This window comes from Syngnathus acus, chromosome 2 (assembly GCF_901709675.1).
Source record: "Syngnathus acus chromosome 2, fSynAcu1.2, whole genome shotgun sequence".
Lineage (NCBI taxonomy): Eukaryota > Metazoa > Chordata > Actinopteri > Syngnathiformes > Syngnathidae > Syngnathus > Syngnathus acus.
Window position 1 is genome coordinate 16,541,534 of NC_051088.1, and position 119,811 is coordinate 16,661,344.

The 119,811-nt window shown below is 44.8% G+C and overlaps 9 protein-coding genes, 1 long non-coding RNA gene and 1 other non-coding gene across 17 annotated transcripts; 8 read left to right on the forward strand and 3 right to left on the reverse strand.

Moving 5' to 3' along the window:
• Positions 1-1,954: 1,954 nt before the first annotated feature.
• cebpb (CCAAT enhancer binding protein beta) lies at positions 1,955-3,733 on the reverse strand. Its single transcript, XM_037240551.1, has one exon. It carries the CDS (start codon positions 3,521-3,523, stop codon positions 2,657-2,659), a length of 867 nt encoding a protein of 288 aa, XP_037096446.1. The 5' UTR covers positions 3,524-3,733; the 3' UTR covers positions 1,955-2,656.
• Positions 3,734-5,672: 1,939 nt separating this feature from the next.
• On the forward strand, positions 5,673-11,227 carry peds1 (plasmanylethanolamine desaturase 1). Its single transcript, XM_037273795.1, has 6 exons — positions 5,673-5,894; positions 6,622-6,741; positions 6,830-6,921; positions 6,990-7,134; positions 7,555-7,767; positions 7,844-11,227. The coding sequence occupies exons 1-6, from the start codon at positions 5,759-5,761 to the stop codon at positions 7,963-7,965; spliced, it is 828 nt and encodes a 275-aa protein (XP_037129690.1). The 5' UTR covers positions 5,673-5,758; the 3' UTR covers positions 7,966-11,227.
• A 916-nt stretch (positions 11,228-12,143) lies between these two features.
• Positions 12,144-15,202, forward strand: LOC119135849 (ubiquitin-conjugating enzyme E2 variant 1-like). The gene is made up of 4 exons (XM_037273809.1): positions 12,144-12,243; positions 13,220-13,365; positions 14,161-14,286; positions 14,476-15,202. The coding sequence occupies exons 1-4, from the start codon at positions 12,222-12,224 to the stop codon at positions 14,620-14,622; spliced, it is 441 nt and encodes a 146-aa protein (XP_037129704.1). The 5' UTR covers positions 12,144-12,221; the 3' UTR covers positions 14,623-15,202.
• Positions 15,203-16,687: 1,485 nt separating this feature from the next.
• On the forward strand, positions 16,688-20,324 carry slc52a3 (solute carrier family 52 member 3). Its single transcript, XM_037245736.1, has 4 exons — positions 16,688-17,074; positions 17,840-18,880; positions 19,313-19,436; positions 19,671-20,324. Exons 2-4 carry the CDS (start codon positions 17,880-17,882, stop codon positions 19,881-19,883), a joined length of 1,338 nt encoding a protein of 445 aa, XP_037101631.1. The 5' UTR covers positions 16,688-17,074; positions 17,840-17,879; the 3' UTR covers positions 19,884-20,324.
• A 95-nt stretch (positions 20,325-20,419) lies between these two features.
• Positions 20,420-22,098, forward strand: mrps25 (mitochondrial ribosomal protein S25). Of its 2 annotated transcripts, none has more exons than XM_037275348.1 (5): positions 20,420-20,660; positions 20,749-20,855; positions 21,162-21,249; positions 21,447-21,635; positions 21,818-22,098. In XM_037275348.1, coding segments are annotated over exons 1-5 (519 nt in total). In that variant the 5' UTR covers positions 20,420-20,526; the 3' UTR covers positions 21,819-22,098. The 2 variants fall into 2 exon arrangements, with proteins under 2 accessions (XP_037131243.1, XP_037131233.1); XM_037275338.1 differs by having other exon boundaries at positions 21,447-21,632; positions 21,805-22,098.
• On the reverse strand, positions 22,049-26,881 carry LOC119136679 (rabenosyn-5). The gene is made up of 11 exons (XM_037275300.1): positions 26,674-26,881; positions 26,402-26,536; positions 26,234-26,334; positions 26,111-26,156; positions 25,879-26,040; positions 25,454-25,701; positions 25,210-25,280; positions 25,019-25,105; positions 24,838-24,940; positions 24,537-24,641; positions 22,049-24,454 (listed from the first exon to the last, which is right to left on the reverse strand). The coding sequence occupies exons 1-11, from the start codon at positions 26,840-26,842 to the stop codon at positions 23,429-23,431; spliced, it is 2,253 nt and encodes a 750-aa protein (XP_037131195.1). The 5' UTR covers positions 26,843-26,881; the 3' UTR covers positions 22,049-23,428.
• On the forward strand, positions 26,810-31,601 carry LOC119136694. Its single transcript, XR_005100791.1, has 2 exons — positions 26,810-26,945; positions 30,747-31,601. It is a non-coding gene; the product is annotated as an uncharacterized LOC119136694 (long non-coding RNA).
• On the forward strand, positions 28,307-28,419 carry LOC119119843. The gene has a single exon (XR_005097405.1). It is a non-coding gene; the product is annotated as a U5 spliceosomal RNA (small nuclear RNA).
• On the reverse strand, positions 29,341-31,133 carry trh (thyrotropin-releasing hormone). Of its 2 annotated transcripts, none has more exons than XM_037275324.1 (3): positions 31,041-31,133; positions 30,713-30,923; positions 29,341-30,356 (listed from the first exon to the last, which is right to left on the reverse strand). In XM_037275324.1, exons 2-3 carry the CDS (start codon positions 30,903-30,905, stop codon positions 29,830-29,832), a joined length of 720 nt encoding a protein of 239 aa, XP_037131219.1. In that variant the 5' UTR covers positions 30,906-30,923; positions 31,041-31,133; the 3' UTR covers positions 29,341-29,829. The 2 variants fall into 2 exon arrangements, with proteins under 2 accessions (XP_037131219.1, XP_037131210.1); XM_037275315.1 differs by having other exon boundaries at positions 31,018-31,128.
• Positions 31,602-39,294: 7,693 nt separating the features above from the next.
• On the forward strand, positions 39,295-63,201 carry tmcc1a (transmembrane and coiled-coil domain family 1a). 5 transcript variants are annotated; one of them, XM_037280163.1, is made up of 7 exons: positions 39,295-39,403; positions 44,810-44,865; positions 45,116-45,492; positions 59,179-59,412; positions 59,541-60,226; positions 61,468-61,603; positions 62,339-63,201. In XM_037280163.1, the coding sequence occupies exons 3-7, from the start codon at positions 45,244-45,246 to the stop codon at positions 62,651-62,653; spliced, it is 1,620 nt and encodes a 539-aa protein (XP_037136058.1). In that variant the 5' UTR covers positions 39,295-39,403; positions 44,810-44,865; positions 45,116-45,243; the 3' UTR covers positions 62,654-63,201. The 5 variants fall into 5 exon arrangements, with proteins under 5 accessions (XP_037136058.1, XP_037136068.1, XP_037136098.1 ...); XM_037280173.1 differs by lacking the exon at positions 39,295-39,403 and adding an exon at positions 44,513-44,701; XM_037280203.1 differs by lacking the exons at positions 39,295-39,403; positions 44,810-44,865; positions 45,116-45,492 and adding an exon at positions 47,448-48,241.
• Positions 63,202-65,727: 2,526 nt separating this feature from the next.
• On the forward strand, positions 65,728-115,795 carry plxnd1 (plexin D1). The gene is made up of 36 exons (XM_037274802.1): positions 65,728-67,171; positions 70,378-70,554; positions 74,261-74,392; positions 74,993-75,093; positions 77,795-77,924; positions 79,447-79,624; positions 79,716-79,824; positions 84,336-84,435; positions 85,621-85,719; positions 86,959-87,048; positions 87,177-87,276; positions 88,056-88,213; positions 91,810-91,955; positions 96,697-96,802; positions 98,205-98,344; positions 98,522-98,701; positions 98,787-98,871; positions 99,378-99,671; positions 102,496-102,645; positions 104,731-104,845; positions 105,223-105,330; positions 106,644-106,756; positions 107,487-107,591; positions 108,302-108,432; positions 108,613-108,811; positions 108,999-109,145; positions 109,269-109,425; positions 109,770-109,873; positions 110,777-110,840; positions 111,916-111,950; positions 112,461-112,565; positions 112,636-112,799; positions 112,879-113,026; positions 114,565-114,705; positions 114,779-114,853; positions 115,073-115,795. Exons 1-36 carry the CDS (start codon positions 65,963-65,965, stop codon positions 115,187-115,189), a joined length of 5,712 nt encoding a protein of 1,903 aa, XP_037130697.1. The 5' UTR covers positions 65,728-65,962; the 3' UTR covers positions 115,190-115,795.
• Positions 115,796-119,811: the final 4,016 nt, after the last annotated feature.

Genomic DNA, 119,811 nt, shown 5'->3' on the forward strand with positions numbered 1-119,811 from the left:
GTGATGTTGCGCCCAGCCTTTGTCCTAATGTAGTGCATGCAGGATAACAATGACTTCTTCAAAAGTGGGTGGGGAACATATTGCCCAATAGTTCAGAGCTGTTCAACGCTGAGAGTAGCATGAAGAAACAAGCAGTGCTTGATTTATTTCAAGAGTCAAACTCAGTCCTGTTGCGGTCCCTTAAGGTGAAAGCGGCCTCTCCTGAAAAACGAGCAGAGGTGGTTTTTCCTCTCTCCTGGGTTGTCAACGGCCCCCACCCGAAATCGTCATGGATCAACTCCACATCCCGCCGTGTCCCCAACTAGCTGCTTTATCTTCTGTCTGGGCTTGGCTTTGCTTGCTTGTGACATTATTTATGCCGTGTTGGTGTGAGAGAGGCCTTGCAAAATTCCACAGCGAAACAACCACGACCACAACCTTATCCTCAATGTTCAACTTCACGTCCATGTACGAGTATGGTCCAGCAAGAAAATGAAGCGCACTGGCACAATGACTGAACCAGTAGAACAACTGCATCTTGTACTAGTTAACGTCTAGCACTTGTAATGTATGCAAAGCTGTTCAAGCATTTATTCCATATTGTTGAAATCCATTTTAAAGGGGAGGTCAACCCCCAAAATTTCAATGTAACAATATGTTCTGTGCAGCACAGTTAGTGAAAACACAGTGTTCTGATTGCTGTTTCATTTGTGGAATATGAATGAAACAGGCAAAATCCACCTCTTTTTATCCACTTCAGGGGGTGGACATTTTGTCGCTTGCTGTCGACAGAAAGTGGCTGGGTCTCAGGTCCCAACCAATCGCGGCTCACCAATATTTTGAAGCTAAGCCGTGATTGGTTGTGACCTGAGACCCAGCCACTTGTGATGTCATTTTCAGTCGACAGCAAGTGGCAAAGTGGGCGCTCCCCTGAGGTGTATAAAAACAGGTGAATTTTGCTGCTTAACTCATATTCACTAAATGCAATATTAATCAGAATGCCGCGTCTAGACAAGCGCATTCAAAAAGAAATGAGTGGTTGACTTTCTCTTTAGGGTCTGCTCTTCCTGCTCACCTTGCCCTACTAGTCCTGTGTCCGACTTGTAATGACCCCCCCCCCCCCCCTAATAGTGCTACTTGCCAAATTAGTAGAACCTTACATTGGGTAAGTGATCAGCTTGATGCAAAGCTGTTTGAATATTAATTCCTTGATATCCATTTTAAGGTCCACGTACTAGTGTGCGCTTTGTCCTCACTAGTAAGATAATTCAGCGTTCTAGTAGAATAACACTAGTAGAGTGACTGTGTGTTAGTGATCATATTTTTCCCACGTTTGGTATTCTAGTCGGAAATTAAGCTGGTTAAATGCTTAATACAAAATCCTTCATATCCAGCTGAACTTCCATGCACTGCACGAGTACGCACACGAGTAGAACAACTGTGTTTGGCATACTTGGCTTTCCATGAGGTTGTTAGTTTTGTGTCGCTTAAGCTGCAAGGATCTTGAACACATGCTTGAAGAGCTTTCTAAGGCCCACACACTGCCATGTTTTTGTTTCCCAGTCAACAAGTTTGCAGAGGATTAGGGAATTCATGTGCTAAATGTTCAGCATGTCTGGCGGCTGAAGCATGACCTGAGCTGGTGTGAGGAGGTTAGTTGTTGATTAATTTGCCTGCAACCTTGAACCCCCTCTGCGGGCCAGTGGACCCAGCAGACTATTGACAGAGCCGTGTGCTGCAGATAAAGCGAACATTTCTGCATTGCGTGCCGACTTTTTTCATCGGTGCTGCTCTCAGCACTATCGTAGAGGCCACAATCTGCAAAGATCTGAGGACGTTTGTGTCAAATCAATGTGTAAACACGAGGCAAACTCACTCGGTTGCTGTTCTTTGCAAGAATGGCACCGCTCGAATGTTTTGCAATGAATGGCAGCGAGCCACTAAAATGTTGCTCAAGCTATTCAAGAGAAATGTCTCACTGTATGCAAATTTATTTGTGACATCATATTTCATAACAAAGCATGACAATGCAGTCATTAAGCCCACTGGTTCATTAATGTCATTTATTAAGAGAGCTGTATGATCATTTTTCCCCCTGCATGAATCAGGAAACGGTGCTTGTATTTTTTTTCACAGTTTTTAAAAAGATGGCAGACATGATCTTTCACAGCAGTCGTCCAAAAACGCAGCCTAAAATAAAGACGTGCCAGTGAAAATGTTTAGACCAAAGTAGAAATTATTTAATTTCACAAAATATCAAGTACAATTAATTCATTTCACCTCGTCGACATTAAATAATTCCACTTATTTCATCCGTTGCCCATACTATTACAAAGAGTTGCATCATTTCACTGCAGCACAACTCTTCGCTCGACAAGCAGCCGCTGCTCCACTTCGACACGTACGTTCGTGTCGAAATCCACTCGTGTGTTTTGTCGAACCTACACACAAATACTGCATACACACAATTAGAGGAGAAGAAAGCAAAGGTGTCCCCAAAAGAATGCAGTGATTGCGCAATGCGCGCAAGCCACTTCTTCAGTCTCAATGCTTTTGTGTCTTTGTAAACTGGTTGCAGTCCGTATCGTACCGCCACCCCCACACGACCCCTTCAATCAACCCCCCTCCGAACAACGTTCTTTAGTCCGCGGAGGGAAGCAGCTTGGGCCGGGGGCGTCTAACACTGGCCAGTGGCCGAGAGCAGGTTGCGTAACGTGGCCAGCTCCCTGGACAGCTGCTCCACTCTCTTCTGTAAACGATCGTTTTCCGCCGCCAGTTCCAAAACTTTGTGCTGCGTCTCCAAGTTGCGCATTTTGGCTTTGTCGCGGCTCTTACGCACGGCCAGGTTGTTCCTCTCGCGTCTCTGCCGATACTCCTCACTGTCTTTGTCTAGGCGCTTCTTCGCCTTCCCGCTGGAGAGCTTGGCTCCGTGAGACGGAGACCTCGGAGACCTGCCCTGACCCGCCGGCGCGGGGGTTCCAGGTGGGCTGGAGCAAGTGGAGGACGCCGTGGAGATGTTGCCCATGCTGCCCCCGGTCGACTGGTACTGTAGGTAGGGGCGCATGTCAAAGGTGGACGAGCCGTTTTCCACCTTGACGTCCTCCTGGCTGTCGTCTCTTCCCGCGGCTCGGTAGCGGGCCAGCTCGGAGGCAAGCACGCTGTCCACGCGCGTCTCTTGGAGGTCGGTGTAGCCGAGCCCGTACGGCACCCCCCGGGGGTCCCGCGGCCCGTCTCGCTGAGCCGCGTCCAGCTCGCTAAGCAGCGTGTAGTTCTTAAAATTGGCCGCTCTCTTGAGCTTGTTCTCGGCCAGAAAGTCGGAGAAGACGTCGCCCTGCGGAGGGTGCGAGTGCCCGGCCGCCAGCTGCGGGCAGTGCACGGCCGCCGGGTCCAAGTAGACGCTGAAGTCGATCGCTCTCTCCCGCTCCTCGATGCCCAACTCCGTCATCGAGTCGCTGAGCCTCCAGTACGAGCCGCCGGGGTTGATAATGCCGTCTCTCGCGTGGATAGCAAAGCCGCCCTCGTCGTAGAAACCGGCCACTTCCATGGATCTTAACACCCGCCGGATTGCACCAGCATGGAGGGCTGATGAGGCGCCCACGTCGGTCAGTTCTGCGAGGCTCGTGTCGCAATGCTCTCTGTTGTTGTTTTTTGTGCGGGTGTTGCTCACAAAAGCACTTGTGTGGCTCCTTTCCTTAAGCGCCCACAAGTTATGCTCGTCGTGGTTTTGGGAGGAATTGACAGGTCTTCCTGTCACGGGAGAAGTTTTATTGCAGTCGAGGGGCGTGACTTAGCTCGGCAGGTGTGTGACGTATGTGACAAAAGCACTGACCCACAATTCCATGGTATTCACAACAATAATAATAATAGTAATAATAATAATAATAATAAATATATTCTAGATATAATATATATATATATATGTATGCATATATATAAATTATTATTAGTATAGTAATCATTTTTATTAATATTATTATTATTTGACTTTGGATGACAAACAGTCAATCTAAAGAAACAATAAAATGCATACATGTTTGATTGCTTAGCGTTTAAAAACAACCAGAGCCACAAGACTTGTTGATAGTCGGTCCGATCACGCCCTCTAAAGACGATCATGGAAAATACCACGATGCTGTCAGTTTTTTTTTTTTTACACCCTGCGTAATTATGACGTCAGCACAAACGCAACTCCAGATTGATCACGTATGATCAATTTATTGATATTTATTATTATTTGATCCTTGTCTGACTATTGTGTTCAATTACTTACCCCGTCAATAGTATCACATTATAATTATTATGTCCAGTTTTGGGGAAAAACATACTGAATGATTTTTTTATTTTTATGTATTAAGTAAAATTAACAAATACTGTGTTTCCATTTGGCTCGTTTATTTTGTAAAAACTGGAAAAAGGCCTCCATACTAAAAACGTTCCATTTTTTTCTATTTCTTTCCTTACCCCCTCCCCCCTCGCAACAAGCTGTATAGCGCTTATATTACTTGTTATTGTGTTGTGCAATAAGTACTATTGCCAAAGTAAAATAAATATATAAATTAAGATATCCCTTTCTAATATTTCATTGTCTGTTGCTGATTGTTCATTTACAACACTACCTATGATAACTTGATGCAAATTGTCTCATTATGGGAACAATAAGTGACTTCTTAAATACATTATAAATAATGTACTTGACGTCGTAATTCTCAAGTTTGATGGCCCTTTCCTCGACTAGTGCACTTTTGACTGAGCATTGACTGCCATCTTGTGGTATAAGAAATAAAGCAGCAACCATCATCTTCAAGGTCAGCGTTTCGTTAAAAATCACGTCAAATCGTCCAACAAATTATCACAAATAATATGTACAGTATGCTGAAATAATAATGGTCTCATTACAATGTACTCAGTCATACATTGTGGGCTGTTTAGCTCTTCTATTGTATAGATGGCAACAGGTGGACTGGTTTAGTGTACCTTCTGGAAGAGCATGGAATTTGCCTGTAGGAATTGGTAAAGATGGGTGAACAAAGACATTGGTCATCTGTTATTGAGCGAAAAAAAAGTTATACTTTCGTTTATATTTTTATATTGATTACAATATATTTTCCGAGTTTGTATTTTATTTTCTAACTTTTACTACATTAGGCAAATTGACAATTATACAAGTCTTTTTTAAAAACTGTAACATGCTTCGAGCAAATGTGTTGTTTCAGACGTCTGTATCAAACTGGGAGCCATTTGACACCACTAGTATGTTACGACAAAAATTATTTAGGATTCTCTTTGTCTTTGAATCAAAGTTATTAACATAACATTAAAAGAACTTGCCCATTGAAAACTGCACCGCATTTTTTGGAATATGAGCAAGATCTGAGCTGCGTTTGTTATTCAAATTATTGTTCTCCGTAAAGTTAAGTTGAGTATCCAAAACGTGGATCTCAGTTTCTAAAAGGTTGAGAGCCCTGACATACAGCCAATACGTATATTACGCTTTGTCGCCATCTGCTGTACAACCTATGGTACGGCATAATTTGTGGGGAGGTTCTGTGGCTTCCTAAAACAGGTCGGGTGGGGTCAGGAAGTGCATTCTCTTTTTTTGCAACGCCATTGGTCAGACGCGGACACCTTTGCGCGTGATAATTGGCTGCCGGCCTCAGTCTCTCGTACCCGATTGGTCCAAAACGTTCCGTTCTTTGTCAGCTGAGAAATTGACGTTTTCGTTGGCTCCTGACGAGGAGCAGACAGACTCAACTGAAGGGGTTGGGCCCAAAGTGGAGAAATGGCGAGAATGGTGGACGAAAGTGGGTGTAGAGAGGAATTACAAAACCCCGAGCGCCAGGGACCTGATCGAGGTGCAGCTCGGTGGGGTCCTCAACACGCCGGTGCCCGAGAACTGGCTAATTTATATTCACCAGGTGAGTCGATCTGTGTTGCTAGTTCGTCTTCAATGCTAGCTTGTGTCTCCGGCACCATCGGGTTGTGACATCACCAGGTGTTACGTGCTGTACTGGAGTTTCCGAGTCACATTTATACCATAAACAACACGGATAACAAAATAAGCGTTTCCGTGCTTGATAGATACACTAACGACCACATTGCGGTGCTCGTTGCACAACAGTACTCACGTGAGGTCGCTTCGATTTGTCTTTGACAGTAGACCAAAACATTTCCTATTCCGGGTATTGAGAGTATTTTTCATCATTTGGAAATACATGTAAACTCAAAGGAGCACTTACCTTGCCAGCCATTTTGCTGCCTGTCAATTTTAAGTTACAGCGAAAGTCACGTAACAACACAAAAGAAGTTGCATCCTCGAGTGGTTATTAATCTTTGAATGGTGATTTGGATCAAATGAAGTCATATCAGGTGGAGCTGCCGTGGCCGGTTTGAGATCAGAAGGTCACTACAGTAGATACGACTGACCCGATTCAAAAAATGCATCAAACTTTTCAGTAACACTCCCAGAAATTCAAATGGGGGGGAGAGGGGTGAAATAAAACAACAGATAACTTTGCTTTGATGTCTTCTAGCTTAATGTTTACACATAACAAGTAATGAGCATGGTCTCGGAACAACCCTCATGGCACCATTGTATTTGAAAATGCTGTACCGGAAGCTCCTCTTGACCTATTGTTCTTGCAGGCAAAAGATGCCAAGAGTGGATTAGTGTCCTCCTCTGCTTCTCTCTCATGGCCTTCAATTTCATTCACCTCCTTGCCAATTTCCACCTGGGGCATCTGTGGTATATCCTGTTGGCTGTTGGTAAGTACACAGTCAAAGTATAAATAAAGTAGATATCCAATCATGACAACATACCAAATGACTCTTGCAATTATGAACCAATGTGTAGTGGCAGGGATCCTCACTGCGGACTTTGCCTCGGGCCTTGTTCACTGGGGGGCTGACACGTGGGGGTCGGTGGATCTACCCATCTTCGGAAAGGTCATCTCAACTGCATGAGTATTTTTCCTTCCTGCATTCACACTGTCTTGTCATTCTACGACATACAGGCCTTTATCCGACCCTTCAGGGAGCACCACATTGATCCCACAGCCATCACCCGCCACGACTTCATTGAGACCAATGGCGACAACTGCATGTTAACTATCGTCCCGCTAGCCAACATGGCCTTCAACTTCGTCACTCTCTCCCCTGGTGAGTCCTTTGCATGAAGCTCTTGGATTAGGGGTGGTGTGAGAGAGCATTTAAGTCTGCACACTGTGCAGTTCCGCAAACAAATTTGTCAGAGAAATTTTAGAATACGATGCAACTTTATTTATATAGCGCATTTCATATATAACGACCATAAAGACGGTGAGAGGAGTAGACAGTTGTATGAAGCTCTAAAAGTGCATAGTAAAACATAAAAAAAAAACAATGCTTCACATTTTTTTTCTAGTGATTAGACTCTACTAAAAAGATTGAACTAATTAGGGCTTTTGCAACCCCCCCCCTCCCAAAAAAGAAATGGATAAGCAATGGGACGTAGCTCCAAAACATTGGTATGCCATGTGCCGTTTAAATAATAGTTGATAGTTCATACGTCAGCCTAATTTGCTCTCCTTTTAAATCCAGCGGAGATCTACCAGCTCTACCCGTGGTACTGCTACCTGTTTGCGCTTGGCATCTTCGTGACCCTCACCAACCAGATTCACAAGTGGTCCCACACGTACTTTGGCCTGCCTTGCTGGGTGGTGTTCCTCCAGGACTGCCACATTATTCTTCCTCGCAAGCACCACCGCATCCATCACGTGTCCCCGCACGAGACGTACTTCTGCATCACTACAGGTTTGCCTTCTTCTCATATATGATCTGCACCCGGTGCAGCTAGCGAGAGTGTCGTCACAGAGTAGCCTTGTTTCAGGTTGGCTCAACTACCCCCTGGAGAAGGTGGGCTTCTGGAAGAACCTTGAGGATCTTATCCAGGGCGTCACGGGGGAGAAGCCTAGGGCTGATGATCTCAAATGGGCTCATAAAGTCAAGTAACACCACAGGCTAACTCCGCCCTACCTCAGAAGACCCTCCCCCCCATCTTGCCTCGCCGTAATCCATAAGACAAACTAACAGGTTTTGATGCCATAGCTTTAACGCTTGCACATTTTCCATTTTTCAAGAGGATTTTTTTGATATTATTCACAAACTGCAATATATTTTGATAAAAATAACTGCTCACTTTATGAAACGTCTGCACAGAAAGTCATGTCAAATACCTTTGGAGGACATTTTTACTGAGGGCGAAATCTGGAACACTTCCTGGATGTTGATTTGGATTCTATTGAGCGCCTCAGAATCTCAATGTCTTTATTTACTCGCACCTAATTGAAGATCTTTTTGATTGTGGAGAGAAACAAGGAAGCTTAACCAACACCCACAGCAAAAGAACAGATCGATAATTCTTGTTACATTTGGCGACCTTGCACACTTTTGGCTGCACAGCCTAACATGATGTCCGACTAATATCCAAACCATTGCCCTTTCCAGGCTTTTTCAAAAAAAACACTTGAAAGCCTTGTACAAGGGTGGCTTTGTCAGTAGTGAAACTTTGACACCTTAATGACTCTTAATAACAGCTCAAAAAGTAAAAGGAAATCAAAGACTTGCGGGTTTAATGACAATTCCTTCTTTCCATTTAATGCAATGAAAATTGCATTCCGACACAAAATACAACCCATTTTTTTTTTAAAGTGCTGACTGGCGACTTGCAAAATCTAACGAAGCATCCCAAAGGTGAATTCTGCTTCTCAAATGTGTACATTTGCTTAAAAAAAAGTTTGTGTTAATAATAGGTAGATGTTGTATTGGAGCGCATTATATAAAAAGTTGTCTAGTATTTAAATAGGAGAATATTTGTCATTTAAACAAAAGCCCAGTTCATTGCCACAGGAAAAAAAACTGAGCAAAAAAAAAGGCATTAAACTAAATGTTGCATTTTTAAACAAAACCTTTTTAATGGAGGATGAGCCAAGCTGTTGTTTTGAGTCACATCCGATTGTACTTAATGGCGTGGCTTCGGTGTGTCAGGTTGTCCGCTCTGTCGTCCGGTTTGACTTGTTCTTTTTATGTTTTCTCAAGCTGCCTTACACACGCCACACATTGTTTGTATCTTCGCTCTTTTGCAGAACCTTTTCGCTCAACTCAAGTTGCTCACGGCAGATCCCATTTTGTACGATCGTTTCCATTCCCACCCGTGGTCTATTACAGTGGTGCCTTGAGAGACTCGTATCGCAAATCATCTAAAATGAATGGAAAGGCCATTAACCATGGGAAAAAAATGGACTTTTTTGATGATGAAAAATAGCATTGTATAATATTGACCTTTATCAAAGCATGCCAACATTAAATAGAACCTAAACAGTTTGTGCATGATGATTTCATAATGCTGTAATTCTTGCCCACTAAGGTATATGTATATATGCCTGTGCGTGTTTTTCAGCTTTCTCTCATTTCGACGCACACATAAAAAATTTCCAAATTAAGGCTCATGTATCACAGATCTTGGTCACTTGTATTTCAAGGCACCCCTGTACCCCTGTGACATTAAAAGGGCTTCAGTTGCAGATGCGATTATGTCATCCAATCACCAGTGGGAAGCTTTTTCATGTCTTTCGTAATTTATTTCGTCAGTGTGTCATACAGCAAATGACTATGCAGCGTAACTTCATGTCTTAACCCGTTGGAATTGGAGTCAAATGCCTTTCTTTTCCTGAAGTGTTTACAGTGATTTTCGGAAGCTCTACTGCAGACGCCTTTAAAAGTGCATCATGAAACAAAACCCTGCATCTTATGCTTGAGGATGTAACACATGAACTTTGCAGTTTGTTGCGAGCAATGGAATGCTTCCCCTTTAATTTGTAGAACTCAGCCACTGAACAGAGTAGAATATCATCTGTGATGTGCTCCCCATGTTGGTCCCAGGTTTGAAGTACCCACAGAAACGATGTCTTCATTCCAAGGCGCATCTTGGTCAAAAGGCTTGATTGTTGTGGCGCTTCAAAGACACTGACATCATTGTATACAATGTATGGATATTTTGCTATTTGAGTCCTTTATACTTGATTTTATTGAATTTAGGGTGACAGTAGAACCACATGTTTTCCAAATGGGGTTTCCCAACCATTAGCAAGCCGTTTAGAAAAGTCTCACCGAATCAAAATGTCGAAAGTTTGCATACTGAACGAATGATCATCTGGTCTCAACAAATTGATAAGTTGCTGTGTTGAATGGAAAACAAAGTTATTCTGTTGTTGATTGGCAGGCAACAGCTTAATTGTTTGTACCGTCTGCAATCTAGTTGGAAATATTTTGATTGTACACTGGCTTAGATAGATGACCATATTTTTCTAATGAAGATGCGAGAAACAAAATGAAGGGAAATAAGTGAAATTGGATCATTTCCCACAGCACCCATGATGATTACTCATAGCAGACTAATGGTTGGGAGTCACTCTATTCAGATATGTCGTCAATATAGGGATTCTATTTAGGTCTTTGTGAGTGTATAGATTTATGTTCCGGTCAAATGTATGCTGCTGCAACCTTGACTTTTCTTCAGTGAGGGTCGGTAGCAAAAAGAACACAATGTTGATTCCGTAGTGCTTGTGGAGTATTGCGGGAAGCACATTGTGTGTGGTGGAAAAGTCACGCTGGGCAATGGATGTTGCTTTTGTTTGGAGATGTGCCAGTGTTGGGAACACTCGGGTTTAGGGCAATGTTTTGGTGTTTACAGTCTATCACTTTTTTTTTTGTCATGACATTGGAAGGATGTTTGATGTTAATACGTCGCTACAAATGTTAGCTATTTACAACTTGCCACAACTCGTTTGAATAGAATTGACTTAAAAAAATGGAGGCTTATTTATTGGCGTAAGGTTAAGTTAGGGTTGAGGCTAATTCTCAAGATGTTTCATAAGAAGGAGTTTTCAAAATAAAAAGCCGTCACTGCAGAATCTTTTTGAACTCGTGAAAGGTTCAGTCACTGGAATTATTTGACTTGCTTCGTACAAATGTTGCGCTGCTCGGATGTTGAATCGCCTTATCAGCTCCCTATTTGAGTTATTGTAAACCTCTGTCAGTTAAACAGTAAAAGACTTCATGGACCTTTCTGTGAGGCAAGGCAAGTTTTAGATAGACAACACAATAATATACCTTGATGCCTTTTTTGTTATCTTCCATTAGGGAGATGTACAATGTCTATAATGTATTAAAGTGTTTATTTATATGTACGCTTAATAAAAGTTCTGTACTTATACCAGTTTCTTTCCATTATTACTTTACCATAGTAGGCAAAACTATCAAACCATAAAAGGAGAAATAGAAATGATTTATCTCTGTCTAATTTTTGTGCAAGTAAAAAAATGTGAAAATTTCAATGAAAAAAAAAGAACTCACTTGTAGGATAAAATTTAGATTGTCACTCTTGCTTTTTGTGGTATCACAAGTAACAAAAGTGCAATTTTTGAGCTAGGTGGGACTAGATAAGCAGAATTGATTCAACCTGTTTCCCATTTTGGCTAATCAGGTGATATAACAGTGCATGAAATGAAATTGTAATGAATGATGATAATCTACAAGCCAAAACAAACACACTAAAAATAATCTTCCTCAAATATATTGCCTAGAATAAATAGAACATTTAGACCAGAGTCGTGGACATAGGGTTGTGGTATCACAAGTAACAAAAGTGCCTTGGATTTGTGAAAAACAGGGACACTTGAGTAAATTATTACATCATTACCAGTTCAGACCTGGGCCCCACCGATTATCGTATAATCAACATCGGTCCAAATTAGGCCGATTATTTTTTGCTCTGCTCCATACACGCTGTACATGCTGGTGTCTCGTCTAAGTGAAACTGTGACTTCATTTAAGCCTCAAGTGCTCTCAGAAACCTACCAGTTTGTCCAGCTTTGGTTTAAATGCATTGCTAAGGTTTTGTAGTTGTTCCATTTTACAGCAACAAGTACAAGACCAGACGTATTTCTAAAATCACTCATAAATATATTTATTTTTATTTTAGATAATTTCCCAAAAGTTTCATGCTTTTACTTACTGTATTTATTCTAAACTCACTCATGTATTTATTTTCATTTCAGATAATTTCCCCAAGGTTTCATGCTTTTACTTACTGTATTTACTTTTTTTTTTTTTTGTGCTAAGGACCCCAAAAAAAATGCGTGTGCGCGCCCGTGACGTATATATAAGGGGGTTAAACGACGTGCGCGCTACCTTCAAGCACCATCGACATGGCGCTCGCCGCCGGATCCGGTAAATACGTTATAACGGAACAATTACATACCGCCAAGTTTTAAAACGCAGCCATTTGTTTATTTCTGTGCGAGTTGCAGATCACTACGGGAAGGTTAGCCATGGCCGAATGTGTCTTTAATATATAAATACACAAGCTGTTCCATAGGTGGAACCGCCAGGGAAAATGCATTGAAAGCAATGAGCATTAGCTCAATATGCTAAGTGCGATTTAAATCTACGACTGCTTACGAATGGACAGTATTTAGATTGTTTTTATTGCAGCCGAACAACTCACGACCAACGCACACGTAACATTATACCCAGTCCGTTTGGAAGTAGCCGGATGCATAGCCGTGGTTAGCTCAAAGGGCTTGGCTGTTAGCCTCTCAGCCAAAAAGCTCTTTGACGAATGGGCTTCTGAGCTGCAACCCTTACTGGTCAGCATTTGCAAGTTATGTATTTGTAATTGCGTAGAAAAAGCGTTTTTGTTGACACAAAAGGAGAAGCGAAAAGAGGCAGGTGTGTTTTTTCCATTCTGGCTCTTGGTTTGTTATTTGCATACAAGCTGCACCATCTCATCTCACCGCAGAGGCCAAATGATGCAGCATTCGTCAGAAGGACACAATCTTTTTTAATAGCTTCTTCACAGATGCTCATCAATATACAAGGCGTGTCAGAAATGAGAAGTTTCAAACCAAAAATGCAAACTGGGTTTCGCATCACAAATGTGGGCCAGATGATGGGGCAGCATGTCTACGAGAAAGTTGTGGCAGGATGAACGCACCTGTTCACCATGCCACGAATGCATGACATGTCCTGGTCGCACTGTTTAAGTAGCTTGGTGGAACTTGCGTTTAAAACTTGTCAACCGATAGAAGAATAAGTTCTATAATTTGTTGACAAAATGAAATGATGAAGGAGATAATGATTCCGTAATTTGGAAGTTCTCATGAAGGCTATTCTGATTTGAAAAAATCTGTTGTTTTGTGTGCAGTTACTGTTCCACGCAATTTCCGGCTACTTGAAGAGCTCGAGGAAGGCTTGAAAGGTATCGGAGATGGAACCGTGAGCTGGGGTCTGGAAGAGGAAGATGACGTGACCTTAACAAAGTGGCGAGGAGTCATCCTCGGCCCTCCTCGAGTAAGTGGCAATGATTTGAAACAAGGACTTGAACATGGACAAAAACAAAACTTGCTGCCAACAGAATCTGACTGAATTGTGACCCTTTAAACCCACACAGAAAACAAAATAAAATATGAGTTTGCCTTTTAGATGCCTCATGGGAAATTAGAAACCAGGATTAGAATAGTTTGGGAGTTTTCATTCGAGTTAGCATTCTGACTGGGGTTTGTACATTTCTTTTTAAAATGCTTTATTTAGTTTCGGTTTTCTTAGTTGTTGTATCACTTTAGTTTTTGGAATTCTATATTAATATGAAGTGTTTATTAAGTGCAAGATCACCATAACTAGCCATTGTATTCCTTTGTTCAGACAATGACTGTTCCACCTTCATTCCTTTGTACAGCCAAACGGTAATACCGAAACAAATTCAGCCCAAAAGCTAAATGTGTCAAATTGATTGACAAAGGTCAAAATATATTTGGACTAATTATAGGTCGATTGATTAAAATATAATAATAAAAATGTGATTTAATTCTTTTGAAAAGCTTGTTTTTTTAATTTTGTTTATTAAAAATGGTTTTCGTTAATAACCCTTGTTATAATAACAATGTTTAACAAGAATGAGCCTCCGCAATAAGGAAAATGCACAACAATGTCCTGAAATAGGAAGTGAAGCTACATGGTGTTGACTAACAGAGCGGTGTAGTCATTATGTTTGATGGATTTGCTACTAAGGATTGCTAATCTTCATCTCATCTACGTAGTGTGGGACACGCACGCACACGCATACTCACCAAGCGACCTCTTCCACAGACAACCTACGAAAACAGGGTGTATAATCTGAAGATTGAATGTGGGCCAGAATACCCAGAGAAACCGCCGTCTGTCAGATTTGTGACCAAGATCAACCTGAGCTGCGTGCACACCTCCAACGGCGTGGTACGTAACACCTTATTAAACGTCTCAATTGACAATTTGACGTGTGCAGAGGCACAAGCAGATGCATCTGATGTGACATTTAAACGATATAATAATGCCTTGCCTTCTTATGCCCCATCGCTTGCATTTGACGAAGCAATTAATCCAGTCTTGGTTTTCACGTGGGTCTTTCTGTTTTTGATTTTGCAGGTTAACACGGGCGCGGTTGTTACATTGGCCAAGTGGCAGTCCTTCTCCAGGATCAAGACTGTGCTGAATGAGCTGCGGCATCTCATGCTCTCCAAGGAGAACATGAAGCTCCCTCAACCACCCGAGGGCCAGATCTATAGCAACTGAGCCCCCCTGCGCTTTGTTTGTCTCCATCTTTTCCTCCTCCCGTCTGTCGCATCCTCGTTTCTTGGCTAACTTCCCTACGTTCCATCGGTTGCAAGAATACAGGCGGAGCTGTAAACCAATGCAGACACGCACTCAGCGTTATCCACACACACGTCATTCCAGGCCATTTCCCTCTTCTCCCTAGGCCGGATCTTTTAGTTGTGGTCATTGGAATGCTGTACATCTTTTTTTATGATTTATGGAAAAAGGCAGATTGTACAGTAACATAAATGATGTAATCAAGCGTACCCCTTTGTGTTTTTTCTTTCTTGGAACGTAGAAAGGTGTAATGTGTGCATGCAGTATACATAGAAGCTGATGAGTAGCTTTTTTTGCAGGCAATAAGGCGTGTATGTGACCTCTATATCTTGCGCGGGTAGTTGTCTGACTCGTTCGAATCGTGCGCATGGCGGCCCGCTATAGCTAATCACATCTGCTGTCAATGTGCCTAGATTGTGCTTGAAAGTAGAAATATGACTCTGACCATTTGTGCAATTGTTTTTCACTTCTCTTTCATTAAATCACACTTTGTAGGCTTTGGTGTGGTTGCGGAACAGCATTTTACTTAACCTGGTGGTCACTTTCTGGTCAAGACTGATACGCCCAATATAGAAGAGAATGAACATTTATTTTGACAGTCATGGCCAAATCCGGGCTTTACATCTGCTAAGAGGACAGCAGCAGCATACACTATTTAAAAAATAAAATGTCTGCAGGTCTACCACAACAAGCAATGGGGCAGCGCAATAATGCAGGGAAATAAACACCAGTAGGTCCAGTATTAATGATCATCTTAAGAGTAAACACAAAGTCCGTTCCAGCAGCAAATTAGTGCTACGCCCATCTGACTACTCAAAATCGATCTCGGCCCATGTCAGGCGGTTTTTCTCAGTTGAGTAACAGAGCAAAAGTTAACAAGAGCTTTTATAGTAAAATTAGCAAATACTTTACATGAAGTCTAGGCACATGCATTACAGAACATTACAGTGATTCAACAACAAAAAAGTGCTTTAAATATAAATATCAAGAAAATAATTGAAGTCAGGACTGTCAAAATTATTTTTAGGCATTTTTATGCCTCAATGGTGGTATACGTATGCAATTAGAAGTGAAATGCAATGCGTTAATTTTTCATACGTATATATTTTTGTTTAAAAGGGTGAGGCTGTTATCATTTTTCTGATAACATGTCACCAATAATAATGATAAAAATAGATTGCAGTGTCACGGTGACTTGTGCAACCATAAAAAACATTCCAAATTGAGAAACCTCCTTCAGAGCACAGATTTCTATAGGAAGGGCTAGATGGCTTAAGGCAGGGGTGTCAAACTCATTTTTGTCATGGGCCGCATTGTCGTCATAGTTTCCTATGACTGTCAACCCAAATATATGTATGAACGCCTCATATTATATACAGTGTAAGCTACAAAACAAACTGACAAATAATTCGTTTTCAAATCAGACTAGTGAAAATTTATAGTTTAAAAAGAAGATTTTTAAAAGTGAAGACAATTTGCAATTTTAGTAACGACATAAATTTAATGCAAATATGTCTTTGCGGGCCATATAAAATGATGTGGTGGGCCGTATTTGGCCCCCGGGCCTTGGGTTTGACACCTGTGGCTTAATAGAGGACTGCTTTGGTGCACTGTGCTGTCGTTGGCTGTAAATTGGATGATTTACTCAATTCAATACTTGTAACTTGCTGAATTCTTAATGTATTTACAAACAGATTGATTTATCACAAATCTATTACGAACCCTGGCTCTTGAGTCAGACTGAATGTTTAAATTCTTGTACGAGTCCAACAAACTTTCTGATGTTTACCTGGCATGACAAGCCATTTGAAAATCGGTTGTGTTGACTAATCTACTGTTATTTTGATATTATTTTTTTACAAGGATAACATTAAACTAGTCAGGAATACACTCTATACGTTGTTAATGTGGTAAATGACTATTCTTGCAGCAAACGAATATCTACATAGGTGTATCAAGGCCCATTTCCAGCAACCATCGCATGTTTGCTAATTTTGTTAGAAGGCTAATGGATGATTAGAAAACCCTTGTGCAATTTATTACTTCTCATCGAAAACACTTTTCCAGAGCAGATCACAGGAGTGGTTGGTCCCAGATTGACACTGTGGAGAACTCTTGTCGAGTGTTTCACGTATCAACACTTACGTTACTCCTAGGTGACCCCGGCTAACTAACAAACACTTGCAAAATGTCTGACCTGACCTAATTATGAGAGACGTCCTCGCTGTTATGCAGGAGTCACAGCTGAACCGGACTCTGACCCCAGAAACCATGTGATCGCCCCAACCCATTCATCTACCTGTCCACTCATTCACGTCTTTGCGTGATGACACAAAGTCGTTTCTGAAGCCTGCAGGGACGCCGGAGGCGACGTGTGAGTATTTTGGGTAATTGGGCACTGTTTATTTGCTTTCTTGAACGTGCCTCACTGGGGTGTGTTTCTATGAGTGGGACAACTATGGGGGGGGTTCTGTGACCTGGCCCACATTTTTGAAGCTTCAGACTTCTGAGCAGACACCTTGACTTTCCTGATGGGCTTCATTTTTTTTTTTATAGCTGCAGTGACAATTAGAGTGACACATTTGTGCTGTTTCCAACTTTCCATGGGAAGTTAAGTAGAGAAATTTTAGAACTATTCCAAATAAAATAAAAAAAACTGTTCATAAGAATGAGAAGAATTACTATCAGAATTGGAAGAATTTAGGGTATTTTTGATAGAAGTATTTTTAATACAACTTTTGTGTTCCCCTATAAAGTGGAGTTATTGTAAACCACGGTAACATTCTAAACAGTTTCAAAATTAACACTGCACTTAAATATGAAATAAATTCAAATAAGGATTTGGAAAATGTACTGCACATTAATTAAACATTGCACAAGAATAAAATGTTAAAAACAATAGTTTATGGTCTCTTCAAATGGGACTAAAAATGTTCTTTGCTACGGATTATTCTGCTTAATTTATATTGCACAGAGAGAATATTAATTCAAAGTGTTTAGACTAGCCGGGTCGGATAGCCAAGTACAACATTATTGCGAAGAACATTTTTGACTTGAGTGCTGGTTTTAAGAGTTATAGAATGTTTTAAACAGGCAAGGTGCAATTGTCTTTGTTTACAGATGATTTTTTGTCTTCCAGGTGTGGCACAAAAGGAATTGCATTGTTTTTTCAGGCCAGGATGGCACTTCTGGTCCACATTCTCGCCTGCGCCTTTGGCTTGGGCTCTTGGGTGGCCGTCAACGGCCTGTGGGTAGAGCTGCCGCTCATCGTCAACACTCTCCCCGAGGGCTGGGAGCTGCCCTCCTACCTGACCGTCCTCATCCAGATGGCCAACGTGGGACCTTTGTTCATCACGCTCATGCACAAAGCCAGCCCAGGCCGCCTGAATGAACGTGCCGTCATCTACGCCATCCTCTCCGTTGGCGTCCTGTCCTGCATCTTGCTCACCTTCTTCTGGGACCGAACCAGTGTCGTGGCTGGCGCGTTGCACAGCACGGCCTTCTTCATCATCACCTTCTTCCTCTCACTAGTGGACTGCACCTCTTCTGTCACCTTCCTACCTTTTATGATGCAGCTTCCAGCCGAGTACATCACCACCTACTTTATCGGGGAAGGGCTGAGCGGCTTTGTTCCCGGTGTCGTGGCTCTGGCCCAAGGTGTGGGCATGGCTAAATGTGTGAACTCTACTCAGGGGATAGAAGGAAACCGCACACGTGAGAACATGCGGGCCCTCCAGACAGAATATCTACCTGCCAATTTTTCCACGGAGGTGTTTTTCATCTTCCTGACAGCCATGATGTGCATAAGTCTGGCTGCTTTTGTCGGCCTTAACAGGCTTCGTCTGCCATCTGATGAAAATTTGATGGAGGGCTCCGTGGCGTCGGTCTGCTCCGGCCTGGACAATCCTATGGCAGAGATTGATGGAAAGGATCGAAAATGGCAGTACAAGGAGGGGGGACATATAGGGCCCCCGCCTGCTGTGCCCAATCACTCTGTGTACCAGCTGACCTTCATCTACATCCTGGTAGTGTGGGTCAACGGCGCCACCAATGGCGTGCTGCCCTCCGTGCAGACATACTCCTGCATGCCCTATGGCAACCTGGCCTATCACCTCTCGGTCGCTCTGGCTTCAGTGGCCAACCCAGTAGCGTGCACCGTTGCAATGTTCTTTCAAAACAGGTACCATTAGAGCACTCACACTGCTGAATCACACTCAGTACATGCTGAAAGACTTCTGTATAAACAAATACAAATGTAAAAATAATGATATAAATAAATATAAATATATTCACTTTTTACTGCTCAAAATATCAAAAAAAGTGAGATGTACCTTTATTCTTATGAGTAAAAAAATATTTATCAATTTGAAAAAATATCACAATTATTTCCTCAGCAGGTGATTGCATTTGTCTTTAAAATACCATTACACCAAATTTGAAATTACACAGCCAACACGTGCTTGTGAAACTATTTGGACAAATTTGGTACGCTGCATAAGACCGCTATAATTTCTAAATGATAACTTGTGAGATTTGTTAAAGGAAGGTTGAAGCTCATCTTGATTTTTTTTCAGTTTTTATTTCAAATTCATTGTATTCCTTGTGCTTTCAGGTCTCTTCTGTTTCTGGGTGTGCTGGCGCTGTTGGGGACAGGCTTTGGCAGCTATAACATGGCCATGGCCGCCATGAGCCCCTGTCCTTTACTTCAGGGCTCCATAGCAGGAGAAGTAATCATTGTGAGTGACACGCAAACATGTTGCGTAAACACTGTGTGACATCATATCTGTCGGCAGCTTTATCTAGGAAATGGCAACGATCCGTTTCTTAAAAAAACAATTCTGCTCATTTCCTAAGTGATTAGAGATTTTTACATTTGTTGTTTTATTTATGGAAACTTGCTTACAGCTGATTAGCATTAGGGGACAAAAAATAACCGTCAAGTCCAATGTTGTCCATTTCACCTTCACTAGGTCCTCTCATGGCTCCTCTTCACTGGAACTTTGTCTTACGTCAAAGTGATGGTAGGCGTCATCCTGCGTGACCGCAGTCATAGTGCTCTTGTTTGGTGTGGTGCAGCAGCTCAAGCAGGGTCACTGGTGGGCTCTGTTGTCATGTTTCCACTGGTCAACGTCTTAATGCTCTTCAAGGCCGGGGACTTCTGCAACACCAAATGTCCACCCTGAGAACTATCATGTTGATTTATAGACTTGTTTGTGATGAGTATGGGTTTATTTATTTTGATCCAAAATGATAGGCTCCCGCATGCCCACAACCCCAGGGTAAGCGGATGGATGGATGGATGGATGGATGGATGGATGGATGGATGGATGGAAGCTGGGTACTGCACTGGTAGCATAATTGGATAAGTCATATTTTAGCCATCCATCGAATTTGACTTGTTTTCTTTATATTTTAATAAAATGGCACAACCCAGAATTTTTACCTACTCTTTGTCCTATAACGCAAAAGATTTCACACATTCATTTTACACAACTACATAATTTTATTTTGTTCAACTGTTCTTTTAAAGCTTGCATCACTTTTTTCATTATAAAACATTTGTACTGATCCAAGCATGATGCAACTGTGTGGAATATCCCAAGCGAATAAAAAATGCGGTATTTGAGCTAGTGATTTTATTATTTTGCATGGTGCTCATGCCGGAAGTGATGGGGCGGAACCGTTGCGGGACTCCCGGTATAAGATGGCGACAACCTCTTGACAATTGCGCAGACTACGTCATCAAAACGCGCCGATTATTCTCGTGCACGCAGCGTTAGTGAGCCAGCCAGCTTCAAATGGTAGTTTGTTGCAGAAGGTGTTAAAATGCCTATGAAAGGAAGATTCCCAATTAGGAGGACGCTGCAGTATCTCCAGAAAGGCGACATAATCTTTAAAAACCGAGTGAAGATCATGACGGTAAATTACAACACGCAGGGAGAGCTCAGCGACGGAGCAAGGTCAGGTCTAATGAAAACAAATGCACATGAATACTTAGACATAAACCTGTCGATACCCACACCTCTTGTTTTATTTTTTGCTCCGCAGGAAATTCGTGTTCTTCAACATTCCTCAAATTCAGTACAAAAACCCGTGGCTTCAAATAATGATGTTCAAAAACATGACGCCGTCGCCATTTTTGAGATTTTATTTGGGTTTGTAGTCTTGTCTCATGTCTGACAGCTAGTACTGTGTTTGCCAACTTATTGAGCCAAGTAATATGCTTGACCTTAGCAAAAAAATGTCACAGCACACCATCAAACTAAAATGGCCCAAAAAGTGAATGCTTTGATTTTTGCTATCTAATGTTATGGTTCTGCCTTTCATTGCACGTGGCTCGCAGAGGTACAGCCATATGAATAAGAAAATTGGAGATAGTTGATGGTCTTTCACAGCCCAATGGTTGGTAAACATAGCTGTATTTTTTATGAGAGCCAAGCTAATTGGTGTCTCTGGTCTAGATGATGGCGAACAGGTGCTGGTGGACGTGGAGGACAAGGACCACAAAGACATTGCAAAACACATCAGGACCATTTTGGGCAAATCCGAGTAAGTCGCAAGCAAAAGCTGTAATGATAACTTGCCTCGATGTCACATCTCATAACATGGTTTTGTTTTCGTGTGCCTCCCTTCTGTTGTTCTTTGGTACCTTTTGATTGTGTCATTGAATTTACATACATCCAATTTGTTTGGATAGCGCATTAGCGATGAAGGGCTACGCACAGGTGACCTTGTTTGCTTCCCAGGACGATGTTGGAGGCAGAGGCACAAGCAAAGATGCAGGCTTCCAACCCTGCCAATTTTGGCCCAAAGAAGTACTGTCTGCGGGAGTGCATCTGTGAGGTGGAAGGTCAGGTGCCCTGTCCCAGCACCACGCCACTGCCCAAAGAGATGACGGGCAAGTATCGTGCCCAGATGAGAGCGGCACAGGAGTACCGTAATTTTCGGACTATAAGTCGCACCGGAGTATAAGTCGCACCAGCCATAAAATGCCCAAAAAAGTGAAAAAAACCCATATATATGTATATAAATCGCTCCTGAGTATAAGTCGCCCCCCCACCCAAACTATGAAAAAAAACCGCGACTTATAGTCCGAAAATTACGGTAAATGATGGAGAAGAAGAGCAGACTTTTCCTTGTCACAAATATGTGAAGCGTTTGTATTTGACGTTGAAGAATCCGGAAAGATGCAAGGACATACGAGTGTGACCCTCATCAATACAGGACTTCCTGCAGAATGGATATTTCAAAACCTAAAGACAGAGAGAGGCCCGACTGGATTTGAAATGCATCTTTTCTGACACACCGTGTAGAACAAAATAATGATCACACACACGTGAAATCAACATTTGACTTGTTTACTTGTGCTTGGATGTTAATAAACTGTCCAAAATGTCATTATGCAATATATCAAACTGTAAAATCGACACAAGTGTTAGCATGTGAAGAAAGTTAATCGCAGGGCTATAAAACATTTAGTGAGTGTTAATACTTGCTGGCATTCATTTTGCGTGCATGCGGCAGATGTGAAAAGCAGCAAGTCCTCACGCGCCGATGCTGAGCTGGAGGGAGGAACGTCATCACTGAACACCACATACACTGGGAGACGTTTACACAGCTCAGTCCATGAGTCAATATCAGCATAAGGTGCCTTTTAGGCTGTTTGCGACTGAGAATCTTTTAAATACATGATACGCACACACACAGCAGGTCAAAATGACATCTCCAATGAGAAAAAAAAAAAATTCAAATAGAGGAAACCTTTTTGAAGATTTTGTCATCACAATGGCATGCGTGCAAACATTTGGCGGCTCCGAGTTTACCAATTGCAATGAGGCCATCAAAAGGCATGTCATAGTGGTATTGACCCCTCCACACTCCATCTAAACTTCTCATTTAGCATCTTTAGGTGTCCAAAAGGAATGCTCATTCGGATGAAACGTGATACAATACTGAATCCAAATATCAACTTGTAGTGGCCATAATAGAGTTCAAATGTGTATGCTTTTCCCTCCCCGTTGGCTTGCAACAGGTTTTGACACCTTTCTGTAAAGATTGCAGAGCCAATCACACGCTGGTGGCTGATGCTTCACTTGCTCAAATATCAGTAGCAGAACAATTTAGCGAACCTCTTTTCCCATGAATGCGTCCTCCTGCGTGCTGCCTGCGAGGCCTTTTTCCTCTCACGCATAGCAAAGATGCGGCAGCAGGTGGAAGTGCGTCGCTTCTTGGCATGCGTGGTCAATCTTTTCCACCTTCAAACTACAAATAATTGACTGAGCAGACAAGTCGAAGCGCTGCGTGTTATTCATAATATTTTTGGGACGACTACTGCCACGTTGGGCTTAATAGGCAGCGCTTAGCACTTAGATCTCAAGCTTAAGGTCCATGTACTAGTACGCTTTGTGTCCTCTCCAGTAAGACAACGCAGTGCACTGAGAGAACAACTGATGATTCTGAACTGTGTTTGAGTAGTAACGTTGGACTTTTGGCATACTTGTAGAGAAACCAATTACTAGTGATGAAAAAAGTACTAGCAGGCAGAGGAGAAACACATACTGGCGTTGTCCTATTAGTGTGCAAGAAATGTACATATTTCAAGTAGTAGCAAAAAAACATGAGTAGATTCTAATTGTGCAAAGAAAATCAGAGTACATGGCGCTTAAGATGGACGTTCAGGATCTGGCGTTTGCACGCTCGAAGCGCTTCCTTTGCCCGACTGGTGACTTCAACGCTCGCTTCTCTTCTGCTCCTGTAGGGCGCGCTGTAGCTCTCTCAGGTTCTCCGACAGCAGCTCCACTTCATCCAGCCGACCGCTGAGCTTGGCGTCGAAGATGTAGGCCCTGATGTTGTCGATCTGCTGCAGCAGCAGCTCTTCCTCGATCAAGTCCAAGTTGTCGTCGTCGCAGTCGAAGGGATTGGTGGAGGAGCCGGCGTTTGAGGTGTCTGAGAAGGGGTTGCCGCTGTCTGCGTTGTCATCACCCTTCTCCTTGTCTTCCTGCTCCTCAAAGGGATTGCTGGGAACATGGTCAGCCCGTGCGTCGTCCTCCTCCTCCTCCTCCTCATCAAAAGGGTTGTATTCTTCCTTTCCGTTGGTCACTTTCCCGCGCTCCCTCTTGATGTCCTCGCAGAAGGGATTGGACGGGTCCTCCTCGATGGGAGTCGAGCCTTCTTCAAGGAACGGGTTGCTATGTCCGTCTCCGCTCGGGGGCGTAACCTGGCCACCTAAGCTTCTTAGTCTTGGAGGGGACTCCTCGTTCTGCTTTGGGGCGGAACATTCATCTCTTGGGCTTAAATCCTGAGAAGGGGCTGCGGGAACGCCGAGAGCTAGAGAGGTCTCGCAGGCGGGAAGCGTACGTTGGCTCTCCTCCCTCTCCCAGGCCTCCAGGCGGCGCAGTTCGCCCCGCTGCAGGTTCTCCTCGTCGGCCAGCTTCTGAGAGAGCGCAATGGCCAGGCTGGTCTGCTGCTGGTCGTATTCGTCCTGCAGCTGACGCAGGTTCTCCTCCAGCATGGCCACCTCGTCCGTCCTGTGTGCCTCACGCGCTTGCCGGAGGAACGAGCGGATGTTGTCAATCTGCTGCAGCAGGGGGTCTTCCAACGTGCTGCGCGGGTGGCCCGGGTCAGAGGAGGGCAACCAGCCCCCGGCTTTGGTCAGGCGAGTTGCCCGGGGGGCCTGCGGCTGCTCTCCGTTGATATCGGCGGGCGGACGGTTCCTCTCCAACTCCTGCCTCCTCTTCAGGACCTCCTGGGCTGCCTGTGAAGTGGGAAACTTGAAACTCAACAAAAAATGATCATCTCTTTTTAAAAAGGGAAGCCGTGTGGTTCCGGCATCTCACCAGCCTCTCTTGTTGGAGTTTCTTCTCTTGTTCTTGTTTTCTCTTTTCTTTCAGCTCTTCATACTTCTGCTTGGTTGGCAAGGACATGAGGCCGAGCAGCTTCTCCTACGGCCGAGACGGAACACATGCTTGAATTTTCTTGCCAATGAAGCAAACAGAAGAAACCAATGACTCATTCCTGCTCCTTCCAATTAAAAAGGTCTGACATGATAAAAATATTCCTTTTATAATGTCACAACTTTATCCCTGTAAAAATGACAATTTTGTTCCCGAGAACATGAGCTCCGAGGCTGCCATTCACCTGGACAAACAGCGTGGCTGAATAGCGCACCATCTTCTGCAGTTGCAGTGTCTTTGGATGCGGCGGCGGCTCATCTTTCATTCCCAAAGTCAGAATCTTCTTGCTGACAAAAGAGCAAAGAGGGTCAGTCGCGTTGATACTGGAGAAGACTTCCATTTTCAAATGGAGGACAGCCACTTACCTGAGAGCATCAATCAATTCGTAGTATTTCTGTACTTCCAGTCGAAGCCCCCCCGCTGTTTCGAGATTGTAGGTCGTCTCTCCGGCGCTGAGAAAGAATGCGGTCGAAATCAAAGAATCAAGCTCATGTCGCAGCATGGTGAAATGTCAAGGGCATCTGCTAAAAAAGGAAACGTGCCTCAACGGACTTACTTGAGCGATTCGGCCATTCGGATGTATTCTGGGGCCTTCTCGTCCACCTTGTCCATGCACGCCCTCAGCCTCTAACAGAAAGACAACTATTTGGTAACATTACTACCCCCTCTAGTGACCATTTCAAAAACACTTGAAATTCCCAAAAAGAAAGTGACAAGCCCGTCGTTTATGCCAATTGTTTTTGCAGCATTCCAAGTGATGGCTTGCAGACCCCAGTTTGATAAGCAAAGGTTGAACGAACCTCGTAAAGCTTAACTATATCAGGCACAAAATCTTTCTCGTCCAACTTGTGCTGTCTCTTCAAGAGCGTTTCCATGCAGTGGCAACAGCAGCGAATCTTCTCGTCGTCCTTGTCGTCCAGCATGGACGTGATGCTGCTCAGGCTGCTCATGCTGCCTCTCCTGGAGCCCATCCCGCTGGGCGACTGGGACTGAGCGCGCCCGACGCCAGGGACACTCAGAGCTTCACGTGTGCCATTGATGAGCTTCTCTGTCAGTTCATGAACACACGAAAAAAGACAAAATCGCATAGTGTACATCTCATGACATTTTTTTTTTAAATTTACAACTCCACCAAGAATCTTAAGCTACTCATGCAGCACAGCTATAAGCCATTGAAGCTGTACTAATGGAGTGACCAGTCAGGTCATGTCAGTGAGATACATACGAGCAAGAGGCAAGGGGACAAAGTCCATGCACTTCCTGCACATGATGGAGCCGCAGAGTCGACAGTGGTGCCGTCGGTTGCGAATGTTGAACTTGCTGCCGCAGTCGGGACAGAACGGGACATCGGAGTCGTTCACCCAAGACACCACCGACTTCTCGATGGCTGGGAAGGAGGACGTATATCAGGCGCGTAAACATTCCAGCACGCAACGAGCTCGCCATTTTGCACAAACCTCGGATTTTGGCCGCGTCCGAGTTGGTCCTGTCGAAGGACGTGAGCTGAAAGGACATTTGACTTTTTCAGCGCCGATAGTGACGACGATGCAAATAGTTGTTATGCGATGAGTTGGACACACCTTTTCCAGCCTGATGATAAGCTTGTTGACTTCGATGACGTAGTGATCTATCCTGGCGGCGCGTTGCTTCTTGAACATGTCCAAGTGATTTCTTGTTGCTCCTGCAAGACAGATTTTCTGTCAGTTGTGGTCAGCGTGCGCTTTCATCGCACACGTTTGCAGTCTCACCCAGCTCCTGAGGCTCCCACATGTACGGATCCACTCCACCGTAGTAGAAGGACTCATAACTGCCAGCGTCCCCTCGGTCGTCGCCATCCTTCTTCAACAGCTTGTCTTTGGCTTTCTTTGCCTTCTGGACCAAACCTACACGTATGCGGAATTTTGAAAAAGGTAACCCTTTTTTTTTTTTTTTAAATCATTTTTATTTATTTGATGACATAATTTGTTGGGAAATTAACTTCACACGGGGGTCGGGCTGGGCCGAGACCCTCGTGACTTACTTTTCAGTTGTCCTCTAACGTGGCGCTCCTCTCCAGAATGCTCATCTTCGTAGTGCTCTTGGAGTTGGTAGAAGGACTGCAGGTCCTTGAGGCAAAGCGGGCAAAGGAAGCCCTCCTTCACCTCGCCCGCCGCCTCCTCAAAAGGGCTCGGGTAGGAGCTAGCGGCCATGACGGAAGGGTTCCGGCACCGATCCTCGGGTCACGCCACCGGCGAGAGGAAAGCGGGCCATGTTTGTTCCTCCTTCAGCCTGCCATTTAAGCAAAAAGACAAGGTCAGTGTGTAGAAGTCTTTTTTTTTTTGCTTTTATGTTATCTATTTCGCTGGCAATTGGGCAATTTGGGGATAGAGGAATTGCCGTTGATGATGTCATTGGAGAAAAGCCCTAGATTTAACTTTTTCAGAACAATGGTTTTGATCTAGTGATCACTGATCGTTTATAATATTACATGCCCTTGGGTGGAGACTGACTGCTGAAGGTTTTGGCAATTGCATGAGGTTGGTTTAAACCCATTGACATGATGTAACACAACTACAGTGAAATTAGTACGTACTACATGTTATTAATGCTATTTATACTATTTTTTTCTGACAAAGTACAACAGTTTCTTTTCATGTCTGCAGTCTTTTCCAAGGATTGCCCATGTCTTGGGTCACATACTTTGTTTTGTTTCACAAAAAAACAACTGCGCTTCATTCAGTAAACTTTTTTGATTTTAACCAATCAAACTGCTCTTGATGTCACTACTAAAATGCTTATGTAATGCTTTTTTCAGGCTAAATTATTTTAGCATGAAACAATTTAGCTAATTATGATACTAAAACCGAGTGAAACAACTTCGCTCAAACAATGAGCCCGTCGTCTAATAATCTCATTCTATTGCAACCAAAACTGGGCTGACCCAAGGTAAACGACACGGCCGCATTAATATTTAGTCGAAAATGTTGGCGATGTTGGTTGTGTAGCTGCAGCAACGCTAGCTTGGGGATGCTAAACGCGGCTACTTTAGCTCCTCGCCCTCGCAGAAGAAAAAGCGAACGACGTCGTCGCCTCACTACCACAGCAGTCTTCGTCACTAGGTGCTGTTCCATACTTACATTTCAAGCGGACAAGTGTTTGACATCTGGACAACATCCGATGGCCTGAAGCGAGCCTCCAGCCTGCCTGGTCATGTGACACACAGGTCAGGAGGTCAGTACGGATAGTCAGCAGGGACAAATCACAAACGCCGACCAAAGCGGCAAAATCAAATCCACTTTTTGAGGGCGTTTAAAACTTCCTCATGTAATGTCACCATTTCTCTGAAGAAATTAGCATTCACAGAGTAAAATATATTGCCTGAGATATTAAGTACAGATGTTGTAAAAAAAAAAAAATCTAGAATTTTTCTTCCAATTTTTCTAGATTTTGAATAGCTCTAATTGCTTTTCTCTGGTATTTCCTCCTTGATAACCAAGTGCTGTGCACAAATAATCCCTCATTTACATGTGTGCAACTGAGGCCAGTAAAAGAAAATGTCATGACCTTGCTGATTGCATTAGAAAGAAATGGGTGGCATGTTTGGGTCTGGTGAGACCGTCTGTTAAAATGGTACGACAGTAATTGAGTAGCCCGTTTCGACAGCAGCTTAGTAAATCCTCTTTGCTTTCATCATACCGAACCAATCTTTCGCCTTTTACTAAAGATTTCCGTGGAGAAGAAGTTGCAGAGGCTATGAAAATTTTTGATGCTCAGCATGAGCAGAGCTTTCCACTCTGTAGAAAGAAATTGATCATCTTGAAATCTCACAGTGTGACTTTAATGGGTCGCTTGACAATGAAAGTTGACCTTAGTTCAGAGGAATTTAACCTCATATCTATTTGGATTGAGAGCTATTAAATTAATTGGCTGATGCACAGCATCATGCAAGTTTTGTATCTACTTGCAAACTTGCAAGGCATTTTATTTGCAGGAAAAATCCCGGATCTTCCAATTGCCCAGCACGCCATTGCCGTCGCTGTCCGTCTTCTATGGCTGTCATCACTTTCACTGGTATTCTTCAGTGAGACAGAGCTTTAAACAGGCCGCCCCTACCCTCCCCCCAAAAGAAAGAAAGAGAAAACAAAATTATGACATTTGTGGTGTTGATCTTTTTAAGATGCTCAAAGAAACCTTGATTTGTTGACATGCTGTATGATGCCACGCTAGATGACAACAAGCAGCATTAAAAGCATTTCATTTTGAATATTCTTGGAGATAGCTTCAATAGAAACATAGCATTTATAATGGGAAAAGTTCTACTGAAATATTCTGTGCATTCCTCAACAGGAAACATGTGTGCATGCAGGTAAGCTATCCTTAAAATTGTTGGGTTAAAAATTGGACCTACCCAGGGTTGTTTTGCAAAATATACAAAAATATATTTTTGGGGGTTGGTTTGTGCAACATCTGGGTCGGTCCAATTTATTTTTTATTTTTGACCCAGCGGAGTGTACTTGCGTCGTCTTCACCGTCCGATGGCTCATTTGCATATTGATCTGCGTCGCTGATTCCCAGGCTGGAGGTGGAACGACGTTATGCGACACTCCCCATGTGCGCAAAATGCTCTCAATGTTTTTTTCTCATGCAGTGTCACACTTTCACATAAAATTGACTGACTTGCAGGTTTGTGAAACATTGACAAGCTTGCTGCATTCAACGTGTTTATTGTTTTAACAGAACATTGGTAAATATCGAATTCAACTTAAAACACGCATACGTGGACATTGCAGGTCAAATAAACTCGGACAAATTATATTTGCGTTATATTTCATATTACTCACGTGACAGAAAATCAATAACGATTAGCAAAGGCTTGTCCTTGGCATAAATTTCAATGTGGTCACTATCGTCAATTTGGACCAATTACGTTGGCACAGTGCTAATATTTGCTGTCCATTTAATTGATGGTGGCAGCAACACCAAACGAATAATCACGCATCCACCACTGGCTCCTCAATTTATAGTTCGTACAATTACGCAACATGATGACTACAGTACATTAAATAAATACATTCAATGTGTACGTCAAAAACAACCAGAAGAAGAAAAGTGGTAGATTTTTAGTACATTTTAATTGTTAGTTTGTAGGTCTACACAATGTTTAATTGACAATACAGCATATGGAACTATAACGAATCTACTGTCCATCCTCGGGAGCAAACCTTTTGCCTGGGTGTTGTCTCTTCTCCTCGGCATGTTTCATATCGCTGATGTCGTCTAAAAAGTCGAGCAACAGGTTGGCCTTGGCACATCTCACAGAGTCCGAGAGGTCTTCACAAGGACTGATCGTGGCCAATCCTGGATGATCCAAAAAGCGTTTGCCGGGATGCTGGCGCCTGTGCAACTCCGGGAGGTGAACCTCCTCCTCGGCGTCGTCATCCTCCTCGTCCGGCTGCCGCTTGCCGGGATGCTGCCGCCGGCTCCTCGGGATCACCACGTAGCGCTTGCCCGGGTGCTGCCGTTTGGAAAGTTCACCTTGGACGACTATCACGGGAGCGTCCGAAAGGCGGCCATGAGTCGTGAAGCGCTTTCCGGGGTGCTGTCTCCTTTCAACATCCGAATACTCTTCATCACCAACGTCAGCCTCTTCGTCCACATCCTCGCTGTACCTCTTGCCCGGATGTTGCCGCTTTGTGAGCCACGCTGGCTGAGAGGAGAGACCACCTGGAGGAGGAAAATTGGAGTCACTTTTCGGTCTAGCTGGGTCGTGCGTAATTGCGCGTTTTGTGCGTAATTTACCTTTTAACAGGGGAGACTGTCATTTAAAGGTTGCAAGATAAATCGCTTACAATTTGATGACATGTTCAAAGATGTATGATATCAGATTAATACTTTTATGCTGTTCAAAACAATATAACTGTGGATGGAAGACAAGTATAATATTCTCTTTTCCGTCAGCACCAATTATTATTAGAATTGGATCCACATTTATAGCTAGGTTAATCATATTTTTATATTTCTTAAGCATATTCCACTTTAATATTTCTATTCTATTCTATTGTGTTTTATGGTTAGCTCACCGTTATTGTCGTCTTCTGCTTGCATCTTTCTCAGGATGGAACGCAGCAGGAGGCTCTCAGCTCTGTGTAGGAGGAGGTCGTCCATGGTCCTCGGGTCCGGGTCCTCCTCGGCAGAGATGCTCTGTGCTCTGCACGCCATCATCAAGTTGCAGATCAGGAAGGAAGTCAGGAAGAACAGGCATGTCGACTTCATGGTGTCTCACTTGGATGCCTGTTACTGCATAGTCGAGGCAAGATAGCAAGTTGTTCAAAGATCTTCCACTGGGAATATAAAAAAATGTTTTTGTCCAGAAATAGGATATTACCTGTTGGGGAAACGGAAGCTCACCTGACTTCACCTCAGTGCCTTTGAAGTGGTCAGTTGCAAAGGTGGATGATGCTTGCTGGCAGCTTCCAACAGTGGTGCTCGCTGAGCCGTATATGGCCAACTTTGAGTGAGCACGCAACATTGCGCTCGTGCTTTATACCGGATGCTCTCTGTCCACGTCACACTCACGCTCGAGTCTTCTTTTGGTCCCGTTGGTCCCCGTTGATGTCATCAAGCCGTGCGCAAGTGTGTGTCCTTAAGGGGGCATCGACGAATGGAGCCATTGAAAATTCAGGCAGTCAAACGGGGCATAATGCAAATAGCAGCAGAAGACTGTGTTCAGCTTGATGCGGTGTTCACTCAAATATGTGCAAATTAGGAATTATGTGTCAGTATCAGGGGGTGGTGGGATTATGAGGCACTGAAATGCCATGGATAGAATGCCCAGAGTGTTGGTTGATTGTGCCGCCTAATCCTTCTCTCCTCTTCCAACCGGGCTCTGAGTTGGAACAGACTTTCTTCCAATGATATAAAGTACGGAGGTGCTGTATGTAGAGAATACCTGTCAAAAACTAGTGGAGAGAAAAGAATACCACCTCTTCCGAGTTCCTTATCTTGGAGCGACACCAATTTCTGGCTTGGAACCTCACCTCACACCTCCTTTGTGGAGTTTGCATGTTCTCACCATGCCAGTATGGCCTTTTCGATCTTGGAAGTCAGATAAGCTTTTCAAATTTTTTTTATATACATTTCTGTATATACAAATACACAATCATGAGTGAAAGGTTGTCAAAAGTTTCCTGCAGAAATAAGACTTGTGACAGATGAACTCCATTGATACGCTACACGGTCAAAGTCTCCGACGGTGACAGCAGAGGCTTGTACAAAGAGGGCAAACACACGGCAAGAAGACAGATGAGACAAGTGACACGGCAGCTACGTCCTCCGTGCTGACAATGGCCTGCTGGTGGGATCACAGAAGCAGAGCTTGAGTGACACCATAAAGTCGCCGCAAAGTCAAAATAAAAGTGACTCACACTTTAACACGCTGCAGAGAGTGTTTACCAGCCTGAGAAACTGAAAGAAAAAAAACGAGCTCAATTTAAGACCTTCCTTTTTTACATCTTCGTCGGTGAGTGGGGAACGTGTAGTTCATCAAGCCCGTCAATCAAAAAGGATCATGGAATCAGAATCAGGAGTGATTCTCCATACAGATCATAAATAGCTAGTCACACTCTGCTTGTGAGAGACACAATCAAGGAAGTCTTTGATTCGAGCTCCTAATGGCCACCCTCTTAAGAGTTTAAAAAAGCCAAGTGGTGCATGGGCATGTCTCTTTGCCGCTTAAAAGGTGGCAGAGCACAAATTGATGCATGAAATAGAAAAGAACCACAGACAATGAACACATATTATGAGACGTTGGTGAATGTTTTTGCGACTGCTTGCACCCTTGAACGAACCCTGACGAAAAATCAACATTCAGGCCTAATCAGTGAGATAAGGGCTTAAGAGTTCTGAAGAAGGTTGGAGTCAAAACTGTCCGCTAGGTCAAAAATGCCTGAATAAAAAAAGAAACGTATCCAAAAATCAAGATGAAGCAAAAATGTGCCCACGATTGGTGAATAGTGTTAAAATATAATATTCAGATTGCTTTGTCATACTTGGAAAGACCATCTTGGCTCTCAGCGAGACCACAAAGGATTCCATCCATGGCAGGTGGTCGTACTCACAAGAAAACAATCGTCGCCAGAAAACAATAGTGCTCATTCCTGTATCGGTGCTAATAACATTGGCAGACCTGAAAGCAAACAAAAAGCCTTTGCTCAAGACTATCGTTCTACAGCTTTGTCTTTGGCAACATTTGTTATTCCCAAGCTGTCGACTTTCCATCTGGATTGAACTCGTATTGTATCACGGACGGTAGGATCCGATAAATCTTTACTCTCCCGGGATGACCAAGCAGTCGTTTACAGTAAAGAGCAGCACTGACGGGCTCATCAGTCGCACCAATTGAATTGGCCACAAACAAGGATGAAGATTCAAAGTGTCTCTGCCATGTTTGGGGAATTTTGAAAGGGCACAGGGGGACAGTTTTTGTTGGCTTGACTTTTGTTTACCTCCAAAATGGAGAATTGAACAGAGCTTGAAGTTAGATAGATGAAAAAGCAGCTCATGAGGTCATTTTTCTTCAAAGCAAATAGCATAAAAATCAAACTAATGAATGACAATAAAATCAGATCAAGTCTGTTTGTTGTCTGCAAAACCTTCTGGTCAGAGTTCCATATTGTTGCTATTCATTTGCAAGCACTGGAATTCTTTGGCGTCAAGCATCCCATCATTTTGATTCTCATAATTATTCACTAATACATACATAGAAATGTTCCTACTCTGCATGCAAGGTGAATTTTCTTCCTACCACACAGAACATGTCTCAGTTACTTTCTCAAGGGCCATCTGCTTTAAAATTGCGAGAGATGGCTCCAAAACTTTCATAACTTTCTCACACATTTATGCCAGGTGTGCTTTTGTGGTGGGACTTGGCATTCATTATTTACCACATGAAATAATATATATTTTTTTTTATCACAGTCTTTTATAACACTGATTTCAAGCTAGAGCATAGTAGTAGTAGTGGATACACACACACACGCACACACACACGCACACACACACACACACGCACACACACACACACAGCATGCTTCTCCCCATCTACGCATGATGCAATTATTTTCAAGTGGCCAAAGTTCAAATGTGACACTAAAAATAAATCATGCTTCTGTCCGAAAGAAAGGCTTCGGTATTGCCGCCTCCTTCATCATTTTTATTCTCCATTTCTGTGAATAAGGCTTTTGGCCCTAAGGACACGTGAATGGTTTTCTCCAGTTGATGTAATTTGACTTTCCTAGATAATAGCTTTGTGATTAGGTTCAGTCAAAAACTAACACTCTGCTGCACACACCCAGCGAGATTGGTTCTCAGTCTATAGTCAAAACACTAATGGGCTTTTGGAGTGCAGAGTTGAGATGATGGCCGAGCTCCATCCTAAAAGTGGTTTGAACGAATCAATGAAATGGAAGAATTATAAGGAATCGCCAGATTTACATTTAGCTTGCCAGTTTCATTGCTCTGCAGCGTGCAATATGCCCACACCCGCAAATGGCTAAAGTGCTTTGGCTGCCGTGACTCTGGCTCCCTAGCCTTCCAAGCCTCCTGTCAGTCAGATGTCAATGAAGCGCCGCCCCGGCCTTCCTGCCCCCAGTGAGTGGAGGCACAACGGAGTCCGTGACAGGCAGAGTGACTCACCAGACCTTGGAGGATTCTTCACAACACTGGATAAAAATGCGACACCATGGACCGGCCGTCAGCACACGTAGAAAACGATTTACATTCACATTTAATCCGAGGGTGAATTTGAGGACTTGAGTTAACAAATTGACCATGTTTATGAAACATGGAAGGAAACCCAAGCACTTGTTTTGGGACCAGATCTAACTTCTTGTGCTTCTTATGTGACTTTTTGACCAAATATGTGATCTGATATGTTGAGTTAGTGTCACAATGGATGCTCAGGGCGTTGTCATGGTGACGCAGCCACATCAGTAACCGACTGAGACAACTTATAGATGCGCCGATTTATTTTCTGGCACACCTTCAAGGTATAATTTGTGACATCAGTCCCGGAATTTATGACATACGTATATATCCCCTCGACTTTAGCTCGTGGCTAAGCTTGCTAAAAACTATCCACTGCATATGAAGGCAAGTGAATGAGTCATGATACTTCTGTCGGGTGCGGACACCTTTGATTTAGAAGAGAAGATATTATTTAAGATATATTTTTCTCTCCTGTAAAACAGAATCATTAATCGAGGTTCGTTGTCAGATGCTTGTTTACTTGCATGCACTGTAACAGATACTTTAATTAACAGACTTTCCTGACAGTAGCCACATCCTAGGTATTACTTTACATGAAGTACAGGGCTCCGGTTAAAGGGCCAGAAAATGTCACGTTGTTTGGAGTCGGTCGGTCGGTCGGTCGGCCATCTGCAGGAGAGAATTGAAGAGTTAAAGGTAGGATGATTGCTTGTTATTCTGTGTGTGACGGCTGTGGACTGCGGCCTGTAATGGAGGGGAGAGCGCATCAGGCACACTCGACATGGAGGTGGCGGGAACTTGCTGAAGAACTCCACTGAGTCCTCTCCGTCTGTAATCAGTCGAGTGAGAGGCCAGTCACATCTTCCTTCTTGCTCCATTGAAACAAGCCATCTTTTTTTTTTTTTACTTCCCTTTTCCTCTCATGGCACATTCTCATTTCGGGATTCAATGTTCAAAGCTTTTATTTTTTTAAAGTGGATTAATTGATGGTAGAAGTCATTTCTTTGTTTCTCACCATGAAGCTTTGCCTACTGTAAGGGGCTTGGAACTTGGGGGGGGCAAGCTCAAACACTGGGCACAAAATATTTGAGACTTAAATTACACACACGCACACACACACATTTGGATATGGTTACTCTTTCTGCCGTAAATGGACTAATTATTGGGTGGCCTACACTGCTGTCAGTGGAAAAGGTCAGAGAAGGTTTTCATAGATTTGGATGTGTTTGTTTCAACAACACAGACACAACTTGCACATCTTCTGCCTTGGTCATGCCTTGTGCATGCATGCCTTGCATGTGCCACGAGAATTACATTCTAGCCTTCCAAATAAACTCATTAGATTATATCGTTATAGACTGCACACACTTGTCAAAACACAAGCCTTTGTCTTGTTTTTTTTTTTTTTTCCGTACGCAAAGCCGTGAAGACAAATGGCATGACTAACAATTCGTTTTATGTTTTAGCACTGAGGTTGGTGGCAGTGTGTAAGTAAGGGTTGCTAGTTACTGTGAGGATTCTTTAAAAAGCTTTTAATTGCTCTCACCTTTAGGTCGTGAAAAAGCGCATCTGTCAGGGCACAAGAGCGGGATTTTAATAAGACTCAGGCAACCCAGCAGGAAGCGAGTGCATGTCATTGGCATAGCGTTGGCCGGCCACTTACTGTATCTTCCTTCTTGCTGCTCATTTCCTTTCTCGGAGTGGCAAGTTTATGTTTGAAGCAAAACAAGCTTTCCGACAGTTGGACATTTGTTTTGGTTGTTTGTTACTTGTCAGACCAGCGGAGCCGAGCCAAAGGTTAATCTTCCGCCAAACTTTGTAAAACAAGAAGTCAATTCATTTGGCTGTTGAGCTGTCAACATCAATTACGTGCGGCATCCGCTCAAAGAAAGTCTTGCACCTAATTGTAGCACCTTGGCAATAAAATGAATGCAACAGTGCTTGGAATCATCCATTCGGATTGACACTAAGGTTCATTATATTGGTTTTATGCCAGATGGCTGACTCTTGTTCCTCTGCAACTGCTCTCATTAAATTATATCCAATCAATACGGCTTGCTACTGCGTGGAACTCCAACCTCACTTTGCAGCCAGTTCAAACCGGTTGGCAAGCACCAACTACAAAACACCAGAAATTGTAAAGGACATATCGTGGTTGAATCTACTGCAAGGTATAATGCCATTCAGGAATGATGTCTGTTGTTGTTTTGGTGGCGTGAAATGGCAAAACTGAAACATCAGGTCGTTTGTTGTCTAATCTCACATGTTTATCCCATCGAAATATTTCAACGAGGATTTTTTTCATGCGACTCCCTCATATTGACATGAAATTTGACTTGTTGTTGGATTTACGCTGAGTCAGCAAGTATTGACATGACACTCTGCCACACTCTCTTGATTACTGGGCACCCAGGGAAGCTTCCAGCCTGAATGTCTAAGGCTTCGTCTTCACTGTACAATCTGTCGCCGAGTATTTTCAACGTATGCACACAGCACAGCAGCAGATGACATGACCTGTCATTATTTGTACCTTGTTCCATGTACAAAATGGGTGGTACCCTTTTAAGGAATAGTTGATTCAAATGCCTGAATCAACATCCTTTATTAAAAAAAATATATTTTGTAAAATATATTAAAAATCTATTATTTTGTCTCATGCTCTCAATTAGCATGCTGATCATTGCGAAGATGACCTTAGCAACACTTGAGCATTTCTTGCATGCTCAGACTCCAAAGGGAATGTGTTTATTTGACCTTTTCCGCATTTTTGGATGCAGCGCTGTCATATGATGCATACTTCACACCTTGGACTTATTATTGTTAAGAAGGAAAAGGCACCATATGACAGGAAAACAAAGTTTCATGTTGCTAAGCGAGACAAAGATAGTTCTTGTTTCTGCGCATGTGAGAGAAGAGCGGGTCGACACGCTTTCCGAAGCAGGCCCAGTATCGGAGCCCCAAGCTGACAGAGGATCGATGGCTGCCCGCTCGCCTCCGCTTACGTCTTCCAAGCTCTTCATTAGCAGCCAGAAGGCTCTAATTGCTGAGGGCCACTGAGAGCCAGCATCCTCAGTGAAAGGGTCATCGGCATCAGCCCCTCACACTAATGCTTTCCATTATCTGTTGTGCCGGACAAAAACAGCCTGCCCGACCGGCGTTTGCATTGCATTTCAGCGCTTGGCCATTTTTGGCTAACAGGTGAGGAGGTCTGATTGGCCCAGCAACATTTTGTGCAACACTTGTTGACAACTCACCGTTTCGGCACACGCTAAAGAGGTATTTTGTTGGGCTACGGGATATTTTGGGTGTGATTCTTCCAAAACAGATTTCTGCAAAAATACTGTCGTCACCAATCAGCACAGAGAGAGGTCTTCATTCGCTGATGACTTGTACTTGATCTAATTTCATCCCTTGATTAATATAATAGGACCTTTTAAATCAGTAATCAAACAGATTTTCAATGTGGCAACAATAATTTGAAGGGTCAATTACAATCTATAACAGCCTAATCTGATTTCTACAGGAAGTGCAAACTGCCAAAGACCTGCAGGAGGCGGACAGCAAACTAAATGTCGAACACACAGGTGTCAACCTCTAGGCATGAGGGCCAGATCTGGCCAACCACACAATACCCGCAATAGCAACTCATGTCTCAAAGTCCTTGACCCTTGCTGATATCTGTACCAAGGCTGAATTATCATATGAAATCAATGATTTTGAAATGTTGCATTTTTGTTACCCTTTTAGCAGTAACTTGAAGAATAATTCAACACACCATTAGTTTTGATTTCTGGTTTCAAAACTGGTAAGCCATCAATTTGTTGTGTAATACGATGAGATTCCCAAACATTTATTCGGTTTCACCGTCACAACTGCCCAATGAGGGAAGCCACAACTACAAATTGGCTCACAAGTGGCTCAAGAGTTTGACACCTAGCTCTAGTCTAACTCCCTTTATTTTCCTCAACTGGAAACCAGCAGTAGGTGCTCGTGGCACTGTGCATTAAGGCTGCCATCTAGCGGTATATTTCGTGACTTACAGATAATTTGTAAAGGGAAAAAATACCGTACCGAAGGTTGAAAGCTGAGCAGACGTTTCCAGACAGAACCAATCAAGTAAAGAGTGAACGTGACGTCAAGTCAAATCAAGTCAAGTCAAGTCAAGTCAAGTCAAGTCAAGTCAAGTTTATTTATATAGCCCTAAATCACAGGCAAGTCTCAAAGGGCTTCACATGTACATAAAAATCTATACCTTTTCTTTTTAAATGAATGCTTCTAATGCTGCTTTTAATCGCTGTGTGTTGGTTATTTGAAACTGAGTTTAATGGTAAATTAAACAAAGTTGTCACTCTCGCATCACCATTTTTAATATTGAGTGATGGACATTCGCGCTGAAGACTGACGTAGGTCACGAAGTCATAGCAAGTAAACAAATTTGATTTGCTGATTTATTTTGAGCCAAGCTGACTTGCAGTGAACGGCTACCAGGCTCACCAGACCCACCAGGCTTGCCAGGCTAACTTCAAACAATCATGACAGATCAAACATTTTAAATTTTTTAAGATCAATTGAAAAAAAAAATTGGGTGTGAACTTATCCATAGGGGCATTGATTAGTACGATGTTTTTTTTTGTTTGTTCTTTGGTGTCGTGAAAGGCACTATATAAAGCTATTTATTATTATTATTATTATTATTATTAGTATCATTATTATTATTATTATTATTACCTATTATTATTATTATTATTATTATTATCTACTTGGCTGTAGTTAGAAAGCATTTGGGTTATTTTTGGGCCTTCGCCTGGGCTGCGAAGTCATTGAAGTGAGACCTCGAACCGGCCGACTAAGGAATCGATCTCTGCTGATGTCGTGAAGGTTGACGTCAGTGGGCGGGGCGTAGTTAGTAGCTGACGGCGGACGCACGCACGCAAGCAATTCATGGGCACCCGGCACTAGCCAAGCGAATCCAGCTGCCGCGAGACACTTTGTGATTCACCTGCCATGTAAGTGTCAGCTTGGGCGTTGTTTTTGCTGAAATATGCGGGGTGGTGCGTTTTGTGCGCGGAAAGCAGCCGCAGATCGCTGCTGTTGCTGCTGTTCGCTCCCGTGAGCAATTCTGACTTATCGGGACTCGACATCCTAACGGGACTGTCAACCTGCTGACAGCGTCAAGACGCACGCGACGCGCTTTCTGTCCGTTTGCACGACTGACACGCTGTTTGCTTTCTGGTTGACCTTTTTTTTACGCGTGGAGCTGTTGGCGGGATGATAAAGAGGTTCAGATACAATTTTTCTTTTTTTAGACGTGTGCTTTCGTAAGAGTTTGCACCTCACGCGTGTTCACTAGACTGTCAGACGTGTCATATATAACATACATGTCATGTACACACTTTGACAAAATTGTTAATACCGCGCTGTTAATGAAAGAAAAATGTTATTAAATGTTATTAAGACAAATAGAAAAAAATAGAAATAAAATTACCAATTAATAAAACATAATGAGAATTACATTTTAATTCATATATTACTCTACGATTAAAAAATAAAAGTAACTCATGAAACAGGCCTGGACAAAAATTATGCTTCATCTAGAAAATATTGTAAATAATTTTACTCATGTGTCCTCTGATTTGCATCACAGGTGCCTTCAAACTTGTAAGCTTATTTAAAAGTAGTAGTTAGTGGTCACTGTGCTGTTTTGTGTGCCATACTGAACATGGACAACACAATGCAAAGCGAGAGAGTTATAAATTATTGACAAGCATTAAAGATAAAAGCTACAAGCTGCTTGGTGTTCCTGTGACTGCAGTTGCACATTTAACACACACCTGTAAGATTCCTAAGACTGGAGTGAACCTTCATGACGTGGAGAAAAATTAATGACAAATTGAAGAGACGGTTAATAGGACCAATAACAAAAAAGCTCAGAACAACCTCCATAAAAAGTGTAAAGGTCAACTCCAAGGTCAAGGTACATCACTGTCTGATTGCACCATCCATCCTTGTTCAAGTAAAAGACTTCACGGGAAATGGCGGGAATAAATCATTTTCAAAAACTTGACACGCCAAAAATCTTCCAAAAGAATGTCCAATGGAAAGACGAGACAAACATGGAAGGCACATCTTCTCTATAGTCACAGATGCAATTAACAATTATATTGGACCCAATTCAACACAAATCAAATTACAGCTGCAAATAACCAATATTTTTATCATAAATGAAATAATAAATTAAATTACTCACTTACTTGTAACACATGGATTTTGACACCTAGTTGCATTTCAAAAATTGTTTACCCTCCTCTGATTTGGTGTTGCCCGCTCCAGCTTGAGCTTCACATGCAGTTGTGGAGGACATGACAAGATGAACAACTTGCTTGCCTTTCACATGCTCCACGTGATTGGCTGGAAAGGCAACAAGCGTAGAAGTGAAGCCAAGCTCATCTTTCTCTGTGGATATTTTTAGAACGTCAGAGAGGTATTGCTGCTGGTCACACTTTGAGTCAATGTCAATCTGGAGGCAGTTGGCCATCTACATCGCTTATCTGATTATTTGATAAGCAGCTCTTTAATTGTCAGAAATGTAGCGGAACCTCAAATACGACCTGTCAGCCTCTGATTTGTTAGTTTTATAGACTTGTCCATTTGGAAAATAAGGGAAAGTTATATCGCCGGTCACGTTGAAACGTTTTTCTGTTCATATTTGAGATGCTCAGATTTGGCCGAGAAGAAACAATCAACTCATTTGCTATGTGACTGCGTGTCAGTTTTGGTTGACATGGCACAATTCTATTGCGAATACAAATGCCAAAATGCTGATCCGACTACCAATGTACACAACGCCGACTGTCATTCTGTAGTGGGATTGTAATTCTCATTCCAATTTTAGACCGCTCGCAGTCGTGCTCTTTTGTTGCTGGAGCTGCATTGTCTCCTGTATGACCGACTCCCACACTTCCCCAACGAAGGTGAAATTCCTTTCTAAAAGCTGTGGTTTCTCTTAGCAACAAGCTGCCCGTTTCCCTCGGTTCCGTACCCGCTTTAAGGAAAGGGGTGCAATAAGGTAGTGGACATCATCACAATCATTTGTGCTGGAAGCTGGAGACATACACACTTGAAATATATAGCTTCCTGGTTTGCATAAGCTTAGCTAGAAGAAGTCATCTCCGTCCATCCACAAAGAAGTGCCATCTGGCGTCTCCGTACATTCCCGCTGTTGAGACTCGGCCAATATGAGCTACTGGCCCAAACACCTCTGTGGTTCAGAAGGCCGTTTACAGTTCTCGCATGGATCAAATGCTTGCCAAGCTTCTTGTCGTGTGTTTTCATGGCACGCACCAAGAATTTGCAGCCAACATGAAGCAGCGGCGCGGACATAGTGAACGATTCATGACATGTTGTCCAGGACTCGTCGTCCTGTAAACAAGCCACATTAAGTTTCGTGCCGCGGAAGATTCGCAGGCGCTCGTCACGTCTCCTCCCACCACATTGACGATGTGATACATCATTCAAAAAAGGGAGTTGCTGGAGATTTGAATATTGACCAAAATTTACGACACATTGTTATATTTTGATAGTGACTGTCTGTTAAAAGTGACTTTTGCAATTATACTTTTAGATGAACAATGTTATTTGTTCAAGTTTAGTCTCAAAATAACACTTGCACATTTGTCATGCACATTTAAAGTCAACATTTCAAAACATAATTGAAAGATAGCATCAAATGTATGGATATAAAGTAAGTGATTGGAGTAGCTGCTCTCCTCTTAACGTGAAATGAAATACTTAATAAGAGCGCCCCCGCTCCAACTTTCTTTTCCCCTGACTTGGCAGCGAGATCTGCTGAGTGGCTACCAGTAAGCAGAGCTGCAGTGGTTTCTCCCATTAGCATTAGCTTCTGGGAAGAGGCACATAACGAGATGTTGGGAAACGTCGGGGACGGACGGAGTGATGTGTCTGCCTTACGTACCACGTGAAAGCATCAAAACGTTCATGGACAAGTGTCATTTGGATGCTTGGTGTCGAAGTGCGGCCTTCGTGAGTGTAAATGTCAGGTGTTTCGAATTGAGGCTGTTTTTGCGCAAATAGCCGCACGCCTTGTAACAACAGCTCGCCTCCAACCTAGTCGTCATAGTAACACAATCCTTTTCTGAAATATCACGTTTCATCACGTTGCAGAATATCATTCATTTTCATTCGAATGTCCATCAATATTTGTATTTTGATGAGGTTGGGGGTTTCGATTAGGAGCCCTATGAGACTCTTTTGTGATTAAGGGCAAAACAAATCAACTTGTCTCGTCATTCAGTGCAAACATTGCTTTTGTTCAAGTGCACACGCACTTGCTGAAATCAAGCTCCCTTTCCGATCCTTCCGTAACACACATGTGCTGTTGTTGTGAGAATCGTCAATCCATCTTGACTTTGCTCCTCATGCACACGACAGCGTAGGAGTGCGTTTGTGTGTGAGTCGGTTGTGTTGCTGGAAAGCTGAGCGTTACAGTTTGTCAGCTGGGCCTCCGAGAGTTGCTGCTTGCACAATAGGACATTGTGCCCGCTTCTGTCCGCCGCGAACTACCTTCCATTCAGCCATTCAGTCACACGCACTCTCAGCCAGCCGGCTGAACCTGACACGGCCGGGTAGAGGCACACGCAGGACTGCCGCCGTCCAAGCCGCCGACGCCCCTCTGTCGCCCCCTGTCACTTTTCTTTCCCATACAAAGAGCAAGCTGCATTTCTTATCACACTTTTTGCAGCATGATGAAGTCATCTGCTCCGCTCTCTCAACTGATACCAACATGCTAGTCTCTGTCTCTCAGAGACAGCACAGACGCATAAAAATGAAAAACACGCACACGCACACGCCCACACTCACACACCCACACCCACACAGACACACACTCACACACACACACACGGAGTACAATAACAATTGTTCATGTTTCCTGTCAGTCCTGTTCCAACACATCTGCTGAATGAGATAAGTTTTTGTTAGTTCACGCAACTGGCGGCCGGCGTGCCAAATCCGGCCCGCCGAATTGTCCAGTCCGGCCCGCAATTGGATTTATGAGGAGCACAGAGAAAGTATCATGTGGTCCACACTAAAGCAAGTGCTTGACTCAGCAAGGTTAGACATGCCTTCAGTTTTGTAATGAAATGGAAAAAGATATATGAACAATAAACATCAAATAATAATGTTATTTCCAAATTTGATTTTTATTTAATTTTTAGTTTAGGGTCTGGCCCCCAAGGTGACTGTCTGGTCAATTTCTTTGCACGAATCTGTGTTTATGGCTGTCGCAGGCTTTTTGCAGTGTGCATCCTCTGTTTTGCACTTTGTTGCAAATTATTGCAGTTGATCATGGCGTCTGCTTCTGCCTCAAAGCAACATAAGTGGGTATTTAGGAAGGAAGCATTATTTCATGGACGGATACAAACAGAAACAAATCGATCCCCTTTTAAATCCATAAAATGTGTTTTGGGACCCTTCTGCGCATTCGCACCATCGACCTCGCTCATAGACAATAACATTGACGGTCGCAACACATAGTTAGTATGTGTGTGTGTGTCTGTGTGTGCAGATGGGTAAGAGCCAACTCGACATGTTTCCAAAGGGGCCATTGTCTGTGTCATTGTTTGACATTCACCTTTCGACTGCCATACATTTGCTGACTGGCCGAGGCCGCTGACCCCGGTTGTCACCAACTGCTGATAATCGCTGTCATGCGGCGGCGACACAACGCTCTACGCGGAACCAAACTCTCAAGTATTGTATTGTGAATTGAAGGAAAGTTGGAAGCAAAGTATCCTGTTTTGAAGGTGTGGCAATGACTGCATTGTGCGGGTATTAAAGCGGATTCTGTGTGACGGTCAGGCTTTGTCATCCAAAAGAGGATTTAGTTGGAATATAAAAGCATTAGCAATCAAGGAAAAAAAATCCAGTCCTGTGCTTGGATCAGCTCGGAGAGACATGAAAGGAAGCTCAAGCAAGCTGTGCTTCTCAACAGTGTCCACTTGTATTTTGCAGCAGTGTCAGTCAGCGATGCTGCGAGGAGGGCGGGGCCGGACGCCTGCACGGTTGTGAGGTGATCGCTCTCCCACCAATACGGACAAGACGGCTTTTATTTGAACTCATAGCTTATTTTAGCGACAATGTTGGGGCTCTGTTGGCACTATTTGATCATTTTGAGCCTCATGAGAAAGCCCAAATGTCACAGCAGGATACTTAATGAGCTTCTGGTAGAACACAATGTTGTTTCTTCATCTCGGTTACTGCACAGTGACGGTCTACATGAAGAACTGGTGGTTGGAGTATTTTGTGTATTTGAGCATCTCGAGGTCAGTGACTTTTTGAATTCAAGGAAATGATTCACTTTATTTTCTGTCCTTTATGTGTCTGCTTTCTCTCAGATGATCCACAAGAGTGAATCCATCCAGGTTGTGAGCTTGTGACACTTGGACTGATGGTAAGTCATTTCAATTTATTTTATTTTTTACTTATTTTGCCTCATTTATCATTGCTCTGCTGTTTTATGACTTGTCATTTGCTCATAAGACAAAGGCCTTTCTTGGTGTTAAACACACCACACTGTGTCTACCAACAGGAAGTTGAATGACCCCCACACCTTTTCGGATTTTTATTTGACTCAATTCTGTGTCTGTCTCTGAATGCAAACAACAGTCACTCCCAAATGTATCTTCTATTTTTTCCTGTAGTTTCATCAGGCGGCCTCTCCCGCATCGCCTCCGAGGACTCCTCGGGGTCCCGCTCACCTGACCTCGACGGTGCCGCCGGCCTCGTGGATCCCTGCGCAGCCAGCCGGGGCTGCGGCCCCGCAGGCGTGATGAGGCGCGGCACCAGCCTGCAGAGCCGGCGCAGCAAGGGATCCGGCAGCGGAGACCGCGACCCACTCTTAAAAGGCAGCCCACGGGCCCCACATCGGCGCTACACTCACGATCCGCAACGGCACGTCAGCCGCCCGCGCTCCTCCTCTTCTGCCACCGATACGGCCCCCAGTAGCCCGGCCCCCGGATGCACAGGGGGCGAAGCGGTGCTGTCGTCAGGCTACCAGTCAACAGATGAGACGGACCGGGTGAGTGACTCATCAATACTGTTGTTCTGAAACTCGAGCTTTTGCTTCCTCTCTCATTGAGTTGGAAGTGTGCAGTATTGATGAAGTGCTGTCGGTCATGCTGGGTTGCCACCACATTTACACAGGTTACCATAGAAACTTGTTGCTCTTTGAAGGGATCTGGGCAAACATCGATATAGTAAATGTGCAGATTGTGAAGTAACAAGCGCTGAAGCGTTTTGAACGTGTGGTGTGCAGCCATACGGCAAAAACAACACATGGGATTGGAAATCTCGCAAAACATTTTAGAGATTAATCGTGACTTCAGAGTAAACAAACATGGCGGACAAAGAAGCGCCAGTTTTTGGTTTGTATTTAGCAGAGTTTGGATTCCCCACCATTCTTCCTCGTCACTTTGCTCTCTGATTGGCTACATGGCCATGTCACCCGACTGTGTGCTCGATTGCACAGCGCACACGCCCCAAAACAATCCAACATGTTGAATATCTAGAACAGTCTGAGCAGACCACATGCACTCGGGAGGATTATCTGCTGATATTATTTTTGGAGCCATTACGAGAATTGTGGCTGACCTACCCTGGGACATTCGGGGCTAAAATCGGGCCACTAATCCTGCCATGTGAACCGGGTTTCAATGACCTATTACGATGTAGATATTATTATTCTGAAAAAATACATACATCATAGTATGACTGCTGATATTTTCTCACTTTTGTCTTGTCACCATTTTGTTTAGCTCTAATGTACACTGTGATCCCTGGTGTTTTTGTCTTGCCATTAAGAACAGAATGTGAAAATGATTCCTCTTTCTGTAAAAGAGTCACTAGTACATTTGGAAAAGTTGCTAAATATAGCAACTAAAAGGCAAAGGGGAAAATGCTGACTTTGCTTTTGTAAACTAGTGCCTCTATGTTCGCAGCCTAAGTTAAAGTTAAAGTTAAAGTCCCAATGATCGTCACACACACATCCGGGTGTGGTGAAATTTGTCCTCTGCATTTAACCCATCCCCGTGTGATTTTAATCCATCCCCTGGGGGAGAGGGGAGCAGTGAGCAGCAGCGGTGCCGCGCTCGGGAATCAGTTGGTGATCTAACCCCCCAATTCCAACCCTTAATGCTGAGTGCCAAGCAGGGAGGCAATGGGTCCCATTTTTATAGTCTTTGGTATGACCCGGCCCTGTAGTTTGTGGAAGCTGTGCACATTATCTCCTGACAATTGGATAAATATTTCATACAAGAAGCAACTTGGGGAGCACTGCTTTGGCAGAATATTATTATTTGCACCGAAGGAGGATAGACGCACATAGGCTATTTATTTACATCTGTATGTCTATTTTTGGAATCTCAGCTACATTTGACATAATTTGGATGGGTAAATCATTCACAAAATTAGCTGGAAAATATTTCAAGCTAAATAATACATAAATTGTATTTTTAAAAATGTTACAATAATTTTCCATTTCCAATTTCGCTGACCACCTGCAATACCGCGACGAACCACTAGAGGGCCGCGGACCACCGGTCATCTCATGCTCTGTACGTGACAGTGAGACGAACCAACCACCAGAGGGCGGTGTTCAAACAGTAAAGTTAGGAAGGTGGTTTATGGGGTGGTAGATTTGGTCACTGACAACATCACTAGTGTCCTGTCTTATGAGAATGTTTGTAAACAATATTATTAAAATATTATTATTATTATTATTATTATTATTATTATTATTATTATTATTATTACATAGTTCTTGTTATGCTGAAGTCTGTGAGGCGTTACGTTGAAAAGATCTGGTTTAAGCAAGCTGGACTGCAGTAATGGACCGAGGGCAAGCGGCAGTCTTTTTGGGCTTCTTCATTCTCCTGATGGCTGCCCATTCATCTTCAATCTCCTATCTGTGCGCCATCACTCTGTGCACATCAAGACGTCAATTGTCATCTGAGTGGTTATCCTAAAACATGCAGTATGCAGCCTGGAACTATCCTCTTATATGGTTACCATAGCAACAGAGAAGGTCCTCCTCAAGGTGTTTTGACCAGGGTTGCATTTTGCCATTTGCAGATGTGTCAAAAGGGTGAAGGTTGCCATCAAGCCTGCACTGTCCTTGTCTTTCTTTTTTAATACTTCCTCCCTCATTCTCTCCTTTCCGCTGGCCTTTTTCTCCTTTGTGACCCCCCCGCGTCACATCAGGGACATATTACAGGCAGTCAGTCAGCTGTTCCCTCCTCCTCCCCTCCTCTTCTTTCCGTTCCTCCTCTCACAGGCAGGAAGCAGGAGGCGACCATGCCTCCTTCGAGATAAGTCAGGACGCCGGCCGGCTTTGTGTATGACAGCTGTCTTGTCATTGGTGCTGCATTAGTGTATGTGTGTGTGCGTGTGTAACTCAAGTGTCAAATATTCTGCGGGGGGGGGGGGGGGTGACAAAGCATTTGTGCATGCGTGTGTGTGTTTGGGAGTGATTGGGCAGCTCTGCCCTTTTCCCTGCTTGCCCTCCCTCATCTTTTTCATCCGTCCATCTCACTCTCCTCGAGTGTTTGCACAGCAGGCACATGCAGTGTAGATGTGAAATGTGTGAAGATGGATAGCTGGAGAGGAAGGCAGCGGATGTTCCTTCAATGTGTGTGTGTGTTACCTATGGATTGAGCAGCGTCGGGCAGTTTATGTTTTGAGGTAGATAGGGGCAAAGGAGCAAAGTGGAGGGTTGAACCGTGTCATGAGGGAAGATGGTGCAGCGCTTCAGTCTTCATGGAAATTCCAAGGTAAGATTGTGTTTCTTCTCACGTGCCTTCTCGTACACTCTGGACAGAAAGCAAAGTTGACTTTGGGAACGCTCGCGAGTGAATAGCGTGAGTCATGGGGAAATTGAAACTAGCAAGCTGTGAACTTCAAACCTATTTCATATGCTAATCTGCAGCGCCACTTCATTTCTCCTCCGCTATGAATAGATTGTGACCCAGCATGTCTTCCGCTTGATTTGTCAGGGACAAATTCATCTGTCTTGAGCAGTGGAGGAATCGTTTAGAGGACTAATAAGTCGGAACACTTTTTACCATAGTGATGTCATGTCATGCTTAGAAATACATCATGATTGTTTTTCATGGAACTCAATCAAGTTAATTGCAAGCTTTGTGTTGGAAGGGAGGGCATGTTCAAGTTGATTGCCGAGCAGTCCATTCACGTGCCTGTATGATGTCAACAGTGAGTCGCTTGCGGTCGGTCGTCCTTTATGTTGTTATTTCGGGCCTGCAGCTGGTTCCTACTCCCACAGTTTGCGTGTGGGAACATTAGCGTGGGCATGCACGCGTGCATATCAAGAGTGTTTTCACAGCCGTTCCGGCATTTTGGGTCACCGAGGATGTTCTGCACAACTTTGGCCCGCATGTCACCGTCCCTGCTGATTCCCAAACAAGGGTGCCATGAGATCATCAGGGGTGCTGCCTGCATTTGAAAATCGTATTCATTGATTCCAATATCTTTGTTCATTTATCTATGCCAGCAACATATGATGACAGGCAGAAGAATGAAATTTTTATCAATGCGTAGCACTTTATCATTTACTACTTGAACGTCATTTTAGGTGCATTTTATGTGATGAGTTTGTTCCACTCCAATTTGTTTGTATTTGAATGCAATAAAGGGATTCTGAGGTGAATTCGAGGAAAGCGACAGACAGACGGGTAACCTCGCATGACTGCCACTCCCTGCTCACGCTGTCTTGTTTGAGTCGAGCTAATGAATTATGAATGAGGCTCTGGATTCAGTGAGCTCCGCTATGCTCTACTGACCCACATAGGACACACATGCATGCAAATGTGATGTCAAACCCGAGGGAATCTCAGCATATTTCTCTCCCCTAAAAAGCATCGAAACATCCTGTGTGTCAGAGTGAGAAACGACCGAAGCTTTATTTCCGTATGTGACATGCACAGACAGGTTTGCTGTGGTATATTCTCCATTTTACTCATCTTCTTCACCCCGAACTAACTTTTGTTGGTTAGTCAGAAGTTTGATAATGAAGGTGGTGTTATGTGGACAGAGTTGCATTAAAAGACATGAGATATTTTGTGCGGTAGCACCCCTTAGTGGAGTAAAAATGTAAACGTGTACTAATACTCTAGTTTCCCACCATTTTTGCTATTTTACCACACCACCAAACACAATCATCACCAAAAGCTTGAATACTGAAATCATGATGATCTCGTCTCAGTTTACTGTTCACGTCCAAAGGTGTAAAGTTCCCTGAACACAAAGCTGAGAAATTGGTAGAAAGCCATGAATGAATGGCAGCAAGTTTATGATACCTTCCGCCACCTAGTGGTCGTGCCTATCCTTGGCATAGATAGTGTATAAATAAATGTATTTGTAATTTAGGTGACTTCCCTGGTTATTTCATTAATATTATCATGACTGTGTACTGGTTGCAAGAACTCACATGGAGCGAGAAATGTGACAAAGGGAATGGGAATGCTTGAGCAGCTGCTTCCTGCTAAGTGACACAGTTTCATTTCTGTGTCACTAATTACGCACTCAAGTTTCAATACAAGCAAAGTAACAGTATCAATCGAGCTTGAAATGGATTAATTGGATCAGTAGTTCTAATTTTGCGTGAAAAAAGGCAGAAGTGAGCCTGTGTGTTTCACTGTCTCTATGGTGGCTTTAGTTTAATGGTGAATTGAATTGGATGAAAGTTGAAAAAAAAGACCATCTCATTAATTGTTGGATTGTCAGAGCAGGTGAAATAAAATTAAAAAAGTACATTGCTAAGCAACTTTCTATTCACACAATGTCATTTTGTTATGAAATGGACCGCTTCTGGGCAGCAGTGTGGCTCAGACTTCCCAAACAGCACTGAGGCCTGAATGAGGAATTCGGAAGAGAGCCTGGATTCATGCGGATGAGAATGGGGCCACTCCAAATGATCAGTCAGGGCAAAAAAAAAAAAAAAAGCGGCATTGATTGTTCTAGATTATTCAGCGTCCTCATCCTGCCTAGAAAATGACGCGCCACTGCGGGTATCCTGGCCCGGACCGACTTTGCATTTTGGGCCAGTGCCCTTTTGCTTTCACCATTACATAACCACAATGAACTGAGTATAAATAAATTGTGCTCAACCAAATACAACATTTGTTCACTTCATTTTACGTTCCTATTTTTGCATGCCCCACAAAAATGCATCAAATGAAAGCTTATGAAGCACAAAGACGCTTCATAAAATGGCAGAGAAAAATTGCTGATCAGACGAAAATATGAAAAAAAACTTCCAATCTGTTTGTTTTGGCTGTGATTTCATCATGAAAGTGTGACTGCCGCGTCAAAATAGATCTCAGTTGAACAGCCTGGCCCATCCATTCCACAATGGTGACCACGTGTTAGACTTAACACTAATCTGATTGGTTAAATTCCATTAGTTTGCATTTTCTAAACATTTTGTGCTCGGCTGTAATATAATTGACAGATTGCTCAATGACATCGTTGATCGGCTCCGTGAAATAAGACATTAAAAGCAGCAGTGTTTCCTTACACACATTAACCCATGGCGAGGCGTCCCAAAATGAATTTTGGCTTTTACTTATAGATAGGCCAGAAGTTCTCTCGTGCCCAAAATGACTCTTGATCTTAAACTGTCTTCGGCACACCTACACAGTAGAGCAGCATAGTTTGTCGGAATGTTCTTCCTATGTGTGACTCCACGTTCTTAACTGGTTTCAACCGATAAGTGTGCCAAAGGATCCCATACAGTAGATAGGTTAAACAAGGCCTTAGCAAACGGAAAGGTGGCAGCGATATAATGACCTAGCTAAACTCACTTACATAATTATGTGTGCCAAAGAGGCCTAAATCTAACAATCCCCTCGTTTGAGTGACCTTAGGGGTCACTCAACTAAGACTTTAGCTCTTTGTGAAACTTTGGTTGAAGAGGGCTAAAGGTCAAATCATGTGTCAACTTGTATGATCTTTGGTCAAATCTGTACCAATATTGTCCAATTGTCATGAGTAAGACATGATAATATTGAGTTGTTGTTTTTTTACCCTTTTTACAGTAACATGAACAATAATTGAACAAACTCTCATCCTTGACTTCTGATTTTAAAACTAGTATTCCATCAATTTGTTCCATTATTCCACCACACTGGAGCTGTGCACGAATAATTGATAATATGTTCACTTTGTTCGATTGGGCATGTCAAATTAATAATTGAATTATAATGTATGGCCTGGGATCAACATGATGTCACCGGAAGCGGCGTTTTATTTACAAGGTATCTGTTAGCGTGAGTTAGAAACTGAACCCATGTGGAGTGCCAGTTCATGCATTTTAAAAGAAAATGTGTATGGAGACCATGGCCATGTTATAATCGGGCCTTTGACAGAGACTATCGCAAGACTCTCACTTCAACACTGCAATAAAGGCTCTGTCTGAAACGTACACGGGCTTTACTTTTCCCGTGTCTGCATTTATATAAGTGATAACTACAAATCCAGATAACATGGGCCCCAAAACGGAGCCATGTGGAACGCCACAAGATTTGCTCTGGCTAGAAGAGTTAGGTGTAGAAGAACTTCATTGGCCTCTATGGATAAGACACAGTTGTGGGATAGAGATAGGTTGAATGACATGCAATATAACAGCCTAAAGTTCAACTCCTCAGTGAGTCATTCGGTGAGATAATCCGGCCTGTTCTCAATTGGCCACTTACATACGTCATAAAATAATGTCCATCTGTCTATCTGTGCAACTTGGTCTGGAGTCGGACCACAGATTCCTGCCAAATACCGTCCCATCCTTCATCTAAATCTGTGGTGAATTTCATCTGTCAGTATTTTGTGTTTTCTAGCTGATTGGCCCACTTGGGGAAGTTGTCATTGTGCAGCAGAGCCCTATGCAATTCGGAGTATGTTATGAACCTGTAGAGCACAGAAAGAAGGTCTGAGTCACCCTCAAGCATTCCTCGACGGACAGGAACGGCTGGAGAGCCCGTCACCCCCACAAAACAGTGTCGCCGGGCGGAGGGTGCAGAATGATTGGAATTCAGCTGCCTCTGAAAGAAACCTGAAAGTCAAAAGCCCACAGTTGAGTTCCCCTAAGTCATGGGTGTCAAACCCTAGGCTTGAGGGCCAGATACAGCCCACCACATCCTTTTATGTGGCCTGCGAAAATTGCAAATTATCTCCACTTTTAAAAAATAGAGCTATTGGTAGCATATTTTTTATCTTTTCAAAATATTTGAACATTTTTTCATTTGTTTCAGATTTGAAAAGTAGTTAGTCATCAATTTGTTGTGTAGTCTATACTGTATGTAATATGAGGCATTCATACATTTATTTGGGTTGACTGTCATAATAAGGAAACTATGATGACGATGCGACCCGCAACAAAAATGAGTTTGACACCCCTGCCCTAAGTGATGAGTAATTCCTCACAGTTGCAGCTGTGCCTAGAGGCGCTCCAGTATTTTATTTATGTCCACGTGCCGTCCATCAATGTAATGCAGCCATGCCGCGTCATGTGCCCAAGATGGATTTCCCGCTTGGGAATATATATCCACAATGGTTTGTGATTTTGTGTTGCAATGTCAAGACTTATGGTCCCGGGGATCAATGACCTACACACTCGCACATTCTCCATGTGAGTGAGGCTAGTTCTTATGTAAGTAGCCTTTTCCCTAAATCCTTCCCGCACTCCCGATTTGCACCCGCCGCCTCATTAAAGCCTGCATTCATTCTCTGCTCGTCCCCCACCTCCTTTGGAGCAGGCTGGTGTCATCCATGTGCTGATTTTTTTCTTGAAATCAATCTCTCTGCATCAAGACCACAAAGGTTTAGCCCACATTGTTAGTTCAAAGGTCATGGGAATGTCAGTAATTCCCAATGATGGCTATTTGTGATGGTGGCCCAGTCAAAACACATTTTACAAAGCAGATCGATTGTACGAATTCACTGTATTTGTTCGGATGGTGACTTTAGAATGTTGACTCCGTCACCCATAAGAGGTTTTGAATGGATGCCTTGTAATCATCACATGATTTTATGAAGTGGGATCTGCAGTTGGGTTTGATCTGTCTGACCAAACTTTTGTCTTCCATACCCCCAATGTGGGTAAATTTCAGTTCTGGCAGTTGGTCAGGAGAAAACCCCCGGCTGGCCGGGGGTCAGCGGTAGCTGGTTCATTAGCGCGAGATCACTCGGTAAACTTATTGGCTGTGACAATCTAGTGTTGAGATCATTGAAAAGGAGGCCACTCTTTCCACGTAATTGGGCCTGGAACAGCCAAGCAAATAAAAGCCCCCCCCCCTTGCATGAAGCTTTTCTCAACGACTCTATGCTCCCTCACTCACTCCGTCAAGCTCTCAGCAACAGCTCCCCGTGGACTTCTTTTTTCGCCTGATGCATGCTGCTGAGCTCCTCTCACATTCGATCTTTTCGTCCAATGGTTCACCTCATCCGGCTTTGGAAGACTTCATCTGATTAAGCGGCAAGGTATCCATAGCGGAAACGATTTGCTCTTCTCTCCTTTGACGGCAATGCTAGCTGTCTGGAGTCGTGCTTGTTAAAGCTCCAATGTTTGTTCTAATTAAAATTGAACACGTGTGGGGCAGTTTCAGCTCTCCGAGTTCAAATCATGGATTATAGGATTCTATATTTTCTGGATATTTTGTTAGTAAAAATCCCCAAGGCACGCTCGCCCATTTTCTGCAGTCAAGAGAAGTCTTTGCCCAGTGGGCTTTTGAGTCAAGTGAGCAATGAAGTGGATCCATCCCGAGTGAGTGATGAGTGGTCAATCCCCAGAGTTGCGATCTTGACCTCCACGCCAACTGTTGTCCTTCCCAAAGGAAAACAAACACCAGTCTAATCCCCACATGTGCGTATGTGTCTTCTCGCCATGGAGGTCATCTTCAATCTGGTAACTGCTGACACCTCACCGCCTCCGACACCTACCACCGTGAGTCACCCTTTTGTTCATCATCATCATCCAAATTTAAGGATGTAAGATCATTCTTCATTTCATTCATGTTAAACACATTGTCGAGAGCTTCTAATAAGTTGTACAAAATACAATCGTATGTGTGTGTGTGTGTGTGTGTGTGTGTGTGTGTGTGTGTGTGTGTGTGTGTGTGTGTGTGTGTGTGTGTGTGTGTGTGTGTGTGTGTGTGTGTGTGTGTGTGTGTGAGTGAAATACCCCTTTTCCAAGCTTCACATGGGGTTATGTAAGTTTCCATATCTAATGAATGGGCTTCATTGTTAGCTCTTTGAACCCCTTAAAGCAGAAAGAAATGCGGATTTTCTTTTTAAAGACGTTTTTCTTATGTGACTTGTTTGAGCACAGCCTTAATTGGTTGTGTGGGAACTAAAACCATGTGCAAAAAATCTGAGAATAAATGTGACATGGCTTGGCAACATGTATTTTATTTCATTTTAATTTAATTTAATTATAATTTTAATTTATAAATGAAAGAAAAACTTGTGGTCCAATAGATCATTCTTCATTTCAGTCATGTTAAACACATTGTCGAGAGCTTCTAATAAGTTGTACAAAATACAATCGTGTGTGTGTGTGTGTGTGTGTGTATGTGTGTGTGTGTGTTTATATAGGCCTCTTTCCATATCACCTCTCCCAATCCTCTCCCATCATTTGAAAGTGGCGTGCTATGAATGACACAATGTATTATGCAAGTTTGTAACTCTCTGTAGTGATAGCGCCGATACAGCCGAAGAGTCGGACTACGTTGTCCCTCTCAGCTTGAGGAAAGGCCGAGTGAAGTCTGAGTTATTCCAACCAGCTTTACTGGGATCGCAGGCTTTTGCGCAACCTGGTCCAAAAACAGGTGGACCGAGTTTGGCTCGCCATGGGGCAAGGGAAAGAGTCTATTTAGTTTCTTTATTGTTTTTGTCTGAGGGATCAACTCGTGTCCCCATGCCTCGAATTCCGAGCCCCCGCGGGTAACTAGTTGTAACAAATTCATGGAAAGCACCTGAATGACTGACATGACGTCACTGACTGACGTAATGAGTGGAGCTGTTGGTGCCAGTGTGTTTTGGTCACCGGGCCTTTCTTATCGCTGCGTCTTGTACCTCGATCTCCAGCTCTCCAGCTCAAAGGCTTTAACTGACTCGTCCTTTGCCCTTCTTATCTGTAGGATAACGTCCATCAGATGGCATACATTGCAAAACCTGAACTGGGGGGAAAAAAGTCACGAAAATAGGAAGGGAAAGTATTGAAATGAGGAATGTATGATTCCTCAATCACGCTAGTGGAACAAGAGAGTAAGACAACAAGTCAAAACGTAGCTTGCATTAAAAAAAAAAAACTCAATGTCTTGAAAGTTTAGATCTTATTGTGCTATTTATTCTTAATCATAACAATCATACATTTGTGTGTCCCCAAATGTATTTTAAAAATGTCTTGACTTTTTTTCTAGCACATAAATTGTTTGAGATATTTTAATGTTTTCTTTTTAAGTTTGACCTATTTATTGATATATTTGTTTAACTATTTGCCTTTTTACTTATTTAATATTTGATTATTTGATTAATTATTTATTTATTGTGATACCTGAAACTAATCAAGTCAGATTCTGAATCAGTGCAAAATAGAATAAAACTCGAAAAGCTTCCTTGCATCTCTGAATAAATACAATTAATTTGAATTTGTTGACCAGTGGAATGACATGCGTGCGTGCACACGCACACACACACATTCACACACACGGTCTTGTCATCCACTTGGTATTAATACTACGTTGTTTCTCGCCATGAGGAGAGCAGGTGTTGCAATGAGGTGTCACTTGTGGGTCGTGTGCCGCGTCGGCCTTGTGGGCTATTTTTGCTCCCTGATTGATGACGTTGTCTTGGCTGCTCGTCAAGAAGGTGCCGTGCTTGCAAAGTGTTTCTTAAACGTGACTTTTTTTCTTTTTTAACAGTATGAAGTAATTTGCGTGCTATATATTACCAATGACTAGTCAAATCTGGTATGCAACCCTCAAAGAAAGTACCTAAATCTTACATGTGTAATCTGTCTGACTGGTTTTTCTTGTCTGCCAGTATTTTTTTTTCCATTGGCTGGCACATGACACACAGTGTCAAGAGTGGCTGTGAGTTGAATTAGTCTCAAAGAGCATCCATCACTGGCAGTCTTCCTGTATTGATGTCTTGTTGATCTTGACTCCTTCGTGACCTCACACTTGCCCCCGGTTCCCTTTGAATAACCTCAAACTGAATTCTACCGGATGTCTCTTTACAATTTAGAAATTTATCTAAAGAATCAATTGAACCAGTTGTGTTTTGAATAGGAAGGCGTCTTTGAGGCGTTGATGATTGAGGAAAATGAAAGAAAGAAGAGTAAATGAGGCAATTGTGGTGGAACAGGAAGTGGCCGTGACTACTAAGGGAAACCTGAAAGGGACATGATTTTTTTTTAGAATACTTTTTTTTTACTCTTAAGAGACTGTGAAGATCTTGTTAAGACTTGAACTCTGATTTCTTAAACGTCTCTATGTTTCTCTCGACTTCTCGACTGGCTGAGCACGATCATAAGCACTGATTTACACTTAGAGCTTGGATTTTACTATGAGGACATTTGTGTGTTCGTGTGTGTCGTTTGATAATATCATTGATACATTCGATTGCATCCCGTCAAAGGAGTTGATGAGTGATTACATGAGATTCACTAAGTAAGGAGCCGCTCACAGCAAGTCAAAAGTTGTCACTAAATTTTATTCAAAATGGCCTTATTAATATACTGGGATAGCCCACCTGAGCAATCATATTGGTGAAGGAAATCAAAGTGGATACAAGACATGAAAGTCATCAAAGAAACATAAAACATCAAACAGAAATCAAAGAAAAAGATAAAGAAACATACAAGACATCAAAGAGAAATCAAAGACATCAGTGTCGACAGTTTGACGCTGCCACAGTGCTAACACAGACAGTTCTCCTAACCCTGAACACCATCACTTTAGGCGCAAAAAAAGATTTTAATTACTATTTTAATAATTATTTTAAAAATTGACCCAAACCATTATATAAAGGCGCAATCGTTCTTGATTAGCAGGATGACGTCATAGTCCAGGCTGTATGGGTGGGGCCTTAAGAGATGAAAGAGCTTGTGGGCGTGGCCTTAAGAGATGCAAGAGGTTGTGGGCGGGGCCTTAAGAAATGAAAGAGGTTGTGGGCGGGGCCTTAAGAGATGACAGAGGCGGTGCTACTATCTGTGACAGCGCTCGGTTTGAGGTCACAACTTTCACAGCAACCGGCGCGGTCGGACGGCCGGCCGCCGGTTTAGTGCCGCACACAGACTGACAGACAGACAAAGCTATCAAGAAGAAATAAGTGTCAGGATAAAGACTGACGGACGCTGACGTGACGCCACGGCTTTGTAACCGTCTCGGTGTGGATAGATGAAAGCAAACCTTCGTTTTTGGCCAAAATGCACTGGGAAAAGTTCCTGCGAATGGGCAACGGAAAGGTGAGCGTTGCTTTTCTTAAGTCACTTGCAAAAAAAAGCTTATTGGAGTGTTCGCGTGTTGAGTGTCAAGTGCCACCTGACTTGATGCGGAGGATTAGCAAATTGCTGTGCCCATTTAGAGCACAAAGTTAGAAAAGACAGACGTTGGTCCGAAAATGAATTATTTACTCAACCGTGTCAGTGACCATTAAATGTTCTTCCAAGATTAACTGCGTTTATTGAGATAATATTTCTCCACCTGTTGCTATTCCTAAATCTGAAACCAAAATAACGGGTTCCAGTGAGCACATCAACTTTGTGTTCAACTTAACCGCCGCGATTCCACAGTTGGAAAAGTCCTTTGATGAGTCATTGTACAAAAGCATTCTAACTGTCAGTGTTTCAGTTACGAACCTATTTGTAACCTAAAGCATTTATAAACAGAGGTCATTTTCCCCCATTGACAGAAAGGAAAATGCATTTAATCAATTTCAGCCCCAAAACTCATCTTTTAGGAGAAAAGGAATGAGCACCGTAGCCCCTCTATAGAAAATTGTTTTCTAATTTAATATTGGGAAGTTTTGATCCATTTTTAATTGTCTTTTAATTGATTACATATCTCCATGCAAACTTGTCTCTCTTTTAGTTAAAGAAATATTCACAAAGTTGAATCTCTCATTCTCATTTAAAAGATTAATTTATTTTTCTATTGCACGCAACCACTGGTGAAAAATTCTCATTTGTCAGTCTGATAAATAGACGATAACAACAGAGTGCCCTACTTTTCTGCCACAAGCTTTCTGCCTCTTGCCGTGGAGGGATGCAATGAGTTTTCAGTTTATATTCATGCGATTTGAGTGTTGCCAATGATGGTTCGGTAGCACAAGAAGAAAAATTGTTTGTAAAAAGGAGTGTTCTGTAACCCGAGGTTCCAGGGTTTGCTTTGCTTCTTAGAGATTTGCTCTTGAATTTCTGCAAGTTTCTCTCTGAGTTTCTTCTTTTGGCTTCTTTCATTTCACTGTAAAGTTTGAAACGGGAAAAAAAAAAAGTCTTGCGACGATTGCCCGCAAGTGGCCTTCTTAACTTCTCACTTTTCAGATGACTTTTAGCAGAAAAGCAGAACCTTCTTCTTAATCTGTCAGCAAAAAACAAAAACAAAAACTCACAATGCCACACATACTATTTATTCTTCTCAAAGTCATCGTTAGCTTCAAGTGACTATCAGGCTCACTTCCTGTGTCGTGGTTGCAGGTCGAGCGGTCGGATGTGAGCGGGTTGAGCCAAACTCCACCTGCTGTCGACTCTTCGGACGATGCGACTCTGGATCCTCAGCGCACCAAGCAGGCCATCTCCCAGCTGCAGCAGAAGATCCTCAAACTCACAGAACAGATTAAGATCGAGCAGACAGCCCGTGACGATAATGTTGCCGAGTACCTCAAACTGGCAAACAATGCGGACAAACAGCAAAGCACGCGCATTAAGCAGGTAGCTTTCCAATTTAAGGCCAATTTGTACATTTCATTCTTCAAAAATCACTTCACCTCTATAGTTAATTTTAGTCCCCTACTTTTTTGTGGTTCGTGTATTTAAAATATATTTGCTGTCGCCGGCAGGTTTTTGAGAAAAAGAACCAGAAGTCAGCGCAGAGCATCCAGCAGCTGCAAAGGAAACTGGATCACTACCACCGCAAGCTGCGGGAAGCGGAGCACAACGGAATCCCCCGGCAACCCAAGGACGTTCTTCGGGACATGCAGCAAGGCTTGAAGGATGTGGGCGCCAAAGTGACGGGCTTCAGCGAGGGTGTGGTGGACAGCGTCAAGGGAGGCTTGTCCAGCTTCTCCCATGCCACGCACTCGGCCGCTGGGGCCGTCGTCTCCAAGCCGCGCGAGATCGCCTCGCTGATCCGGAACAAGTTCGGCAGCGCAGACAACATCTCGTCATTCAAAGACTCGCTGGACGAGCCCTCGGGGGAAGAAGGCGTCGCCGCGGCTCGTTCGCTGGGCACCGCCGGTCATCACTTCCAATCCAGTCCCAAGTACGGCAGCGAGGACGACTGCTCGAGCGCCACCTCCGGCTCGGTCGGGGCCAACAGCACGGCGGGGGCGCCCGGCGGGCCCCCCAGCTCCAAGGGAAATATGCTGGAGAGGGCTCATGCCTCTGGCGTGGACATGCTGCTGCAGGAGGTCCAGGAGCTGAGGGAGAGCCAGGCCAGGCTGGAGGAGACTCTGGATGGCTTGAAGAGTCACTATCAGCAGGACTACACACTCCTCATGCAGGCGTTGCACGAGGAACGCTTCAGGTAAGCGTCTTTCTACATTCAAGAGCGGTCGCGTAAAGTCCGAGTTTGGTGAAAAACCTCCAATCTTCAGAAAATATTAGATTGCCCTAAAAAGTCCCTGTTTGACACACAAGCAAGTGTAGTTGGCATAATATGCTGCTGCCTTTCGTATGTGTGGCTTGGGTTTGATTCCCAGCCATTGCCGGTCCTGAGCCTGGAGGTTGAGAGGGAAAAAAAAAAAAAAAAGTGAGGTGTTATGCTTCAGGATGGGTGTACAACACAAAGTGCGCAAGTGATGGGTCACAAATTTGAAACACCCTACATGCTTTGTAGAACTTAGACTCATTTAGTTCCTCTTTAAATCTGCGACCAATCTAGTTTGTACTTTGTGCCATTTTGTATAGTGGAAGTAAGGCCACACAAATGGTGGCGGGAGTGCATCATACACACACTTCTTTTGTCTCTCTGTTGCGACATTTCAAGCCATCATGCCACAGAAATGACAACCAAACACGTCTTTCGCTCCACTTTGCCGAGTGGTTCCGTAAACCATATGAATTCTTCACCTTTTCGTCAATGAGGATCAAGCAACAAGTTTTTTTTTTGTCTACAGAACAATTATGATTGTACATTTTTTTTAATACATTTTAACACAATAGTTAAACCTCAAACATCTAACTGTCCAAGTCCCACTATCATGACCAATATTAGGATAGGCCAAAGTGGTCATCAAAAGGTATGATTCAGAATTTTTTTTTTTTTTTTTAAGCTCATCAGCATTCAGCACTGCTTAAGGAAACCAAAACTCAAATTGTACTGTGCTTAAGTTCACTGTCAATTGTACCTAAATAAATGTTTGAAAACAGTTTGTTCAATGTTAAACACAACTGAACTGTGCTCAACAAAAGTAATGGTTTGCAAAAAATAGGCCACTCCACCGTGACATTAAACAGTTTGGAATGCATTAATTACCACTGGGGGGCGCTACTAGTGTAATGCATGTCACAATTTGTGGTCTCCTCACTGTTATTGGCTCCACTGACCAAAAGAAGCCCTGCTTTACATGTTTGTCTTTGCTACAGTTGCCTCGTGGTGCGCTTTGTCACCGTGGCACTCTGATTGGACGATTAGATCAGCAGATCAGTTAGCGCGGCCTAATCTTGTCAACACTTGACTTAGGCGCCTTCTGTGTCCATTTCTACTGTGTTTTTTTTCTTCTTTAAGCCTGTTACTTACATGCGCGTGTGTGTGCGTGCGTTCAGGTGTGAACGCTTGGAGGAGCAGCTGAATGACCTGACAGAACTTCACCAGAATGAGATCCTGAACCTGAAACAGGAGCTGGCCAGCTTGGAGGAGAAGATCGCCTACCAGTCGTACGAGAGGGCGCGAGACAGTCAGGTTGGTCCCGTCTATCACCTTGACGCAAAACAATGATATGAAGGTGTGTTGTCATCGGCACCCTGAGGCATACGTGGACGAGGCGTCACGTTTCATCTGTCCAAAGAATGAGAGTGTGTGGCGCTCACGCACGTGCATGTTGACACTCTAAACAGGAAGACGAAACCAACAATGCTGTCATCCTCCCAGTCTGTCTGTTTAGTCACAACACAAGCCTTCTATTTGGAGGTGACTTCTGTTTCTGTTGCGCCTTTCCTCGCCAGTAGGGGGTGCTCAAGATCCGTCTACGAGAACTGTCAATAATTTTCTACTACAATGGTGGGAAGTCTCTCGTGGAAAGCTTTTTCAGCTGCTTGAGTTGTCTGACAACTTTTTCAAGACTACAGTGAAAAAAAATGTCTTTCATTCGCATCTGTTGCACATGATTGAATTGTGGTGATCATGCGGTGATCATTTTTGAGGAATGGCATTAGTTTATTACATTCTAGATGATCAAATTAAGGAAATTCTTTCAAGAGTGCACTCACAGTGTGCTCATTATTGTCCCTAATAAACCGACATGACATAAAAAAAAAATTGAACTCGAGGGAGGGCAAGTGAACTGCAATTGAGATCTGCATTGATTGAGTTGTTGGGCTTTTATGAGGCAAGAGACTGTACTTCTGTACTTGACTACCAAAGAAATGTAAGCACTAGGGAATTTTTAGTGACCTGTTGTTAAATGTCTTTCGGCAGGAGGCGCTGGAGGCGTGTCAGACGCGAATTTCCAAGATGGAGCTCCAGCAGCAGCAGCAGCAGGTGGTGCAGTTGGAGGGGCTGGAAAACGCCACGGCCAGGACGCTCCTAGGCAAACTGATCAACGTGCTGCTGGCCCTGATGGCCGTCCTCCTGGTCTTTGTGTCCACCGTGGCCAACTGCGTGGTGCCTCTGATGAAGACGCGCTCGCGCTCGCTTTCCACCCTCCTGCTGGTTATCCTCACGGCCTTCCTGTGGAGAAACTGGGACGCGCTCTCTGGTTACATGCAACAAGCCCTGCGGCCCCCGGGATGACCGCCGCCACGCGTTTAATTGGGTACGTGTCACGGCAGGTGACGAAAGCAAATAGCTACCGTCGCACGACGGCTTGGACAAGAGAGCCGCGTGGACGCCTTTGGACTCGCTGAAAGTTCAGACGGGCTCATTTGGGAAGCGGCTCGGGGTCGACTCGGAGACGAAGAACCTCAGTCCACAAAGGACTGAACTGTTTACATTTTCTTTCTTTCTTTCAAATCAACTCTTGTGTCGATTTCCCTTCACATAACTGCATTGTACTGTTTCTTAATTCTAGATTTTAATGAACACTCTTTGTAATTAACCTTATTTTATTCAGTTCCATGTAGCAGGGTTTAGGAGGAGGGTTTTAGTCATCTCACCTCAAACAAACATGTGGTGAAAACGCCGCGATTGGGCAACTCCAACCAAAACCTCAAACCTCATTTTGCTGCGATGAAATGCGTTCCGACGGAACCTTGGAGAGTAGCCACGACTAAAGACTTTTTTTCTCTTCTTCACCATTTTTTAATTGCAAACTTGATGTGGGTTTTAATTTTCTTTAGAAGTGAAGTTAAAGTTAAAGTCCCAATGATCGTCACACACACATTGTGGTGTGGTGAAATTTGTCCTCTGCATTTAACCCATCCCCATGTGATTTTGATCCATCCCCTAGGGGAGAGGGGAGCAGTGAGCAGCAGCGGTGCCGCGCTCGGGAATCAGTTGGTGATCTAACCCCCCAATTCCAACCGTTAATGCTGAGTGCCAAGCAGGGAGGCAATTTTTATAGTCTTTGGTATGACCCGGCCAGGGTTTGAACCCACAACCTCTCTACCACTAGGCCACTGAGCTGTTTATGAATTAAAATTTCAAGTGGGTATGAGCCGCACTTAAGGAGCACTGCCGGCCGGGATGGGCTGCACGCCATGTGAACAACATCTGGTCATTGTCGAACCTCAGCTGCGTTTGCAGTGTGTGCCTGTGAAATGAAGACAAATGGCACGTGAGTCAGATGTGTTGTTCAATACATAAGAAAAGTCCATTGTCTCAGTAAAAGCAATTTCATGTTCAAATTAGATCGCTCGTGCCAGGCTGACCTGAGCCCATTGGCGCTTATCTGGCTCCATCTCAGATATGCCGGGAGGCTGCTGCTGCTGCTTTGTATCCGCAGTGCGCCCCGTTTCCACTGTCAGTCCTGTTAAATCTGCCCATTTTGGAGCGTGTCCTTTTCATCACGCACTCTCCTGCTTCTTATCTCTATGCTCGTCGTGCTTTATCTTAAGGCGAAGTCACCCTGCGTTGCCAAAGCTGACTCAGGCCAGGCCTGCCCGACAGGAAAACCAGCGGGTCTGTTGTGAATGGCAACATTTTATTTGATGGTGATGACGCTATTTGAAAAGGCGGGCGGGGCGGTTTTAACATTTGGACTATGTATGTGAAGTATTTTGTAATATTTGCCTGCCTTTTTTGGTCCTGTCACTGAAACGTCAAGCTGAGCTAGCACTCTAAAGCGGATGAACACGCTGGCACTTTAACACTCAACTCGATATAGTACAGCTCCGGGCTACGATGGCGATAGTTTGTCGAGAAAACCTCACAAGGAGGGCACTCAGGTCGGGATCGCATGATGGAAAACCCCTATCTTGATTCCAAAAGTTTACGTTAGGGCCAGTTGTGAGTCGTTTGACCTTGGCTTGACCTTGACGTTGGTTTACATGATAAACTACTACTGTGCCTTCTGATATGCTTTTCCAAGTGTGAAGTCAATAAAAATGCATTCCTGGCTAACTGATGTGCTTTTGTTTTTCTTGATGTCGCTTCTGTCCTTAATCAAATCCTGTTGTTTGTCCCAGCAGGGTAAAACATTGTCATTATGTGGCCACAAGATAGCGCTGTTGAGCCTTTATTGTTCCGGGTAGATCCGGGCGTGGAACGTTGTGGGCAGTCTGAATAGATGTAAGCGCGCTCATCTGGGAGAGGAAGATGAGGCTGGTGTCTGGTTATCACGAAGGAAACAGGTTGGCGTGCAAAGGCCGTTTTGTCTCGCTGTGCTCTCCAGGTGATCCCCGCACGACCCCACCCACGCTAGGCCGTCAGCAGCGTGCGCACTTTATCTTGCCCTTTGCGCATCAAATGTGGCGGTGGGGAGCCTGTGTGCCTTCTGTGTTCCACACGACGTGTGCTGAAACGATTTGCGTCAACTGTGGGGATTAACATTCATTTTAAGATAAATCTGTGCTCCAATTGAAAAACAATTTCCATTCTAATGTGCGAGGACATGAACACTTCATCATGAAACTAAAAACAGAAATTCTTGAGTGGGAGCGCTTGTGTTCTACTTGAATATTTATGAGTGTAGAGTAGACCGAGTAAGAGGAAAAAATAACGAGTGTCAACAAGTGGAAAGGTGTCCTCATCTGCTTGCACTTTCACGGCCTCTTACGGTGACCGAACACTCGGATGTGCGCAAATCATCCGAAAGGTGCTCAAGCGGTGCGAGGGGATGGTGACCTCATGACCTGCCATTAACCTCAAGATGAGCGGAACCGGTCAGACCGACGAGTGGGCCATCTTCTGTGGAAGGGCACATGCACAACTACTTAATGTGAGGATTAATTTATTTTATAGCCCAGAGCATGGCATCATTTCAAACTGGGATGGGATGGAAAATGGAGTCAGAAAAGCTCCAGGACTGGTGTCACAAATGATTTCTTTGTTGTTGTTTTTTCTTCACCATCTGTAAAACAGGTCCCCCTGATCACCCACTTGAGCTTGGAAGGGCAAGAAATAAATGAGCCAAGTCAAGTCGGCGTTTGGTGCCTGGTGAGCGGACGTGTTCGTTGTCACGGTGAAGAAGTCACCAGTTGTCCTGCCACACAACTCTTGCCTCTTCTCGCGTACTGACCCAAGCAGCCGTCGCTTAACGTTTGGCCCCCTGTGAAGGTGAAAACTAGTGTTTGTAAATTTGGTTTGAAATCCGTCTTTTGTGACAGGGGTCCTGCAACTTTTCAGACACGCGTCGTATGATTTAAAGGTGCACTTTTTTTTCTACTGTAATGTGCCTTTACTCCGAGAAGGAGGGATTCGGCTCACATTTGCGCTTGCTCCTCTCGGAGGCGCACACGCAGGGGGCAGAGAGAGGGACAGACGAGGCAGCCTGCAAAAAAAAAAGGGAAGCACGACTCGCCTTATCGCGTCACTCCGGGCTGAGGCGCGAAGCAGGAAGCAGCCTTTCCTCCCGGATTGTCGCCCCAGGAACAAACAGGCAATTTAGTCTCTGCTCAATGCGCCCCTCGGCCCAGAAGACGCGTAAGCCGGCCAGAAGGAAAAATGCCTCCTCCGATGGAGATCGCTCTCGTGCTCCTCGGCGTACTCGCGTTGGAGGCGCGCCGGAGCGTCAGCGCGCTGCGCGTTCAGCAGCAGTTCTCCACTCCGAACAGCACCAATAATTTCGCGGTGGACCCGGCGTCCGGGAAGGTCTACGTGGCCAGCGTCAACAGCCTCTACCAGCTCAACGCGACCCTGAGCGTGGAGGCGCACAAGAGGACGGGGCCGGTGGAGGACAACCTGTTGTGCCACGCGCCGCAGCTTCCGCAGGCTCCGTGCCAGCATCCCAAGTCGCTCACGGACAACCACAACAAGCTGCTGGAGCTGGACCGCGAGCAGGGCGTCGTGGTCGCGTGCGGCTCGGTATACCAGGGCTTCTGCGAGCTCCGGAAGATGAGCAACATCTCCCAGATCGCGGTGGAGTTCCCACCCGAGGGCGAGAAGACCGTGTTCCCTAGTATGCTCAACATCGCCGCCAACCACCCAGACGCGTCAACAGTGGGGCTCGTCCTGCGTGGGAGCCACGGTGGGAGCGACACTCGGTTGCTCGTCGGGGCCACCTACACCGGCGCCGGTACGCAGTATTTCCCCAAAAACCACAGCAAGGAAGACCTGCGCTTCGAAAACACTCCAGAGATCGCCATCCGCTCCTTTGACGTCAGCGATCTATCCAGACTTTTCACCTATGACATTAACCCCTCTGAGGATAACGTGTTCAAGATCAAACAGGAGGCCAAAGCTAAAAACAAACTCAACTTTGTGCGTGCGTTTAATCACAAGACCTACTCGTACATCGCCTTCAACAATGATGCCAAAATGGGCCACAAGGAGAGCCAGCCCAACAGCGTCCTGGCCAGGATCTGTATGGACACCAGCGGCCAAAAGTCCAACGGGCCAGAGAGCAGGAAGCTCACAGAGTCCTACATCCAGGTGCCCCTCCAATGTGGACGCAACGGCGACATTTACAACCGGCTCCTGTCCGTCTACCCGGCCGACGTCCACGATGGAGACGCCGCGGAGGCTTTCCTCTATGGAGTCTTCTCCAAGGGGGACAAGAAGACCGCGCTGTGTGCCTTCAGGTTTGCGGACATTGAGGAGGAGATCCGTCGAGGGCGCAGGAGCTGCTCCAACTCGCCCAGCAGTGACGTCCAGGTGCTGGACAGTGTCATCCAGGGCTCCGGGGCAGCCTGCGTCCAGAAGTGGAACCTGGTGGTAAGCTCAACATTTGCTTCCTTCAAACTTCCTTATCTGCACACAGACACACATAAACTGCCTGTTTTGAAATAGTTTCATTTGGGGGTTAAAAAAGGGTTATTTACTTTTTTATTATTAAATAACTTCTTTATTTTATTACATTTTATTTCATTAAATTATTTTACTTTGTACCATTTTAAAACAAGTCTGTATGTCGCTCAAATACTTTGGACAGTGGACGAGTAGTTGGTAATCTGTTTCTGAGGCGTGACATTTGCATGTTGGTTGGAGTACCTGCCCATACTCCGCCTCCCTCCCTCCCACATTCTAAAAACATGTATGTGTGTTAGACTCTAAATCGTCTGCAGGTGTGATTGCAAGTTTGAATGCTTGTCGTCGATCGACTAACAACTAGTACCCTGCCTCTCACCCCAGTCAACTGGGATGGACCCCATGAGCTCATCTGTGACATGGAATGGCTGGAAATGTGTCCATGCTGCTAGGAAATTATATAATAAGACCAGTGGCACACAAAATGAACTTTGGAGCCGTATTGATACACGACTAAATGTGGCAAGACAAGAACAGGCAGATCTGTGTGTAGCTGTGAGTCATTTTCTTTTTTTTTTTTTGCAACTATCTTGAATTAGAGCATTTAAAATGTAGTTAATTAACTATTGGATCCAATTTTGGCGCTTACAGTTGCTTTGACTAAATTTCTGAAAAGCCTGAATGTGAAATTGTGACAAATGAAAGTTTCCGGCCCGACGCTGCTTTGCCTTCAGGAGTCAGACAAGCTTCCTCGTGAAGCTTTCTGCCACTTCACGTTTGCATCACCAACTTGCTGGTGCTCCACAGCCACACCGAAGTTGTGGGAAGGCTCGCTTGAGTTGCTTCTCACATCCAACAATTCAGCACCCTCTCGGCAAAACATGAGGACAGCCAAGGGTCATTACTTTGCGCTTCTTTTGTCTCCTTCTCCTCCGAGCAAATCTGACTTACGGGACCGCAAAAATGGCAGCAAATAAAGAGCTGCATTGTCTCCTTCACACACACGCAAATCCAGATGCTATCTTACATCTCCAAGTTACAGTTTGTGGTCTTGATTTCATTTTACTGTGTGACGTGAGCGTATGATCACATGTTGGACGCAGAGCAAAGACGGACAGCCACAAAATAATCTCCACTGTTTTGTCCAAGTATGAAACAAACGCAAACAGAAGTGGCTACTGTGCGTACGTGTCGTTTCTTCTGATTGCGTGCTTGGAAATCGGACGGGCCCACTGGCCTTCTCTGATTTCCAGTCAATGATTGAGGAGCCCCGGTCGAACGGCTTTGCGATGTGACCAAATGTTCAATCATCCAAATTTGGCATGGAATCCTTGCTAAATATTGGATCTTGGGGATTAAGCGACTTTGGCGAACATATGTTTGCCGGTCACACAACGCGGTCTGTTTGCGCTGCCAGAGCCAGCGAGATGTTTGCTCACAAGAATCGGGCAGGCGGACTTTTGATGAGTGAACATTTTGCGAGCGTGTTGACTTTAGTCACTTTGCTCCCCCATATCTGAGCAGTAACGAGACAAATAGCAGTCATGTTCATTCCTCAGATATGATCATCTTCCGATAGTAGCGTCTTTGTACGTTAGGCTGCGACAATGAGCCAGTGTGTTTTTATGTCCAAAGCAACTTTGGATGGTCATGTCAATAAACATGATACGAGTCAAATGACTGCAACATTGTGGTCCCGCTCCAATGTCAATTCCTCATGCATACCAAACGCAATATTTGCCCTGAAGGACATTTCACAGCGCCTTGTTTTCGCTTTGTATTTGTGTCACTGGAGAGCCTTTTTGCACAGTCTCCTACTGTGTGTCTCTTATGAATGAAGCACCATGACATGTGTCTGCCATCTTTTCTCAAAAACATGATTGAGCTGTTCAAAGAACTCCCAAAATTCCCACAATGCTATTTATGTCGACTTTGTCGAGCAAATTATGTTGTTTTTAAATTAGGCGAATTTTGATACGGTCACGGGGCCAATATTTGGCAATTTTGCTGATTATCAGCATCGGCCATTTTTTTTAATCGTCAATAAGTGATCAATTTAAAACTGGATCGGGCATTAGAAGTTTCTTGTATGGCTATTGTTCTTTTTTTTATCTGTACATGAAGCATAAGTAATGTTGCGTCTTAATTTTGAATGAAGGGTCAATTAACTTAAGTAGTGCTGCACTTTGTTTTCAAGCAAGGTTGTTTTCTAAGACGAATATTTCAATTATATTCACTCTATAAAACTTCAGGGAGCTATATTTATTTGTTCAAATTTTCATTGAAATTTACAAGAGGTGTTTGGAACTCTGCCCTTTTTTTTGTTTTTGAACTTTTTGGTCCAATTTTAAAATCTAGATATCAAAGATTTGACATCAAACAAAAAAGCTAATTGCTAATTCTAGTATTTTGATGAATGAACACACGTGCAATCAGTCACTCATTATCGTCTCCCTGGATTTTGAGTGGACATTTTTTACCTCCAGAATGAGCCTCTTTATAAATTCTGTTTTTGGGTGAAAGCCGAGAGAAGTCAAAGTGTCCCTTGACCCCTTTTGCTGTCAGGCCACAAAGTGTCATTGTGGCCATTCTTCTCCGTGTTCTCATTCCGTCGGCAAGAGACAGTCAACTTTGCCTGTGCATACCAAAGACCTTGTTAGTAGTGTCTATATTTGTTTCTAACTCGTGATGATGATCATTTCTAATGTCGCTGCTGCGACAGACGTGTGATCTCTCTGCGCCGTGCAGCGTGAAGGCCGGCACCGAGGGACACGCGCACACAATTTATGATTAGAGCGTTGAAGCCGCCAGTAGATAGGCCTGCGGGAAACTACTGTGCAAATATCCACACATTCTTAATCACTTTCTTTTTGCGTTGACATCCTGAAAATATTCACCGAATTCCCCGTAGATGGCGGTGAGCGTTGTAGCGCGGTAGTGACGGTTCACCGACGTCTGCTTAACAAAAGTGACAAAAGCAGAGCGTGATGAGTGTTGAAGACTCTTTTAAGGCCTCTCTGAGCATTGAGTGGGTTTGAAGCCTAAGCAGCTCATTGTGATCTCTCCTATCAACTCTTGTTTTATTCTTTGGCTTTCATCACTCGACCGGTCTCCTCTTCTGATGCGACGGCTAGCGTTCATTTTGACTAAGTGCATGTGTGTGTTTGTTCCAGCTGCAGCCGGAGCAGCTGGACTGCGGTGCGGCCCACTTGCAGCATCCTCTGGCCCTCAGGAGGCCCTTGAGGTCGCTTCCTTTGTTCCAATACAACGGCCTGAGCTCTGTGGCTGTGGACGATGTGCTCAACCATACCGTGATTTTTCTGGGAACCTCCAATGGGCGACTTCGAAAGGTAAGCTGCGTCTCACATTGTCACACCATCAGGGGCCGGCCGGTAACTTTTTTTGGAAGCAATGGTTTCTTCTCGGGAACTGATTCCTGCAAAGGGTTAGCAGTTTGATACACACTCCTGACATAAATTAAAAATAAACAAATTAGCTTTGATTACCTTTACTTTTGTGTTATTGTTACTAATTGATGGATGATACTTATCAATGTGAAGACACTCATCTTCATGATGCTGATGAACTTTGGAAGCAGACCAATAACAACATGCACTCCATTATGTCGAGAAATCTCTGTAATTGTTGACACTTTGAAATGACATTGCAAGGAATTCACAATGTCCCATGACTGGTGAGCTATTTTTAGTGCAGGCCTGTGGGCTGCACTGGCAGTGACCTGGTGCCCAGCCAGTATGTGATTAAAAAGCTCAAACACCAGCAAATAATAATAATAAATACAAATAAAAACGAATGACAATTGATAATCATTATTGCAATAATAATAATAATGATAATTAATAATGATGATGAATTTGATCAACAAACCAATCCAAATACTGCAGGTGTGTACAACAAACAGGTCTGTCTCAGTGCCCCGGCCCCCCGTGTGCTCCAGAGGCAGCCTGTCCCTTGATGTGGTCCCACTAAATGGTGACTTACTGCCTGACACACCAGCAGAAAGCTGTTAACTAGGTGACTTGGCCACATCTGAATTACTCACCGCTTTGTTGTGACCGCCTCAGACTTGTGCAGCTTGGAGGGAAACGACAATAAACGTTCCCCTCCAATTGAGAGCATTCTTTAATTCTGTCTCAAGCACATACCTCGTCACCCCTGACTGGGCTCGCTGAGAAAGCCACAGGCGGCTTCTTGGCTGGGGAGGCAAAAACTGACATGAGCATCCATCTCAAAGTGCTTCCTGCCTTTTTCATTCAAAGCAACAACTAAGTGTGCTCATTCCAATTTAAACAGAGGACAGCGGGTCGCTAACGTGCGACCACTTGTTGTTTCCCAGCTAGAAAAAAGGCAGCTAACTCTTGCCTCTTGATCTAAACAGTGAGCTATGATGGAATGCTAAATAAGTCAGAACTGCAGATGGTCATTTTGAGTTTTTATTGAGTCGTTGAAATATAAAAATGGTCCGCTTATTCTGCTTTAAGCCGGGTATTTATATCACTGCAAGGCAGCAATCTGCTTTGTATACAGGTAGCACGCTCAGCTCAGACTCAAGCCTTTTTGAGGAGAGGTGGGACGGATTGAGTGGAACGGACGCTTTTTCCAGGCAAACTGGGGGAGCCTGTATTTTTCTTGTTTGAATGATATGTTTCAACCAAGTATGACGCATGTAAAAAACAAATAAAATAGAGGCCTGGGTCTCTTTTGCAAGGCTTGTCAAACTTTTTCAATCCAATTTATGATGGCTAGCCTATATACCACTAAATGACATCCTTTACATTGTCTTTTGTTCATTTTTGAGAAAAATGTAATGCAACAATCCCAAATTCATATTTTTTAAAGAAGAGAGTTGTATTCAATTTATTTTATTTTAGTATTTAATTTTTGAATTATATTTTAAATTTCACATTTTTTCATTTACTTTTTATTTTGGCAGTTTTATTATATATATATATATATACATATATATATATATATATATATACATATATATATACATATATATATATATATATATATATATATATATATATTCATTAAAACATTTTATGGACCTCAAGTGTCCCCAGATGCCAGTTTGAGAAGCCCTGCTCTGTTGGATGGCGCTTCTTTATTTTCTTGATGTGTTAGTATTCCCAGCCAAGTTCTTCCATAGCAAACTCACCCAAGCATGCTAAAAGGTGACATCTCCCAGAAATGCACGCTTGCGATGGTCCAAACTGTCTTGGGAAGACAAAGGAAGAATCACAGCTGAGGTGGACGATGAGGCTCCAGGCAAGAAAAGCGTGAGCAGCCTGCAGGCTTGTACTAAAAATAGCTGTCCATTGAGTGATGGGACATTGTGATTTCCTAGAAAGGTTAGAGAAGTGATCATTTGAAACACTTTCATAGATATCAACATTTGTCAGTTTGTCTCGTTGGATTGTTGAATTGTGGTGCGAAATCATCAACGTCATCAGTCTTCACATAAATCAATATCATTCACTATCAATAATAACTTATCATTCAAGGTTTTTTGAGCAAATGTGTTATTTCAGAATCTTGTGTCAGACTGGTAGTCCTTTACATGAGCTGTCACGTTCCAAAAGGTCGCTGACCCCTGCATTAGCCTGACCACAGATTACTCAATAATGAGTAAAGGAGTGTGTCTCGATACTGTTGTGTACGTGTGCGTGTCTGTGTGTGGCTGCCCCGAGGAAAGCGAGTGGCGGGCTGTTGCCGAGCTTAATGGTGCTGTTAGCGGGCGTAATGTGATTGTGGCTGCGACGTTGGCTCAGACGAAACACGGCGGGGACCGACGTTGGCGCAGATTAAGTTAGGACAGCTCTTTGGCTGCGTTTGGAGAGCGCTCTCGCTCAAGTCATTTGGAATTACAAGCTTTGTTTGTTTGGGTTTTGTTTTTTTTCCAAATCAATGAAGTCTCCTCCATCACAGCTGACTTCCACTTTGCTCTGCTTTTAAACACACCCTACTGACTAACCTAATAAGTAACCTACCAACCTACTACGAATAACCTTGTAGCCACACAGACACACACACAGACACACACACACGAGCGCGGCTTGATTGTGACCATAGTGATGCATTTTGTAAACAAGCAGACTTTATCTTGCCCCACTTCCACCTGCCTCTCTTTTGCTCTTGGTGAAAGGCAAGCTGAACACTGAACGCATGAGCCACAGAGACACACAAAGGATTTCTTTTTTTGACTCACCAAAGAGCCCGATCAGGTGCCGATACCGATCTGTAGAATATCGGATCGGGACCTCACAGATTCTTTTTTTGTCCCATGCCACATGTACATTTGACTGACACAATTCATTCTTTACACATTAAAACCAAAATGACTATTTGGAATATAAAGATTCATATTATTTCATGTACACAGACGAGCATTTTGTCAGCTTGTTATACCTCCATTATGGCCACAACTGAATTGATTTCCTGCCACCACGTCAGTTCCGCTTCTTGTCCAGGTCTGTGGCCTGTTGCTCACCCACTGCATCACCCGGCATCTGTTTACTTAGTGAAATGTTTGCCATAGAACAGGTGACGAGACCTTTAAGAGCCAGTACATCAATAACATCATGTGGAAACAGGATGGCAAGGTTAAAAAAACATGTGGAAGCGGAGGTAAAGCCTCTCATCCACGCTTAAGCTTCTATCTATCTACCCAGGTTTCACATTAACCATGGGGAGGGAGGGAGGGAGGGAGGGAGGGAGACAGAGAGAGAGCTTTTTTTTTTTTTTCCAAGAAAACTCCAGGGTTGTCTTGCCTCTTTGAGGGGCTTCCGATTCAAATATTTGCTTTCCTAAATGAAGTGACGGCCGTTAAATTGGATTACTCGATGATGCGGCTGCTGCGTTTCAACTTAAACATCAGGGCTTTGTCCTTCTTGTGTGGCATGTTGAAAAGGTCTCAACTTCTTGCAGGTGTGCAGAAGGTTTTGTGGCATGCGTGACTTTATGGTGAAAAGGTCTGATGTGCAGTTGTGCGAAGGACCGGGTCTTCCATTTTGTCATTTTTCTCTTTTTCAGGTGACCTTGACACCAAACATGACGTCGGCCAGTCAGCGCACACTAAAGCTGCCGGCCAGCGAGCCTGTCCACCATATCATGACCTTTGATCCCAATGACAGGACCTATCTTTATCTCATGACCTCCCACCATGTAAGCCAACGTTATTTGTTTCTTGTCATTCATTCACGCTCGCCAAACTCCAAGTGGTTTCTCTGATCGCTCGCTGGTCAACCAGTCGAGCCTGTGACATGACTAAACCAAACAAAGTGGAACAATTAGCAGATTGTGGAGAAAGGCACCAACAGCGATGCTCTGCTGGTCCGGCCGACATTCTGCTACACTTGACAGTGACGCCTCATAAAAATATCAGCGGCCATCAATCGAATAGCAACATCATTGACTGGAGTGCTTTTCATTATGGGGGGAAAGGGCACGCATATCAATGAAATGACAAAATGTAGCTTGCGTGACCTGATTCCTTCAACATTGAGGAAGACTTGAGGATTTATTCCTGTAAAAGAAATCCATTAAGTGCTTCAGTGTGTTTAAAACTTCTGTTACATGCGTGTGAAAAACATCCAGATGCTCACTCACAGCACATGTTACATCAGTGGAAGTTAGATTTGTTATTTTTATTTGCTATATTAAATGGTTTGCTTCGTGGTTTGGCCAAGTGTGTGAATCTGGATGTAAACGTAAGAGCGATTACAACGTTGCGGCTGGCACTGAATTTCCTTTATGCTTGAGCAGATGCTGCGGGTCAAAGTGGCCCAATGTGAGCAGTGGACGAGCTGCGGTGACTGTTTGGCAGCGTGTGACGCCCACTGCGGATGGTGCACTTTGGAGAACAGGTAAGAAAGACGGCCTTGAGCTTTGCTAGTTTGCGTGATTACCACCACTCAGATGAGCCAGTGACTTTTGTGCTGCAGCTCTCCAGGCTCTGGCACTGCCACAGGCATTTCAGAGCTGGAGCAGTGGAGCTGATGCGGAGCTCTGAGCATGCGTGAGTGCTCATACGTGTGGTCAGACTGTCATCTCCCCGTCTCCTCTCTTTATTTATCTATCTGTCGTCCCTTTCTCGCTTCACTGCGTTTGCCATTCTCTCTTTGTCTTCCTTTCTTGTTCTGGCTCTCTCTTGTGTTCATATTTTCCAGTAGCTTCAAGAATTTGGCCATCTCTCAGTCATCCTCCACGTCTGTCCCCGCAGACCTCGTCTCTCACCCCCCCCCATCCTTTTTCCTCCTCTCTCCTCATCGACAAAGACGCGTTGATTGTGCCGATGGTGGTGGGAGGGAGAGTGCACACTGGCTCTTTTGACAAGGAAATGTCAAAGTGTGTGAGCCTGCGTGTGCGTGTGAGCGCGCGCGTGTGTGTCATTGTGAGTCTGGGAGCTGATGTCATGAGTGTGCGTTTGATGTCCTTTTCGCGCACTAAAGTCAGCGTGGCCTCCGAGCCACCGTTCACGCCCTCCGGCTCGCCGGGCTGGGGTTCGCCGGGCCGCATTTCGACTGACTCTGAGGAGCGCTGAGCAGTGTTTGCCCCAAAACCTCGGAGGCCGCCATTGTCTCCGTGGGTGTCCGCTTGATTTTCTGCACGGCTCTGACGGCTTCCAACGCGCCGCCATGCAGCACCAACACCAAAACATGTCTTGGAGGCATTGTTGTCTGCAAAGGGAGCCCTGCCACTGATCGAACTCCGTCCTTGATCAAATATTTCATGCTGGGGCCCTTTACAAAAAACACTTTAATATCTTTATTGGAATCACATCATACAGGACTGGCAGTCTTTGCTATGAAGAAATTAGCATCCTTATCGGCGTGCGTGCGTACGAGCACATACAGTATGTTCCCCTGCTGTTTAGCAGTCTCAGTCGCTTCCCACCTTTATCTGACTCGAGCGGGAGATGATGAGTTTTCGCTGGTTATATTTTAGCTGCATATATTAACTTGGGGCTTCTCGGTTTTGAAAAGAAATATCAATCCCGATTATTTCGGTAATAATTGAAATCACGATTGTTCAAGTGATCATTTATTTTCGGGTAGAAAGCAAGCAAATGTTTCAAATGTACATCAATTTAAATTCATTGAAAGACTATATTTTTGTAATCATAGTTTTTTCGACGATTATCCCAATATTGTCATCGTAATTGAATTTTGATTATTTGCGCAGCCCTATGTTTATTTAAAGTGGCTGTTTGAAATGGATTTGGCTAGCATCCGTGTCGACCGGCGCTTCCTTGTATGTTTATTCACTTTTTGAACCTGGAGGAAGCGGAACCGATCCTTGAATCGATTCCTGATGTTTAGTCAACTTGCAGCTTCAGCAGTCCGCAGCCCAAATCGTATATTTGTTGATATTCTGCATGTTGTTCCTTCAAGATTAAAGGTCACGCTTGCGGAATGTTTTCTTCAGCATTGCTCTCAGATAAAATCTGCTCTTTGCTTCACTGTAACCTCTCAATGGAAAATGGGAAACGATGTTTGCCATTCCCCCTCAGTTGAAGGCTGACTTCCTCTCCCTTTCTTTAATCAAGGGAGAATGCATCTGCAACTGTGCGTGCAGTTCATTGTTTGAGGGAATTTATGACGTCCGCCTCTGACGGCAAAGTCCGCTATTGAAATATGAGTTAAAACTGTGAGAGAACTTGGAAACAGACCAATAGATGCAAACGAGGTCACGGCAGCTGGATTGTGATGATGACAGTCGGGCATGAGGTGAGCGCAGCTGAACACGGTTCAACATGTCCGCCGAGTGTGACTGTTTCTTTTGCAAAAACACCACTTGGTATTTATGAGATTATTCATGCGCAGGGGATTTTTTTGTGGATTTCAGAGCCACTTAATGCTATTTTTAGCACAGCGGCTGACCTCATGGCCATTCTCAGCCCCTCGGTTCCAAAGGGACGAGAATCCTCAGACACAACCCTAAAGCGTGCAGTCACGCACACACGCGGGTGGGTGGGGGCGCTCGTTATGTGGTGTGTTGCGATGCAGCTAAATGGGATCTCCTCCATGTGAGGTCACTTTGTCCTGCAGTGTGCAGATGAAGATAGCCGGGTGGCAGCAGCAACGGCCAATAAAGTTCATTAGTGAGACACAAGTCAAAGTGTCTGTCGGCCCTTTGCGCTTGATGAATGCCTCGTCGTCCTCTCTGTCCAACTCATTCATTAATGCTCACAGACACGCTGTGGAGAAACAGTGAGGCGGGCTTGTTTATCCAACTGCTTTAAAAATGACTAGTTTCCCCGGATTCCATTTTGGCAAGCCGTCTGTGATGGCAGTGCCCCCGGGATGGGTTACCATAGCGATGCATGTGACCCAGTGTCAAGGTTGTTGCGGCAAAATGACAGGTGAGCTACGAGTATCGCAGGATGCTTTTTACGGCAGGCAGAGCGCGGCATTTGCGCGATAGGCTACTCCATCTCAATTAGCAACCGTTTACACGCGCCGATGATGACGATGATGAGCTTCGGACATGGAGCGTGATTCACCGGTGAGAATAAAAACATTGGGGGGATCAAAAGATCAAACAGGACTCTACCTGTTTGTCCAGGTGTAGCATCCAGAAGGAATGTGCCCAGGGACTCTTGGCACGTGCGTGGATCACCATGGGTGAAGGCCCCCAGCAGTGTCCTTCCATGACCCTGACACCGCCGGAGATTAGCATCGCTGCAGTTATCAAGGTACACACGCCGGGTCCTTCTCCTATTCCACAAATAGAAAGAGACTATATGAGCATTGTGGCTCGTGGAAACAAGCTATTTACAACCTGACACCTCATGGGGTATATTAATAATCACAATAGTTTGGGTCACCTCTTATCTGACGGTTTATTTACCACTCCAGGGCTGCAAAGCAAACAGAAATCTTTTTACAAGTCCCTAAAATTAAAAAAAAAATGCTAATAAACATTTATTGTATGTTCTATATTGAGAATGGAGGGAAACGTGGATTCTTTCACGAGTTTACCTAACACTAGAGGTACTCTTGCTGCAATTTGAGAATGATTGGTCTAATCTAATACCTCCATCCATCCCAGCAAGGCAAAACAAGTGCTGGCTGATTTTGTAAATAGCGCGTGTGCAAAGCAGGTCCAAACAAGAGATGACTGGGAGAAATATTAGAACTTGTGAATAAATGCCCATCAAAAACATCAGAGCTACAAAAAGTGCCAAACACGCCATAAATACTGCTCTCTTTAAAATGTCTCCACTATGCACTTTTAGATGAAGATCAATTTAGCCCAACTTGACGGCTAATAAATATGACGTGATCTCATCTTATCCGGGATCTCGTCTGTGCTTTATCTTGCACAACGCCATGAAATGAATCATAGCAGTCCTCCTATTTCCCCATGCAATGATTCTGAAATGAATTTAATGAGTTGACACAAGATACAACACAAATGTATACTGAAAAGAAATGTGATTAAGGGGCAGGCGGGCAGACAAGCTCATTTTGTTTGACGTGTTTTCAGCGAAATGAAACGCTTCAGCGATGTGTTGTTGGGCTGAAAAATGGAAATGGTGACACACGCCCTCATGTAATTTGAATGCAGGGGGAACGGCGATGGCGTGTTGTTTTCAGTGGAATTGCAGCCGTGTACCTGGAGCGTAATAACAATGTGACAATTAGCTGGCTGTGCCTTTGCACTCCAGGAATTTGTTTGACCCTCAATCGCAGCCCATAATTAGACAAGGCCGAAAGATGACGTGTCATTAATTGCTTCATTACTCGCGGATTAGTCCGTTATGTGGGTCAGTCGGGCCGAGCGGCCGGCCAGGCGGCTGTCCGACACACGCTAACCTCAGCGGAGCCACAGGAAGTCCCGCTCAAAGTTGTCTCCCCAAACAGGAAGCGGCAGGCAGGAAGTCAGAGCCTTGGCCAGGAAATGATCAATGCCCCTGAACAATGGAGGAGCTTTTTAAGACATGTTAGCACATGCTCTATTTGTATTTGTCCAGCTTCAGAAGATTTTGTCTCGCACTTCCTCTCAGTCGCCCAATTTTTCCCACATTTTTGCTCAAATGGAGTCACATCGGAGAGGTGTTATGTTTCTCGTGACATGTCTGGCACACTTCATCGCATTGATAAATTTAGATGAGGAAAATAGCAGCTTGCCATCTGTTTCATTATTGTAATTGCATCTTGGGCTAACTTTGAGTCAGGTAAAACTCACTCACATGTGTTTGCGTCTGCACTCAGGACGTGGGCATCCTTATCAACGGCATGGTTCCCGATCTGGTGGGTTTCCGGGTGGAGTGCGAATACGGGCCGGGGATGTGGACCGCCGCCACCTTGCACCTGGGCCACGGACCTGCTCAGATCCAGACGTGTCCCCTCCTCTCTCGGGAAAACTACCGGCCAATCCTCCCGGGCAAAGGTCAGTCCCCTTTGAATGAAATATTTACGCCTTACTTAGCACTGCTAGCTGAACCTTTTTTTGATTGTGTACAATGCTTTTATTTTTGCAGATCATTCGACTGTCTCCGTGGCGATCAAAGTCAACGGCACGTCGGTGGTCTCTGGAAATTTCGTCATCTACGACTGCGGGCGGACTGGAGCGATAAACCCCAAAACCTCGTAAGGCGCACCTCTTTTATAAGCACTTCACAAGCATGTGTAATATGTTTGGAATTGAGCTGGAAGTGGCCAATTTCAGATGGAGGCTGTTCTTTGGCCAGCTTTAATTTGTAGCCTGGTTGGAATATTGCGACGATGATGAGCCTTCATGGGGGTGGGGGTCGATTCGCATTTGTGACGGTGGCAGATTATGCGCTGGATTCCCGCTGCTAATGCATGTACAAAGAGCTTAGTCTCGCTACGCGGCAATTGGGTGGATGTTTGCTACATCCCTCCAACTTTGAAGCCTCCCCATCAAATTGACCCCACAGTGACGTCCTCGCGTGTCGCAGAAGCCAGACACTCTCGTCGCACTGAACATTTCAAGATGATCCATCCGCCAAATAAAACCTCCTAAATGGGTCTTGAATTGCAATAAAGTTAGATTAGCATCATCTCCTAATGGAGGCTGCCGAGTTGCAGCCGCACATAAATGTCAGCCGGCCGGTCGGCCGCCTGGCTGCGGTTAAGCGCCGCGAGACGTGAGAGGCGAGCTCCTCTCCTCTCTTCTGTGCCCGCCGCCTTTGCCTTAAAGGCCTCTCCACTTTGCTCCCAGTGCCGTCCTCCGCCTCCATTTGTCCTATTTGGGCCTCAGCGGGTAAATAGTACTGTCACGTTCCCTTGCAGGGTTTCTTTTCTATTTGGCTCGCTCAAGGTTTCCCGGCGCAGGATCAAACGTGCGATTAATATGCTGTAACGCTAAGCCAAAGGAAATTGGATATGTATGTCTGGCCACTCGGCCTGGTGTTTGTTTTTGTCACAAAGAGGCTTTTCTCCTATCTGGAGGCGATCCAGCTGGCTTCCGCTCGCATGTGGGACCATGTCGAGGATCCCGTTTATCTGATGGCGACGTTTGAGGCTCACCGGTTGACGATAAAGGCCGTTAGATTGCGAGCGCTTTTCTCTGCTGGGTGAAGATGGTGTCAAGGTGTGAAGGCGGCGCTCGCAGGTGGATGTGTGCGAGCCTTCACCCAATTTGCGCGTGCGCGCGTGTGAAATTAGACGGCACGTTTGCAGTAAAGGTGATAATGACTCCGGTGCCACTCTCACAGGATGAGCGTCTCTCTTCGATCACATTTTAATCACTTCAAGCTGTTTTTTGGAATAATCCCTAAAGAGTTTCTCGTGACCCACTTCTCGCCAATCTGTGCTCACTTTGTGTAAAACGTCGCTTTAATAAATGTCCTTGATTTGAATTCCAGATCCGTGCGGACATTAATGCAAACAGTGTTCATGCAAATCTGCCGCACGGGAAGTTGCACTCTTCCAGCATTTGCATTATTACAATGCAAATCCTTCCTCTGTTCTTTCATTAAATGGCTAACAATCATCTCCTCATTTTCTCATGTTCTTCTCGTGTCTTCGCATAGACTGCTCTCGCATTTGAATTCCAGTATAACTCCACTTAGCAGCCATAAAGAGGCAATAACATCACTGTCAAAGAAATATTAAATGGAGGACCCTTATTTATTTGAAGCAAACCATGCGGGGTTCAACTGGCATTACAAAGCATCGCATTCACCCTTCACACATATCCAAAATACATCAGTGGAAAAACAAAAGCAACTTTTCAGCTATCTTAACCACAAACTTTCTCCATTCGGCAATGTGCTTTGGGCCTCAGAAAAGTCCATTCCACAGAAAGCAATTAGAGCTGCCTCATCTCGATCTTCTCCGGACAACTGTATTTTCTAAGAAAGCATGTGGGACATGTGTGTGTTTGTGTGTTTTCTTGAACTGGTCATTTTGTGTTTGCCTCGTGGTTGCCATGCTTACATTCAGGTCGCTCGTGTACTTTGACGATAAACGGTGGACAGATGTTGTCGTAAAAAGACGGCAAACGTTTCAACATTTTCCACCTTGAGGGTTGTATAGTCATGAAAAAGCAGAATGAATGAGCATGTAGATTGTGTGCGCGTGCGTGCATGTGTGTTCTCTCTTGTCTCTTCAAAGTGGACTTAATGGTAACCAGAGCACAACATTCCACCAACACCCTGACTAGGACAACCACCTAGCCTGCCCTCTCACTCTCTTTATATCTCTCAGTAAAACACACACACACACACACACACAAACACACACACACAGTGGCGTAATCGCTCCCCCTCTGTTCCCTTAAGCAAACACATCGGGTGTTTTGCTTGAACGTCAGCGTCTCTGGTTTTGGCTCCTCTTTATTGTTTCTCGCTTTCTGGTGCGGTCACGTCTGTGCACTCCCGGTCTCGGCTGCTCTTTGTCCCCGTGAAAGCGATCTTTTCTCCCGAACATACTTCTCTCTGACAGAGACGTGATTGAGGATGTGTGTTTAACCGCTGTGTCCACTGAGAGGGCCTAAGAGTGCAGGCCTGCTTGTGTATTTAGCGGGTGCTGTGTGTGTGTGTGTGTGTGTGGGCTCATTTGGAGTGAGACTTTCACCTTTCGTGTTGGACCGAGAGAGTCTTTCTACGAAAATCTTCATCGTTTGTGGTGTTGTGTTTGTCAAGTTTATAAACAAATGTATCCAGATCTAAACTTGGCGACAAGTGTATGCAAGTGTGCTGTGGTAGAACTTTGCTGGTGTTGAGATCGCGACCAAGTTTATTATAATTAGCGGAATTGTAGTTTACTTTGTTATGCAATACTTATTTTTTTTATCTTGCACAAGACGACATGTATTTAATAAAGCTAAAAATAATAGTAAAATTCAGAAAAAGCAAACTATAATGCAGTCGTTTTGAAACAGTAGTAATAAGGAAAACCCCACTAATGTGCTCTAAAAACAAATTAAAAACAACTGAATTTAAAACAAACTAAAAACTTAAGAAAAACAATCTATGATGAAAAATCCCAAACGATTATAAAGCTGTGTGTCACAACTTTCCTTTCTGCATAAACATACTCTGACATCCTGTCCAAAGTCTTTCCAAAAGATTGGAGGCTCTTCAAGCTGCAAATGGGCTGCAGGGACCATCTTCATATTTTCACTTCCTGCAAGTGTGGCCATCACATGAGCAAATACTTTTGTCTACACACTATATGCGTGTGTGTGTGATCACATGTGTTATAGTTGGACACAAAGGTAAAAGCTGCAGGTGATAAGAGCCCCGAGAAGGTCGTCTGCTTATAATAACTTCACACGCACACACAAACTGACATTTTTCGATTACTTGTTGTCCATCCACACCCAAACACGCACACATGCACACAGACACACGCACGCACACACACACACACTTCCGTCCTTCCAATTTGAAACCTTGTGAGAGTGTTGCTATTACCGAAGGCGCTATCATTCCTGGTGTGGGACATCTGTCTCTTGCTGGAGGCAAAACACACATTGTGTTCCCTGAAATCCCCCCCATTACACACCCACGCACGCACACACACACATTCACACCCAGCAGCGAGGACGGAGATGCACACTTGACAAAAACACAATTAAACTCAGAGCAGCATCTTGCATTTCAGGTGATGATGGAAAATCTTTACACACATCCGCAATTTTTGAGTGTTTCCTAAACTTGAATAGAAGGCGTGTCCATTGTCTAATAATCGCTGTGTGTGTCATCCACTGGAAAATTCATAAGCGGCTCCTCCAAAATAGATGCCTCCTCTTTCCCCTCAGGTGGAAACACATGGTACTTTTCCTCCTGAGATTTGGAGGTCCACACAATCAAGTCTGCCTTTGTCTCGATTTTGCCTCAAGAACTTCAAACATCCGTCTGTCTTATGCCATAAAGCAGCGGTGCACGTATATATTTGGTTACATATGGTTCTCAAATGAGCACCAGAGCTTGTTTGGTGCCTTTTTCCCCCCGACCCACCGACCCCATGGATGAACTGAGAGACTTGAAGCAGCTCTATTTCCTAATTCCAACGACATATGGCATGTTCATAAGACAAAACAATTTTGTGTTTTAAAACACGTTCAATTCACATTTGAATTGAGTTGCCCACCTGTGACTTGCAGTAATGGACCCTGTGATCGCATCAGTGTAGCACGGTATTGTTGAATTCAAGATTGTGAAGAAATGTGACGTCTGACATCCGACCTTTCCTCTGCTCCCTTGGCTCGTCCCGTGTGGGCCATTATTTCAAAGGAAAGAATAACTGTGAAGGTGTATGGTATCGCTGAAAGAAAATGGGAGAGTCCACAGATCATCCCTCAAATCATTTCCAGAAGTGGCATGCGTTTGGACACATCATCGAGTCCTGAACTTTATTCAAAAGATGGTACACACGGCTAAATCTTGATTAGTAGTTGAATGTGTTGGACAAAGCTGTGCTTTGTTTTGCTGGCGTTGACCTTCTGCCTGAGTGTGTTGTAACAGTAGAAGAACGCTGTGACTAATCTTCACTTCCCCTGCTTTTTGCAATCGCCTTGCTCGCTCATTTTGTGCAACAAATGCGAGGACTGAACGAGGGACTCGAATGTTGCCCATTATGCAAACACGCTTGACCTTTACCCTTTCCTCTCTGTTTGTGTCCTTCAGCTGCATCAGCTGCCTGAGTACAAAGTGGAAGTGCTACTGGGACCAAGAGAGGCAGCAGTGTGTCTCCACTAAAGATGAGACAAAGCAGAACCTTCTGGAGGTAAATTACACCTTCTGCTTTGAGATCCTTGGATTATTAAGTCCGCCGGCCAGCAACTCAGCTGGAGGCCAGCTTCCCCTGCTGCGATGGTCTGAAGGCAACAACAAGCATGAAATTCCAAGCAAGGTTCTGAGAATGAATGACACATGCAGCTCGTGTTGAAATCGGAATGACAACCATCAAGTCATGTTGGTGTTCTGGTGTGACACACTCACAAGTCCTCCTTTCCGGTTTCTCGTCAGTTAGATACGTCAGCATGTGCAAGTTCACCATTTCCTGATCTTCCCAACAGTATAAACATTTCTTTGATTGTTTAGGTGATTTTCCTGTGGTTACCATGAAATTCCCGTCGAAAAAAGATTTTTGTTTTTTGTATTTTGTTGTGTCACTAGTCGAATTGAGAGGCAAAGTTTTCTTACTTTAAACTGAATTGAAAATAGAATTAGTTTAGCATAAATTTGCTAGCATAATGCTAACTCCCTATGAGAAAGGCATCATAGCAAATTTGCTATATTATTGCCGCGTATTGTGTAACAGCCAACAATTCTCACAGGCACGAAATCTCTCTTCTGTGTTGAAACATTTAAATGGGCTGAAGAAAAAAAGTCTTCTTTTTCTTGACATCATCAATCAACTGTACCTGTCGCACGACTGACACCTTCGGGGTGAAGTGTTCACAATGCGCACTCAGTGGGAGAGCGTATATGATTATTAATCAGTCTTTATGTGTCTAAAAAGTTCAGGGAGGTTCTATTCTTGTTTTAGTTATAGTGTAATTAGCATAAATACCCACATCTCAATTAGACCAAATTTGATCATAATTGTCAATTATGCAAGGAGACGTGTGAATGACAAAGTGTCCAATACCTTGTAATATAACCTATTTCTAAACTCGGATGTCTTGGTAGGTTTGGAAGTTATTTTTCCTTTTAACTCTTTAAATCGAAGTCATTTTCAAGTATGGGCGGTGGATCTTTTCCGTTCGGCGGGTCTGTTATTCCAATCCCTCAACGTCTTTCTATTTGAGGCCATTGTTGTTTCCCCTCAAGTGAGACTTCACCCTCTCATTTCCTCCTCCTCCTCCAGAAAAACAGGACAAGTATTTTGGTTGGCGGATGTGTGCTGCCCAACTATTGTCTTTTCTAACTGCCATATGTCACTTCCTGTCCCTCCACCTTACCGCAGGACGCCGCTTCCTGTCCCAAGCTGCTGGCCGCAGAGGTTCCTCCATCGCCGTCGGGGGCGGCCCAGGACTTTTCTGTACCTCTGAGTAACGTCCAAGAGGTAGCTCGTGCGCGCACACACACACACACACACACACACATTCCAACTCTGAAGCTGGACTTTAGCCAACATACATGTCGCGAACATAGCTGGAATAAAACAGAAGCATATGGTGTGTTTGCCTCAAGCTGAGTGTGGCACAGATGGACGTTTTTGCTCAATGAGGTAGCAAAATGTGCATTTTTATGTTTCGTTGAGCGAACTGCATCCTTGTCATCACACCTGACCGTACTCCTATTGTTAACCTAATCTTAATGTTGTCAAGGACTCGATGTGCTGACATTGCGTGGGCAGACAAATTGTCAGGCGTGGTCAGCCCCTTGTCTAACCTGCCTGGCCTTTTTGAGTCCTTGTCCCGGGGTGTTGCTATGGTGACAGACTTGGAGCCACGAACAAACGTCTCCACCCGCACGTACACGCAGAGTTCCTCGGAGCAGTTTGAATGAAAATAAACGTTCACACGACTGTTAGGTTTCGTGACGGACGTTTTCATCAAGTCAACACGGCGGTGAATTTGTGTCACTTTCCTTCCTTCGGTCTCCGCGGCGTAGACATCGCCAAATCGCAGATGCTTCTGGAGTTTGTGGGAGTGAAATTGGATTTGGTTCTCACAGGGAGGCACGGCGGGGGTGGAGCGACCCTTGGAGACATTTAAATAAACTGTGATAAACATTCTCACTGATACGCTTAGCAACACGTTTGCTCTCAGATCATTAGACCGCACACATTTCAAATGATAATATTTTTCTGGGTTATTTGGTGGCAAAAGCCACGAGACTTCCTTGCGGGGATGCCGATCAAACGAGGTGAACTCCAGGCCTCTGACTCCCCTCTCTAGATCTCTCAAATTGACATACTCGAGATCTGGCTCTGGTTTGAAAATCAATCCATTCTGGCCCCCCATACGATTCGCTGAGGTGAAGGAATCCAGATGTGTATGAATATCAATCCACAATGGAGTCCATCGTCTCCTGTCAGGGCCAATTAGGGGCTGCTCGTCGTCAAACTTGCTTGTAAGAATTTTTCCTGTACTATGCTGTGGAGTGACACCATAAATATTCCCAAGCAGGGGATCATCAGGGGTGCTGCGGAAAGTTAGCAGAGTTCACATCATTTGTTCAAACACTATGCGCATATTTTTTGCCAGTGGTGTGTAGTGACAGGATGAAATGTCCTCAGCTCAATAGAATTTGAAAAAGGTTTTGCCAGGTGTTTCAACGTGAGTGTTTTTCATTCCAGGGGGAGGAGCTTGAGTGCGACTTTGGGACCGAGCGGCGATACGAAGCCACATGGCTGAACAGCACCACTGTCAAGTGCAGCGGCGTGACAGTAAGTGCAGACAATTAGCCAATGGCCACAAAGTCCATTTGAACAACTAAAGCGCTTTAGCGCCGGTGTCACGTTGGAGTGCAATGCAAATGAGCTCACTTCTGCTAACTGTCTTTGTGTCCGTGTAGTTGTCCACTAATCAGAGGAATCACATCTACCAGCTCAACCTGAGGAGGAGGGGCCGCTTTGGCGAGGGCACCTATGTGGACAACCCCGAGCCCATGAAAGGTAACATCGTCATCATCCTCTTCCTCAAGTATGTGGAGTGTAATTGCAGACTTTCAAAGTGCCACCTCTGCTCCCACAATGAATTTCACCTGTGTGAAAACAATGTGCTGAGATTGTAGGATGTTTTTCTGGGGTTTTTTTTCTCCATTTTAATGGAAGAAAAATGAGCTCTTCGAGACAAACCCGATTAGGCTGCCATTCACTTGTAATGATAGTACTTTGTGCATTACAACACATAATCTGACAAGAAGCAGTAATTTACTGTCATTTAATGTTCAGCCGCTGCCTAATTACACATAATGATTGTCGGACGCAATTGAATGTGTTGAACGTCTTACAAAGCATTATCCAAGGATAGAGTTGCAAGTACACTTGGATCACCATGACAACATAGAAAGGATGTGAAGTTGTGTTGAGTTTGGCGTGCTGTCAGTGCCGAAGTTTCGAGCCAGGCCTTCCAGATGTGCAGGCCGTGTGAAAACGCAGAAGAAAGCGGCCGGACGGCCTTTTTGCAAGTTTTAAGAACATGACGAGTCCGCTGAGTCATCGCGAGTCCAAAACAAAACAAACTTAATGGGACACATACACAAGCTAATGTGCAAAACAGCTTTCTCTGTTTCCTTTCTATTTTGCTCCTTCGTTCCCAGTTAATGAAGGGTCAAACGCGAGCAGTAACGTGGAATGCTTAAAAGCATTTCTATTAACGATCTGTGTATATCTACAATGAACACACATGTTATAGGATCAGCTTGCAATCTAAGCCTCTACATTCCTTCTAGTGGAGGTGTACAACTGCGGCGTGGGCAGCGGCGACTGCTCGCAGTGCTGGGGCCGTGAAGATCAGGGCCACCTCTGCGGCTGGTGTGAAAACAGCTGCGGACTGAGGGATGACTGTCAGCCAATCAAACATCAATGTCCAGCGCCTGAGATCCACAAGGTAAGCTCACCGGTGGCTTGCATTGGCGCTCCCGGGTCGTATTATGGCACCACATAAGAGTCAATCACGGGCTCGTTCACATGCTGTTGTGCCGTCCAGTGTCAGCTGCTTATGCAATGCATTGGTCAGTCGAGCGTGTAATGGTGCTAGCCAATGGTCCCCTTGGCCACTGACCCCCGGGGACATTCTGTGTTCAATCAGCTGAGCGAGCGCCTTCTACCGCTGTGACCCCAGTTTGGACGAACCATGTGAAGCTCTTTGTGGAGATCAAAAGAACAAAAACATATGGAGCGTGATGCATTGCGGTCGGTTTTGTTCCTTGTATCGATCACGGCACTCATTCAATCGTGATGATTGGCAAAAAGGTTTCACAATAATGTTCCAGCGCATTACAGAGCGAACGGCCCAGGTTTGATTACTTTCCACAATGCTCGTCCTCTAAAAAAAAAAAAAATGTGGGTTGCGTTAGGAAGGGCATCATGTGTTCAAAAAAGTGAACCCAGTTGCAACATTATCCCATAAATGAATCTGGAAATTTCCTTGCATTTAATTGGATAACACTTTTTGGCACAGTAACCTAGTGGTTTGCATATCCGCTTCACAGTCCTGAGGTAGGCGGTTGGAATCCGGTTTCTGGCCTTCCTGTTTGAGGTTTGCATGTTATCCCCGTGCTCAAGTAGCTTTTCCTCCTCCTACCTTCCAAAAGCATATATGAAGACTAAATTGTCCTGAGATGGGAAAGTAGGAGGAAGGCGTCTTTTTTTAAATATGTGCCCTGCATGCAATTGGCTGACAACCAGTCCAGGGTGTTCACAATTTCTCGCCCAACGTCATCTGGGATAGGCTCCAATTGATCAAAAGCGGCATAGAAAAAGCATGGCTCCTGCTGGCAACATTTTGCATTTGAATCATTGTAATATCTCCTTAATCCGCTTCCTGCTGTCTCTAATTAACACAAATTATGCAATATTTCTTGAGGGAGTCCAAAAAGAGTGGTCCCGTCATTCCGGGAGCTTGACGCACTTAGCAACAGTAACTGAGGCGGGGGGGGGGGTCAAATATTAAGGTGCATCATCCGTTTGGCCCATCAACAGTTGGAGCATGTTGGGAGCCAACCTGCTTTGTGACGTTCGTGTACACTCCAGTAGCCCCAGTGGGCGGTCCGGGTAGCACGGCTCACATGAGGCCCAATCGGGCTGAACTTCCTGTAGATAAAAGCTGGAGTGGCCCAGGAGAATAAGCGTGATGAACACACACACATACACACACAAGTCTCGAGTCTGAGTTCCCAACCTCGACACATTGGTGCCCATCCCTCATGCTTGAGCTGTCAGCGCAGTGTGACTAACAGGATGCTGCCACACTAACTTAGGTGCATTTGGTCCACGACTCAAGTGAGCTACGCTCAGTCCTCCGGCGTGGGCAGACCATTGTTGCAATGCTCTCTCCCGCTCTATTTTGCCCTCACTCACACAGACAGACAAAGAGTGAGAGCGAGTGCCCCTGGAGAGGGGCGGGCCGCTGGAAGGATAGCGGCGCTGTGGCTCAGCGGGGTGCGTGACGCAACGCGTTGGCACTCGCCTTGCCGAGAGCTTGCAGTTGTCTGCATTAGGGAAAAAAGGATTTGCCTCAGCACGCTTCTTTGTACATTGGTGTATTTTAGCCAAAGGATGTTAGGGTTTCAGTTTTGCTTTGAAATATGAATTGAATTGGTGTTGTGGCCACGCTCGTACCTCAAGACACATTGGCGTGTTGGCAAAGCAACGTAATCAATGTGATGTGTACTTCCACGTGTCGCTAGGCAGAATTGAGACTATACTCAGGGAAGGCTTACACCACAAACTAAGCAAAGTGCCTTCTGCTGGATCTCGTGGGGCACCGCCAAATTTGTAGCCTGGTCGCATTGATGCACATTTTTGAGGTGGGACAAATCTGAGCAAACAGTCAGTTGGAAGGAACCAGGCTACCAAACTTTCCCTCCATACAAAATAGTCCTTTCCCTTTTCTTTTTAGCAAATTGGAATATATAGCCATGCCAATTGTTTAGAACTTTAGAACATCTTGTGACGGCATCCAAAACAGGAAGCGCTAAACATAGTTAGTAACATTAAACTGGATTCAGTCATTGCGAGTCTGGCAGGCAGGATGGAGAGACGTTCGGTGGAAAAGCGAAGCGTCCCATGGAGTCACAATCCTTTCCTGCTTTTGTCTTGGGCTCCTCTTTGATTTGCATGGCGGAACTGCACAAGAAGGCTCAAACAATCTGTTAGTTAAAACAAGATTTGATCAAGGTTGTAGCCGCGTGAACAATGCAAAGAAAACAACGCAGTCGTCATTGCGAGCGGGGCTTTGTGTCGACGCTTTTCCACCGTGTGATCTCCGCCGAGGCCTGTCGGACGATGAGCTGTAAATCAAACCTCGCAGACTTGTAAGAGGTGCAAATGAGCTGCACGCCAGCCAGCACATGTTGATGTCAGCGCACCGCAGAGACGCACGTAGCCGCCATAATAAACGACCGGTTGTACTTTTTGCTGAGCTCCGTAGGAGGGCAACTGCCCCAATGTGCCATGTTGCGTGCATTTCATGTTAAAGTGCGGCGTGGGCGTCACGTGCGTACAAAGGAATGCGGGCGGCTTTGTGTTTTTTTACGACACGCCAACAGCCTGTGCTGGTTATGCGGCCAAGGTAAGAGCCGGGTGGCCTCACAGACTGCTGTAATGTAACCACCAAAACATTACAATTATTTCCGGTCTTGTAGTGGCTGTCAAAAAAAAAATCGTGGTTGTGTTTTGGCACCACATTAGACAAGACCTTCAGCCTGCACAACTCAATTTTGTACCAAGCCACACTGTCACTCTCGGAGGCGTCAGATTATCAGAATGCCGAAGCGTATCTTGCCCTCTCACCGACACGAGCTGTTTTCATTCTCGCTCACCAAGCTAATAACAGAGGTGTCCTGGCGACCGCAGCTCAGGCAGGGGTCATTTAAGAAAACATTACAATGGCAAGATCATGGATTTCTCGCCCATCTGAGATTCTGAGATGCTATCTTTCAGAGACATCCTTCCCTCCCGCCGTGAGGGAAGGTGAAGGCGAGGGCTCAAATGATGTGTGAGAGCGAGAACAGCAGAAATGGCGACAGAGGAAATGGCAGCCACACACAAACATGAAAGGAAAGAAGGCCTGGCATTAATTCCCCACGCGGCGCACTCACCACCGTCAGCATTTGCGGCGCTCTCGACATCGTGTTCCCTAAATTGCCTTCACACTCATGCACCTATCTGCTGCACTCTCCACCAGCGCCTGGCTGTCTCTTGTGGGAGGTGAAGGGGGCTCTTAAGCTGCTCTTTATTTGCATGTTCTCTAGAGGAGTCGAGGATGAAAAGGCTCAGACGCTTAAGAGTCGGATTTGTATGCGAGTGTGCACATGTGTATACCTTAATGCCGGGTCCTTTCAATTGACTCTCGGTGTTCAACACTTAGACCAGAAACTTGGTCCTCAACGTCAGCATCACGCTCCACCTGCATCCTCCTTCGTTGTAATTTGTCTGTGCTCATCTTGTCCACGGTACCAAGCTTTAATTTGTCTTTTTCAGATCTTCCCACTGAGGGGTCCAGTGGACGGAGGCACCCGCCTAACGGTGCAGGGAAAGAACTTGGGCCGCAGGGCTGAAGCAGTCAAAGTATCCATCGGAGAGGTTCCGTGTGCGCTCCTGCCCGAGCTCTACACCGTCTCCGTTGAGTAAGTATTACGTAATCCCCAAATGCAATCCCCAAACTATTGCTATTGTTTATACAGCTCTTGTTGTGCCCATTGTTTTACTCTCCGCCTGGCCGGGGCAGATGGGATCTGTTTGAGGTTGCTCGTGTGGGGTTCAGTTGGGTTTGTGGTGGTTCTCGACCTGCTCTCTGTGTCAAGTCCCCCCGAGTTAACTTCTGTTGTGAATCAGCGCTAGATAAATACAACTGGCTTGACTTAAAGAACAATACAATTTTTTTTTGTGCCTTCTGCACCCACATGATCAATCAGTGCAATCCTGTTTAACTGTTTAAACCGTCGGTGTCAAACCCAAGGCCCGGGGGGGGCCAGATACGGTTCACTAGATCATTTTATGTGGCCCGCAAAGACAAATTGTGCATGGATTTTATGTGTCAATACTTAAATTACAAACCGACTTCACTTTTGAAAAAAATGCTAACAATTATTATTAACATTCGTCTTTTTAGATATTTGAACAGTTTTTACTCGTCTGTGATCAGTTTGTTGTGTAGTATATAATGTATTGTCATAAGTCATAATGGCCCTTAGAAGGAGACTATGACCATGATGCGGCCCGCGACAAAAATTTGTTTGACACCCATGGTTTAAACGCACACGAGATAATCATGTTCAATAGCTTGTTGTCACGGTACCCCGCCACGCTGTCTGGCAGGTAGGTCAGTGCTGAGCCACAGTGATGTGAGTGTGGCTGAGATGTCTAATGCCAAAGTGCTGACATGTCACCTGGAGGGGGGAAAAGAAAAGAAAGACAAAGGAGAAGCGAGAAGGTTGAGGTCTGACACAACAGTGAACTCCAGTGGCCTCATTAGTTTCAGCTAACAGAAGAAACCGCACTGGTAGCCACACTTATTGATTTGGTGAACCAAGCGCAAATCAGAGCTGCATTATGATAAAATGCTTCCTTAGCAAGTGCAGCATAGATCTAGTGGAAGTTCCTTTTGACAGAGCAAAAATGGGTTGTTTTGTGCAAAAATGGGTTGTTTCTAACCCAGCATCTTTCAGGGTTCTGCCTCAAACAAAATGTCCCCCTTTTTTTGGTGCAAATAATTTCGTGCATATTTGAAACTGAGTCACATTATTGGTTATTTTGTTGTTTCAAATCATACGATCAATTACAAATTTCTAGTGCAATTTTCACAGTACATATTCAAATCTTGACAAAAAAAAAAACCCCGCATCAAGCTAAATGACACCATATTCACAGTAAGGATGAAATAGAAACTTAATTTATTTTCACACCCTCAGTATAGAGATTTTATCGACATATGCACTTCCATTCAAAAGTATAAAGGTCATATGAAATGTCCACATTTATTTTAAAACGCCACTTTTTCAATTAAGATAACGTTAAATGAATCTCCGGCCACAGGCAGCCAATCGACAGCCGGCAGGCCACGTGTACCAAATCTTAAGTGATGTGCGTGCATCTTAGCATCAAAGGATGCCGGCGTATTTGTGTTTTCGTACATCAGGTTATCACCCGTTCACAACTATTTGTATGCGGCGCGCTTCTGAAATGACTCCATAGCTGAGGGATTATCGCCACGTAACCATGGAGACAGCGGGGTCGAGCGTCATAACAGAGCTGGATGGAAGTCAGCAACTTTGCAAATACATTCAAAGTTCCCGGAGCAGCTCAAATGGAAGCCTTTATCTGGTCGCGCTCCGCTGAAGCCCGTCATTGCATTAAAAGCAGGTGTGAGTGTGACCCACGACTCCAACCTGTCGGGACGTCCGCCCCCCGACCCCATTGCACGAAACGTGGTGAACCCCGTTTCACTTCAGCAATGAGCTCATGCGTCTTGTTTTTCATTGGCTGTTTGTTATGACAGCAAAATACGTCTATCCTCGGCAAATCACAACATGTCAGCGCATCCAACGTCGTCAGCACATGGCGCCCACTGGCTGCTTGATGTAATTGGATGTGATCCTGTGTCATCGCCTTCATTTCAAGTCATTACATTCATCTCCAACCGTCAAGCGTGAAATTACGTGACCAAGGCATTTTTTTTCTAGCTGCCCGTCGTAAAATGTCTGCGAGTAAGCTGTTCAGATTTTGGTCCTATTGTGACGCCATTTACATAACAGATGACAAACATCTACTCTTTTCAAGCACTAGCGTGTCGAAACCAAAAGAAGCAGAGCTGCAATGTTGTCGGATGCGCATGTTTGCAATAAGTGCACACTCAGCATAGCCTTCAGCACAGAGGTACATTGAACTTTAAAGACTGCCGAGAACTCCGACATACAATTTTATTGAGTTACGGGCTTCTGCTTGCTCCATGTTATTATCCAAAATTTCAATCACGAGCAGTTAGGGACAAATCCCAACATACTGAATCGAAATCAAATCAAATTGTGAGGTTCTGCCCTCATCATGCGCGTGCGCGGAGAAGTGAGAGCAAAAAGACCCGATTGTTGATGAGTCTCGCCATCCACTCCAGGGAAATGACAAGCGGCGTCCTTTCATCTCAAGCCAATAAATTTGGAGTCGCGGGCTGGTGCAAGAATCTGGCTCCAGGGTCAGGCCAGCCTGGTCCCGTCCATTTCTATTTGGAGTGTATCGAAACACGCAACACACACACGGCATATTTCTTAAGGGCACTGGCCAACGTTCATTTGATCGGCGCTTCTACATGCTGATTGGTCAGTTTTTTCTCCTTCATCAAGTTGTATGGGGAAAAAGCTGCACTGGATGGATGCGGCTTGTGTATACGTCCCATTCATCATGTTTCTGTCAGCACATGAAATGGTGCGGCAGCCCGTGACGGCCCGTCTAATTTGAATATGAGATCATTACACACTTTTGAAATGATGCTCTTGTAATTAATAAGTGCATCAACTGATGGCTGTCAGTGCAGGTTGGCTACCGTCAGCAAATCTGTTGACTTATTTATGTGAGCGTGTGTGTTTTTCTCATGCTTCTTAGGTTCTGGTTTGGTGGGCGTTCAAGACAATTTCATTTTTATTATTTTTGTTGGACAAAAGCGTAAGGTTTGACAATCAAAACATGTCAAATGATGCCAAGATGGACAAAGAATGGACAAAATTTGTACAGACAGCAGAAACAAGAGCACCCGAGAGAGTGAGAACCTCCGCCAAGAGCCAACAAAAAATGAGTTGCTCACATGCCGTTTGACTCAGACTGTGCTCCAGATCACAAAGCAAAACCCATAAAAGCTCTTTGAGGTGGGGAGCCAGCATGGTGTCTTGTCGGGTCCAACATCAGTGAACCCGGGGGGAATCATAACTTGCCTTTTTGGTGTTGAGGGCCCAAGACTGTGCAATTTGCTGTGCCTGACGCCCCATGGCCCGAACCCCCCCCCCCGTCCCCCGCTTGGGTTGAAGTCTCACTTTTAAAAACACATTCATTCACTTTGTTGCTCGCAGACTAAATGTACAGTCCACTGCAAAAAGTATTGGAATAGCAATTCCTTTGTTTTTGCCATATGTTGATGACGTTTGGTTTTCAGATTAAAAAATTAATAGGAGACAGATTGATTGCCTAAACATGACATCGTGTTTGAATTTGACTGCATTTACTGTTAAGCAAACACGAAGACCAGAGAGCTGTCTTTAGATCAATCAGAGTTACTGCACAAACAATCCAACAATTTGGAATGTCACGAAAAAGAACTAAATGACTGTTGTACCGAGCACCAGACATCAAACGGATGATGACAAAAAAAATATTGTGAGAGTTGCGAGGAAACACCCAAAGACAAAAGTCGATGACATCATCTTGTTTGGTAGCAGCAGAAACCATTTTCAAGTCTACCAAATCATTTTGTCTGACGAATTACAGAAAAATGCATCCAAACTAATTGGGATTGTGTAACAGGACAATGAGCCCAAAACACAACAGAGGATTTCATCTGTGGAAGTTCTTTGACTGCTTTTGAAATCATTTCAGATGAGGTGGAAAAGCAAGAGTGTATTATTGTCAAGTCAACCTCAAGCGAGCACGTCGCCCGCGTGTCTTGTCGCACCTCTCCCACACGCGGAGCATCTCCGCCACATACTCTATGTACTGTAAATTCCTCTGTCAATCATGCGCTCGCTCGCGTAGCACCAACCAGCTGACTAAATGAAATTCTCAGAGCCTGAATTACCAAAAATCTTGAATGATTACTCAGGCAAACAGATGTGCGAGCTGATCTGGTAAGTGGGGCACGCGTGGTTGCGCCTGCAAAAGTGCCACACAGTCCATTTTGCATGTTCTGGGAGCGGCGGATACAAATAGACTGATTTAACACGCGCGTGTGATTCATCAACCCGGAGACAAAATGCTGGAGCAGATTTTCAGGCTTGAAATAGCGCCATTGCACGGCAGGTGCAAACCCTGACTGTTTACTGTAGCCAGAAGGCGAAGGAAGGCGCTAAAGGTTCCTCGTGAGCCCCTACACTTGGGCGCTGTGAATATTAGATGCCCCCGACGACACGCACGACGGCTAAATGACAGCTGGCGAGCGAAGCCTCCCATGTGGCCTGACACATCTGGTCCGAGGTGCTGTGAACTTTAGCTCTGGTAATATCATAGGGCTTATTGGATTCCGCATGCAAATGCAATATGCTTTGATGAATGAGTTCATAACCATCCCCCCCCCCCAGCTTCCTGTTTTGTGTATTGTTCTCTTTCTTTTGAATGAACATTATTAAATAGGCTAAATTGTTGCGTGCTCTCATCTCTCGATGTGCCCAGGCTGGTGTGTGTCACCGGGAGGTCTCCGCTGGACGGGACGGATATCGTCCAAGTGGACGTGGATCAGAGCGGGACGGGGAAGTCGAAGGAGGCCTTCTCGTACTTGGTGAGTCTTGCGCGCTTCCTTCCGCATTCTTTTCGTCTCTCTTGTTCCCCCGCTACCCACCGGGAGAGTCCTCCCCGGCGAGCCAGCTGAGTGTTAACAGATGCGCTTTATGGCTGGGAAGAATGCGAGGCTGTGGGAATCTTCAGAACTTTATCGGAGCAGCAACCCAGCGCCATTGTCATTTTGCACCGGCTGCCAGTAAAAACAAATAATGTCCGCCGGCGGTTGTGTTAATTGACCTCGGCCCAGATGACGGAAAGAGCCATAAAAGCAGCTTGTGTCATCTTATTTACAGGCAAAGAGGTATTAGCATTCAGTCAGGCTGGAGCAGATGATAAACTACTCCTTGCCCGTGAGATAAATCAGCCCCCGATCTTGAGACTTCACTTGATATGTAAGGACAAAGGAAATGCAAGACGGCAGGCACAGCTCTGGATAAGCATTTTGGCCTCCCTGCTCACTCCAAAAGCAATTGACCGCAGGCGCTAAAAGAGTGGCAGAAAGGGAAACTCCTTTTGGAGACAGGATATTTGTCTCTATCTCTTTCGTCAAACCTCAGGAAGGAAACATCTGCCTCCTTGCACCCGCTCACAATAGGCCTCTCCTCGGCGGACAGGCTGAGGAAGTGAATCTTGTCAGCCAGGATGAGAGCTTTCACCCAGAGGCGAGGTTCACCGAGGGGTAGAGGCTTCGGACCGAGCGGGAATGCTGATGCAATGTTGGATATTCATCTTCAGTCTACCCACACCTTGTGTGCGTGCGTGCGTGTGTGTGTGTGCGCGAACAGTAGCAAGCTTCAGTTTTCTGCCATCTTCACACTGGCTTTCACCGAGCTGCTGCTACAGTCAGCAGCTGTCTCGGTCAATGTGAGAAGACGAGATATTTAAAACCCAGAGCTTGAGGAAATGTTGCATTTTTTTTGTCAGCATCAGGAAGCAGCGCACGCATTAAATGATGTTCGGCCTTTTCAAGCTTGAGGAAAAGATCATGCTGGGTGGCCAAAAAGCAGATTTAGGACTTAAACCTGACTGCACACGAAGCACATTTACATGCCCTAATGAAACTAACTTGTCGGCTGGAAAACTTTGTCTTGTTGTGAATGGATTCTGTCATTCGGCCATTTTATACTTCCAACACATAACTGGCAGTCTGTTTTCCCTTTGCTGATTCCACCTAACGTCTGTTTATTAACAAGTGACATGGTCTGTCAAAGCTGAGAGCGCATTTGCGGCTTAGTCTGTAAGGATTTGGACTTTAGTACTTGGCCTGAGGACAGAAAGGTGTCAGGTTTGACAACCACCACGGACCAGAGAGTGCCGAGGTCCCCTCGAGCAAGGCCCAATAAATGTCATTTCCCCCACAGAGACAAATACATGTTCTCCTTCTTGTTCTTTGCGATCAGGTCCCAAAGATGGTCTCCATGGAGCCCAAGAAAGGCTCACGTTCCGGAGGAACCCGAGTGACCATCAGCGGCGAGCACCTGGGAATAGGTTCTCAGGTCCGAGTCATGGTCAACAACACGCTGGAATGCATCATCACCGAGTGAGTGATCGTTCTACAGTCGGCAATAAACGCTTCAGTCCTCTCGGGGGTGTCATTAATAAAAGATACAAATCCCGACGTGTCTTTCCACACGATAAATTAAAACTTCATACAACGCCGCTTGCGATGGATAAATGTGATGAATTAAAGACGCCGCTTTTCCCGTCCGTCTTTTAGGCAAACGGACGACAGCATTCACTGCACCATGCCTCCGGCCCCGCAGGCCAGCAGCGAGTCTGTGCCAGTGTGTGTGGAGTTTGAAAACGTGTTGTGTCAGAGTGACCAACTGAGCACCACGTACACGTACGAAAAGAACCCCACCATCAGCTTCATCAAGCCGGACAAGAGCTTCCTCAGGTGGCTCAACAATCACATCACGCTGTTTTGTTAACTTTCTGCCGTACACCGGGATACGACTTTCTTGGGTGTGTCTGTGTTGCAGCGGCGGGAGGATCATCACAGTGGCGGGCCATGGCTTTGACCTGGTGCAGAGTGCCACCATGCAGGTGGCGGAAATTGGACAAACTGTGAGTCACCACACGCGCATGCTTACAATCCATGCCGTACGTGTCACATGGCCATTTGGGCCATCATTTAGGATTAGCCCTCACATTTACTAGTGAAAAGCCCTGAAATGCACCCACCCACAATTCTGAAAGGCTCACAAAGGCTCTTAGAAATTTAAGCTTCAGCCCCAAAGGCATGTTAATTGGGCAACTTGGCACTTTAGCGGTCGTCTCAATTCATTACTTTGGCTGGACGGTGGACGGTAAAGTTAGCTGTCAGCTGCACACGTCACACGGCTTCTAACTCCAAATCTACATATTCTTCGGACAAAATGCAACTTTCAAAATAAAAGCGCCCATATTAACTCAATGAGCAAAATCCTTATTGGAAGACAAGAATCAACTATATAGCCATCCATCCATCCATCCATCCATTATTATTATTACTATTAAATATGAATAACTAGCTTGATAGATGGTGTTTGACTGTAAGCACATGTCAAATCCCTGTTCCGTTCTGTTTTCAGCTCTGCACAGTTGTTTCGTCCTCTATGATCACATGTCCGTCGCCACCCTCCAGTCAGTCCCAGCCGAGTTCGGTGCAGTTCTATTTGAACGGAGTCCTCTACGCGGGGGACCGCCCCTCTCCTTCTGATAATGAGGCCAGTGAAGAGGAGGAGGGGGAGGAAGAGGAGGATGAAGATGAGCTGCATAAAGGTCACTTCCTGTTGGAATACGTCGAGGACCCTCAGTTTTTCACAGCCAACAAAGAAAAGTTGATTAAACATCACCCAGGAGAGCAGCTGACACTCATCATCAATGTGAGTCGCATGACTGCAAACATTAAGCCCTCATTGAATACAAATTGGTGATGATTCCCGGTATCTTCATGAAGCTGATAAAGGCACAGCCTTAAAGCCGTATTTTGGAACATGTTACTGTGAACAGGATCGTGTTTCATATTTCACACCCAATATCAGATACGGAAAAAGATCCTAATGATAATTTAACTGGTATAATTCAATGAAACATATCGGCCCTCATAAAAGGTTGTCTTTATTTAATAATATATTCATGCACAAATTGAATCTTCTGCATATAATTTGCAAGAGAGCCCAATATTCGATGATTTTGGATGTGACACGTAGCCTTAGGGCCTTACACGTCGCAGTTTCTCTCCCTGTGGTCAGGAAGTAGAAAAGACAAGATCTAAAGTGCTATGGCACTTTAGTTTAATCCTTGTGACCACAAAGTGTGATTATGAATGGGGAAGAAAGATAACTACTTTGGAGAGTTCAGATCCACAGTTAAACATTGGCAAATACGTTTTTAAGATTTAATAACATAAACATTGGCTTTACAATATCAAGTGGATGTCAGACAATGAAAGACTATCATGATAAGATGAACATAGTATATATATTTTCAAAATGATATCAAAGCCATCATTTCATTCTGCCGGAAATTGTATTAGTGCGTGCCTGTTTTTCTATTGAGCTCTGTTTCGCAAACATTTTGCTCATTGTGGTTTGCCCAGAGAGAGAGCGAGAGTGAGTCCTGGCGACCACATTCAAACATGTGTCAAATAAGAAGAACAGTGGTTTCTTCTGACCAATGCATCCCAGTCAGGCGTGTGTTCCACATATTCATAATTGTATGGAATTTAGACCTGATGATGCTAATTGCAATCCGTCAGCACGTGATGCTAGCTAATCTCCTACACATTCAAAATGTTTCTACATCTGTGATTTATTTCTGACTATTTATCAAGCGCGAAAAGCGAGTGATGATAAACATGCAATCATGAGAGTGAGCGAGTGGCTTGTTTATAGTTTTGTGTGCAAAGGAAGCTGAGCGGTAAACTGAAGCGCTTCCACTGCGGGGCTCCGCTTGCATATTCACACGGACCACGGGCGTCGAGAACACATTAAAGGCTGCGTCCCGGGAGACGCGCTGGCTTCTCGCGTGGGCTCCCGAGCACCTGTGCTGTCGGCACTCGTCAAGCACCCGTCTGCACGGATCCATCCAGCCGGCCAGAGGGCTTCCCGCTTCAACGCCGCGTGACGCCGTGTGACACGACATGCTAACGCCGCAATCCGAGGCCCACCCTGGCGTGCCGCTTCCCCTTTACGTTAACCAGACAGTGTGCGTCAATGACTTGTGTTGTTTCCTGATTTATTTTAAGACTTGAAATTCGACTTGTGCTTGACCTGAAGGCAGAAAAGAAGGAAAGACAGTCTTTCTTTATTAGGAGCGAGACTGTCAAGTAGAGGTGAAAATAAGGAGCTGAGCTGAAATGTGGCTGCTTTGGTTTGAGTTTTTTTTGCCTGTTTGGTTGTTCGTGTTGCCTATGGGCTTGTATACATTTTACAAAATGCTGAAACATTTTTTCGCGATAGCGTGATGGTTTTCCTGTCAGCATGTGTGTGTGTGTGTGTGTGTGTGTGTGTGTGTGTGTGTGTGTGTGTGTGTGTGTGTGTGTGTGTGTGTGTGTGTGTGTGTGTGTGTGTGTGTGTGTGTGTGTGTGTGTGTGTGTGTGTGTGTGTTCGGAATGATTTGTTGACAGAGACCTGGGAGGTGGCATCCTGCAATGGCGACAGGAGAGGGCCTTGAGGGTGCAATCAAAGCAAGGAAGCACACTAGAATAAACACACACACACACTTCCTCACTTTTGGGAAGAAAAAAAAACAGTGGGGATTGCACTTCCATCCAAATTGGCTCTCACTTTCCTTATTTTGGCCTTGTTCCCTGTTGGTAATACTATCGATATGGTCGCCAAGTTAATTGAGAAGAATTGTGGAATGAAAAGAGGAGCGTCGAAACACGAAAAGTAACACAATCAAAGCCCCGCGGTTGACGCTTGGCTGCAGGAAAAGCAAATGGTGATGTTTAATTGGGCTTTCCCGTCATGATCAAGTCATTTCACCGTCATTTGACCGATGAAACAAAAAGCCATCTGCAGTCTGTTCATGCAAGTCAACGTGACTGTGAAGGCAAAAAAAAACAAAAAAACATTATCTGAGCATCGGCTTTCGATCAGTCAACATGTGCTTCCTGTTATGGATTTAATGTTGCAATTTTAGCTTGCTTTGCTTGTGTTTCTTGTCTTGTCTCATGACTGGACTAATATTTTTTTGTGGAAAGTGACACAATTATACAGTTGGGGCAACCAAGCGCAAACGTGTTCTGTTAAGTCTGTAGGTGTGAACGCGAGTGTGAATGCTTGTTTGTTGCAAAAGAGAAATGGCTAACATAGTTGATTCACTAAACAGCGGTGATTAATCGTGCACTACTTGGATGCATCCAGAAGAGGATAGATGTGATTTTTTTTTGTGGCTGTAATGCTACGTTGCTTTTTCCACCCGACATCGTCCAGCAAACGGCCTGAGCAAGTTATTTCAGGCAATCGCAGAGCCTCCGTCAGCAAATATGTTTGTCTAGGCCCGGCCATTTCAGTTAACCAGATCGTTTGCTGAACCCGAGCCCCGATTGTAAGAATGTCTTTTGGTCTCCTGTGCGTGACAGCCGTGAGACGACGGGCTCGCCGCCGCCGCCGCAGCAGCCTTATCTCTCGCTCTTTGAGGCTCCCTGGTGACTCTTTACTCTCAGCCACTGACAGCTGTTTGTGTTTCTTCCCATGGCAGAAAGGGCCCAGCGATCTGGAGCTGATGCCGGACGAATACTCGGTGATGGTCGGCCCGTACCCGTGTAACATCAGCTTCCACAATGACCAACTTTTCCACTGCACCATCAGCGGCCTGCTGAGCTCCCGCGAGAACGAGATGCCCGTTACCGTAAGTGTGCCTGCCACTAAGCATAACGCAGGGCATTTTGTCATCAGTGTCATGATCTGAATATATTTAAAGTTCTTCAACGCAAGACGGAGCAGTGGCTTTAATTTACATTCAACAAAAATAGAAGTCGGACATGATTAATATGATCGTTGAGCGATTGGCTAATGAATTGACTTGAGATTAATGTCCTCGTTTGACCCTGAAATTGAAAGTGCTGTGTCATCTACTAGCAGTTTGTCTTTATTATTTTTGGTGATTTGGGATGTTTCCGATGCGTGTCAGGCTGCCAAGTGTCTGCTCACTAAGATCTGGAGGCATGACCTCACTCACTTGTAACGTGACCCGCAATGTGTCAGCAATCACAAGACGCCGCAAAGTCATTCTGCACGCTTGGCTTACGGCACCTGCCGTCTATTTGCCATTTATCTCCTTAATCCTTCATCACTTAGCCATTTTTAGCAGACGATTTGTCAGGAAGACTTCAATGTGCTTCCCGTTGTTCTCCTTGATGTTGGTTTTGTCAGTGTCACAATGAAGAGGTCTTCATCACGCCCGGGCCCGAGTCCTTCGCAGTCGTGATAAAAGCAGACATTCCCGTCCCAGCGTTCGTCTATTCGGCTCCATTTCTATGGGGGGAAAGTATTCATCAATATTTAAACAAGAGCCAGAATGTGAGTGGTTTGCTGAAATAGCTCCGAAACATGTCAGTCTGTCGCCAGAGTGCTGCCTGCTGCAAAAACCATTTGCCTTTTTTTCTTCTTCTTTTTTTTTTTTCTTGCTCGGAAATAGAAATATTTGTTTTGGGCTCCGCAAGCACCACTGTGTGTTTTTACAACATTGTCTGAGAATAAACACTTGCAATTAGCAAAGCGAGGGCTTAGGTCAAACGAAGGCCACAGCATGTCGAAAGCGGCTGACATTTAACACGGACGCAATCACAGGCTGCGTGCGTGTTCTTGTCCATTGTGTACATTTTATTGGATTCCCGCCCTGACTTTTAGAATGGTCGATCTATTTTTGCACGCCTGCATTTAGTTTGGCCCTGAAGCAGAGCCGAGCCGCTTGAGCTGATGAGAGGAAAGTGTGTTTCCAAACAGGACCGCCATTCCCCCTCCGCTGGAATGATGCAAGAGGGTTTCTCGCGGTCGACAGAAATTCTCAGACCACTGAAAAAATCTGTGGGGATGGGAGGCTTTTTCATTTTTTTATACATTTCTATGAATGTTGGGATTGGCTTAGGAAAGGGAAGGAAGTGGCAAGGGACAAGAGAGATTCTGGCTGCTGACTGGTCACAAGGCAGAAGTGGAAGTCCTTTTCTTGTCACATCTGGGTTAGGATGAGTCATGTGACTCCATGCAGGGAGGCCATTTGTCAAGTCTGCACTTGCTCATTTGTCCCACATGCACCTGTGTGTCCTATAACGACTCCATGAATCTTCACGTTGTCGGAAACATTCTTAAAATGTGGATTCAGCATGCCTCGAAAGGCACTTTGAAAAAAGGAAACTGATTTTCTGGGCTGTTGTCCAACAATGAGGGATTTGTCGAATATATATTGTTCCTTATACTCGTTCTTCAAAATGAGACTTATGACAAGTGCTAATTTATGTTTGGTTGGATCTCTTAACACCAACACGTTTCCCCACAGCGACTGCATTTAGCAGACAAGAAAAAAAAATAAGAACAGCTGCCCCTTAATTCAATGTGACACTTTGTCATATTCGCTGTTAAAAAAAAATGATGCTGCAGTGGGAGCCACAATGAGAATTTGAACCAAGCAGTGATCAAACTCAGCTCCTCCAAAATGGCACCTCGGTGGTGTGAATCTCATCTGTGAAACATAAATGGAGTTGGGCGTATCGTTGAAACAGACACGGCTCGTGGAAGGCACTTTTATGTTCCTTTGGACGTAAATCAGCCTGCTTGCCTGCAAGTCATTACCATTGTTTTTACACCTCTCGTGACCTCATGACAAAAATCTGTCAGGCTTTAAAATCAGTCCTTTCATATCAAACATTCTTATGCACAAAGTAGATAAACAATAAGTACAGAACTTTTTTTTTAAGTTTTGACTTGTGGTCTACAGGTGCAAGTGGGCAACTTTCGGCACACCATCGCCAAGGTGCAACTGGGCGGCAGCGAACTGGCCATCGTGGTGTCCATCGTGGTGTGCTGCGTCCTGCTGCTGCTCTGCACCGTAGGTAGGTCGCCAGGAGGGCCAGGAGATGGAGAATCCAGATGTGACTCAGACAAACAAACGGAGCCCGCTGCACAAAGGCCTCGTTGTTGCCCCGCGCTGATAGTTTCAGCAGACGGTTTGATTAACATGTTAATTGAGAAAGATGTCACTCATTTGGTAAAAAGGTTTGTGTCGTATTTCCCCCAGACAAGGGTCAAAACCTGTCTAGTTACATAATTGCAACAATAACTCAGAAATAGGACAAAATACTGCCAACAAGAGGGAAAACAACACGCAACATAAATATGTCACAATGGCAGGAGTAACATTCCTACTCGATATGATTTCTTATATATGTATTTTCTTCTTGTGTGTGTGTGTGTGTGTGTGTTTCTCCAGCCCTTGTTGTGTACTGCACAAAGAGCCGAAGGGCGGAACGCTACTGGCAGAAAACTTTACTCCAAATGGAGGAGATGGAGTCCCAGATCAGAGAGGAGATCCGTAAAGGTGTGTTTAATGCACAAACACACACAAACACACACTTGGTGTTTTATCAGAACGCGTTCAGATGTCAAATGGATGTTCCGTGTCAGTTAGTGAGACCGAAATATCGAGCACCTTTCTTTGTGTTGTTTTGTGCACTTTTGCGCCGGTTCATGTTTCTCGGAGGCTTTGCTCGGTTTTCGATTGTGACAAGGTGATAGATTTGTTGACAGATTTGTGCCTAGTAAGCGTGACTCCTAAAGGAAGGCCGGCTCCTGACAAGCCATCAGTCACATGCAGTCACGGTGATTTGGCAACGTCGCCTCCGCGGGGGCAAGGCTGCGACGCGCACGCGTGTGTTTCTAGGCCATGCGAGCGGAGATCTCGTGAAGGCCGCTGCACGTCTACGAGCGGCCAGATTTATGGCTTGGAGATAAGAGGAATGGAGGGAGGAAGGCGGAGGGGTTGGAGTCAAGGCGCCCGGTCCGAGGAAAAGCAGAAGCACGCTGGACACCAGAGTGGGGGAGAGCAGAGCAGGACGGGCCGCTTGGAATGGATTTGCGACCTAGTTGAGTGGCTACAGAGGAAGATGGAGAATAGGGAGGAAAGCGAGATGGGAAATGGACACCTTCAAGCTGACAGGAAGGGGAGGTTGTGGGTGTGAACGGACTGCTGCTTTAGAACACATTAGTGGGCTGCAAGATAGATAACGCACGAGAATGCTTTTCATCAGCTCGTCTCGTTTTGTTCACCATCTCATTTCCTGGGATTGATTCATTTTGGATTCATCAACGCTAGTCTTAAAATAATTTACCAAGTCATAGCTGCTGGCCACCTCTGCTTGAAATCGGCTACATCCTCGTGTAAACAGATCTTCCGAAATTATTTTACGAATAAATATAATATCATCAATATCTGGTTTTAGTGTTTTCCGGGAAAAGAAATTGTAAAAATGATGTATGACAGCAGATCCAGGAAATGAACTGATGCAATCCCGTGTTAAAATCTCTTAATAACTGAAATCATGTCTGTTTGGACGGATATCACAAAGCCTTGGAGAATTTGCTGGCACACTTTTTTTTTTTGGAGAGAAAACAAAGGGAAACAAGAGCGCTCAGCGGAGCGTAGACCCCCGCCAAGGCTGAACAAAGGTATCAGGTTGTGCTCGAGCGGGCAAGTTGTCCCTCCTGGCTTTGGGGCGAGTCGCACATCACGTCCCGTGTACCATAAAAAACAATCAAATTCATCAATAGATTTCGTAATAACATGAAGATGTAAATTGGTTACGCAAAAAAGCTTGGTGAGTACAGAGAGATAAGACATCTTTGTCCTTTCAGGCTTTGCGGAGCTACAGACGGACATGACGGACCTGACCAAGGAGCTCAATCGCAGCCAGGGCATCCCCTTCCTGGAGTACAAACAATTTGTCACCCGCACCTTCTTTCCAAAGGTGACCATTTCACTTTGTCTCCCTTATCTGATTTCTACAGACACTCGTTTTTCCTCTCACGGCTGTTGAGTTAATCCGCTCTCCTCCCGTTTTGGAATATGCGTCGCAATTCTCAGCCTTGGGGCTTTAAACGCACAGTAGGTGACGCCTAAATTGGCACCCTGGCGGACCGTTAATGTCTTCTCTATAGGTAAGCAATTTTCTGACATGTGAGCCACCCTGAAGGGGTCCGTCACTGCGTGGGTATTTTCACACAAACAACTCAGCATGTTTTATCTTGCAAGAGCAGGCGTGGACTTTCAAAGAGACAGAACAATGGCGGGCACCGAGACAAGGGAACTTTTCACTCTGATTTGTCAAATCGCACTCAGCTCACACGCCCACGCCGGTCGCTCTCCCGCTTTGCAGTGGCGGCCATGTTGGACACTGCTGGTCTAAGTGGAATCCCAATTTATGTTTTCTGCCTTGACAGCAAATCCAGCCTTTCTCGCTTGCGTGCCTTTTGAATTTGTTAACATTTCAAAACCACACGAAGGTTCCCTCTCAGGACGTTTGGTAGAAACCAGTTTCGAAGATCAGCTTCCACAGCTATGATTGCGCCCACTTTAGCACTGCAAACATCTACTAGTCCATTTACGGGCCTCTCGGCATCCCCTTTGGTTTGGGTCTTAAAGCATTCAAGGCATCCCCTTTTTCTGGTTCTGAAGTTGATCAAACACGTGTCTTTCAGACGTGCTCGGATTACGAGAGGAGTTTGGTTCAGCCTGCCTACGAATACGATGCTTTGGGCCCTCGAGCTCTGCCGGAGACGCACCCGCTGCTGCAGGACTGGCAGGTAAGGGGTTAAGCCATTAGAAAGTTTGCTGGCGCACGTTTCTGCCAGAGTGCCTTGATTTGGGTCCTTACTATTCTGCGCCTTCCCAACTGGGTCACACTGAAGCATCTTAGGGCTCCGCTGTGGGCTTGTTGGTGAGTAAAAAAAAAAAAGCGTAGCGTGCATTTTGTCATTGCGCGCCTGCGTGAGTAGTTAATGCTTCATGCGGCTCAGTACGAACTCCCTTTTAGCCCACTTTGGACATTGTCATGGAAATTGTTGTTTTGTGAAGGGGGGGGGTCAGACAAAAGAGGGGGAGGGCACGCGCTTTCACACCTGTCTGCCCACTGAATGCGATTGCACATTACGAGAGAAAGTAACAATCCCCAGCTAGTTTTGGAGGAAGGGGGCGGAGGGGCTGTCTAACTGTGATAAAGTGCCCTCCGTCCGAGTCGTCTTCCCAGGAAGTGTTTCCAGGTCGCGGAAAATAAATCTCGGAGGTGAGCATTTATCTTAATGGGGACCTCTGTTCTCTTTCTGTCATCCTGCAAAGTGCACCGTATGGTCGCTGCTCAGTCACGCCCTTACATAGGCCAGCCAGAGCCATTAAGCGGATTCTGCATATTTGGGATGCCAGGTGCGGATGAGGGGGAAGCGCTGATGAATGGGCTGAAAGAGATAAGATGGGAGCAGCAGGCGCACACGGCCAAATAATTGTCTGCACCCCTCAGGCCAGCAGCCCGACCAGACCTAACGTAGAGGAAGGCATCACTCTGTTCGCCACGCTTCTCAATAACAAGCACTTCCTCATCACCTTCGTCCACGCACTGGAGCAACAGAAGGACTTTGCTGTACGAGACAGGTAAGGGTCTCTTTGCACTCTGCTTTGTGATCAATAGGCTTTCTGAAAGTAGCTGTTTTAACAGTAAGTTAACAAATACTCATATTAACTCTCTGGACGCCGTTGATGGAGGTGAACGGCACTTTTTTTTTTCCTCTTCTCATCTCCCTCCTCTCCTCATCTATCTTCTCAATATTTCAGGTGCAGTCTGGCTTCCCTGCTCACTATCGCCCTTCATGGCAAGCTGGAGTATTACACCAGCATCATGAAAGACCTGCTGGTGGACCTCATCGATGCATCAGCCTCCAAGAACCCCAAGCTGATGCTGCGCCGCACCGAGTCTGTGGTGGAGAAAATGCTCACCAACTGGATGTCCATCTGCATGTACAGCTACCTCAAAGTGAGGATGAGCATTTTTCAGTGCGTCGATTGTCGGTCTTCCGGGTCATACGGAAAAATGTCGGAAGGCAATTGGACGCTTCTGCTTTGTTGAAGGCATCATCGACAACCGAAAAGTGTCCATTTGCCTCAAGTTCCCACAAACTATCATCTAACGCTGGACTCGTGTTTGCTGGCTCATTCTTCAGGAAACCGTGGGCGAGCCATTTTTCCTCCTGCTGTGCGCAATCAAGCAGCAGATCAACAAGGGCTCCATAGACGCCATCACGGGGAAAGCCCGCTACACCCTTAACGAGGAGTGGCTGCTCCGTGAGAATATCGAAGCCAAGCCGCAGGTGGGAGGGAGTGAGGGAGCCCCTCGTCGACTCGCCGGTCTTGACTGACGGCGAGCTTATGAAAAGAAAACATGCTGAAATTGGAACGTTTCAAAACATAGCGCTCCGTGTTTGTTTTCGCAGAACATCAACGTGTCCTTCCAGGGCTGCGGCATGGACTCGCTATCTGTCAAGGTTATGAATATGGACACCATCTGCCAGGTGAAGGAGAAAATCATCGAAGCCTTTTATAAAAACTTGCCGTTCTCCCAGTGGCCCCGAGCGGAAGACGTGGATCTGGGTAAGAGCGCCGATTATTTTCATTCTCTCTTGCGTGGGAGATTTGACAGTCCCCTTTGCAAAAGGTCAATTCCTCTCAGGAGGCCACGTTAACCCGCGGCCGCAATAAAATAAACGACAGGATGCATCGAGGAGATTGTACGGTAATAATCACGAGAATTATTGCTTCCAAAAGCCGACGAGCTCGCGGCGCTGATATGATGAATGGCCCGAGAGTATTTCAGCAAGCCTTGACGTCCGGAGTCACGGCATGGCTGACCCTTGTCTCCCCCCCCCCGAATGTGTACAGAAATTCCCTGGTCTTTTTTCACCTGACTTCAAATCTGTCATCTTCTGTCCCCTCAGAGTGGTTTGACTCTGGCAGCAACAGCAAACCTCTGCAGGACCTGGACAACTCCTCGGTCATGGAGGATGGCCGCAAGAAACTCAACACCATCTTCCATTACCAGGTAAGAGCCGGCCGGCTTTATCTGTGAGTGTCCATTTCTTTTTTGTATGTTACCTGATACAGTAAAAGTGGAATTCTATAAACGCATGTGAAGACATTATAAGAAATGAGATCCACCCTTTTTTTTGGTGAAAGTAACTTTGACAATAGATTTGCTTTATGGACATGAGCAAGTAGTACAGCGTGGTCAGACTTTAAGGGTGTCAAAATGTTTTGATACTTGAGTGCTTCCATGTAAAAAAATCTTTGTCTCAAAGTCATTCCATTGATAACTTATTTTGTTTTGCATTGAATTTCCACTGATAGATTCTAACTGTTTAAATTTTAAACTCGTTTAATTTAAAAAAAAAAAATTCTCCAAAATTTCTAAATAAAATCAAGAGTCAGCAGTCCCATTCCAAATTCCCACAGCTATTTTCTCTGCCCTCATCAAATCCTGCTTGTGTCGTCTGAAATTACAAGCTCACAAAGTTTGACCAAATGATTGATTTCTTTTTTAAGATTGATATCTTGTTTTGACGTTCAACAGACACTTGTTTTCTCCTTTAATTGCAACACAAACACAACGAACACCTGCTAAGCATCTGCAGATGAAAACAAGCCAAGAGGAATGTCTCCGCGTATTTGCTTATGTCCACATTCATTTGTGCGCGAGTAAACAGACACTGGCCGACCCGCTTACCTTTGACCTCCTACCTGTACACGTTAAGTGCTCTGTTTAGTTTTGCTGAACCGTCAAAGCAGAAAGCCGTTGCATGGACTCACGGTCCTGGGTCAGTGGCAAAGTCTTACGATCCCTTTGCGTGTAGGCCAGCAAACACGTCCGCCCCGGGGGCCTCGGGTGCACTCGCGCTCACCTCTGACCCCGGCACCTCTGTCTGTCTTCTCGTTGTTCTTCCTCTAGGTCCCAGAAGGGGCGTCGCTCGCCATGAGCCTGCAAGACAAGAAAGAAAACACCCTGGGGAGAGGTAGGTCACCTTCCAATCATGTTAAAAGTGTAACATTAAATGGGGATGACCTATTTTAGGCAGTAATATTGTAAGGCCAGCCCAAAATGTCCTCCAGCCACATCTCAAGGCAATCTCGGGCTAGCCAGGAGAAAGACTCCTCTTCGGTGAAACTATCCCCAAACACCTTGCCGGGGAAGCGTCCAAGGCGGATGTAGTCTGTCTGGCTCGTAGCTTCCACAATAGGCAGCAGACCCGAGCTGTGTTGCGTTGGGGTTTTGTCCATCAAAAACCACAAATAGGCTTATGTTGACAAAAGCTGGCTGCGACTTGAAAGGACTTGAGGGGGTGTCATGAGCCTGCACGGCTCAAAACACGGTGAGTGCTGTTGAGGGTCTGGAGCGAGGCCCACTGGGAAGCGCCACCGACTGGCACGCAACATTTGGACAGTCATCTTGCCATCCGTGTGCTCTCAAACACGTCGTTGCTCCATCCAAATGCTTCATCTTCCTGTTTTGGTCATCTTCAAGTAACCACTTGTTACTGGGTCATTTTTTTTTTTTCAAGTGGGCAAGGAGAGCAGCACGAGATAACATGAAAATACTTTTTTTTTTTTTTTGCTCTCCTGGCAAATCCCAACGAGCAGACACCAACGGGAAAAATCCGACTGAAAATAGCCCCTGCTGTCACTCATTAGGCCACGCCCCTTAAAAAACCCACAACTCATTCATACTCTAACGTTTCCCAGGCGCTAAAGTTTGACTATATAAGAAGCAGCGGCTTCCAAAGATGGCTGAGCATTAGCATCTCATTTGAGCGTCTTTGGAGCCAATCGCAGATTTGGTGTGCGTCTCTCTCAATTTGCTTCTGCTTTCTCCCCTTTCACTCGTAATCTCTCTCCTTCACGCTATCTGACAGCTTCCCTCTCCTTCCGGCCTACGGTCCACCTTAATCACTTTCTCCCCTACCTTCGCCTCCTCTCAATGTCTTTTTGTTGTTTTTTTTCCTCCAACCGAGCTGTCACCTCCTTCCCGCTTCCCTCGGCCCGTCGCTCTGTTGTTGATTGCACATTGTTTCTTCTTTTTTTTGTCTCTAGTCAAAGATCTGGACACAGAAAAGTACGTTCACTTGGTGAGTTACCGCTCCTGGATTCTATAAGTAGTCTTTCCGTGTTGCTTTTGCTCTGTGTGGTGATAAAGAGAATGGGGGTGAGCAGAGGTGAGAAGGAAAGCCGTCCGCCGCGTGGAAAGAGCGACGCTAATGCAGCTTAAGCTCTTTTATAACGTCTGCCAAGATACGAGCCCTTTGACTTTTGAATAATGAGTTCTTGGAGCGCAATTTGCCGGGTGAATAGTCCGTTTTTAAGGGCCGATTTGTCGTCAGTTTTTTTTTTCCCCCCCACTAGGCTGCGCATTTGCATTTAGGCCCGCTGTGCCAGTCTGATATGTGATCTCATAAACAGCAAGCGGCAGACGCCCCCCCAAGCTTGAAAAATAATTTTCTGTGTCTACGCTGATGTGGTTTGTGGATCATGTGTCTAACGCATGAAACAGAGAAATTCTTCAGCCGTTCATTTAGCGTTCTCATGGGGAGCTTTCCAAGCAAAGCATGTGCCTCACTCGAGCCCTCGCGATGTTCCAGGTTCTTCCCCACGATGAGCTGATGGAGACCAAAAAGTCACACAGGCAAAGCCACCGCAAGAAGGTGCTGCCTGAAATCTACCTGACACGCCTTCTGTCTACCAAGGTGAGCGACACAAACGCACACGAGTGGATTTGTGCAGACATCATGAATCTGCTCGTCTTTTCTTCCAAAGGGAACGCTCCAGAAGTTCCTGGATGACCTTTTTCAGGCCATCCTCAGCATCCCCCCAGAACAGCCCCCACTGGCTATCAAATACTTCTTTGACTTTCTGGAGGAGCAGGCCGACAAACGGGGTATCACTGACCCGGACACCTTACACATCTGGAAAACCAACAGGTGAGCAAAGCAAAGTGTGAGTCTCTCGCCGGTCGGTCCAAGTGGCATCTTTTCAAGGCTTCCCCTTGTTCCTGCATAGTTTACCGCTACGATTCTGGGTCAACATCCTGAAGAATCCCCAGTTTGTCTTTGACATCGACAAGACGGATCACATGGACGCGTGTCTGTCCGTCATCGCGCAGGCCTTCATTGACGCCTGCTCCGTTTCCGACCTGCAGCTGGGCAAGGTCAGAACAATGCAACACCGACCTTCAGAAAATGTAGCTTTAGCGTACGGGCTAATGGAGATCAACTTAAGTGTATATAGTCCCTTCTTACATACATGCACCACCTGTACACGGTACATACATATTTGCTGTCATCAATGTGAGTGATGACGAAATTCCAAACAATATTTGGGTCCCTGCTAAGCTGTCAGTCTAGTGTATGTAGCTTCCTGGTTCACAAAGGCCATGCATATGTAAGACAGGGCCACCAACTTTGACCTCCAGAATTCATCTGTGAAGCCCCTGAGCCATCCAACTGTCAGCTCCATCTACCTCACCTTGTCTCATTTCAGGCAGGCTGACTGCTCCAAGGTCACAAGCACCACACATCTCGCTTGTGGCTGTGCACGATTGCGTGTGTGTGTGTGTGTGTGTGTGTGTCTAAGCTCAAATGTCACTGTCTTCACTGTTCACAAATGTGTCTCATCCCTCTGACACCGTGACCCCGTGAACACGCTCCGCTTCCTGTCTCTCCCTGGCTGACTTCCTTCCCGGGAGGGAAGCGAGCAGTCAGCAAATAATGCTCCTCCTTTGCTTCACTCCTTCATTTTACTTACACTTTTTTTTTTAACTTGGTGTGTGTTTTTTTTTCTTATTTCGGATTGGACCTCCTGAGACAACCCACTCATTTTTCTCTTTCTTTTAAAAGACAATTTCATACATATGTCGATATCCTTTCCCTCAAATGGGTCCGATATGATTGACATTTTATTTTAAAGGTGAATAATTTGATTCAGTTTGATTCAGTGGGATTATGATTCGATTCGAAATGGTCCAAATCAGTTTAGGAAGTTATGATCCAGTGAATTACTTGTTGTCATTTTATAATATGAATCAACTTGTGGGTCGGTTACTGGAGTATTGAAATATATATATATATTTCTAGAAATGGTGCATGTTGAGCTGAGCGTGGGGGGCCGAATGGGGCACGCAGGGTCTGGATTAGCAACATCAAACGAAGCCATGCCCCCTGTTTCCATGGAAACCCTCTTATCTGGCGAGAAGCACGCTCACACAGGGGTGAGAGGTCACCGGGGGGTTGGCAAACAGATGGGCCAACGGCAGGAAGTGACCTTGCGAACAGGAAGCGAGAGGGTTTGCTATCAGAAGGAGCCACTTTGGACATCAATGCACACACACGCACAAATACGTCATGTGACACAAATAACTCATGACACACAAGTTGTGTTGTAAGCACATTTGCAGTAAGACCCCCCCCCCCCCAAAACCCTCCATGCCTTGTCCTACTTTTTCTTTCATGTCCCCTTCCTCCATTTGCTCACAAGTGTAGTCGCCATTAAAAGCTGACTGTGCCCACAACCAACTTTTATTTCTGCATGAGTGAGTGCCAGGGTGAGAGCGAGAGTGGCTGGCATGAAGGAGAATAGAGCAATGTTCCTCGTCTTCCTCCTTCTGTTGTCTCGCTCAGAAGGTTGATTGACGTGACGTCTATTTGACTTGCTTTGAGGTTGTTTGAATTGAAAGCCGTCTTTTGGCAGGATTCTCCGACCAACAAGCTGCTGTACGCTAAGGAAATCCCAGAGTACAAGAAGAGGGTGCAGTGCTACTACAAGCAGATCCAGGAAATGGCGCCTCTCAGCGAGCAGGAGATGAACGCTCACCTGGCCGAGGAGTCTCGAGTGAGTAACGCCCTTGCATGTGCCGAGAACAAAAAAGACAAAAAAATAATAGGATGGCAAAACTATTTTGCAGAAGCACAGAAATGAATTCAACACCAACCTGGCCTTGACGGAGATCTACAAATACGCCAAGAGATACAGACACCAGGTAGGAGCTTCTTAAAACAAACAGCAGGCCTCAATGTTACACCATATTTGGACATACAAATAAATAAAAATAAATGTACAACTCACCAAGACACTGAATGGAATCGGTGTCGTTGGCGCATGTTTCTCTTCAACAAGCAAATGGTGCAGCAACTCATGTAGACTGACGATATAACACGACTCACGGGTTGTCTTTACGTCACGCTCTGCTTGTGTCCAGGTGGTGACCGCCCTGGAGTGCAACCCGACGGCGCGTCGCACTCAACTCCAGCACAAGTTCGAGCAAGTCGTCGCCCTGGTGGAGGACAACATCTACGAGTGCTGCAGTGAAGCCTGAGTGGGCCACCAGATCCACCTTTGCCGCCGTCATAGTCGTTTTGCCCGGAGTGAAACGTAGCGAGGAGGCTTCCCAACGCATCCGGCTCGGCTCGGCTTTTAAGCGATGCCGAGATGAGACTTTTGTATCGTCGGCGGGACCCGAAGCCTGGCCGGTCTTAATGCACTGAACCTTTCCCCGAGGGAACGAGCCAATGATGCACTGCACTGTATTATAATGTCCATAGCAATATTTATAGATGTGTTGTCATGCTTTGGAGTGGCCGTCTGTCCGTAGGAGACGACAGCGATTAAAGTCGTTCGTAGAGCCTGTAACGTTCTCAGGTGTGACTCCCCACCGTCGGTGCTTTGAACTTTTTGTCCCAATGTGCTTTGCGGGTGAAGTAGAGACGAGTGGAACGGCTCACTGGGAAGAGCCGCCGTTCAAGTATTGAACGTTATTGAAACCGTCCACGCGTGGACATTTGGACCAAACCAGAGGGAAATGTACATTTATGACCAACGTGATCTCCGTATTATCTCAAGACAAATGTCTTATATGACTGTATTTGTGATGCCAAATGATTTGTGAGAGTGGGTGAAATAAATGACAGTATTTAGGATTTGATTGCATCCGTGTCGTAATATAGTGAAATTGAGCAATATTTGATAACCGAGAGAGACAAAGGAAGATTAGCAGAAGTTAGACATATGATGGGGAGGAGGAAGAAGACTGCATGTGGAGCACTTTGATTAATGACTGTGGGAAGGAGTTGAAGAATTGGATCCAAGCAGATTGGAACAGGTGGAGCAAGAGTCGCTGCTAAGATGGAGAGGAAAGTTTATTAGACAGTGGCGAGGTCAGCCATGATGTACGGATTAGAAGTAGTGGCACTGAAGAAATGACTGGAAGCAAGACGAGAGGTGGTGATAATGAACATGTTTTCTTCTTTTAGAGTTATGAGGCTTGGAAATGAGCTCATCCGAGGGACAGCCAGGGTTCGATGGGGAGAAAGGTTTGGGAGGGAGATAAGTATGGAGTTGCAAGAGTGAGTGAAGACACCATGACAGAAAGGAGGATGCAGAAGATAGACATCCATGGGAAAGGATAACAAGCTGTGGCGACCCCTAACAGGAGATGCCCAAAGGAAAAGAAGAAGTGCAACGTTTGAAAACCGTCAACAATCGGCCAAGGAGCATCTGGAGCTGCTTAGAAGGCCTCATAAAAGGAAAAGAGTGAAAGAGAGAAAAGCCAGACAGACATTGAGCTTTCTTTTTACTGCAAGACAGGAAAGAAAAAAATGTCACACAGCCTTTTCCACAATCCACCAAATGATCACGTGTGTCTTTGATGCACATGCTGGGGTCCGTTCAAACTCCAAAAGACACGGACATTGAACTGGTTGGAATTCAGGCATTAACGTGACTCCTGACTGCTGGACAATCAGTCATATCGATATCGTGATACTTTAATATGACTGCTTTTTTGTTTTGTCTTAAATTATGGGGTGGTTGGAGAAGGGGGGGGGGGGGGGGGGGGGGGAGTAATCCAATGCAACCAGTCACTACTTCCAGCCGCGTAATGAGATTAAAGTAACATATCTCAAAGTCACTGTGCCTTACTGCAGTGTTTCCCAACCAGTGTGCCGTGAGAGATGTTCAGCTGTGCCATGGGAAATTGTCCAACATTAAATACCGAGCGCATTGTCAACAGGATCGCCAAACCACAGGTCAGTTACAACAAATATTATAAAATGAACAAATATTTTGAGTGAACCGATTCTAAAGATTCAGTTCTTAAAAGTACTGGAATGCACCAGTACAAAACAGTGCAGACGGCCAAGGGCTGCCAGGTCCAAATAGCTGACTCGTTAGTGACATGGGCTCTCGCTCGGAAAGAGCTTGGTTCGATCCCAGGTGTGAGCGTATACCGAGATGTGCTTTTAGAATTGGAACCTTGCTGCATATGCAAACATATGCAAGTATTTATGTGTAAATACATAGGTGGCCCGCCCCCAAGTTGGCGGAGCAAACCAATGGATCACGCCCACTACCTAGGGGGCAGGGTGGAATCCAGTAGTGTAAGGGGTGGGGTGAAGAGAGTTAGGGTTTCAAAGTAGGGTTTAAAACTACGGTTAAGGGCGGGCCACCTTATGTATTTACACATAAATACTTGCATTTGATGGCATATGCGTACGCAGCGAGTGTCCAATTCTAAAAGCACATTCAGGTATATGCTCACACCTGGGCTCGAATTAAGTTCTTTCCGAGTGAGAGTCAAGGGAATCTTGGAAAACATGTTGGAATGCGGCCCCGAGGACTAGAGCTTGACACATGTGACCTTTGACCATGATATTTCCCTAGTAAAGTGGCTTGTTATTAGGTACACTTGAAAATGGCGGTGTACCTAATGGAGTGTCCGTGTGATTCCCTCGTTAAGTGCACCTGCGTGAAAACTTTTAGCTCCTGCAGAACGTGAACGGAGCTAAAACTTTTCACGCAGCTGCACTTAACGAGGGTAACTTGGAAAACATATTGGAACGCAGCCCCGAGGACTAGAGCTTGACACCTGTGACCTTTGACCATGATATTTCCCTAATAAAGTGGCCTGTTATTAGGTACACTTGAAAATGGCGCTGTACCTAATGGAGTGTCCGTGTGATTCCCTCGTTAAGTGCACCTGCGTGAAAAGTTTTAGCTCCTGCAGAACGTGAAAGGAGCTAAAACTTTTCACGCAGGTGTGTTTAACGAGGGTAACTTGGAAAACATATTGGAACGCGGCCCCGAGGACTAGAGTTTGACACCTGTGACCTTTGACCATGATATTTCCCTAATAAAGTGGCCTGTTATTGGGTACACTTGAAAATGGCGGTGTACCTAATGGAGTGTCTGTGTGATTCCCTCGTTAAGTGCACCTGCGTGAAAAGTTTTAGCTACTGCAGAACGTGAAAGGAGCTAAAACTTTTCACGCAGCTGCACTTAACGAGGGTAACTTGGAAAACATATTGGAACGCGGCCCCGAGGACTAGAGCTTGACACCTGTGACCTTTGACCATGATATTTCCCTAATAAAGTGGCCTGTTATTAGGTACACTTGAAAATGGCGCTGTACCTAATGGAGTGTCCGTGTGATTCCCTCGTTAAGTGCACCTGCGTGAAAAGTTTTAGCTCCTGCAGAACGTGAAAGGAGCTAAAACTTTTCACGCAGGTGTGTTTAACGAGGGTAACTTGGAAAACATATTGGAACGCGGCCCCGAGGACTAGAGTTTGACACCTGTGACCTTTGACCATGATATTTCCCTAATAAAGTGGCCTGTTATTGGGTACACTTGAAAATGGCGGTGTACCTAATGGAGTGTCTGTGTGATTCCCTCGTTAAGTGCACCTGCGTGAAAAGTTTTAGCTACTGCAGAACGTGAAAGGAGCTAAAACTTTTCACGCAGGTGCAATTAACGAGGGACTCTTGGAAAACATGTTGGAATGCGGCCCCAAGGACTAAAGCTTGACACCTGTGACCTTTGACCATGATATTTCCCTAATAAAGTGGCCTGTTATTAGGTACACTTGAAAATGGCGGTGTACCTAATGGAGTGTCCGTGTGATTCCCTCGTTAAGTGCACCTGCGTGAAAAGTTTTAGCTCCTGTTGAACGCGAAAATGAGCAAAACTTTTCACGCAGGTGCAATTAACGAGGGACTCTTGGAAAACATGTTGGAATGCGGCCCCAAGGACTAGAGCTTGACACCTATGACCTTTGACCATGATATTTCCCTAATAAAGTGGCCTGTTATTAGGTACACTTGAAAATGGCGGTGTACCTAATGGAGTGTCCAAGTGACGTCACAGATCAAACAGCCAATCAGGAGGTGGGGGCGAGGGCGGGTGTGGCACTTTTCACTTTCACTTAAGCTTTTTCCCTATTGAAGTGGCCTGTGATTAGGTACACCTCATGGACACTACAATAGGTACACTACACGAGGTAAAAAAAAAGAAAAAAAAGAAATAAATAAGAAAGTGTAGTGAACGATTCGGTGAACGATTCTTTTGAACAAGTATTTTGAGTGAACCGATTCTAAAGATTCAGTTCTTAACTGGAATGCACATCACTAGTACAAAAGAGTGCAGACGACCATGGGCTTCTAGGTCGAAATAGACGACTGGATAATGACATGGGCTCTTGCTCGGTAAGAACTTGGTTCGATTCCAGGTGTAAGAATATACACATATGTGCTTTTATTGTGCAATTAACCCTTTATTTATTTATTCTTTTTTTTTTTTTTTTTACCTCGTGTAGTATACCTATTGAAGTGTCCATGAGGTGTACCTACACATACTGTCATATAAAGCAGTTAACCAAATGTCTGATTTTTATGTTTTAATTGACGAATAAAAAACAAGGAATAAAACACCAGACAAGTTTTAATATAAATGTTTATTTGAAAATAATAATATTAAAAGTAAATTTCAAACCAGCAATCTAATGTGAAATTGCAGTAGATATATTGGATAACAATATTTAAGCGTATATATGCATACAAGTGTTATAAAATCAAGATTACCCAAAGAGAAGCATAATCTCCCCGTTGTTGCATAACGGCGCATCCCTTCATGCAATAAAGTTAGCCGTTAGCTTGGAGAAAACGTG

Bases quoted from the DNA above. Each gene is read 5' to 3' on its own strand.
- cebpb (XM_037240551.1), bottom strand. From the start codon at position 3,523: ATGGAAGTGGCCGGTTTCTACGACGAGGGCGGCTTTGCTATCCACGCG.
- peds1 (XM_037273795.1), top strand. From the start codon at position 5,759: ATGGCGAGAATGGTGGACGAAAGTGGGTGTAGAGAGGAATTACAAAAC. The intron at 6,742-6,829 runs GTAAGTACACAG...ACCAATGTGTAG, and splicing joins GTATATCCTGTTGGCTGTTG to TGGCAGGGATCCTCACTGCG. The intron at 7,135-7,554 runs GTGAGTCCTTTG...TTTTAAATCCAG, and splicing joins CTTCGTCACTCTCTCCCCTG to CGGAGATCTACCAGCTCTAC.
- LOC119135849 (XM_037273809.1), top strand. From the start codon at position 12,222: ATGGCGCTCGCCGCCGGATCCG. The intron at 12,244-13,219 runs GTAAATACGTTA...TTTTGTGTGCAG, and splicing joins GGCGCTCGCCGCCGGATCCG to TTACTGTTCCACGCAATTTC. The intron at 14,287-14,475 runs GTACGTAACACC...TTGATTTTGCAG, and splicing joins TGCACACCTCCAACGGCGTG to GTTAACACGGGCGCGGTTGT.
- slc52a3 (XM_037245736.1), top strand. From the start codon at position 17,880: ATGGCACTTCTGGTCCACATTCTCGCCTGCGCCTTTGGCTTGGGCTCT. The intron at 18,881-19,312 runs GTACCATTAGAG...TTGTGCTTTCAG, and splicing joins GCAATGTTCTTTCAAAACAG to GTCTCTTCTGTTTCTGGGTG. The intron at 19,437-19,670 runs GTGAGTGACACG...CACCTTCACTAG, and splicing joins TAGCAGGAGAAGTAATCATT to GTCCTCTCATGGCTCCTCTT.
- mrps25 (XM_037275348.1), top strand. From the start codon at position 20,527: ATGCCTATGAAAGGAAGATTCCCAATTAGGAGGACGCTGCAGTATCTC. The intron at 20,856-21,161 runs GTTTGTAGTCTT...TCTCTGGTCTAG, and splicing joins ATTTTTGAGATTTTATTTGG to ATGATGGCGAACAGGTGCTG. The intron at 21,250-21,446 runs GTAAGTCGCAAG...TTTGCTTCCCAG, and splicing joins ACCATTTTGGGCAAATCCGA to GACGATGTTGGAGGCAGAGG.
- LOC119136679 (XM_037275300.1), bottom strand. From the start codon at position 26,842: ATGGCCGCTAGCTCCTACCCGAGCCCTTTTGAGGAGGCGGCGGGCGAG. The intron at 26,041-26,110 runs GTTTGTGCAAAA...CCTCCTTCCCAG, and splicing joins GGACGCGGCCAAAATCCGAG to CCATCGAGAAGTCGGTGGTG. The intron at 25,106-25,209 runs GTAAGTCCGTTG...ATTCTTTCTCAG, and splicing joins CGAATGGCCGAATCGCTCAA to CGCCGGAGAGACGACCTACA.
- trh (XM_037275324.1), bottom strand. From the start codon at position 30,905: ATGAAGTCGACATGCCTGTTCTTCCTGACTTCCTTCCTGATCTGCAAC. The intron at 30,357-30,712 runs GTGAGCTAACCA...TTCCTCCTCCAG, and splicing joins AGCAGAAGACGACAATAACG to GTGGTCTCTCCTCTCAGCCA.
- tmcc1a (XM_037280163.1), top strand. From the start codon at position 45,244: ATGAGGCGCGGCACCAGCCTGCAGAGCCGGCGCAGCAAGGGATCCGGC. The intron at 45,493-59,178 runs GTGAGTGACTCA...TCGTGGTTGCAG, and splicing joins CAACAGATGAGACGGACCGG to GTCGAGCGGTCGGATGTGAG. The intron at 61,604-62,338 runs GTTGGTCCCGTC...GTCTTTCGGCAG, and splicing joins AGAGGGCGCGAGACAGTCAG to GAGGCGCTGGAGGCGTGTCA.
- plxnd1 (XM_037274802.1), top strand. From the start codon at position 65,963: ATGCCTCCTCCGATGGAGATCGCTCTCGTGCTCCTCGGCGTACTCGCG. The intron at 102,646-104,730 runs GTAAGTGTGCCT...TGTGGTCTACAG, and splicing joins AGAACGAGATGCCCGTTACC to GTGCAAGTGGGCAACTTTCG. The intron at 112,566-112,635 runs GTGAGCGACACA...TTTCTTCCAAAG, and splicing joins CACGCCTTCTGTCTACCAAG to GGAACGCTCCAGAAGTTCCT.